The 103,001-nt window shown below is 53.3% G+C and overlaps 1 protein-coding gene across 1 annotated transcript; it reads left to right on the forward strand.

Moving 5' to 3' along the window:
- The first annotated feature begins 16,250 nt into the window (after window positions 1-16,250).
- On the forward strand, window positions 16,251-84,305 carry WNT7A (Wnt family member 7A). The gene is made up of 4 exons (XM_059937739.1): window positions 16,251-16,577; window positions 21,299-21,525; window positions 39,021-39,292; window positions 81,908-84,305. The coding sequence occupies exons 1-4, from the start codon at window positions 16,507-16,509 to the stop codon at window positions 82,385-82,387; spliced, it is 1,050 nt and encodes a 349-aa protein (XP_059793722.1). The 5' UTR covers window positions 16,251-16,506; the 3' UTR covers window positions 82,388-84,305.
- The last annotated feature ends 18,696 nt before the right edge of the window (window positions 84,306-103,001 follow it).

Raw genomic sequence — 103,001 nt, forward strand, 5'->3', positions numbered from 1 at the left:
TGTTATTATTTCACCTGTCTGGAAGTTCCTGAGATAACCCCACTCAAGGGCCTTCTCTTATTTTACCTTACTCAGAATCACCCACTGTGAAAAGCATTTTCTCCAGGTGCATCTGTCAAAAAAAATCAGCAGCAATTGAGCTAGCTGAGGTGGTGATAACAGGGTAAAAAACAAGCTAACCAAAAACTTTCAAAAAGTAAAATCTGGAGAATGAGCTGTCCCTAGCTGTCCCTTTGAATTCCCAAGGGATATAAAAGGCCACAAGCACACACACGGTAGTGAGCGTACTCAGGGCTGTAGGTATGCTAGAAAAGACATTTTGCACAAGCAGGAAGCAAAGACTAAGAGTTATAAACTGCCTCACCACGTTGAAGGCATGTCCCAACACACAGAGCGCGTCTAAACTACAAGATTTATTAGCTCTGTGTTTTTAAGCAAATCTCTCTCCAGTTACGAGCTGACCAATATGCTAACACAGCAGAGATTTCAGTGGCCACAAATGAGAAAAAAAATGGAGATTTTACAAAATTACGCGAATCCCACAGCTCCAAGATCAACAATGTTAACACCCTGGGCAGGTGTCCTTTTATCTCATTCTCCTTAATCAGAAAAATATCACGTGTTGCCTTCATGTCCTCCACCCACATTCTCCCATCAACTCACCCAACTGGCTTCTGCTCCCAACACCTGAAGGACACTGGTTCCATCGAGAGCATCTGTAACCTCGTTGGTGCCAAATCTAATGGTCTCCTCTGGATCTCCCTCTGCTCGCTCCCAGTGGTCCTTGGCTTGAGGTGGCCCCACCTGTCTTCCTGAAATCATCTCTTCTCTGAAATCCATGTCATTACGCTCACCTGGTGTGCCATCTACTGACCGAATGTCCGTTCTCTGTCTCTTTCAGAGACTTCTCTGTCTCTAAGTGTCCTGTGCTCCAGGACTCAGGGCGAGGCTCCCCAAGCTTCTCTAATTGGTCACCCTGTCTCATGTATTACAGTTGACCCTTGAACAATGCAGGGGGTTAGGGGTACTGACCATCCACATAGTCGAAAATCCACATGTAATTTAATAGTCGGCCCTCCCTATAAGTGGTTCCTCCCTATTCGACATTCAGCCTCTGGGGATTCAACCAACCAGGGATCATGCAGTACTGCAGAATTTACTATGAAAACAATCCAAGTAGAAGTGGACCCATATGGTTCAAACCTGTGTTGTTCTAGGGTCAACTGTAAATATTATCCAATGCCCGTGACTTCCCGCCGCCCCACTGACCTGCAGTCCTCGCCACACAGATATCTAATAGTATCTCAAACTTCACAGTGCAAACACAGAACTCTCCAACCCCAGGAAAAACCAATAATATTTTTCCTGCCCCGAGTCTCCTCCCCTCTCTGTCCAGTATCAGGTGGCATGAACCACCTGTGTTGCCCAAACCAAAAACTCAGGAATCAACTTTAGTTTCTCTTATCCCTTATTGGTCACATCCATCTCTCAGCAAACCCTGCCTAATCCAGAGCCAAAATAATCTATATCCCAGATCCAACCACTCTTATTCTGCTCTCAGCTAGTCATGCCGTCACAGAATACAATATATATTCTATTGATACCCAGGACTATTCTGGCGAGATCTGCTGGATGCTCACAAATCCCCCCCACTGCCCAGATTTCATTCCCAGTCTCTCTTGCTATTACTTTAGACCATATGACTGAGTTCAGGCTGCTGGAATCCAGGGAAGGAAGTAGCATCAACTGCCTCTAACCTGGCCCCTAAAATGTCCCCCTCAATCTTCCTTCCACAGGACAATTTCTCTTTGGAGAAAAAACACCTAAAAAAGGATGGCATGTTTCCTCATGAGCTGGAAGCAGAGGCTAGGTCAGGACCACTTCTGAATTTCGGATGAAATTCCATTTTGTGGTCCCTCCTAAGATAGGGAAGGGCCTGCATGTTCACATATTTGAAATGAAAGAAATTTTGCTGAGAAAGCAGCGCAAGTAATATCTGATTTTTACCTAATACTAGCGTGGGTGGAAGATAAATGGGGTCGGGGGATAGGGGGGAATCCTTCTGATTGAACTCTGTTCCCTGGCTTATGAAAAACAGAGCCAGACAAAGAGAAGGGAGTGTCCCCAACCTTGGCCCAAGTTCCCTAAATCATCCTGGCAATGGAAGTTGCGGGAAGAGGCTGTGAGTTCGGACTTTGGGCCAGGTTCTGAGTACAATTACATGGCCCGCTCTCTGAGGGCTTGATGATGGTACTGAAACAGTGCGGGCAGGTAAGTTGTATAATACTCCCATCTCTGTTTACCTCTGGAAAATTAATTAGATACATAAAATTCATTGACAGCTGTGCTAAAAATATATAAGCTGCTAATAAAACAAGTTTTAAGTGGCTTCCTAAAAGGTCCAACAACCAAGTCAGTTTCCAGGAAGCCCATGCTCAACGGCCACTAGAGAAAGCCTTGAGTACAGTTCTGGCGCCATCTCGTGTCAGTATTGAGCTCAGCACTTCTAAACAAGAAAAAACAAACAAACAAACAACCCAGAGCAAAGGGATGTAGCGAAGCGTTCCTGAAAATTTTGGGGAGGGAAAGGAGGTGCCACAGGAGAGGTAGGCTGTGGGAGCCCTGAGGGAGGCCTTTCTCCCATAGCACTGAAGGGCTCTTAGCACCTAAGTGACATGATCAGATGTGTGTTTTAGAACAATTCAGCTGTAGGAATACAGGCTGGGACCGAGAAAAGGGATCAGATGCCTATGGGGACAGCGTATCCAAGACTATGCTTCTGCCTGAATTTGGGGGCCAGACCACAGGAATAGTGGCCTCCTACCAGGATACAAGCAGGGATTACTGACTTGTTTGTTCGCATCTGTGTCCCCACTGCTTAGAACAGTGCCTGGTACATAAGAGTTTTTATTAAAAACTAAAAGGGGTGGTATTTTACTATATAAAAGAACACAGGATAATACTGTCAAAATCCTGATCCCCTACCCCAACCATCCCCAAAACTCCTTTCTGAAAATTCCGAAGTTAGCTCCGGGCTGCACACCAGCCTGAGAGGCAGGGGTGTCTCCCCACCTTGCAGGCGAAAACTGAGGCTCGGGACGGTTGCCCACACCTGGGACTCTTTCACCGCCAGACCCCAGGGAGAGCCTCCTACTTCACGTCAAAACGCCGGCCTTTAGGCGCAGCCCAGGCTCAGCTGGTGTCGGCTGTGTCCCACTCCCCGCTCCGGACCGGGGACAGTACCCACCGCACGACGAGGCAAGGACACGCTCTCCGAACAACGTGACGGAGAATTTCAGCCCCAGAGAAGCAGAGTCTTTTAAGTGACATACCCTAGAACCCTTCCCAGGTTAACTGGACCCGAGGGACCCCACCGAGAGAGGTGACAGCCAGTCCCACCAGAAAATGCGAAAGGTCTACACCATCCCGTGAGTCGGACAGAGGCTGAGCCCTCAGCGGCTTCCGCCCCCCTCCACGGCCTCAGCTGTGCAAACGGGGAAACTGAGGCCCCCACAGGAAAAGGCTCCTCTGACGTTACCTCGCGGGCTTGGCGAACGAAGTGCCCTGCTTTCCCTGTTTAGCCTGAAAAGACGGGGTCTAAATGCGAAGGACCACAGGACTTCCAGAGCAGCCTCACCTCTACCAACTCCCGCCGCCTCCGCTAGGCGGGACCCTCTCAGCCTCCTGGCGGTCACCAGCTCTGCTCCGCGGGACGAACTCGGCCCCGCTCGGCCCCGCTCGCCTCCGCTCGGCTCCACTCGGCCCCGCTCGGCTCCACTCGGCCCCGCTCGGCTCTGCCCGACAGGCTCTGTCCACGGGCTCGGTCCTGCTCGGCTCCACTCGGCCCCGCTCGGCTCCGCCCGACAGGCTCCGTCCACTTGCTCGGCTCAACTCGGCCCACCTGCTCGGCCCAGCTGCTCTGCTGCTCTCCAACCGTAGAACAAATTGGATTTGCACGCTTGCCGCACTGGGCTTTACGGTCGTGGCTGGGTCCGGCTCGGCCCTCTTCGGCCCCCCTCGGGTTGTGTCCCGCACAGCCGCCTCCACCCGCAGCCTCGCCCCCTTCTCCAGTCACCTGAGAAGCCCCCCGGCACCTTCCCACCAGTCACCGACCCGGCCGCTCTGGGGAGCCCGTCGCACACGACCCGCAGGGTTCCTCCGGGTTTCCATCGTCGCTGAGGCCGCGCGGGCTGAGGGGCGGCCCTGGGTTCTGGACCATCGCGGACTCGACCCACATCGTAACTGGATGACCCTGGGGCCTCTGAATCTCCGTCTCTCCTTATGCAAATTGAAGCTGCTGATAACCCCGCTCTCCCGGGGCTCGTGGCGGGGCTCGTGGCGGGGCTCGTGGCGGGGCTGGGGAGCAGTGAGTGCGTGTTGCGCGCTGTCGGTGTGCCAGGCCGAGGGTGGACGCAGGGGAGAGCCTGGGACGAGAGCGAGAGGCCTGGCCCTGAATGCGGAGACGCGCACGGAGACCTGGCCCTCTCTGCCTGTCCATAGCTGTGTGGCTTCGAGCACGTTGCTCAGACGCACTGAGCCCAGTTTCCTCTCAGTAAAGGCCTAACTCCTGGGCAAGCAAGAACTATCTGTGCGCGCCCTGCCTCCAGCCCCAGACATCGCAGAATGAGGCTGCACAGGTGTCAATCCCATTCGTCGTCCTTCAGAAGGTTGGGTTGAGGGAAGGATAGCCTCTTACAATGACTTCACTGTGACTGAGGTTCACCCACAAACCTTTAATAGCCTGGAACTCAATGTTGGGGAGACAGGGCAACAGTTGGGTACTTGAATTGCAAGCTGCAGAAACTGAGCTTAGGAATTTAAATGAAAACAATTGTTGAAAGGATAGTGAAGAGATAAGGAATTAAGGGAGGCCTGAAGACAAGCGTGAACAAGGCAGCAGCTGGGCTGCCCCAGGTGGTCTCAGTACCCAAAACCTCTGAACAGTCACCCCTGGACACTGGGCTGCCACTGCTCAGACTATGTGTCCAGAGAGAGTATCTGATTAATGTGGTGTCAGGAAATTCTTCACACTGGAGTAGCTTTTGAAGGATAATAGAAATTTGCCAAAGGGAGAGGGAAGGCCTTCCAGGTAGGAGAAGCAGGTCCAGGGCATGTCCATGAGAGGGCAGGGATCTTGGGGCCATCGCAGAATTCTGCTTGCCACACTATGCCAGATGCTTTCCTGGCCCTCTTGTTCAGTGCTCACAAAAATAGGTGCTATTAATTTTGGGGAAAATGATTTTATTTTCTTTATAAAATTGCTAAATGCTTTCAAGCTTCACAGCAAAATGCTGCAAAAATGGGGGGTGGGGAATCACTGCGAATATTAGTACCCCAAATATCCAGTATTAATATTAGCAACATCATTCCAGATATCTTTCTAGACATGTGTATGACAGGAGGCAAGGAGGAGAGACAAAATGAAGGTGTGTGGAAGGGAGGGAGAGTAAAAGGAAGCAAGGAAAAGAAAGAATTCTATAAAGTGGGATCACACTCTATTTGCTAAATTTTAAAATATATGGAGCTTATTTATGCTTGAATTTAACAAAATAAAACATTTAAATGAAATAAAAGAAGTTGCTAATTTTACTTATTGTTTGTTACCATGACAGATGTTATTTCCTACAAGACTCCCCCAAGATTATGAAGAACATTAAGAGGTTGGGGGTCATTTATTTTCTTAAATTACATGTTTCGCTCTTGGCTCAATTTTTCCCTACTGTGGAGGATGAGAAAAGTAAGTCCCTCACACTCTCTTCCGTGCCCACGCCCAACATTCTGCCGTTGGGCTATTGTTTTCATAATGCCAAGGTCTTCAATATCTACATTTACTCTGCCACCTCCCTTCCCTGGGATGTTTAGTCCTAGTTCTGGGTTTATTTGGAAGCGTTACTCACCTCTAGCCCTGTTACCTTGGCTTTTCCCTCTCTGAGTTCCGTGTTTAGATTTATCTCTTGATGGCCATAGCCTCAGTTGACAAATGTGAGCATCGCGATTTGTTCAAAGACACTTTGCCCCTGGCAGATGAGTGCAGGAGTCAATCCAGTGCAGGATTCAAGAGTCTGAGCTAGATTTTCCTGACTCCAGAGACTGCTCAGGAGATGGGAGCTTTTGGTATGAGGTTGGCCTCTGGGGAATGAGACAGTCACTCTCTCTTCCTGAACCTTCTGGGAGGCCAGAGGAGTCTGGACAGGACACAGGGCTGACTCTGCCCAAGGGGTCAGATTTGGGGCAGGGCAGGTTTCCTAACCCAGCCCCAGGGGTCTGAGGAGGGACTAAGTGACACCGGCTGCTGATCTTGTCCTACATTTATCTGGAGGCTGAGGACTGTGGACAGAAAGTAGGACAATGAGGAAGTTCAAAGCATCTGTTTTCCTTCCACTAGAAACAAAAATTCCCAACCAGGGGTCTAAACAATGACAAGTTTCTTTCACTTGGGGGGAAAAAAAATAAAGCCCAGAGGTGGGCAGTCTGGGCTGCTGTGGCAGCTCGGCCATGTCCCCAGATCCTTCTTGTTTTCCATTCTGCCCTCCTTCTCAAGATGGCGGCCAGAGGTCGGGGAGGAAGGGGGAACCCCAGGGACTAGGAGCCCAGAGACTTGCACCTGAGTCTCATTGGCCAGAGCAGAGGCCTGCAGAGGATGCTGGGAAATGTAGGTTTTTAGGTCAAAAGACAGAAGCTTCATCTTCATGATAACTGATATTTCATCATCACTTTTTAATATACAGTAACGACAACAGCTGCATTTATTCACTCACAGATGTTTGTTTGAAGTGCCAGCCATGGGTCAGGCACAGAGCCAGCTGTTGGGTGTATAGTGGTGACTAGACAAGGGTCTGTCCTCCCACGGGTCACTTGGGTGCTATGTGCCAAGCACCTGATAGTGATTCCTCCCTTTAATTCTCCTAACAGCACTGGGAAGTAAGCACTATTTTTCCCATCTTATGGACAAGTAAACGGAGTCTCTGAAAGGTTAATGATCTATTCAAGGCTCTGTAATTACATAACAGAGTCAGAATTCAAACCCACGTTGGTTTACTTTAAAACTTCGGCGCTTTACAATTTTTCCATTCCTTGCTGTGCCCAGTGCCTGGGACCTGCCCCTCAGAAATGCTGACTTAATTGGTTGGAGGGGTAGAGCCTGGGCATCAGGGTACTTGTATTACCTTATTTAGCCCTCACAGCAACTGGAGATGGTATTTTTCTCTCTGTTTAAAATTGGGGAAACTAAGATCCAGAGAGGTAGACTCACTTGCCCAAAATCACACAGCAAGTTCACAGTGGAACTGGGATGTGTGTCCACATCTCTTCACCTTCTCCAAAGAGCTGTCCTTGGCTCCAGAAGATCACTTCCATAAAGTTGGGGGGTACACTGGCCAACCCCTCTGCCCCAGCCAACCCAGAAACCTCCCTGGGAATGTGTGTGCCCGAGGGGCAGGGCACCACGTGGCAGCCGGGTGATAAAGGGCCGGGCCAGGCCAGGATGTGCAGCGGAAGCCCAGCCCGCTGAAGGCAGAGGTGTGGCTGGGCCCAGGTCGGGGCCGGACGTGGGGATGCACTTTTTCCCCAGCACAACAAGCTGTGGGTTTCCTCCTCCCCAGCTGAGCCCTGCCTGATATGTCAGGCCCAGAATGGGTCCCTAGCGAGGGGCTGGAGGGCTGGCAGGCGGGCAGGGGCCCAGGGCCAGTCCCTGGAGGAAGTCACATGGTGGGGGTCACAGGCCTGACCCAGGAACGGTGGAGGGAGGGAGATATTTCAGGCCTGAGAGGAAGGGCCCAGCCCACGAGATGAATCACCAGGGACAGATTATCCTGAGGAAGACCTTGGGGGTGGAATTGTGATAAGCACCCTCCTCCCAAGGTGACCAGAGCCCACGTCAGCCGCCAGTGATCAGTGACTTGTGGCTCGAGCACTCAGCTGTGTCTAAGAATAGTTCCAGGTGCTTTCCAGAAGAGGCTTCTCGGTGACCTTATGCCATGAGGATGAACACCTCCACTTTCGAGATGAGGAAAAAAAAAAAAAAACAGAGACTTGGGGATAAGTCACTTCTTCAAGGTCACATGGGCAGAGATGGGATCTGAAGTGGGAGTCTGCGTATCTGTTGCTGCCAGCTCCCCCCAAAGCAGGGAGCTCCTGGCCTCCCGTTCCCGCCGCTCCCGGCCTGGATGTGAAGTCTCACAAATAAAACCACAGGCTCTAGACTCCTCATGGCAAACCAGGCCTCGAGTCTTATGCTTGCTTCTAGAAGAGGCACTAGACTTGTCCAAAGCCCTTGACGTCCAAATAGGAAGGGTGGAGTCCAGAGGGGGCAAAGGGGATTCTGATGCCACTGAACTCCAAGCTCCCCATTCCCCCACCCACACTATAGTTAGTTAGTGTAAAATGGCCTTGTAATGACTCTAACCCCAAGTTCAGTGGAAAATCCCATGTGATGGCCCACCTACAGGCTCACAAACCATGACGGTCCTTAGAAACCAACAGGGACAGTGTTTCTCGAATTTGCGAAAGCTGTCTGTGTGCTCCTCCCCTGCACCAAATTGTGGTTTGACCAATTTTTATTACAGGCATACCTTGTTTTATTATGCTTCGCAGATATTGTTTTTTTTGTTTTGTTTTTACAAATTGAAGGTCTGTGGCAACCATGCGTTGAGCAAATCTGTCAGCGCCAATTTTCCAACAACATTTGCTCACTTTGTGTCTCTGTGCTACATTTTGGTAATTCTCGAAATATTTCAACTTTATTATTATATTTGTTAAGGTAATCTCCGGTGCGTGATCATTGGTGTTATGGTTGCAAAAAGATCATGACTCACTGAAGTCTTGGTTGATGGTTAGCATTTTTCAGCAGTTAAGTATTTTTAAATTAAGGTGTGTACTTTTTTTAGACATAATGCTATTGTACACTTAACAGACTATAGTATAGTGTAAACGTAGCTTTTATATGCACTGGGAAACCAAAAAAAAATTCTTGTGACTCGCTTTATTGCTACATTTGCGTTACTGTCTGGATTTTCGGTGGTCTGGAACCGAACCCACAATAACTCATAAGTCTGCCTGTATTCCATTGTTTGATATACACTATCATAAAACTAAGTATAGGCTCTTCTAAAATCAGCAAGTTCCAGATTAAATATAGACAACTACAATCAACACAGAGACAAACTCAAGCAGGGAACTCAGCGGAGGGTGGCCCTCAGTCAGAAAGCTGTCATCCCGATAGTCCAAGATACATGGATGTTAGATTCACATTGAATTGAAACGACAATTTTAAAATTCTCACTCTTGGAGCCTTGAGCCTGTCTCTGGAAAACTAAGGGTCTGCAGAAGTCCCTTTCGGGGAGATGCAGACTTAGGGCAGCCATGCCTGGCCCCATGTGTGAGCTGGAGAAATCAAGGCCCAGAGAAGGTGGGGACCTGCTCTTCCCTTCCCTGATCCCTCTGACCCCCATCAGCTGCTTTCCCGTTGGTTTGACGAAGAACCGTGAACCTGCCACTGCTGTCCTCGAATGCCAGGGGCTCACCTGCAGTGAAGTAAGCTGCACTCCCTGAGAGGGGTCTGAGCACGGTGGCCACCACTCAGTAGGGATGGCACTGAGGGAGGATGGGCGCTGCGTTAGGCCTGGGCACAGCAGGGTTCCCCAAAGGCCTAGCTCCCCAGACGTGGCCGGCACCTGGGGAGCTGGTTATAAGCAGAGAGGTGACAACCTCCGCCAGGAAGTCCAGGAGGGGGACCTGGGCATCTTTTTTTTTTTGTAACCAAGTTATTCTGATGCCACGGAAGTTTGAGAAATACTGACTTAGATGACCTTTAAGATTCCTGAAGGTCCTTAAGGGCTGGATTCCAATATACATGTTATCACCGAAATCATCATCATCTTCTTCACCTGCATTGTTACCATCATTATCATCGTCAAGTAGCTACCATATGTCGCATGCGTGGTATATAACAGACACTCCGCTAAATGCTTCACCCATGTGACTGCATGTAAGTCATGAGGTAGGCTTATTATCATCATCCCAGTTTACGGAGGAGGAAGCTGAGGCTGAGGGAGGTTAATCACTTTCCTAAGGTCACACAGCAAGTGGCTGAGCCAGGACTCAAGGCTGGGCCTGCTGCCCCAACGCCCTCAGCAGTGTTTCACATCTGACCCTGCCTCAAGCTGGCCATGTGTCTTCGGAGCCTCCTGTAGCGGCTTCAGGATTGTCTCCTCAAGCATGGAATGGACAGTCTCTGTGCATCCTTTGTGCTCCACGATCTCTGTCCCAAATCTGCGAACAGGCCTTTTGGGTTTTCTGCCTAGGTGGGCAGTCAACAGGACTTTGGCAGCAGGAGTGAGGCGCTGCTTTTCCAGGCCTGATGCCCACGTTCCAACTCCTCCTGGTCAGGATGCTTCTGCCCTACCGTCCTGGCCCCCTGTGTTCACCACTGACTCACTCACTGGAGAGTGGGAGGGCTGGGATGTGGATGAACACAGCGTGGAGGCCCCCATTCCTGGTAGGGGTGGGGAGATGGGGAGGGGGAGACAGAAAGGGAATTGACGGTTAACTATTAAGCACTGACTGTGTGCTGGGCAAGGGACTGAGCCACTCAGCAGCTCAGTTTTCTCTTCTGGAAAATGAGGGTGTTATAAGGAGTAAATGAGATCCTCTCAATTACTGATTTTCCAGTGATCATCCACTGAGGTCTGACCACGTGCCAGCCATCGTTCTAGGAAATGCAGCAGTGAAGTGACAGATATGCCTACCTCACAGGGCCAGTAGTGCAGGGGAAAACAGACAAAAATAAGTCAACAAATAAACATACCATGTAAACTTGGGGGTGGTGACAATGAATGCTAGGAAGAGAAATAAAGCCAGGGTAGGAGGTGTCTAGAAAGTGCCGTGAGGGGCAGGATGGATGCTCGGGGACTAGTTGGATGGAGTGACCGCTGATAAAACTACCTGGGAGAAGAGTGTTTCCAGGGGGCAAAGACACAGAAAGGGTCCCCTGGGGGGCCTGGCACATGGCAGGGGCTCGGTAAATGGTGCTGGCCTAGCTCTGAGGGAGAGGCGGCTCCTTATTCTACCAGCTGGCCCATCTCTGTTGCTGCTGCCCCCAGCTGTGGGAGTGTGGCCTGCAGGCCCCCTTCTTGTCCCATGTGCTCGCGTCCTGGGAGAGAGGACCTGGGGGGGAATCCACAGCCCTGAGACAGGAGAAGAGGGAGGAAGAGCTTCCATGGGAGGGGCTGCACCACACCCACCGGTCTGACCCACAGCACGGGCTCCCCCAGCGGAGACTACTGTGTCAGTCCCAAGGGGGCCAGGTGCCGGGCAGCTACAAACTAATGGAGGCTCGCTTGCTCGGAAAACCCACATGGGACTGTCACTGCCCTCCCGGCTCACATACAGGTGACATGGACGAGGAAGAAACAAGGGGCCCAGAAAGGAAGGCAGGGCCCCTGCAGCAGCCAGCGCTGTGAAGGAGCAGGACGGGCAGAGGGATAGAAGGAGGCTGGTGAGGAGGCCACCTGAGGTTGAGTGGCCTGGGCAGGTGGCTCTGAGGAGGTGACATGTAGCAACTCCCTTGAAGCCATGCAGAGTAGTGACAAAGGAGAATGTCACTCTCTTGGCTCCCACATGAGAGCTCTGCCCCACACCCCACGGCCCTGTGTTCCTTCACGCTGGAAAGGCCCGCACTTCCACGACAGGCTGCCCCAGGCAGCAGGTCGCTGGGGGCCTGGCTCTCAGGAATCTCCATGCGCTACCCCCTGCTCCCAGCTTCTCCAAATACTGCAGCGATGCAAGCCTCCCCTCTGATTTGGGTTGCTGACATTTTCCTATAAGCACAAATGAAGGCAGAGACTGTCTTAAACACGATGTCCTTTCCTGATCGGTGGTGTCACCAAGGGGTGGCTGTGGCCTCCCCATTAATTTAATGTCCCAAATGCATCCACGGCCCCCACCGTGCTCCAGGCAGCCTTCTAAGCACTTTACCTTAGCATCTCAAACCTCACAACCACCCTCGGAGGTACAATCTGTTACCACCCCCAGTTTACAGACGAGGCAAGGAGACATGTAAGGAGCTCTCCCAAGATCACAGAGATAAACGTGGGCCCACCTTAGAGCCCACACTTGGAGCAGTGTCTGGCAAGCAGCCAACCCAGTGTGTTAATACCTGCGAACGCCAGCCTTGGGATCCAAGCAGCGCTCTCTGTGTCCAGCAGGGGGCACCAAAGCCCCCAGCCCCAGCCCTGCCCCGGGCCCGCTAGGTGTGGCTGAAAGGGAAAGCAGCTGAAGAGAGGATCTTTGAACGCCAGGGAGCCGAGTGTGGCCGCTTCTCAGACCTGGCCTCCCCTGCAGGGTCTGACCCTGCAAGCTCCCTGCTCCTCCTCTGGTTCTCTCAGCGGCTCCCAACCGGTTCCCGAAGCTCCTGCTCCCAGCTTCCTCTTTACACCAGGCTCAGCCCCTGTGGCTCCTGCACAGCACGCCATCCCCGCCTCGGCTTGACGACTGCCCACTTCTAGCCGCGGAGACCCCGGGCACCCTCCCTCCTGCGTGCCCGGCACGCACGTCCACCTGTCCCTTCCGTGACCCCCAGACACACCCAACTCGGCACCTCCAAAACCAAGTTCAGGGGCCTCAGACCAGCTTCTCCTGGGTTGTCCTCATCAGCCACACTGTCTCCCAGGACAGGATCCTGTCCTGGGGCTTCCTCACCCTGTCTACCCTGCCTTCAGACCACCTCCGGTCCACCCACTTCTCTCCTTGACTCTTGTCCGGGCTGGGCCTTTTCTCCCTGGGTAACTGTTAAGACCTTCTGCCTCACTTCTGCCCCCTTCTACTGGTCCCATAACAGCCGCCATGAGCCTTCTGAAACACAAACCAGATGCTGTCACCCGCCTGCGTCCCTTTCTGAGAAGGCCCAAACTTATGAATACGCTCTGAATGTATCCCCAGACCCTCTCTTGGGCCTCATCTCTGCAACCCTCCCCGACTCCGTTCCTCCATTCTCCAGGCCTGCTTCCCCTGGCTTCAAAAACTCTACCTGGTTCACACCAACATATCTCTTCCGGATCCCAGTATAGGTATACCTCCTCCAGGAAGCCTTCCCTGACCCCCCATGCTGGATTTGGAGCCCCCTTCTCTGTGTTCCCACAGTTCTCTGTTTGTCCCCCATCTTGAGGCCCGACACTGTTTCTATTGCAATGGCCCAAGTCTCTCTTCCCCAGGAGGTGGGTGGCATAACTGAGGGGCTAAGAGCAGACGCCAAAGCTGAAAACTCGCTAGGTTCACATCCCAGCTGTGCCATGTACTGGCTATGGGAGTTTGGGAGTATATTCAATCCCTCCATGATTCCTTTTTCCCATACTGTAAAATGATGATAATTCTGACAATCATTGTATTAGCTAGAAGAATAACACCTATCTCATAGTATTGTTAGAGGACTAAATGAGTTAGTACACTGACGCTCTTAATGACAGCACCTGGCACATAGCACGTGCTACCTATGTGACTGATCATTAAATTGGTCCTCAAAGTAGTTGCTTCTGGAGGGTGGACCCTGAATTTATTTGATCCACTGTTATGTCTCCAGCACCTGCCCCAACGTCCCGGTCATGAACATCCCCTAACATTTGTGACATGAGCGCATCTTTGGTGTAAGAATGACAGCGCATGTAGAAAAGAAAGAGCACATGTGAGTGATGTTCTGGAGGCAGACTGCTCAGGGCTGGGAGAAAGACAGGAGGAAGAAGATGGCCAGGACAGACCTGTGACTTTTTCTCCAAATCCTGGGTGGCTCCATCCCCACCCCAGTCACTCACTGCCGCCTCTCTCCACGCAGGCACCCCAGCCAGCATGGGGGACATTGCTGCTTCCTCGCTTCTCTCTCTCTCCCTCTGCCCCTCCCCACTGACTCCTTCCAAGTCCCATCAGAGCTGCTCATGTGCCAGCCTCCTCCCTCCTGTCTGCACCCCATGTCCACCCTAGTTGTTCCAGTTACAATTGCTATGCAACAAGGGACCGCAAGACACAGTGGCATAAAATAACCATTTCATTATACTCCCAGGTTATGGGGCTCGGAGCTTGGGCAGGGTGCACTGGGATGACCACAGAAGCCACTGTCCACAGTGCCTCGGCCGGGAAGATGGGAAGACACGATGGCTGGCGGCTGGGCTCTTCTAGAGGCTCCTTCACCCACACGTCTGGCGCCTGGGCCGGGGTAATTCCAATGTGAACCTCAACGGGGACGGTGGACTGGAACGCCCCCCAGGGCCTCTGCATGTGCCTGGGCTTCCTCACAACATGGCAGCCTGCAGATTCTTCCCCTGGTGGCTCAGGGCTGCAGAGCAGTGTTCCAGGCAACAAGACGGAAGGGGCGTTGTGGTGTCACTCTGTCACCTTACTGGGCCAAGCTCTCACCGGCCCACCCAGACTCAAGCAGGGAGACACGGAGGACCCGCCTCTCACTGAGGGGCCACACAAAGTGAAGCCACCCATGTCTGGTACCTGGACCACAGGGTAGCCTCCTCTCTGCTCTGTCCCACTTTGCCCAGCCTTCCCCATGCCCCCCGTGGACTCTCCACAGGGCAGCCTTTGAACACACAAGTCACATGAGTCCCCCTTTCTCTGCCCCCTCCAACGTCTTCCCGCCAAACTCTGTGCTGAAAGCTGAGCTCCGCACGTGCCCACACAACTCTGTGGGATCCGCACGCCCCCATCTCCTCCCTCGGGCCCGCTGCCCTTCCTTCTCTTTCTGGAGCAGCCCCTGGCCCTCTTGGGGCTCCGCCCACCTCTGAGCCTTTGCACTGCCTCCTCCTTCCTGAGCTGCTGGGCCCTTGGCTCCCATGTCCTTCAGGCCACCTCCTCACGTCTAAAATCAACCCTCCAGCCCCAGTAGTGCCTCTCCCATCACTCTGCTTTATTGTCTGCACTTGCCCCTGTGATGTCTCAAATGATACATTTGTTTACTTCTGGTCTGCTTCTTCCACCAGCTCCGAGAGCAGGACGTTGTCCTTGTTCCTCATAGTATCCACGGTGCCCACCCTGGTGCCTGGCACAGAGATCTGTGGAATGGGAATGAAGGCAAGAATAGTGGTTTTCAGGGAACGTGTATGATATTTTTTTTTTTTTTTTTTTTCCGGCTGTGCCATGCGGTTGTAGGATCTTAGTTCCCCAGACTGCGGGATTTTAGTTCCCCCAACCAGGGATCGAACCCGAGCCCCCAGCAGTGGAAGCGCAGAGTCCTAACCATTGGACCGCCAGGGAAGTCCCCACGTGTGTGTAATTTAGAAAAGCAATTCAGAAGTAATAGCCCTGGGGAGGGGTTTATTAACTAGAGTCAGGCACGCCTTGTTTCCAATCTGGCGCTGCCATTCACCAGCTGGTGACTGTGGGAAAACACCTTTGCGCCCCTGAGCCTCGATTTCTTCAGCTGAAACTTGAGTCCAACCGCCCCCTAGCTCACTGGACTGGGGTGTATATCACAGGAAGGGATCAGGACCTCTGGTCAGCCTGGACGCTGTCCCCGGGAGCGAGGTGGAGCTGCACCGCCCGCCGCGCCCGCCAGGTGTCGCCGCGAGAGCGCGCTGAGCAGCCGGCTGCGCCCGGAGCCTCACGGCTGCTCGGGCGCCCCACGTCTGGGTTGCGTGCGGGGCATCCAGGCCTCAGCCCGACTCCGACTTCCCTCTAGGAGCGGGATTCCAGAGGAGGCTGTCTCACCTGGGCACCCACCTGCCTCCCCGCCTCGAATAGACGGGGGCGGGGAGGAATACTCTGAGCCAGTCGTCCCCGCTCCGCCAGTAGCCCTGCGGAAGGGGGCGCCCTCCCCTGAAGCTGGGCTGGAAGCCAAAGGGAGGGAGGAACCTGGGTGCGCCCTAACACCCCCCAGCTCCGAGCGCTCGGCCGGGCCTCGGGGACGGGGAGACAGGCCAGGGCTAGAGGGTTCTCGGCTGAGCCCCGATTCCCGCCAACCCGAGGGCAGTCCCTGCGCGTCCGCTCGCCCAGCAAATTTACGAGTTAGCGTCGGGTGGGGCCCCTCCGGACTCCCACTGCCCCGGACCCAGCTCGGCGCCCCGGAGCCGGGAGGGGGCGCCGCGGGAGCGCGTGGGGCAAGCGCGAGCGCGCTTGGAGCAGGCGGTCCTGTCCCGCGGGCGCGGGGGCGCGGGGCGGGCGCTCCGGGGAGGCGGGTGGGGGAGGGGCGGGGGAGGGACGGGAGAAAGGAGGGAGGGGCGGGGGCGGGCGGCTGCAGCGCCCCCGCACTCTCCGCGCCTCGCACACTTGCACCGGCCGCTCGCGCGCAGCCCGGCGTCGCCCCGTGCCGCGCTCGCTCCTCCCTCCCTCCTCCCGCTCCGTGGCTCCCGCGCTCCCGGCGAGGCTCAAGCGCCGAGCGCGCGGACGGGCGCACGACAGACGGCCCCGGGAAGCCTCGGCCCGCGCCTCCCGGGCGGGCTATGTTGATTGCCCCGCCAGGGCCGGCCCGCGGGATCAGCACAGCCCGGCCCGCGGCCCCGGCGGCCAGCGGGGACTATGAACCGGAAAGCGCGGCGCTGCCTGGGCCACCTCTTTCTCAGCCTGGGCATGGTCTACCTCCGGATCGGGTAAGGGCCGCTCGCACCTCCTGCACGCGCGTCCCGGCAAAGTTGGCGTGGCTCGGGGAGGGGTTGCGCCGCCCGCGAGCCGCCGCCGGCCGCCAACTTCCTTGGCTCCTCAGAGAGGCCGGGTGGGCGCGGTGCGGGAGCGGTGGGCGCACAAAGGCCCCCCTCGGGCGGGAGCCCCAGGGGGCGCGCACAGCTCCAGAGACACGGGCAAGGGGGACCGGCCGTCCTGAGAACGCCTGAGGCTGGAAGCCCCCCAAACCAAGGACAGCCAGTAGGGACGCTCCAGCTTGGGGGACTCTGAAGAGGGCTAGCCGCTGCAAAGGTCAGCGTCTCCCAGGGTCCCTTCAGACCAGGGATGGGAACAGCAGGTCCAGCGGGAACACCCAGCCAGGACCACAGCCGCTCGCAGGGACCTCAGCCCCCAGAGCCCGAAAGGAACTCTGTACACAGAGGCGCGGGCACAGCCGCTCCTAGTACAGGGCAGTCCCCGGGCGGCAGGCGGGGCCGGTCCGTGAACAGGGAACAGGTACCCGGAGGGAGGGACGTTCGCTGGCAAAAACACAAACCGCTGCTCAGAGCCTTGGCACCACCCGGTTTCCAAGGACCCTCAGACTCCCGGAACCCCATCCCAGGCGAAGGGGACAGCGCCAACCACCCTAACAGACGCACACAAAGGTAGAACTAGAGATGGCCCGAGACACCCAGGGAGACAAGCTCGCGGAGCCAGCGCCAGAGAGAGGCGGGACACCCCGCCCCCTAAAACTGGGCACCCGAGGCGGCCGGCTCGCCCGCGGAGCAGCCCTCCCAGCCTCACCCCAGTCTTTCTAGGAGGTGGGGCCGGGGCGGCGCGCTGGCTGGAAGGTGGGAGGGGGCGGCTCGGGACGCGTCTTGGAGCTGCATTTGCACGGCTAGTCACCCTTTGTACTTCGGAGATAATGCGCGTGAAGCACAGGAGGTGGGGGCGGGGGCTTTAGGGATGGGTAGAGGTTCTGACGCTCAAGGGCCACCTTGGCAGGTTTCACGCAACCTGCTCCCCCAGCTCCGCTCGGGGAGAGGTCGGACTGCAGGGGCGGCGGCGATGGTGTGTGTGTGGTGGATCCTTTGTGTTTTGTCACTACCACTCCCCCGCTTCCCCACCCCGCGGCTCTGGCGCGGGGATTTCTCAAGTTGACCGGCCGTGGCGGCCAGCAGGTGCGCACAGAGCGGACCAAGCGGCTGCCAGCCCTGACCGCGGGCGGAGAGGCGGCTGCGAGGCTCGCGCGCTGCCTGCCTGCCGGTGTGTTTTAAGTGTTATTGATTCGCCCGCATCTGGGTGGCTTTTCTTTTTTTCCCCTGCTTTAATCTTCATCTTGGCCCGCGCCCCGCCGTCCCGCGCGCATCCAGCATCCAGGAAGCCGGTCGGGCTGATTGGCGCTGGCCGCGTGCAGCTTTATCTCCTTTTTAATTAGAAACGGGGCGGAGGGGCCCGGGAGGGGAGAGAGAAAGGGAAAACAACAGAAAATAACCTCCCCTGGCCGCCCCGCCCGCCCGACCTCCCGCCGGCGGCGCCGAGACCTCATAGTCCCCGCAGGGGCCCAGCTGCTCGGAGGGAGGGCGCCGGCCTTCCGCCCCGCTGCCGCCCTTTGGGGTGGGGAGAGGGCCAGGTCGGGAGGGGTTGCAGGGTGGTTTGGGGCCAGGCCCTGCTGCTGCTCTCTGTACCTCGGGTTATCCATCTGTAAAATGGGCATGGGAGGCCTTTCGGTTCCTCGGATGGATGGCGGGGCACCCGTGGTATTCTTATTTTATTTGGATAGTTCAAGTGACTCAAGCACTAGCCTTTTTGTAACAATCAGATGCAATAATAATAACTACTACAGCAGCTCATTTATTGAGTACTGACTGTGTGCCTGACACCTTCGGAGCACTTCCCATGTTTTCACACATTTAATTTTTCAGCAGCCCTATGAGGTGAGGTCCAGTTAATATCCTCATTTTAGCGATGGGAAAACTGAAGTACAGAGAGGGGATGTAACTTGCCCAAGGTCACACAGCTACTAGGTGAAGGAAGCTTAGATGGCACCCTAGACCTGAGCTCTTAGCTGCGAGACTATGGTGCCTGTGCATTTTTTACCCCAATATATAGTTTCACTCTCTGCCAGTGTAGGCATTTCCTGGTGGTCAACTACGTGTCGAGAGGTTCCTCCTGACTTGTGGCCAGAACGTCTCCACTTGACCTCTTTCTGTGCTGCGTCTTCCTGAAACATTTCAAACATCCTAGCTCCGTGTTAGACTCTCTTTGAGTGGCTGAGACGAATGACCGAGAGCTCTTGCTAGGGTCCTGTTTTAGTTCCAACACCTGCTAGCCTCCAGGCCTCAACCTCGGTGAGCCTCGGTTCTCAGCTACGCAAAGTGGATATGTGAAATGGAGATTGTGATTCCTGCCCAATAGGGCTGTTTAGAAAGGCTGAGTGGTCTAGAGTTAGTGGCAGCACCTGCCATACTGCCTTTGCATATAATAGGGATGCTGCAGAAGTTCCCGGATGCATTCAAGGCATAACTGGGGGCACCTGCTGTGTAATAGGCACTCACCCTGACTGACATTTTTGAAGCTCCACAATCCATTTAGTGAGCCAGCAGACAGCCTCCCTGTCCTCAAGGAGCTGATGGTCTAATGAGGAAGACAGGTGATAAGCACACAGGTTAAAAACAAACACATACATTAAAACATTTCAGAAGACCATGAGTAATCAAGAGTATTAAGTAAACAAAACAGAGATTGTGATGGAAAGTTAGGAAGGATGGGGTGGAGAGGCAGGTTCCCTTAGGTGGGATGGTCAGGGAGGTGACCCTTGAGGTCACTTGGACGATGGCAAGAAGCCAACCGTGTGAAGGTCAGGGGGTGAGAGAGCTTCCAGGGAGAGGGACCAGCAAGGATCGAGGGCCCGAGGCAGGAAGAGGGCTGGTGTGTGGCAGCAGTGGCAGTTATGTGCTTCGAGAAGAGTGGGGTCACCTCAGCTCTTGTGGTGTTGGTCAGGGGACCCTCGCCTTGAGAAATCCCAATTCCAGAACAAGTTTCCACAGCTGAGCCTGGACTGGAAAGACGAGGCACTTAGCCCAGCAGCTGACCATGGCCCATGTAAAATGGGAGCTCATTATTATAACCAGAGTGAGGTCTTCTCTTTCAAAGGATGCTTGATGACCTTTAAAGGATTATACAAAAGGAAGCTCCAGACAAGTGGACCATCTTTGTGTAAAGGGAGGGCTAGCTGCATTGTCAGGGCTACCACTGGAGCCTCTTTGGGGTTATCTTGATATTAGGAAATGGGCCCACCCTCAGGCCAGATACCCACGAGTCACACTGACGCCTCTCTTTCCCTTGTACCCTTCCCCAGCCCTCCCATCGGCTCCACCTCATCCATCAGCGAGCTGGGTCATCTCCATCTGCAGCCGCCCCCACTACGGCCACCAAGGCCAAGCCACCTCTGGCCTGCCCACTCTCCCTGCTCTTGTTCTGGAGCCCCGCAGTCCTCTCCCCCGTGGGGCTGGAGGGATGGGATCCTGTCAGTAACCTGCTTCCAGCCCTTCAGTGCTTCTTGATGTACCGAGAAAGATCAGCCCTGAGCCGTCTCCTCTCCCCAGAACCCCCCCCTCCCACCGAGCCCTGGTTCTGCATTGGGTTCTGTGGGTTCTTTCTGTTCCTTGGCGATCCCAAGCTTGTTCCCTTCCCAGGACTTTGCATCTTCTGTTCCCTCTGCCCAGAATACTCTTCCCCAGACCTTCCCATGGCTGGTTCCTGACCATTCAGGTCTCTGCTGCACTGTTACCTCCTCAGGGAGGCCCTCCTTGACCACTCATGCTAAAGCGGCCCCTCTCCCTTCCCTCCCAGACCCACCACTACTTGTTATCACAGCATCTTCATTTATTTTCTTTGTAGTGCATGTCACTGAATGTTGTGTTCTGTTCATTTGAGACATTTGCATGGTCTCCCTCCATAGTCCCTAGAAGGCAGGGCCTTGCCTGTCTCCCAGCATGGTGCCCGGGAGCCTGGTGCCCTGACAGGTGCCTAGTATGTACCTGTGAGTGAGTTGGGAAGACAGGAACCTCGCTGCGATAGTCATAAGCGTCGTCTAGGCCAGTTATGCCTGGAGTGGGATACACACATTCCATTGGCATGCAGGAAGGAAATACTACAACTTTTATTCACAGTTGCTTTTTAAAGATTTTTTAAAAATAAAACATATACATACATACATAATGTTGTACATATATAACATGTCTGAAGAGTTTCTTTAATCAACATCTGTGCACCCATCCCCCTTTCAGAGGCAACCGCTACGTGAAACTTGGTGGTTACCTTCGCAGTTTTACCACACAGAGATGACCCCTAAACAGTGCAGTTCCATTTTGCATGATTTTAAACTTCATCTCAATTGAATTCGCCCATAGATGCAAAGGCAACTGGCTTAGTTCATTTGACAGTATGTTTGTGACACACATCATCTTTCTCTGTGTCTAAAAAAGAAATTAAGCCTCACTAACATTGAATATACACATGGTACAAGTACCGATGGGAATTATAAATGAGTGAATGTGGATTGGGGATGCAGTATCAGAAAAGTTGAGAGACCCGTGCTGGGAGCAGTGGCAGGGGGAGGGCAGGGCTGGACACCTAGGGAGGGCCTGTAGGTGTGCCCCCCACCTTGCTGGCCTAACGCTCCGTCTCTCTGTGTCCCCTGCTCCAGTGGCTTCTCCTCGGTGGTAGCTCTGGGCGCGAGCATCATCTGTAACAAGATCCCAGGCCTGGCTCCCAGACAGCGGGCGATCTGCCAGAGCCGGCCCGACGCCATCATCGTCATAGGAGAAGGCTCGCAAATGGGCCTGGACGAGTGTCAGTTTCAGTTCCGCAATGGCCGCTGGAACTGCTCGGCGCTGGGGGAGCGCACCGTCTTCGGAAAGGAGCTCAAAGTGGGTATGTGCTCACCCAGACACCCCAAGCGGGGTCTTATAAACTATGGGGAGACCAAAATGCCTCGGAAGAGCTCTGGGACCCCGTTCTCTGCCGCAGGCTGGAACGCCCTAGATGTGGGATCCTGCAGGTGCCACAGCTTGAATTTAGGTCTGCTGATGAGGGTCAGCTCTCCGATTGGAATCCACCACCAACTGTTCCCAGTAGAGTCGCACACCAGCAGCCAGTGGCCCAAATGCTAACTGGCTGATACAGCACTGATACTGTTTTTTAAATTGAAGCCCAAATTTAAAAACTATCTGTTTCACCTAAAAATATGAACTTCTGGCTTCTTTTGAAAAATTGGCAGATCTACGGATAGCTTACACCTGTGCTCACTTAGTCATAATGGGCTGCAGCTGAGAACACGGCGCCCTTTAGGTGGAGCCTGGGCAGGCCATTCACTGCCACAGTCCCCACCCTTCTGCATTGCCACTCAATCCCCTTGTATGACTTGCCTGGCCACTGTGGGCATTTGAATTTCCAGCCCCTGTTTTATGGGAATGGTGTGTCGTGCACATATACACATACAGACACGCACACAGAGTGTTGGGCCACACATTTGGTTTCCAAAGCAATTGTGAGAAAAGCCTGGTGGAAAGGGCACGGGAACAATGTTGGTTGCCAGGAGGCCCCCGGTCGATGTGGGGAAGGCCATGTTGTGTGTCTTCTCGCTTGTGTGCGTCTGGACTGGGGGGCCAGGAACCCTGCAGCCTCACTGCTGAACCGAGCAGTGAACTTCCCTGAAAGTCGGGTCAGCCTCAGGTCCCTCGGCTGCAGTGGTTCACCCAGGCTGCTCGACTGCTCACAGGGCACCCCTGGGTTCTCTGTCTCCTTCAGCCCCGACACCAGCAAATCCAGTTCATGTTGAAAAGATCCACCCCAAGTCTGGCCACTGGTCCATGCCCTCACTCCCTCCCCCTCGGGTCACACAGGTGGCACCTCCCAGCCTCCATCTGCCCCCGGCCATCCTGCAAACTCTCCTGCGGGCAGGGTTGTCCTTTGTAAATGGAAATCAGATCCTGTCATTTCCCTGTTAACCTCCTTGGGAGGCTGCCCCTGGCCTCAGAATGAAATCCCAACTGCTCACTGGCCCGCCGCTGCCCTCTGTCCTCATCCGCTCCCATCTTCCTGACCCCCTTGCCCACCCAGCCTCATCCTGTTTCCCAAGCACACGGCACTGGGTCCTGCTTGGGGGCCTCGGCTCCACGCATTCCTTCTGCCTGGTATCATCCCCCACCATCCTGCACCCCTTCCCTTGTGGTCGCTATGGTTTTCCTGCCTTCTCCTGCTCACACCCATGCCCCCTGTTTCTGGGACCCAGGCCTGGGCTCAGGCATTATTTTGAGCTGTGTCTTTGCTGACATATGAGATGTTACATATGGGGAAACTGAGGCTCAGGGGGACTTGCCGAAGGTCAGCAAAAAGTGAGTGGCAGTGTCTCCTAGGACTGGGCTGATCCCAGTATCACTCGCAATCTTGGAGTAGCTAGCCCGTTGGTGGCATTGTAATAATGCCTGCCAGGGTGCAACAGGAGGGCTCCAGTGCAGGGAGCCCTGGGATGAAAGAGTCCCTGCTGTCCAGAAGTCCCCAGCTGCCCAGAGTTGTAGGATTGAGGGATCCGTTGCAGGCTGAGGCGGGGGAATACTGCCAGTATGCACCACCAGTTTATTTATTTATTAAAAAAAAATTTTTTTTAATTTATTTATTTAATTTATTTATTTTTGGCTGCATTGGGTCTTTGTTGCTGCGCGTGGGCTTTCTCTAGTTGCGGCGAGCGGGGGCTACTTGTCGTTTCAGTGCGTGGGCTTCTCATTGTCATGGCTTCTCTTGTTGCAGAGCACGGGCTCTAGGCACGTGGGCTTCAGTAGTTGTGGCTCGTGGGCTCAGTAGTTGTGGCTCGTGGGCTCTAGAGGGCAGGCTCAGTAGTTGTGGCGCACGGGCTTAGTTGCTCTGTGGCATGTGGGATCTTCCCAGAGCAGGGCTCGAACCCGTGTCCCCTGCATTGGCAGGTGGATTCTTAACCACTGCGCCACCAGGGAAGCCCCCACCAGTTTATAATACCAGTATACACCGAGCAGGAGCAGAGGCCTGGGGCAAGGAGCATTCTTTAAGAGCAGGACGTGGGTAGGATGGCCTCAGGGGATTTAAGCAAACAGAGGCGCCAAGAAAACCCCTGGGATTGCGATGCTAGAGCAGCAGGCCTGTGGGACCTGGAAGGGAGTGGGAGCCAGAGCCTGGAGGTGTGTGGGGTCAGGGCTCGCAGTTTCGATTTCTAGGTGGTAGGAGATATCGGGGAACTTTGAGCAGGGGCATGACTGCCAAAGTAAGGCTGCACCATATGAAATTGCCACAAGTCAGTGGTTTTATGCCCACAGAAATAGCAATATTATATGATTCAATCTAATGGGAATTCTGGAAGAGTCATTAAAGAGTGGTTACAGAATTCATTCATTCACTCACTCATGCGTTCACCAAAAATTTCTTGAGCGCTCTCTGTGGCTGGAGGCTGCCCTTTCAGCCTCTGTGGTCAGGGAAGGCCTCTGGATTTGTGAGGGAGGTATCTGGGGGAAGACAAAAGGGACGGCAGGTGCAAAGGCCCTGAGGCAGGAATGTGCTTGGTGGTTTGACAAACAGCACGGAGGCTGGCGTGGCTGGAGTACAGAGAGGCTCAGAGGTCAGAGAAGAAGCCAGGAGGCAGACAGTGTGGCACCTGTCAGGCCAAGTCCGGGGTTTGGATTTTCCTCTGGTGAGTGGAGGGGCAAGTGTGGGATTGTGGAGTCTGGTCCAGTCTTCCAGGCAGGAGGTGGCAAAGTGGTAGCAGTGGAGACCCGCTTTGGCCGTGAGCTGCCAGGATAGAGAGAGACTGACAATCTGGAGGCTGGTTAGGAAGGAGTTACCCTGGTCTGGGCTTCTCAGGTGGTGACAGTGGGAGCAGAGGAAGGGGAGGTCAAGATGAGACCCCTGCGAGTCTGAGGAGTCACTTCCCCTCTGAGCCTTGGTTTCCTCGTGTGTAAACAGGCTTCCTGCTCCAGGACAGCAAGAAGCAAGCCTCAGATTTATGCTTTCCAGGCTCTTCAACACTGCTCTGCCCTCATGGGATTGCCTCTTTCTGGGAATGACCAGCCAACTAGGGCTGCCTTGTAGGGGTGAGGGATCAGGAGTGTAGTCTTTGGGCACTCGGGCCATCAGGTCGACACTCTGGACGCAGGACACATCACCGGCCTTTGCAGAGACTTCCCAGAAGCTCCACCCCACACTTCTGCCTACTTCCCATTGGCCAGGACCTAGTCACGTGACACACCTAGCTGCAAGGGAATCTGGGAAATGTAGTCTTTTTTTTTTTTTTTCCCGAGCAGCTGTGAGATAAGCTAAGGGTCTGTGACAGAGAAGGAAGGAGGAGATTGACATTGGGGGGGGGGGCAGCAGCCCTTCATGGGTTCTTCATCCCGTGCTGAGACCCAAAGGCTCACCCTTCTCCGCCTCCTCACACCCAGTCCGGTCCCTGCTCTGCCTATGTTTCTGTCTCCCCTCCTGAATGTCCTCGATTTTACTGCTTAGATCTGAGGAGAGGGCCCCAGGGCAGGACCAGGCAAGGTCCTAGTGGATGCTGGAAACCGAAACCCAACTCAAGCTGCCTCAGGCGGGAAGGGGAATTGTGCATCCTCAGGAACTGAAGGTCGGGGTGCCGACTTGGGGAGCCCTGGGACGTGAGCTGGCATCAGCTTCCTCTGGGGCAGAAAGGTGTCTGTCGGGGGGGTCAACCTGCAGGCTCAGGTCCTGCAGGAAAGAGCCTGACCTTTCTGTGGAAGTGCCTGCAAGAGCCCTGGAGCTCACTCTGATTGGATCTGGGGCCTGACTTCTGGGCGTGTGTCCATCCCAAACCATCACAGGGACCACTGACAATAGGGCTGTTGTTGTCCAGGCCTGGGAGCCACACCTGCACCATCTCCCAGGGAGGGGGACTATTTGTGGGGCTTTCAGGCAGCTTGGGCGGCCGGAATGAGGACCGACCGCAGGCTGGGCGACTTCCACACACAGTCCTGGGGGCTGAAGTCCAAGATCAAGGTGCTGGCAGGGTTGGCTTCTTCTGAGGCCCCTATGCTTGGTGTGTAGAGGGTCGCCTTCTTCCTGTGTCTTCATTTGGTCTTTCCTCTGTGCATGTGCCCTGATGTCTCTGTGTGTCCTAATCTCCTCTTCTAAGGACACCAGTCAGGTTGGAAGAGGGCTCACCCGAATGGCCTCATTTTAACTTAATCACCTCTTTAAAGGTCATACCTCCAAATACAGACACATTCTGAGGTACTGAGGGTTAGGGCTGGGCATATGAATTCGAGGGGGGTGGGGCGCACAATTCAGCCCATAACAAGCAGCCAGAGAGCAGCATGGTCTGCACTTTAGGGAAAAACATATGGGGTGTGGTGGGTGCTCGGAGGTGAGATTCCCAGGTGGAAAGAGCAGATTGGACCAGTGGAGATGGCCTTGGTCTGGGTCTTGAAGGGTGGGAAGAATTTCATGGGTCAGTGAATGGGATCCCAGGCAGAGGGTACATCAGGGCAAAGACGACGTGTGATTGCTAAGCGGATGGGGAGCGGGGGTCTGCAGCCTCAGGTGAGGTGACAGGCCGGCTCTCGAGGGTCTTAAATGCCGGGGATTATGTGACCCCACGACAAGTTTATCAACTGCTAACCAGGCTCAGTGCGGCCCTCGGGGACCCAAGAAGGCGTTCACCCCACTCCAGGTTTTTCCTTTTCTTAAATAAAACAATGAACTCCCCCTTGAATCCACCACCAGCATGACAATTAGAATAAGGACTGGTAGCTTGCACCCCTTGTGAACATCCCTCAGGCAACTCCTGCTTCCGCCTCCCAAGTCACACTTTCTCTATCCTGAATCTTGATGTCTAATTTATCCTACTGATATATTCCCCAGAAGTACATTATTTAGTTTGAGTTGTGTTTAATTTTACAGGGGAAAGGCATCCCACTATAGGCAGTCTTTTGGAATTTACTTCTTTCCCCACACTATTAACAAAGCTCATCTGTGTTGTTCCTCTTAGCTGTTGTTGATTCATTTCAGCTGTGGTGAATAGACCCCATCTGTGCACCCACGCCTTGGTTGAGGGGCGTCTGGGTTGTCTCTGAGCACCTGCTCTCACAGTGCCACCGCGGGCCTCCCTGTGCGCGTCTCCCGGGGCCCACGTGTGTGCTTCTCTGGGGTATATGCTGAGGAATGGAATTGCTGGTCGCAGGGTATGAGGATGGACCTCATTTCTGCAGTGACCGTGCCACGTGCCACTCCCCCAACCGGCAGTGTTGACCTACGGCCTCTCTAACCACACGGGACTGCCCAGACGTCTTCATTTTTGCCTGGGGGATGGGTGTAAAATGCTTTGTCACTGTCCTCTTGATTTACATTTCCCTGAGAAGTCTAGTGGTTGAAATCCCTTCCTGTGTTTACTGGCCGTGCAGGTTTACTCTTCTGAGAGTTGCCTATTCGTGCTTGTTGCCCGTTTTTCCATCCGGTTGTGTGTGGTCGTGTCACGGGTAGAAGAGCGAGGGCTGCATCAGGCGGGACCCCAGGGAGGGTGGGTCACGTGGGGCTTCACACCCCTGTCTTTCATCTTTTCGTGGAGGATCGCTGGGTGGGGGCCAGGAGCAGAGGCGGCCCTTCCTCATCCGTCACCTCATGGGTCTTCTCCATCCCCGAAAGGAGGCACGTCCACCTACAGCTCAGCTCGGCTCAGAGCCAGGTGGAGGCTGACCAAGTCACGTGGGTGTTCTGTGGCAAGACTGAGATGGCCGGCGAGTTCCCTGCTGCTGGAGGGGTTCTTGTTTGTGTGGTCCTGCCAGACGTGAGGTTCTTGAGGCCGCCGTGTGTTGGACAAGCTCGTTTTGTTGGTGGGCCCTGAGGCAGCCACGCGAGCACTGGCCTCCGAGTCACGCAGCCCACCTTGTCGGGTGGCAGCAGCATTCACAGGACGTAAGACCCTAGCACCTGGTGGGTTAGGGCCCTAAGAGGATGTCCCTTCACCCTTCCAGGAGGCCCACGTGCCTGTCTCCTATGAAGAGGAACTCAAGGAACTGGGGATGCTCCAGATTTTATTCCTGGTGCAGCAGGACAGGAAGATACGGAGTAGAAAGGGGAGAAGCTATTGGTCCCATTTCTAATCTGAGCTAATCATTTTGCTTCTACAAAGTGTATCCCCCAGTCTGTCCACTTCTCACCACCTCCCCCATCGCCTCCTGGTTCAAATCTCCATCTTCAGAGAGTTGTCACCCAACTCCATCAGCCCCCTAATGTACCCCCCCACCCCCTACCACCTGGCACCCAGCAAAGAATCTCCCCACGGTCGCTGTGACCACGGTGTCTCCCTGTGTGAAACCCTTCCTCTTGCTCTGAGAATAAAATGCCAACAGGTCCCCTGGTGCTTTGCTGACCTCCATGACCTGCATCCCGACCCCATCTCCACCCCAGCTCTGCCACCCTCTTCCCACCCTCACACGTGACTTAAGTCCTTCCCACCTCAGGGCCTTTGGCCCAGCTGGTCTGTCTGCCTGGATGCTCTCCCGTCCTTCCACCCTCGGCTCACATGGCAGCCCCTCACCAGGACCGCCTGTGTAGTGTAGACCATCCATTCTCCAGCTACCCCTCACCTTCCATGTTTTTCTCCTCATCACTTACTACTCCAGGGCACATTCTCTATTTATTTGCTCATTTGTGCCGCCCAGAATAACAGTTCAGCCCTGCAGTTACCTGCCGGTTCTCTTCCCAGCTTCCCCATTGCCTGGCTGTGGACCAGGACCAAACGGCAATGATAATATACCCATCTTGCAGGTGTGGGCAGCTGAGATTACTTACACCCCACGAGGCACCCAGGACGTGCTTCATAAATCACAGCTATGTTATTCTTGTGTCTCTCCAGCCAGAAGGGCTCAGTAGATGTGGTGCACCCCCGGGTACTGATGCAGACCCCCGCCCCAGCTCCTTCTGGAGCAGAGGTCAGAGCAGAAGGGCCACAGGGAGAAGCTGCTGAGCGATGGTGGGTAACCTGCACACCCCAGCATTATGCAGGCCTCCACCCAGATGCCACCTTCTCCAGGAGGCCTCCTTTGACCATCTGGCCAAGACAGCCTCCCCCGTAGGTCATGCTGTGCTGTTGTCTTTATAGCACTTACCACTTCCAGAAGTGACTTTGCATACTTTTGCAAGGCTGTGTGTGTCTGCCATCGGTCCCTGGCTGTGGGGAAGTCCATGGAGCCCGGACCTGTCAGTCGTCTTCTCTCTGTGACCCCCAGCACCTGGCCCATGGCCTGGCACACAGTAGATGCTCAGGAAACACATGGAGAGATGCTCGCCCCCCTGGCAGGCCAGCTCCTCTCTACCTTACACGCCCAGCTGCTCTGAGCCCTCCAGGGTCTTGTTAGTCTTCTGGCCCCAGGTCTGGGTGCACCGCACACATGGGAAGCGCTCTGTTCTCTTTGTTGAGTGAATGTTTTTCATTTCTGACCCAAAATACAAGACTGATCGTTCATTCCTGCATGTGATCATTTTGATCCATGTCAGGCCAGCATTCTGTTAGCTCTCCTCCCACATTTGTGTTGGCTTCAGATGGGATCAAATGTTGACTAGGTCAAGGCCTAGGGGAGATCCCCCCTCCATGGCGTGACTCAAGAGGACCTGTTCCCCAGTCTGTTCAGCGGAACACTGGTCTCTACCCCTCTCCAGCCCCACCCGCTGCTCTGGGGTAAAAAGGAGGGCTCCCTGGATGATAAATTTGGGAACTCAGCATGCTATACACCCTGCTTGAGAGAGAGCCAGTGTATTAAAGGCTCTGAAAAGTCCTGCAGACAAGAGAGTAGCTTGAGGAGGCTTCCCTGGAGGTCCACGCTCCTCTGACCTCAGACTCACTGACCATCTGGTGGAGCTGCTCTTCCAAGGCACCCACACCAGGAAACACTGCTCTGGAGACCCTCACAGATTGGCCATGCTCGTACTGTGGCTTTTGGACTAACCAGGGATCCACCAAAAGTATATTCACCCACCCCCAAGTCCGACATCCTTCCCCAAGGGCACAGCAGAGGCACGTTCCAGTATCTGATATGGACGTGGACGATGAGATCTATACGAGTCAGCGTCACTCTGCAAAGTCCCTGAAATTAGCCACAAAATTCAGAATACCTGGTTTTCTATACAAGTACAGGAAAACATTCACATGTGTGTATAACGTATATACAGTAATGCACCAAATACATAGAATGAAGATGCACCCTATCCAAAGTATTCATACACTATTTTTTTTAGTTCAATTTTTTTTTTTTTTAAAGATTCCACATATACATGAGATTATACAGTATTTGTCTTTCTGTGTCTGGCTTATCTCACTTAGCATAATGCCCTCAAGGTCCATCCATGTTGTCACAAATGGCAGGATTTCCTTCTTTTTTATTGGTGAATAATATTCCATTGTACGTATATACATATATATACACATATGCTTGTGTGTGTGTGTGTGTATCACATCATCTTTCTCCATGCATCTGTCGATGGGCTCAGGTTGTTTCCATGTCTTGGCTATTGTGAATAGTGCTGTGGTGAATGTGAGGATGCAAATATATTTTTGAGTTAGCATTTTCATTTTCTTTGGCTAAATACCCAGAAGTAGAATTGCTGTATGCTAGTTCTATTTTTAATTTTTTGAGGACTCTCCATATTCTTTTTCCATAATGGCTGCACCGATTTACATTCCCACACATACAGTATGTTAAATTTACTTTTCCCTGGGTGCATTTGGTTGAATTCATGTAAGTTAAGTGCTCATGGGACACCCCCCCGCCACCCACAGTGTGTCCACCCATTCATTCATTCATTCATTCATTCATTGGTCCCACAGATGTTTACTAGAATCTTCAGTGTGGTAAATGGCTGGTGAATCGGCCACAGGGTCTGCCCTCGGGGCGCTCACCGTCTGTTGGGGACAGACGCAGAGTCAGGGCTGAATGTGCTCTGAGGGGTCTGGTAGAAGAGCGGAGGGCACCGGCCAGGTGGCACTGGACTGGAGCGTGGAAGGCTGCCTGCAGGGTCACCTAAAATGGGCCGCCACAGCCCAGGAGAGGAAGGGTGTGGTGGGGATGGGCAGCCGCAGCAGGCTTGCAGGTGTGACCCAGCCAGAGCCGGGGATCCAGAGTGATCCGGGCACCGGCTCCAGGCAGGGGGGCAGGGAGGGCAGAAAGAGGCTGGAGAGAGTAGTGGAGGCAAATCCATCCCGCAGGGTTTGCCTGGGAGGGAAGCTGTCCGAAGAGTCTCTCTCCCCTGTCTCCGGGGAGAGACAGGGTGTGGGAAGACGATCAAATTCTTAGCACATATAGAAATTTGCTATGAGTCCAGCATTATTATCAACAAAGAAATGGTGATTTCCTGATGTGCGCTCCTGGGGACGGCTGCATTCTTTTTCAAATACTCACGACCTCCTGTTTGGTACTCCCCGGTGGAATTTTTCCAGGGAAGGGCACAGATGACCTAGGATTCAGGCCCTACGGGCCACCCTCCTCTGTCTACCAACTGGGGAACTTGGATGCATTTCTGGGCTTCTGCTCCTGTCCCGTTTCACCGCTTCTCCTCCCGAGTGGTCACTTCAGCAGCTCGCCCCTCTCCCTCGGGTGACCGGCTGGGCCCTGGATCCCAGGTCTGAGAATCCGTATGCCTCGCACAGTGGCTCCGTCTTTTCACCCGTCTCGGGCTGGGTGGGTGGATGGAGCACATGTCTGGTGAGCCGATGGCTGCTTGGAGGGATAATTTGAAGACCTTTCCGGTGAGAGACACAGAAGCAAGGGGCAGGCCAGCTCCACTTTCTCTCTGCCATTTCTTAACAATACGCCATCTTGCCGAAGCAAAAGACCTATTCTTTCCCTATTCTTGCTTAGAACGCAGCTAACAAAGGACTTTTTGTCTCGCGTGCATTTTTTTTTTTTTTTTTGCAAGCCTCAGTTCATCCTGGGTTTTAGCTCTCCTGACACCATTCTTTGAGATGAGTCTTTTGTTAGAATGTTCTCTTGCCAGCTTTCTTATGGTCGACAGACACACACTCACACACTCCCACGCCTTTACATGCACAGTCATTCATTCATTCAACTGTCGAGGCTTCGCAGATGAATAATCTGGGTCCTCACAACCTTGTGGGGAGAGACTGATCTTTCAATTCAACACAGAGTAAGGATGGCGAAGGTGCTGAGCCAAAAGCCGAGGAGGGGATGTCAGGAAGGCCCTCGGAGAGGGGACCCCGAGCTGTGTCTTGATGGAGACAGTTAACCAATGCCACCTCTAGTAAGAGCTGCTACGTACTGATCCCTTCCAGGTGTGGTCTTGGCTTGGTGGCTGGTGCCTTGGCTTGTTTCATCTTCCTAACGACTTTAGGAGGCAGATGCTTTATTATTCCCATTTTACAGAGGAGGAAACCGAGGCTTTGAGAGGTCAGTCAACTCACCTCTGGTCCTTCACCCCAAGGAAGTGGAGTCAGGGTGTCAACCCAGCTTGATTGGCCCCCCAGGGCCCTGCTCTGAAACCACTGAGCTACATGGCCTCTCACCAAGCCCGTGGGAGAGGAAGGGCATTTGCCGACTGAGGGAGCAGCGTGTGGAAAGGCTTGGAGGCGGGACGGCTTGGAGGAAGGAAGGAATGCCGTGAGCATTTTTTTTTGTAAAAGTATTTTGTTTATTAAATCAGAAAAAGAAAGATACAGTTTACATGATATCAGTCAATCATACGGCTACTTTGACTTACATTTTAATACACTCATGGTCCTATTTACTCCTCTGTACAAGTATTAAAAAAAAACTCAGGTATTTGAATAATCTTCTGTAAGTTGGTTGTTGACCCTTGGCGGGTGGCAGCAGTGCGCTCTGGCCTTCCTTGCTGGGAAGATATGCTTGGATAGAACGGAGGAGTGAGAGAAGGGCGGCGGCTGCGAGACCAGAGTCCATCTCTGTGGGCCTGTTACATCAGCCAGGCCCCGCCCAGACACGTGCCCCCTGCAGCCCCCGTTCTTCTGTCTCTTCATCCAGAGGCCCCCTAGCTCCTCTGCTCCAAGACAGCCAGATGTGGTATTCTGAGCCCAGAAGGGCTGTGAGTGTCATGCCATGGGGCTGGCAAAGGCAACCTTTTTCCGTCTGTGTATTTTCCAATTCATCATATATTTCAGCTGGTGTCACTGCAGATTGCTCACCCTCTGACCCATTGGCTTTAAATAGCAAAATAGAAAAAAATACAATGCACTTTGTGGTTTCCAGTAAGATACCGTAAATACACCCAGATAATATTCCGGTGCAAACCATTTGCAGTGGCTGCACAGGGCGGTGGAATGGAATCTTTCAGGCAGGCTTGGACATCAGTGTATTTCCTCTGTACCCGCCGGGGTCGTTATGGAGCTGGAATGCGGGGAGGGCGTCAGCCGGGCTCCCCGGGTTCATCTCTGTGATAACAGCGGTCTTTACTAAGCACCTCCTGGGGAACGGGGCCTCTCTGTACACAGAGGTTTCGTTTCGTCTTCAGGGCAGCTTGGCAGTGTCCTCCTGGTGGATCCCATTTCACAGGTGGGGAAGCTGAGGCCGGGGAGCCAGCGTCCTTGCTCAGGGTCACCCCGCCCTGAGTAAGGAGCAGGGCGGAGGGACTAATAGGCCCCATCTTACCCAAGTTCTGAGCTGAGGCCACCTGAGCTTCTGCGTGGAAGGTTACCTGGAGATGCCGGTGGATTGAGAGTGAAAGAAGCCGTGGTGGAGGTGAGGGCAGGACTCCACGCTGGGAGCCAGGAGACCCTGGTCCTAATCCCCCAGGTCTCGCTGCTGAGTCATTGATGAGCCTGGGCAAGTTTCCCGGCCTCTGTGAACCTCTCCTTCCAGGATGAACCCACGGGCCTTATGTCTGTGGCTCTGGGAGACTCTTCTCTTGTTCCGGGCACAGAGGGCCCTGTGCCAGGGCAGGATGGTAGGGCCGGCAGGACCTGCCTCTGCCCCAACAGCCCCACTTCCTCCCACCCCCGCGGGCTCACCTGCTCCCGCCACTGCCCAGGCCGGGTCAGGGCCACCGCAGGGGCTACCTGTCAGCCAGGAGCCCCCTCTCTCCTCAGAGAGCCTCATGGCTGGCTCCTCCCGGCTCAAAAACCCCCACCCCAGGTGGTCCCTGCTCCCGGCACCTCCCTGTCCTGCGTCTGCAGAGTCCTCGGCTGCCGCTGAGTGAGTGATAGGATCTCGCTCTCTGTCCCCTCAGAAGCCAAGGCCATGTCTGAATCCCTCCTCTCAGTTTCCCCAGCCCCCAGCACAGTGCCTGGCACATAGTAGGTGCTCAAGCAATATCTGTTGAGTGAAGGAACAGGGCACGTGGCTAGGTCAGGGGGGCTGAGGGGAGGCAAGGTGTGATGGAGGTTCTTCCTCTGCTCGTGCACGGGAGGGAGAGGTAGGTGGTCAAGGCAGGAGGGGGCTAGGTCTGTTCTTAGAGGGGCAATGGTCAGTGATGGGCAGTAAGCCAAGCCCAGTGTCCTCTGCTTACTGGCCCCACGTGGAAGAGTCGGGAAAGAGCCTGGGCCAGGAGTCAGTAGGACTGGGGTGGGTGTCATAACCCTAAGGCAGGAGAGAGGGTCAGACTGGAGCCAGGCTGACCAGGGTTGAATCCTGGTCAGAGTACACGCCTCTCTGGGCCTCAGTTTCCACATCTGTAAAATGGAGATACAAATGCTCCACATCTCACAGTGTTGTTGCCAGAATGAAGCGAATTGATCTGTACTGAGTGCTTAGGAAGGAGACTGGCAAATAGTAAGCATTTTATGACTTTGCTGTTCTTCTTATGAACTGTGTGCCATTGGGACCATCACCTCATTCTGCTTCTGCAGCAATAAGACTCACCTTAGAACTGCCCTTGCAGACACCCAGTAAGAGACAAATAGACAGCTTCGGGAAATTGCCCACCTGGAGGGGCTTCCCCAGGCTGAGAGTGGGGTTGTCCCGGGAGCTCCAAGCGTGGGTCAGGGTTGGGGGTGTCCTCCGCAGTGGTTGGAGGCCTGTGACCCCTAGGTTTGCATCCTGGCTCTGCCTCTGTAAGTCACCTCCTCGAGCCTCAGTTGCCCACAGACACAATAAGGAACTGCTGCTTACCTGGGGTGGGCGAAGGAGGCATGGATGGATGGAGGTTAAGGTGGCCTCTCACGCAGGGAATCTGGGATGTTAAGATTCTGGGATCCTCGTCTACCTTCCTTCTGCCATCAAACCCTGTTCTCAGGAGGCCATCCCATTTGAATGGGTCCTATAAATTATTTATTGATGTTTTAACTGGTAACAATTGAATGGCAGAAATAAAGGCATTTTGATCAGGGTTGCTGCCTTAAGGCAAAAGAATCTCTCTCAACCGTGGGCTTTGCCACACAACGAGGAGCTGGAAGGGTGGTTGGAGCAGGGCCTGAGGGAGGACACTGCCAGCTTGGGCCTGGAATCCCAGTTCTGGCTGGTTTCTGGGTTGGTGGCCTCAGTGAATCAGTTTACTTCTCAGAGCCCCGGTTTCCTCATCGGTAACATTGTGGAGAGTGGTGGCCACCGAACGGGGCTGTTGGGAAACACCCGCAAGGGTGGGTCTGGCACATAGCAGGTGCTTAACAAAGGTTACTTTCCTTCTACCCTCTCCCTGCACTGAAAAGCCCTGAAACCCCAGGCCTTGGGCAGACTCTGTCCTGACGCCCTGGGGGAGGTCATGCCGAACGGGTGGAGCCCATCGCTGCTCCGCACCTGCCTGGTCAGAGCCTCTCTGAACCTCAGTCAGCTGGTTTCCCTATAAATAGGTGACCAGAACACTTTCCCAAAGCACCTAGCACGGAGCCTGGCTAGTAATAAGCACTAAATGAAGCTCACCTGGTTTTTGGCCACTGCTTGGAGCATTCATTCATTCATCCATCCATCCATCCATCCATCCATCCATCCATCTATTCATCTAACAGATACGTACTGAGCACCTCCTACATGTCAGGCCCTGGGGACACGAAGGGCACATGACAAAGCGCTGCCTTCAAGGACATTATGCCGTAGGGGCAGCAGGAGTGGTGGCTGTGGTGTGAGGAACAGACGACAAACAAATAAGTCTAAAATGGCAGGAGGGCCGTGGAGAAAACTGAAGCGGGGGAGTTTCTCTCTGTACCTCTCAGGGGACTTGTAATTCCATCCATTGTAGTTATTATAATACTCACTACAGTTTATTCATGCACTGGTCCCAGGGTTCAGAGATACCTGGGACCCCCACCCGCTGGGTGCCAGCTGGGTGAGATTCACAGATACGGAAGTGGAGGATCAGAGAGGCCCAGTGACTTGCCCAGGGTCACTCAGCTTCTGGCGGGGTGGGGTTGGCAGTGAGGTCTGCTCACTCATTCATCCGTCACACACTATCGTGGGGGCTGTAAACAGCGGGAGACAGACAGACACGGGCCCTGCTCCCTCGGGACCCCCCAAGTCTGTCTGGGCAGCCGGAGGCTGAGTCAGCCCCACACACTGGCCTCTGCGTGAGGCTGTCGTGTCCTTCAGGGCATCATGGAGCTCAACGAGGCAAAATGGACTTGGTGGTAATTGTAATCACAGCAGCAGCGGCTAGTGTTTACGGAACACGTACCCCATGCCGGGCTCTGTGATTCAGTCCACTCACCAGCCCGTGATGCTGTTAAGCCCATTTCATGGAGGAAGCAACAGAGGCTTAGACAGGTTGACAGGCCTGACATTAGTTACACGGCCAGCCCACTGCCCAGGGCAGCTTTCCTGGTGGTCAGTGAGGAGGGGGAAGTATGGGGACTGGGCAGTCCTAGTCTAACACTGGTGGGCAAGGCCCAGGTCAAGGTCAATGGCAGGAGTCAGCAGTGACCCTTTAGCATCTGGAAGCATTGGTCTGCAACAGCCAGTACCTGGGTCCCGGGGAGCTCGGAAACTAAGAATAATGGTCCCTCTGTTTCTCGGGGGCCGTGGGTGCGGGCCAGCTTGGTGGGGAGGGAAGGCCATGGCCCATGATGGACTTCACTCTGGTCTAGGAGTGCACCTTGAACTCAGGGGAGTTGTGTGTGTACAGGGTGCAGCTGCCCTTCTCCCACCCACCTTGGGATGTGCTGGGGGATCCCGGGTAGGAGCAGAAGCCATCTGCATTGCATGCGCTGTTCAGAGGGCTCAGAGATACCTGGGACCTCCACCTGCTGTGTGGTAGAACCCCACACACTTGTCCCCAGCCCCACCCCCAGGGAAGAGCCTGGGGGAAGGGCAAGTCTCAGGTGGCGGGCCAGGTTCCGACCCCTCCTCAGTTTGCTGCTCTGTTCTGAGTCTGATAAAGGGGATACAGTTTCCCTTTAGCTGCCAGAGGCTGCCAGCGGGGCCGCTGCACTTTGCAGTCATTTGCTCCCCGGGGAAAGTTCTTGATCTGAACAGGGTGTCCAGAGGCCACGACTGCAGCTCAGCTCTGCTGCCCACCAGTTGGGTGGCCTGGGTGAACCAGACTTTTCTCTTGGCCTCAGTTTCTTCAACAAATGAAAACTCCTACTCCTTACCTCACAGCCTTCTTATAAGGGACTGTTATTACCATCATCAATAGAAATCGTAATAAATCTAATATTTGGGGTCACTGTCTCATGCCAGGCCCTTTGCTAAATGCTTTACCTTTGTTAATTCTTTCTAGTTCTCTCAACCTCCCTAATTAAAGTGAGTGGCTGTCATCCTATTTTGTAGAGGAGGAACTGGAGCACAGAGCAGTTAGGTGACTCACCCAAGGTCACACAGCTAGAAAGTGGTGGAACAGAGATTTCCTCCCCCCGTCTTATTCTCTGTATGCTCTCCATCTGATGATTCTTTCTCTGATGTCTGTGAGGGTCTAATCTCGCCGTCGCCTGGTTCCTCCAGTGTATCCTTTTCTCATGGGTTTGATTCTCAGTAGTGTGAGCTGGTGCCTGGAGACTGAGGCTCAGGCGGAGGAGGAACTGGTCCAGGTCACGGTCAGTCAGTGGCAGAGCTGGGATTGAATCCGGGCGTATGGGCTCCAGCACCCCTGTATTAACAGGGCTGCCGTGGAATGTCAGGGCCAGGCGTCGGCACGCTGAGGCCGTCGGTCCAGCAGGTGGACAGGCCTACGTGTCTGCAGGGTGGGGAAGCGGTGGCCGGGGGTCGGCGTGCAGGTTGCTGGCATCCTAGCAGCCTGGGTGAGGGGGCTGCGAAGTGAAGGAGGGGCGGGTGAGAAGGTCCACCTGAGTCGGGGTGACGGCATCCTGAGACACTTCTCCACCTCCGGGGCCTCTTCCTCCGGGGTCCTTCCCTGACCCCCACCCACCCTGGCTCCGAGAGCAAACGCGCTGAGCCCCCACACTAGGCACGGGGTCTGGGTTCGTCTCCATCCCGGCAGGAGGTGCCGTTCTGGGACCCAGGGAGGCCGGGAGGCTGGGTGGCAGGGCGTATCTGCACCAGAGCTAAGTGACCGCCCCCCACTCCTGCACCCCAGCTACTCAGGACCCTTCCACCCCACTCAACAGCCCAGCACCGCCCTGCAGGGCCCTTGTAAATTCTTAACGTGTGGCTCCCAGCCCCCCAGCAGGGCCGTCTCCACCTCCACGTAGCTGGGAAGCCCTGCGGGGAAGTGACACCTCAGCAGCTCCCCAGGCCCCCACTGGCCCTTTCCACTGCTGTCCTGTCCCTCCCGCCTGCCCGCGAGCCGTCCCTCTCCCCTCCCCCAGCCCTGGTCTCCTGTGTCAGTCAGAATCTCGAGGATGCAGGTCCCAGCCTTCTCTGGAGATGCTCACAGTCGAGTGAGGGGGCCACGGGGGTCCAGACCTCTAGACGGCAGGTGACACAGCAGCGATAGCAAGGCCATGAGCACAGGAGCTGCTGTGTCAGGCAGGTACCACGAGCCAGGCAGGGCGCTGAGAGCTTCACATGGACAAACTCTACTCTCTGATCATCCGCGTGAGAAAGGGACTCTTGCTGTGTCCCCACTTTCCAGCGACGAGACTGAGACCCAGGGAGGGGGTGGTGGCGGCTGAAGGTGACAGAGCTACAGACCGATGTTCTGGGGTTTCAGCCTAGGCCTCTGGCTCCAGAGCCTGGGTACACTGTGGTGGTCAGAGTGCCGCTTTACAGTCTGTCACCAGGTGCCACGAGTGCTGTGCCTGTGTGCAGCGGGCATGGCCACATCAGCCTGGGGGGAGTGGGTGGTCATCCGCAGAGGAGTCCCTCTTCTCGAGGGACTCCAGCCTCTCTCCTCCGCTGCCCCGTCGACTCCCCAAGGGCGTTCAGTGACTGGGGATTGAACGGGGATGGCGTGATGGGGGTGCCTGGGACGGAGCTTTCTCGGAGCGAGGAACGGGCGCTCAGTCAGTCTCTGTGGAGCCCCAACAGTGAGCTCAGCCTCCCTTCCCATCCCAGGACGCCCTGGACCTGAGCCCAGCCTTTCCACTCTTGTCCCCGCAGGGAGCCGGGAGGCCGCCTTCACCTACGCCATCATCGCAGCCGGCGTGGCCCACGCCATCACTGCTGCCTGCACCCAGGGCAACCTGAGCGACTGCGGCTGCGACAAGGAGAAGCAAGGCCAGTACCACCGGGACGAGGGCTGGAAGTGGGGTGGCTGCTCTGCCGACATCCGCTACGGCATCGGCTTCGCCAAGGTCTTTGTGGATGCCCGGGAGATCAAGCAGAATGCCCGGACTCTCATGAACTTACACAATAACGAGGCGGGCCGAAAGGTAGGCAGCCAGGGAGGGGAGCCGGGCGGCTCTTGCGGAGATGCTGCAAAATGGCTTATTCATAACGACTGGTGTTGGGTCTCTGGCGATGGGCCACAGGGCTCTGCCCGTAGCCTCGTTCTGCTTGCATCTGTGGTCGATTTGCTGCTGGTCAGGATCTCTGTGTGGCATGACGCTTGTCAGTTACCGACGAGGTTGAATAATCGAATCTCTGTTTAAACATTGGATGTAACTCAGCAAGATGGAAAGAGAGACGGATGTGAACTCTCATCCTCGGGCCCACAAAATCAGCTGTACAAAACTCTGATTGTGGGGAGGAGTTGAGGTGACTTCAGTAGGAGTCACTGCTGTGGGGCAGATGCCAGGGTTGGTGGTGTATCCTTGGTCGCCTTAACCAAGATCTGGAGCTCAAAATAATGGAGGTGACCATTCCCTCTTCACCGCCTCCTCAGATCCTCCTAGATTCTGGGCTCAGCTTAGAAGAGAGTCCAGGCTGTCGCAGGATGCTTCTGATGGAGGTGGCTCGCTTACAAAGGGGATGGACACCCCATCCCGTGAGGCAAGGGAGCAGGAGGGTTTGCCGGCAGAGTACAGTGAGGGCCTATGGGGTGGGGCTGTCACAGGAGGGCGGGTCCTGCCTGTGTGAGGACCCGCAGGCCCCGGAGGTACTGGGCAAGGAGGGGCTCTGATGGGCCAGGCCAGACAGGGAGGGAGGGCTCCATGCCACCGGGGTGGAGGCCGGACCGCTGCAGTGACAGGGTGTGTGTGGGCACCACTGGGGGGGCCAGGCAGGAGCAGCAGTGACGAGAATGGGGGAAACCGTGCCCAGGGCTGTAGGAACCAAGGAACACAGACCCCGTCCGTGGGGCCCCCGGCTTGGCTCCAGCCCGTGGAGGCAGTGCGGGAATGCCGGCCCAGGGTGGCCTCATCCTCTGGTTTTAGACCCAGATTTTCATGCACAAGCACTTCATTTTTTTAGGCGTTGGCATTTAAAACTGGTAGTCACCAGTGACTCTTAAAAAATGAAGAAAAGGGAAAAAGAAAGACGATTACTATAGGAGCTCAAACACACACATGCTGGCTAAGGGTGGGCCTCGAGCTGCCCGTTTCGGTGCCAGCTGACCTGGGTTTGCTAGAACATGTCCGTGGGCCAGCAGTCTTCTCGCTCCGTCCTCACGGCGTCCCTGTGAACGGTAACATCGTTATCCCATCTTGCAGGTGAAGAGATTGAGGCACAGAGGGATTGTCACGTGCTAATCGGGAGCAAAGCCAGGATGTGAAGCCTGGCGCCTGGTTCTCGGGTTGGTGTCCTTTGCACAGTGTGGGCTGGCGGTGGGCTGCCTGGGTTCAGATCCGAGCTCTGTCGCTCGCTTCTCCCCGGGAAGGAAGCAGAGCTGGCAGGAGTGTCCTCGTGGGGAGAAGGCAGGAGAGCCCTTCCCCAGGGCTGGCACACAGCTGGTCCTCAGCACGGGGTGGGTGTGACCCCAGACCGAGGGAGGGAGCTGTCTGGTAAGCAGTGTTGGGGGGTGGCTTGCCCACCCGTGTACAGACGAATGGGAGGCACGAGCAGCCCTTCCTCCTGCCTTGGGATTCCCTCCCTCCCTCCCTCCTCTGCAGTCTCCGGCCACATCCGGTGTGTCAGAGCCTCCCAGGCGGCCACGGTGAGTCATGCAGCAGGCTGCTCACCTGGTCTGTCCTAGGATGATGGCCGGGGTAGATTGCAAGGCCCTGCCCTGCGCCGGGAGCTCCTGCTCAGGGCGGCACATTCCTCTAGGGTTCTCAGCTCTTCATTCCTCCCGATTTCTACGCTCAGATCACTTCCTAGGGCTGAGGTCATAGGTCATGGGGTCCCTCCTGCCCTTGAAGCTCCCATCCCTGGGAGTGGACAGGAGAGGGACAAGTGGCTTCCCTCTCCGCCTGTTTCCTCCTGTGTGGCTACCTGGTCCGGCCACAGTGAGAATGAAGGGAGAGAGCGCTTAGCTGGGGGAAGGAAGGTCCCACACACATCAGGCGGGAGAGGGTTTCTTTTTTGGATTTCCTTCCCATTTAGGTCACCTCAGAGCACTGAGTAGAGTTCCCTGTGCTATACAGCAGGTTCTCATTAGTTATGTATTTTATACATAGTAGTGTATATATGTCAATCCCAATCTCCCAGTTCATCCCACCTCCCTTCCGCCCTTGGTCTCCATACATTTGTTCTCTACATCTGTGTGTCTATTTCCGCTTTGCGAATAAGTTCATCTGTACCATTTTTCTAGATTCCACATATAAGCGATATTATACGGTATTTGTTTTTCTGACTTACTTCACTCTGTATGACGGTCTCTAGGTCCATCCACGTCTCTGCAGATGACCCAATTTCATTCCTTTTTATGGCTGAGTAGTATTCCATTGTATATATGTACTGCATCTTCTTTATCCATTCTTCTGTTCATGGACATTTAGGTTGCTTCCATGTCCTGGCTATTGTAAATAGTGCTGCAGTGAACATTGGGGTGCATGTGTCTTTTTGAATTATGGTTTTCTCCGGGTATATGCCCAGGAGGGGCATTGCTGGGTCATATGGTAGTTCTATTTATTTATTTATTTAATTTTATTTTTGGCTGTGTTGGGTCTTCATTGCTGTGTGCAGGCTTTCTGTAGTTGCGGTGAGCGGGGGCTACTCTTCATTGCGGTGCGCGGGCTTCTCATTGTGGTGGCTTCTCTTGTTGTGGAACATGGCTCTAGGTATGTGGGCTTCAGTAGTTGTGGCCCTCAGGCTCAGTAGTTGTGGCTTGCGGGCTCTAGAGCGCAGGCTCAGTAGTTGCGGCGCACGGGCTTCGTTGCTCCGCGGCATGTGGGATCTTCCCGGACCAGGGCTCGAACCTGTGTCCCCTGCATTGGCAGGCAGATCCTCAACAACTGCGCCACCAAGGAAGCCCTGGTAGTTCTTTTTTTTTTTTTTTTTTTTTTTAAGGAATCTCCATACTGTTCTCCATAGTGGCTGCACCGATTTACATTCCCACCAACAGTGTAGGAGGGTTCCCTTCTCTCCACATGGGAGAGGGTTTCCTGAGCCACCAGCTCCAGCAGGCATGAGGGCTGTGCTTGCTGTTCAGGGCAGCTCTCGGGTGATGCAGATGATGGGACCGTCATACGTTGTAAGGTCAACCCCAGGGGCCTTCTTGGAGTAGGTGGGCCCCAGAAAATGAGTGAGGTTTGGCTCGGCAGAGAAGAGAGGTGGAGGCAACCCAGGTAGTGGCCAAAGGCCCAGAGGAGGGGCTTGGGGCCAGTTCAGGGGCCCAGACTGGCTGGTCTGTGAGTCCCTGAAGGGGTAGCTGCAGCCAGAGGGCTGCAAGGTCACCTTCCAGGCCAGGGAGTGAGAGCCGTGGGTTCTCCCCTCAGGGCTGCCCTGTCCTTACTGCTTGAGTTCCAGCTCCGATATCCCCTCTGCAGAGAGGCTTCCCTCTCAACCCCTTCCTAGCCTTTCCCCGGGCAGTGCCTTGTTCCGAGGCCTTCTCCCCTCCCCAGATCATAAGCTTGATAAGGACAGAGACCTCGTGCATCACATTCACAGCTGCACCCCAGGGCCTGGTGTACAGAGGCGCTCTATGTACGTACGGAGTGAATGGTTGAGTCCCCTGTGGTCACTGGGGAGCCACTGATGGTGCTGGAGCAGGGGGTCAGAAGTCACAGAGACTGACTCCAGGTCAGCAGAGTGAGGCCTTGGGCGGGGTCAGGAACGGGGTGTGGGCATCCTTGGTGGGGTGCACGGGTTGGGCCTCACTTGACACTTCTGAGCAGGAATGGTTTTCCCAGCTCAGGGTGCCCCCTGCATTCCCACCATCCCCTGCTGCCTAGCTCCGCTCTGGTTCAGGAGGACGCTTGAGGGTCACCTCCTGGAAGGGCAGTTCGGCCAGGCACTATATGTTTTCCAGAGCCGAGAGGTAGAATCTGGGACTCCCCAGTGTACACAGGAAAGGCCTGATTAACCACCAGTCGAGCCCCTTTGTGGTTTGGGGGGGGCAAACAGAGGCCCAGAAAGGATCCGGACTGGCCCTCAGCTACGCAGGGCAGTGGCCACACCCCTCGGCCAGGGCACAGCAGGAAGGTGGTCTCCCAGCCTAGCCCCTCACTCCCAGCCATGGGGCACCCCAAGGGCCCAGACACAGATCCGAGCGGCCACGAGCAGGGCAGCCGTCTAGCCTGGGGAAGGTAAGGCTCAGTGTGTATCAGCTCTGGGTTCCATCCCTTCTGGGGGCCTCAGTTTCCTCATCTGTCAAATGGCACTATGATCCTCGATTTGTTCTGGATCCCAGGTGCCAATCAGGGCCAGGTGAGGGTACACACTGGAGACCCCCCAGGATCCTGCAGCCTGCCATTTATTCAAAGGCACGGGACCCCGTTCCAGAAACTCTGCCCACAACAGGCTTCCGTGGGCCCCATGCACAGTGGAGCTGGAACCGGCAGGAGGAGAGGGGCCAGCCTGCAGCCGCTCCTGGCTGAGCGTCTTGGGAAGGATCACAGATGTGTTTATCACGGGCTCCCTCCTCCTGCTGTGAGAAGACAAGACTCAACCTGACCACAGGCTCTGGGGCTTGTTGGCAGCTGGTGTGAGAGAAAAGGGGGGGGGGAAGGGGTGTGTGTCCCAGAGCTGAGGTGGTGGCTGGCTGAGTGAGCGGAGACTCAGGGCTTGTCCTCCGGGCGGCCCTTGAGGTGGCAGGGTGCCCCCGACTCAGCTGGCAGATCAAGAGGAATAATGCCGCGGGGGGCACCTGCCCTCACAGGTCTCCGGTTTGGGTCCAGCCCAGGCAGAGCCAGGGTTTCATCTGCAGATGTGGACGCAGGGCTGGGGGTGTCTGTGCCCTGCCCCCCCCCCCCCCCACTGTCTTGTGCAATTGTGTGGTCTGCAGGGTTGAATCAGAGGGGTCACGGTAGAAGACAAGAATGGGGGAAGCCAACAGGTCCTTTGGGGACGTGATTTTTGAATCAGAGTCTCTCTCTATTGGAATTTTAGGGCCATAGTATTTTGACATTGAAATCACAGACGGTTCAGGTTGGGACTGTAGAATGTTAGGTTTACACCCTCACACAGGGGGCTTGGAATCAGGATCTTTGGTTGGGAGGGAGAGAGGCGTCAGAAGCGGTGGGTTGAAATCTTTGGGTTTTTTTTTAAAGTATAGCTACATTTTAATGAAGTCATTTTTTAAAGATTAACTTGAGTAATTACACTGCAATTTAAAAAGCAAACAAAAAATGATTCACAAGAAATTTGCACTGGACTAACTTTGAATTGTATTTCTTATTAATGGTTGAAGGTATAGCTCATAGTGGGTGGTAGTCCAAAGGAGCCAATAAGAAAACTTTAAATTGCTGTTTGAAATCTTTGGTTTTTTAAAAAATTTTATTTATTTTTGGCTGCGTTGGGTCTTGGTTGCTGCGCGCGGGCTTTCTCTAGTTGCGGCCAGAGGGGGCTACTCTTTGTTACGGTGCACGGGCTTCTCATTGCGGTGGCTTCTCTTGTTGCGGAGCATGGGCTCTAGGTGCGTGGGCTTCAGTAGTTGCAGCACACGGGCTCAGTAGTTGTGGCTCGCAGGCTCTAGAGTGCAGGCTCAGTAGTTGTGGCGCACGGGCTTAGTTGCTCCGTGGGATGTGGGATCTTCCCGGACCAGGGCTCGAACCCGTGTCCCCTGCATTGGCAGGTGGATTCTTAACCTCTGCGCCACCAAGGAAGCCCCGGGTTGAAATCTTTGGATGGCGGAATCTTTGTGGCTTTGAATCTTTTCTTTACCACCTTTGGGGCAGTGAGGATATGAACTCACCGCACTTCTTGCCCTCAAGGTGCTCTGTCTGGTGACAGAGGCGGTTAAGAGGAGCAAAAATGATGATTCAGGGCTAAACACCACAGGAGAAATGCAACACAGAAGGTGCATAAGAGCTCAGAGGGGGGAACAGTTTCCTCTCGGAGGAGTCTGGACACTTTTGGGGCAAGAAGAAGAGACCCTTTATTAGGGCTTTGAAGGATAAGTAGGAGTCCTCCAGGTGGACAAGGCAGGTGGGAGGGAGGGCAGTTCAGGGAGAAGTGACAGCATGTATAAAAGCATGAAGTCCTGAAAAAGCATGGTCACGTGGGGGCGGACTGCGTGTATCTGGGGAGAGGGGCTGATGGGTGGGAGGGCAGTTCAGGGAGAAGTGACAGCATCTATAAAAGCATGAAGTCCTGAAAAAGCATGGTCAGGTGGGGGCGGACTGCGTGTATCTGGGGAGAGGGGCTGATGGGTGATGAGACTGCAGAGGCGGCTGGGGTCAAGTGCAGGGCCTTGCCTGCCGGGTCCAGGAGCAGGCTTCCCCCTTAGGCTGGAAGTTCCTGAGGAGACTTTGCAGGAGGAGTGCCGTGTTCAGGTTTCTGGCCCTCTCTGGGACAAAGCGGAGAACAGAGTGAAGGGGGCAGGGTGGCAGCTGGTGCCCCAACCCAGCAGGGACCACGGGTAGGCAGGAGGGACAGCTGTTTTGGAGCAGAATAGGCAGGACCCACCTTGGGTTGCACTTGGGGTGGATGGGTGGGCGCTCTTCCTCACTGGGGTCAGGCACTGGGGCGTGCGGAGACTGGACTTGAGGGGAGATGATTACTAGGGTGCTTTTGGGCATGTGAGTGGGAGAGCCTGTGGGCATCAGATGGGGATGCCCAGGGGCCACTGGTGCCTGGAGAGAGGTCTTGGTTGGAGCCACTTCCTGGCAGCCACCAACGCGAGGCAGTTGCTGAAGCCCTGGCATTTGGCAGGATTGGCCAGCAGGAAGATTGTAGTGGGAAAGCCCAGAGCCGGGCACAGCCCTGAGGAAATGGGCACTGGGGCAGGAGGGCTATGGGACACAGAAGAGCAGACAGGGAGGTGGGTCCCTGTGGATGCATCCCCGAGCACTGAGCTCAGAGCCAGCTTCTGCTGCATCCTGGCTCTGGAAGCTGGGCTGCGGGGCCGGGGGGGTCCGGGCTCTCTGCGCCTCGGTGATGGTACTGCACCGGGCCGGGGGTGCCATCGAGGCCTTGCCGGCCACTGAGGGCAAAGTGTGCTGGGAGCTCTGGGGGCCCCAGGGAGGGAGGGGGCCTCCACAACCCCTTTCTGGGAGCGTGGTGACTGAGCCCAAGAGAGGCAGCCCTGGGGATGGGGGCCCAGCTGGGACGGGGCTGGCCCCTGCTGGAATGTGCTCCAAGGGAGGTGAGCTCAGGGGGATGGAATTCCACCCAAACGAGAGTCACCTCCCAGTCCCTGCCCAGCCTCTGCGCGCAGAGGGTGCTGGTCTTGTCCCTTCCTGCCCTGCCCTGTCTGGTCTGGGTGCTCCTGGGAGCTGGATTCCCACCCTGCCCTGGCTGCAGGCAGACCTGTGAGTCAGGGGACACCAGGGACCTGGCCTCTGGCAGCTGGGGCGGGGCCCCGATAAGGCTTGCTCAGCTATGCTCTCCTCTGCTGTCCCGAGGGCCACTTGCATATTTGACCGGATAGAATGGTCAGTGGTTGCACGTTGAGGGCCCAAGGAGCCAGGCCCTGCCTGGCCTGAAGCCAGCTGACCAGGCCGGGCTGTGAGGAGGCCTCCGCAGGCCTCCGTGCCCTCCCTTCCTGCTCCAGATCTGGTGCAGATGTGGGTTCTTCCCTTCCCAGATGCAAAGGCTTCCAGCTGGAACTTGAGGCACTTGGACCAGGGGTGGCCTTGGGCAGATCCCGGCCCTCCAGGGCCTCAGTTTCTGCCATGGTGGGACCTCATGTCTCAGAAGGGTCTTCTAGTTCTGACATGTGGGGGTGGGGAATACAGGGTTCTTAGGACCACTGGACGCCAACCATGTCTCCAGCCACACGCTCCTGGAGTCCGCCAAGCTTGTTCCTGCCTCAGGGCCTTTGCACATGCTGTTTCCCCTGCCTGGAAGGCCCTTCCCTCAGATGTTTGCATAACTAGTTCCTGCTGTTCCTTCAAGTCTCTGCTCAGATGTCGCCCTCCCGGGGAAGCCCTCTCTGACTTTCTGACCTTCCTCCCCTTTCTCTACCTCGGCTCTGTCTGTACACTGTCTTGCTTTATTTTCTCTGTAACACTTACCACCATATGAAATGATTTTATTTGCACAGTTCTTTACATCTTTATTCCCTCTCTCCTCCCACTACAATGTCAGCACCACGAGGGTAGGGGTGGCCTGAGTTTACAGCTGTATCCCCTGTGCCTAGAGCAGTGCCTGGCACATAGTAAGTGTTCAAGAAATATTTGTTGAGTGAATGAATGACATGACAGGTGTCTCCTCTTACCTGGGGGAATTTCCCAGGAGTAGGGTTGCCAGATAAAAAACAGGACTCCCAGTTAAATTTGAGATAACAAATATTTTTTAGTACAAGTATGTCCCAAATATTGTGTGGAACATACTTATAGCAAAACTTTATTATTTATCTCAAATTAAAACGTAAATGGGTTTCTTGCATTTTTAAATTCAAATTTTTATGTTGAGATATTGTCAACTCATGTGCAGTTGCAAGAATTCAGAAAGATCCTATGTGCCCTTTGCCCGGTTTTCCCCAACAGCTCGTAAAATTACATGGTATCCCAACCGGGTATTGATATCAGTATAGTCACGACACAGAACATTCCACCGTGAGGATTCCTGTGCTACCCTTTTGGAGCCAGATCTACTTCCCTCCCTCCTTTATCCCCTCCTAATCCCTGGCAGCCACTAATCTGTTCTCCATTTCTACAGTTTTATCATTTCAAGATTGTTATATAAATGGAATGGTACAGTGTGTAATCTGTTGGGATTGGCTTTTTTCACTCAGCATAAGCCCCTCAAGATTCATTCAACTTGTTGCATTTATGAGTAGTTTGTTCCTTTTTATTGCCGAGTGGTGTTTCACAGTATGGAACCGTTCATCTGTTAAAGGCCGCCTGGGTTGTTTCCAGTTTGGGGCTATGACAAATAGGCTGCTGTGAACATTTGTGGACAGGTTTTGGTGTGAACGCAGGGTTCCACTTCTCTGGGGTAGATGCCCAAGAGTGTAACTGCTGGCTCGTATGGTAGTTGTATGTTTAGCTTTGTAAGACAGGGCTAAACTTTTCCAGAGTGGCTGAACCATCTTACGTTACCACCAGCAATGTGCAAGGGCTCCTGTTTTGCTGCATCCCCTCCAGCGTTGACGGTCGTCACTGTTTTTTGGTTTTGCCGTTCTGAGAGGTGAGTGCAATATCTCACTGTGGTTTTAATGACTGTTTCCCTAACAGCTAGTGATGTGGACCGTCCTTCCACGTGCGTATTTGCCGTCTGTACATCCTCTTCAGTGGAATGTCTGTTTGTGTCTTATGCCCATTTTCTAATTAGATTAGGTTTTTACTGTTGAGTTTTGAGACTTCTTTGTATGTTCTGGATCCTAGTCTTCTGTCAGACACATGGTTTGCAGTTTTTTCCTCCCAATTTATAACTTGTCTTTTCCTCCTCTTCATAGGCTCTTTTGCAGAGCAAAAGTTTTTAACTTTGATAAGGTCCAATTTATCAGTTCTTCCTTTTACGGATAGTGCTTTTGTGCTAAGAACTGTTTGCTGAGCCCTAGGTCCTGAAGATTTTGCCCTGTGTTTTTTTCTAAAAGCTTTGTAGTTTTACATTTTACATTTAAGTCTGTCTTTTGTTTTTTAAAATTAATTAATTTTAAATCAACTAAGGTTTGTTTCTTTTTTAAATTGATTTTTTTAGTTTGCAAATTTGATTTTTTTTTTTCCTTTTTTTCTTTGGCCGCACCTCATAGCATGCAGAACTTTCCTGACCAGGGATCAAACCCATGCCCCTTGCAGTGGAAGTGCAGAGTCCTAACCACTGGACCACCAGGGAAGCCCCTGAAAATTGATTTTTTAAATGTATTTATTTATTTATTTATTTATTTATTTATTTTTTATTTTTTTAAATCTCTGCCATATTTTTTTTTTAATTAATTTATTTATTTTATTTATGGCTGTGTTGGGTCTTCGTTTCTCTGCGAGGGCTTTCTTTAGTTGCGGAAAGCGGGGGCCACTCCTCATCGCCGTGCGCGGGCCTCTCACTATGGCGGCCCCTCCCGTTGCGGGGCACAGGCTCCAGACGCGCAGGCTCAGTAATTGTGGCTCACGGGCCCAGTTGCTCCGCGGCATGTGGGATCTTCCCAGACCAGGGCTCGAACCCGTGTCCCCTGCATCGGCAGGCAGATTCTCAACCACTGCGCCACCAGGGAAGCCCTTTATTTTTTATTATAGTAAAATACCCATAACATAAAACTTACCATTCCAACCATTTTTAAGTGTCTGGTTCAGTGGCATTAAGTATATTCACACTGTTGTGCAACCGTCACCACCATCCATCCCCGGAACTTTTCATCTTCCCAAACTGAAACTGTCGCCATTAACCACTAACTCTCCTCCCCCCTCCCCAGGCCCTGGCACCCACCATCCACTTTCTGTGTCTATGAATCTGACTGCTCTAGGGGCCTCATATGAGTAGGATCTTACAATGTCTGTCCTTTTGTGGCTGGTTTATTTCACTGAGCATAATGTCTTCAAGGTTCCATGATCCATTTTGAATTAACTTTTATATAAGGTGCATATATTAGGTCAGGGTTATCATTTTGTCTGTTTATGTTCTCAGCCTGGCAACCCCACCCAGCCCCTGCTGCCCCGTGGAGGAGGCTGGTCTCCAGAGAGTACTGAGAAAAATCGTTTCAGAACCAGACTCCCTTCCTTGGGCCCATTTAATAGATGAGAGACTGACACCACCACGGGGGCCCTGCCAAGGCCACACACAGCAAGGGGGGGCGGAGCAGGATTCACACCCAGGGCCCGGCTCCCAGCTCCTCCTGCCCCCTCCTCCCCCCATGACTGGCCGGGGCAAGCGGGGCTGGGCGGGGCTGACATGTCCACTGGGGAATGCCCACTGGGATGACCAGGCCGGGATGTGCAGGCCCGGAGGAAAGAGTCAGACAGGTCCGGAGCGGAAGCCACTGAGGAGGGGCTGGAGGGGAACCAACTCGGTCCCGGGTGGAGGACGCCCACGAGGCCTGAGGGTTTTTTTCCAGTTTTCTCCGATGACACAGCGAGGGCAGGGCCCAGCCAGGTCCGGTGGGTGAAGCTGCAGTGATAGCAGTGGATGGTGCCGGGGAAGGGAGGGGATGAGATGGGGGGGACGGGGGTGGGGAGCAGGGGCGGGGCAGGAGCGGCCCTTCCCACAGAGAAGGGAAATGTCTGTGGGCCCCCAGCTCCGTGAGGCCTGGTCCTCAGCACCCCACTTTGCTCTGGGCTCCTGAGACCCCCTCCCCACCCCAGTCTGGGTGGGCGTGAGCGGCCCGGGGCAGGTCCAGAGGAGGCGGCTGGACACACCAGCCTGGGAGGGGCTCGGGAGCTCAGCCCGGAGTGGGCCACCTCGGGGGGCTGTCACTGTCCTGCAGTCAGGGAAGGGCTGGGGGCGGGGGCGGTGGGAAGGCGGCAGGCAGGACCAGGACCACGGAGTAGAGGAGTGTGGGAAGATGCAGGTTGCAGCTCTGATGAGAAAATGGGATAGGCCGGAGGGCAGGTGCCTGTTTGCTGGGAGAATGTAGACGATGGGGTACATGCTGACTTAACCTCCACGAGTCCTGTGAGGTTGACGTCCTCAGTTGTTCTCTCCATTTTACAAATGGGAAAATGGAGGCCCAGAGAGGTAAAGAAATTTGCCCAAGGCCACACAGCTGGCAGGTGCTGCCCTAGGGTCTGAATCCAAGTAGTCTGGCTCCAGACCCAGTTTCTTAACCTCTGAACTGTTTCACCAGCCCTGGGGCTTCTTGGACTCAGATATGTTTATCCCCAGACCCAGTTCTCACATCCTGCCATTCCAAAATGTTGTCCTAAGATTCTCCAATCCCCTGTTTGGGGCAACTTGGAGACTCTGGGGTCCCCAGCCCCCAAAAGGCCCCAGTGTCTGGGGGTTTGGGGACTGTAGATTATTCTGGCACTGTTTGTGCTCCCCCCTCCTGGTCACTGCGGCCCTGGGTCAGTCCTTGGGCCGCTGTCGTCTGGCTGAGAGAGGACTCTTCCAGGCCAGGAGGGAGCTTGGCCACGTGGAGAAGAAGATTCTGCGCGTTGTTCCTCCCCAGCAGGAGAGGGGGCCTGGACCGCCATGGGGGGTGCCCAGGAGTGCCCACACCTGTGCAGAGACCCGGCACACCTCCTGCTGTCACGGGGTTTCTGGGCTGGTTCAGCCTAGGGAAGGCAGTGGGGGACCCACATCCTGTTCCCCTGCGGGATCCTCTCATCCTTCCGGGCAGGCGTGAGAGACACCTCGCCATCTCCCAGAGGCCAGCCGGGAGCCTGGCACCCAGTGGGTGCTCTCAGCGACGTGGCGTGACGTGAGTGCAAGGCCGGCATCCAGAAGGGGACTTAGAGGATTGGCAGCCCTGGGGGTTGGGAGTGCCTGTCCTCTGCCTTCCTGGGCACGGCTGTGCAGCGGATGGGGATGGACTGAGGATGGCTTGTCCGGGTGTGGGAGGTGGCCTCCAGAGACCATCCCCGGCTTCCCTGCTTCTCAGCTATGTGGCCTTGGGCATGTTCACTTGCCTCTCTGTGCCACAGTTTCTCCATCTGTAAAACAGGGACAGTGATGGCTTTGTAGAGTATTGTGAGGGTTAAAAGATTAAATGCATTTAAAGTGCTTGCAGCTCTGCTGTCCTGTATGGTGGCCACAGGCCACGTGTGGCTATTTAAATGTAAATTAGTCACAAATGAATAAGATCGAGCGTTCAACCCCTCAGTCCACATGTCCGGTGCTAGGTAACAACGTTGCTCGTGACTTGCTGCAGGAAGGTCCAGTGGACGGGCCGGCTTGGAGCGGCGGGCGCTGGGCTCAAGCTTCGGTGTCACTACTAAGGGGACCCGGAAAGGTCTCAGCAGCGAGGGGAGCAATCCTTTCACCTCCCTGGGCCCCTGCCAGCCCAAGGCGGGGTCTCCAGTAGTGGCCGTGTCACTTCTCTTGGAAGGAATCCCCACCATGGCTGTTGGCCCTTCAGAGGGGGCACATTTGAAACCGGCTGAGATGGGAGGGGGCGGCGTGGCGAGGCCCCGGGAGGCCTCCCAGGTGAGGTGCAGCCGAGGGGGCTCGGTTACACCGCGGTGAGACCAAGTCAAAAGGCGCCCACCGGGGACAATTACCGCCTTTGTCCTCTGCAGGGGGAGTGGGACTCTCGGGTGTTATCAAATCTGCCCAGACAGGGGACGGGGAGCCAAGTGGTGGAGGGTAGGCAGGGGCGGGGTGGGGGGTGCGGAGGAATTGGCACCCAGGCGGCAGCGTCACTTGCCCTAATCTTGCACACTTGTGTGTCCTTTGAGGAGAAATCCAGGTACTATTATGTCCCAAAAAAGGACCCCTTACCTGACACAGGGCCTTCTTCAAGTCTTCACCCTGCAGTGTGCCTTCGAGACACTAATCCCGTGCTCTGTCTACACGAGTGAATCCATTTCACTGGCCCGACCACCTTGGGGGTCCTTGTGAACTCCATTTCACAGATGGGCAGCTGAGGCCCAGGCAGGGACTTGAGCAGCGTCCCAGGGCAGCCCCCGCTGCAGTAGATCAAGGGCTCACCTGATCTCAGGACCTCCCCAGGACGTCGTGTGGAGGGGGCAGGCCCAGGGCCGGCTGGGGGTGGGCAGGGTCAGGCCAGCCCTCAGCTGCTCTGCGCGCCTCTCCCAAGGCCTGATGCACCATGTGCTGCCCCACTCCTAGTGCTCTCCGTAAGTGATCCCCCAGGGAAGGTGTGGTTAGTCCCATTTTACAGATGAGGAGAGTGGAAGTAGAGTGGTTTTACTGAGGTGGCCCAGGTAGAAGACATCGAGCCAGGATTCCCTCCCAGCCATCCTGCTTCTGTAGCCCACGCTCTGCCCATCCTCTCTGGGTCTCTTCTTAGCCCTCAATTGTGTGTGTGTGTCTAGTTTAGACCTGGAAGGATTGGTAGTATTTTGAAATAATGATTCTAACAACGTTTGTAAAAACACTTTATAATTTGCAAAACCTTTTCTAACACTTTTCTTTGGCCAAGCCTCACAACTTTCCTCCAAGCAAGTGGTGTAACTGTGCCCGTTTTTCAGGCGACATACTTGAGGCTCAGGCCGGGCGCCGCTCAGCCTGCAGGGTGGGTGGCTCTGCGGGGCATAGAGTCCTGGGTTGGGGGGAGGCCGGGGGCTCCTAGCAGGAATGACACGGCTGAGAAAAGTGGCCAGAAAAACCCTGACTTTGCAATTTGTTTGCTGCGTGCCCTTGGGTAGTCTCCCGCAGCCTTGGTTCCCTCAGTGGCAGAAAGGCCGTGATAACCTGCACTTCTCAGAGCCATCATGCTGAGTGAATGAGATGATGCCCTGGAAGTACCAAGTTCCACACTCTCGGGTGATGAGTGCTCGGAAGACAGTAGCTGTTGTTATGAATATTGTTATTACTATTATTAGTGGTGGTAGCAGCAGTAGTCATTTTAAAGCCACAGTTAGGTTTTAATTCCTATATTCCATTCCGCAGGATCTTTCTAGCTCTAAAGCTCCATGTTTCCCACGTACCATTTGTGTAGCCTGCTAAGAGGACTTGGGGAGGAGATGTCTGGGAATCCATGGAGATTTGTCACTTCACTGAAAAGAGGGGGTCGCTGGGGACAAAGCTGTTGCAATACCACATTGGCCCTCCTCACTTTGTGACAGGTGAAGTCCATCTGGGTCTCTCGGGGGTATCTGAGCTGCTCCCTGTGGAGAGAGCCCACCCAAGCCCGTGCCACACTCCGGGACCTGCAAAGTTGTCCGTAAAGTCCAGTCTCCAGCCCAGACCTCCTTCCAAACTCAAACCTCGTGCATCCAGCTGCCCCCCGCCCCCCGCTCCTGGATGTCTGCTGGCCCGGAACCCACCTGTTCCAAACCTCGCTGCTCGTCCTTCTCCCACAGCCATGCTCCTGCCTTCCATCCCCTGCCAGCTCAGGAAACAGCAGCCCTGTCCTCCCGGTTGTCTGGGCCCAAAACCTTGGCTTCATCCTGACTCCTTTCACACTCCACATCCAGCATGTTGGCTCTGCCTAAAACATCTGTCCAGGACCTTCCCCATCTCACAGCCCGCACCCCTGCCCCCATCATCTCCCACCTGGAGCAGCACAACAGCCTCCTAACCCGTCTCCCTGCTTCCACCTTGGCCCCGGCAGCCTCTTCAAATGTAAGTTAAATCGTCTCCTCTCCACTCATAACCTCACAGTGGCTCCCAACTCAATCAGAGGAGAAGCCAAAGTCTTCACAAAGGCCGACAAGGCTCTTCATGACCTGGACCCCTGGGACCCTCTGACCTCATCTCCTACTTCCCCTTTACTCACTCCGTTCCACCTACATTGTTCCTTAAACACACCGAGTGTGTCCCTACCTCAGGGCCTTTGCACTTGCTGTTCCCCCTGCCTGGAACGTTTGCCATCCGGACATCCACCCCCCTCCCCTCCTCAAGTCTTTGCTCAAATATCACCTTCTTAAGGAGGCCTTTCCTGACCACCCTATTTGAAATTGCCCCCCATCTGCCTCACCACTTCCTTTCCGCTGTCATGTTTTCTTTTTCTACATGGCACTTTTGACCACCTGACATAATATTGGTAAGTCGCCAAATGATCCCAGCGTGGCTGGGGAAGAAGTGCTGTAGGAGGCTTCTGTGGGAACTGTACAGGCTCAGACAGAAGCTTTCCTCTCACCTGCGTCTTCAGTATTTGTTCCAGGGGGCCGGTAGTAAATAGAGATTTTATTTTTAAATTCCTATGTCCCCTTATCTTACTCCAGGCACTATTCTAAGTACTTCATATATATTAACTCATAAAATTCTGATAAGAACCTAGTGAAGTAAGTACTATTTCAAAAAAAATTTTTTTGAAGTATAGTTGATTTACAATATTGTGTTAATTTCTGCTGTACAGCAAAGTGACTCAGTTATAAATATATATATATATATTCTATTTCATGTTCTTTTCCATCATGGCTTATCACAGGACATTGAATATAGTTCCCTGTGCTATACAGTAGGACCTTGTTGTTTATCCATCCTATATATAATAGCTTGCATCTGCTAATCCCAAACTCCCAATCCTTCCCTCCCCCACCCCCCCTTCCCCTTGGCAACCATAAGTCTGTTTTCTATGTTTGTGAGTCTGTTTCTGTTTCGTAGATAGGTTCATTTGTGTTGTATCTTAGATTCCACATATAAGTGATATCACACGGTATTTGTCTTTCTCCTTCTGACTTACGATGTAAGTAGTATTATCTCACTTTTACAAACGAGGACACTGAGGCACAGAGAGGTTCACTAGCTCGCCCAAGGTCACACAGCTAAAAAAATAGCCAGGATCTGAATCCAGGCAGTCTGGCTCCAGAGTCTCTACTCTTGCTATAGTTCTTCTCTTGTGTGCATTCATTCACTCACTCATTCACTAAATATTTATAACATAATCTACTTTGTGTCCGGCACAAGATTTTAGAGACCAGCAGATGACTAAAAAATGGTCTCTGCCACCTCACACCAGTAAGAATGGGCATCATCAGAAAATCTACAAACAACAAATGCTGGAGAGGGTGTGGAGAAAAGGGAATACTCCTGCACTGTTGGTGGGAATGTAAATTGATACAGCCACTATGGAGAACAGTATGGAGGTTCCTTAAAAAACTAAGAATAGAATTACCATACCACCCAGCAATCCCCCTACTGGGCATATACCCAGAGAAAACCATAATTCAAAAAGACACATGCACCCCAATGTTCATTGCAGCACTATTTACAATAGCCAGGTCATGGAAGCAACCTAAACGCCCATAGACAGACGAATGGATAAAGAAGATGTGGTATAGATATACAATGGAATATTACTCAGCCATAAAAAGGACTGAAATTGGGTCATTTTTAGAGACATGGATGGATCTAGAGATTGTCATACAGAGTGAAGTAAGTCAGAAAGAGAAAAACAAATATCGTATATTAACGCATATTTGTGGAACCTAGAAAAATGGTACAGATGAACTGGTTTGCAGGGCAGAAATAGAGACACAGATGTAGAGAACAAACGCATGGACACCAAGGGGGGAAAGTGGCGGGAGGTGGTGGTGTGATGAATTGGGAGATTGGGATTGACATATATACACTAATATGTATAAAATGGATAACTAATAAGAACCTGCTGTATAAAAAAAATAAAATAAAATTCAAAAATTCAAAAAAAAAGGTCTCTGCTATCAGGGAGCTCACAGTCTAGTAGGAAATGCAAAACAAATAAATAAGGGGAATGGAAAAATATATTCATTCAGCAAACATTCACTGACATCTACTAAATGTCAGCCCTCTGTTAGGCACTGGAAATCAGAGATAAGACACAGTTTCTGCTTTCAAGGTGCTTACATTGTAATAACAGAGGGAAAGTGTGAATTACTGCATGTAATCATGACAGCATGAGCTGAATAGGGTAAAGGAGAAGGTAGGGGACTCTGGGACCCCGGGATAGGAGGTCTAACCATCTGGGGGTTGGTTTGGATGGGTGGATGGCTGAGTGGTTGGGCAGATGGATATGTGGATAGTTGGATGGATAAATAGATGATAGACAGTATTTTGAAGGATGGTTAGATGAATGGTTATATGGATGGATGAACAAATTTATGATTAGGTGGGTAGATGTTAGAAAATGGTTGGATGGATGGATATATGGATGGATGGATGGATGGATGGATAGGTATTCGGAAGGGTAGGTAGATAGATAGAAAGAAAGTGTTTGGAAGGATGGTTGGATGAATGGTTATATGGATTGACAGTTGGATGGATGGATAGATAGATGGATGAATGGATAGTTATTTGGAAGCATGCTTTGGTGAATGGATGGGTAAAAAGCTGAGCTCATTGCTGGCAAGTTGGACATTATCCCAATGAGATCACCAGAACAGCTGAAAGAAAGGGATGGAAATCCATGCATTCATTCTTTCAGCAAATGTTTATTAAGCACCTATTTATGTGTCTGGTACCATTTTAGGCTCTGGAATTAGATGGTACTTGCCTTTATGGAGCTGACATTCCAGAGAGAAAGCAGAGGACAAACAAATAATCAAATATATATAGAATCTGCTGTCAGAGAGTAATAAATACTATGATGAAAAAGTAAAGCAGGTCGAGAGGGCAAAGATGATGGAGGGAGCATTTTATATTAAGGAGTCAGGAGAGACCTCTTTGAGAAGGCGAGTTCTGAACAGGAAGTGAGGAAGTGTGCCGTCTGGGGAATAGCATTTGAGACAGAGGGAACAGCAAATGTAAGAGCCGGAGGCAAGGAGGCCATTGTCGCTCACTGAGTGAGGGAGAGAGGAGATGAGGTCCCAGATGGTGTGTTTGGCATCTGGGGTCCGGGTGGGAGATATGGGCAGATCACCTTCTGGGCCCTATAAGGAGTGTGTGGGGGTTTGGTTATGTCTCGGAAAACCAATGGCAGACTTTGAACCTGGGCTGATTTGTGTTTGGAAAGGCACCCCCCCTCCTTCCCTGCTCCCCTCGGTGGGGGTCCCAGCCCTGCTTCCTCCTGGCCTGTTCACAGCTGGGAGGCTGTCAGCATTTTGATTACAGCTCCCAGCTCTCAATGGTTTACAGCTCAACGGTGAAACAGGCCCTGGGCCACGGGTGGCACCTCGGAGTGATTTACTTGCTCACCATTTCTATATTTAGTGCTGTTTAATGCCTCTAGGCCAAGTTTTCAGAAAGAAAAAGGAGGAGGAATTTAGGGGGAGTTGGTTACTTTTTTTTTTTTTTTTTAACACGTAGATCCATTTTTCAGTTGTTTTCTGAGATTATTGCCCAGCCTCTAAAAAAGTTGCGGGATGCCAACTAATGGTGTATTCCGGGACATCGTTCGTTTCTAAGAGAGCCTCGTCTCCGCTGAGCTGCCCTTTTCTCCTGAAAGTTTGTGTTTGCTTTCTGGTGAGAGCGAGCTGGACCGAGTGTGTGACTCTGGGGGCGAAGGTATCCATTCCTTAATATTTCACAGAATACGGCTGGACTTCAGGCCATTTGCTCTCACTGACCCCTAAAGCGGGGTCCCTCAGACCTCCAGCCAAGGCATCTGCAGGGCGTCTCAGATTTTAACTTGCACACGAATCACCTGAGGAATGTGAAAATGCAGCTTCTGATTCTGCAGGTCTGGGATGAGGCCTGAGAGTCTGCATTTCCAACAAGCTCCTGGGTAATGCCCTGGGACCACTCTTGGAGCACACGGATTTTGATCAGCGCTGTCCAATAGAAATTAATACGAGCCACACAGGTAATTTAAATATTCTAGTAGCCACATCAAAAAGGTGAAAAGGATGACAGTAAACTTAATAATATCTTTTATTCAATCTAATATGTCCAAAATATTGTCATTTCCCTAGGTAATCGATATGAAAATACTGAGATGGTTTACGTTCTTTTTTTTTTTTCCATAATAAGTCTTTGAAATCTGGCAATTGCTTTACACTTAGAGCGCATCTCCGTTCAGACTAGCCACAGTTCAGGCGTTCGTGTGGCTGCTGGCTCCCCTCCTGGACGGCACACATCTCAATCTGGCTTGAATGCCTCTGGTGACAGGGAGCTCCCTCCCTCCTGGGACGTTCACTCCATCCCCACAGGCTCTTAGTTGGGATTTGCCCCCAGGCCAACTGGGAAGAGCCAGCTTCACTCCCTGGGTCCCCGAGCTGGTTGGCTTCTAGTCCTGCAAAAATGCGGAGGGCGCCTCGAAGCCCTCCCCTCCACCTCCCTCCTGTGAGCGGGCGCCTCACACGCTCTGCCTCAGCCATGGTCTCTGTCGTTGTTGTTCTTGGGTCAGGGAGTTTCAGTGCTGTTCCCCCGATCACCCGGCCAGGAGGTGGCAGAGCTAGGGCTCCAAGTAAGGACATTGAGACCTCTCCTCCCTCTGCTGTAAGAGGCTCCAGGTCCTTCATGACAGTTTCAGCGGATCTTCCTGGCCCACTCGAGCTCCTCCAGGCACATGGGCCGGCCTACCTGGACTGACGGAGCCGCAGAGCTGGCCGGGAGGGCGGGCATCAGAAGCCACATGGCCCCGGGGCTCAGCTCCTGTGTCAGCTCCTTGTTGCCGCAGAGAAGTAAGAAGCCAGCTCGTCCCCCCACCATGCCCACCCCCAGCCCGGGGGAGAGCCCCCGCCATCTCGGCTGGAAACTGCCCTGGGATAGAGATAACCCAGGGTGTTTTTCCCAGTCGCCGGCCTGGAAAAAAACCTGACTCCACTGGGGGCAGGAAAGAGGCTATCTCAGGGGAGGTGGCCCTGTGCCCGTGTCCTCAGGCCTGGCCGCAGGGCAGCATGGAACTGCGGGCCAGGCCAGCCACCCTCCTGGACACCAACACACAAGGAGCTTCTGCTCTGGCACGGGGGCTTCAAAGGGCTTCAGTGGTACCTGGTCACCCGGCAGGGCCTTGCTGAGGTCAGGGCAATTCATCTGGGGGTGGCCAGGGGCACAGAGGGTGGTCAGCCAGAGGGCAGATGCCTCTGTGCTCTGGGGCATCCGCTCCTATGTCCTCTGTCCCAAAGCCCCTCCCTGGGGGCTTCAGCTTGATCTTCTGTGGACTAAGTCAGGGTCTCTTCTACCAGACCCCACCGTGAAGGAAATGGCCATCCAGGCTCCCGAGCCAGGGTGAATTCATTCATTCTCTCATTCGTTCATTCGGCAAATGCTTGCTGAACATCTCAGCCTCGTCTTGGTGCCTCCTGAATGAGACAGATGAGGAACCGGAAGAAGGGTGTCACAGGCAGAGGGGACAGCAGGTGCAGAAGCCCTGGGGGCTTGGAGTGGTTCAGAAGGACCTGGCATTAAGTGTGCAGAGAGGGATTCACAGAGCTGCACAGCCATCAACACAAGCAATTCTAGAACTTTCCATCGCTCCAAAAGGAACCCCCGCACCTGTTAGCAGTGACTCCCCATCCCCCTTTCCCCCAGCGCTGGGCAACCAGTAATCTGCTGTGTCTGTGGGTTTACCCATTCTGGACATTGTGTGTAAACGGAATTGTACAATATATGACTTTAGGGGTCTGGCTTCTTTCACTGAGCATCATGTTTTCAAGGTCCATCCATGGTGTAGCAGGTGCTGGCACTTCATTCCTTTTTATGGCTGAATAATACTCCCCTGTATGGATAGACCACATTTTGTTTCTCTGTTCATCCGTTGACGGACATTTGGGTTGTTTCGCCTTTTGGCTGTTTGAATAGTGCTGCTGTGAACACGCATGGACAAGTTTTGTGTGTTTCCGGACGCGTGTTTCTGGTCTGATAGTTGTACTGCGCTGTGGTCAGTACCACACACCCTTGAAGTCCATCCTCTTCAGGGCTGTCCCTGAAAAAGCCCATGTCTCTGGGTCAAGAGAGGAGGAGGGGCTGGACAGACGCAGGCAGGACCTGCGCCCTGGGTACTCTGGCTCTGCATCCCCGTGGGGCTGGCCAGAGCCCCGCAGCCCAGCAGGTGCCGTGGACACTGGCTCAGCCTCCGTCAGCTGGTTCGCGGGCGCTGCCCCTGGAAAGCGGCGAGCGGGCCTCCGGCTTCTGTGCTTCCTTGCTCCCCATCTGTGGTTCTGCCTGGCTGAGCCACTGTCCTATTTCTTCCCGCACCTGCTCAGGCCTCTGGTCTGTCCCCCACGTGGCTGCCTGAGGGAGCCTCTCCAGTGCCAAGTACCCTGTCCTGTCCGGCGGTGGGTCGGCCCTCCACCCTGACGGCTGGCTTCCTTCCCATTTCTGGGCTCCCCCTGCCCCCTTCCGCACTGCCCTTCACCCATGCCGTTCCCTCTGCCCGGCCTGCCCTTTCCTGCTTTCTGTCCAGCCTGGCCCTCCTCAGGTCCTGTCTCAGCTCAGGGGTTATTTCCTCACCTCCTCATTCCAGTCGGGCCCCTTTGTTCCTGCTCTCAGCCATCCACTCAGCAGGTATTCACTGAACACTGGCTGTGCTCTGGACACCACTCGGAGTGCTGGGGCCACGGCAGGAGCAGACAAACCGTGTCCCTGCCCTTGGGCAGTTGGCATTCTGGTGGGAGACAAGAGAAACCGAAGGCAGAAATGTGTGCTATGTCAGATACTGATGCCCGTGGGGAGCAAAACGAACCAGGGCGGGGGTCAGGGAGAGTCCCTGCAAAGGTGAGATTTCAGCAAAGGCCCCTAGGAAATGAGGGCGGGAGCCATGGAGTGGGTGGGGAAGAGTTTTCCAGGCAGAGGGAGAGCTGTGCAAAGGCCCTGAGGCAGGAGCATGCCTGGTGTGTTGGAGGAGCAGCAAGGAGCCCATGGCGATTAGGGTGGAGTGAACAAAGGTGTAGGGGATGAGGCCAAAGAGGTAGCAGGGACCACGGGGTGTAGGTGGAGAGAGAACAGTGTGAGGGACCACGGGGTGTAGGTGGAGAGGGAACGGTGTGAGGGACCACGGGGTGTAGGTGGAGAGGGAACGCTGTGAGGGACCACAGGGTGTAGGTGGAGAGGGAACACTGTGAGGGACCACGGGGTGTAGGTGGAGAGGGAACGGTGTACGGGACCATGGGGTGTAGGTGGAGAGGGAACGGTGTGAGGGACCACGGGGTGTAGGTGGAGAGAGAACGGTGTGAGGGACCACGGGGTGTAGGTGGAGAGAGAACGGTGTACGGGACCACGGGGTGTAGGTGGAGAGGGAACGGTGTGAGGGACCACGGGGTGTAGGTGGAGAGAGAACAGTGTATGGGACCATGGGGTGTAGGTGGAGCGGGAACGGTGTGAGGGACCACAGGGTGTAGGTGGAGAGGGAACGGTGTGAGGGACCACGGGGTATAGGTGGAGTGAGAACGGTGTGAGGGACCACGGGGTGTAGGTGGAGAGAGAACGGTGTATGGGACCACGGGGTGTAGGTGGAGAGAGAACGGTGTGAGGGACCGCGGGGTGTAGGTGGAGCGAGAACGGTGTGAGGGACCACGGGGTGTAGGTGGAGAGAGAATGGTGTGAGGGACCACAGGGTGTAGGTGGAGAGGGAATAGTGTATGGGACCACCGGGTGTAGGTGGAGAGGGAACAGTGTACGGGACCCCACGGACCCAGCACAGAACCCCAGCATTGGCCATCAGCCATCAGCATTGTTCTAGTCTCCACCCCCAAGCTCCCACAAACTGGAACGGTATGGGGCGAATCCAACAAGATGTTATTTCACCTACTGTGTATTTCTAATCAATAAGGATTTTAAGAACATAACATTGGCAGCGCTATTACTCGGAGCCACGTGAACAATCCCTCAGTGCTGTGTAACACCCAACCTGACTCAGATTCTTCCGTTGTCTTAGAAACATTTTCCAGCTGGGCTGTGGAGCGGGGGACCGCTGGGGGACTGGGACCACAGGAGGGGCAGGTACGCACTTCCCTTCAGAGCCGCCGATGGTGGAGGCTGGCATTGGCCTCGTGCCCATGTGACAGTTGGATGCATGGCCGCCTTACCCCCCAAGAGCGTAAGCTTCCGGAGAGCAGGGGCCTGGCCTCTTTCTGCCACCTGGCCACCAACCTCAGGCCCACCCAGGGCAGGGATTAAATTAACATGTGGTAGAAAAATGAATTAGTGACTGAATGAATGAATGAATGCCAAGGCCAATCCACTGATGCGTCAGAGGTGGGGAGGAACGTGTGTTTGTTGGCTCCACCCACTCCCGCTGGCCTCCCTGCCCCTCAGGCGGTAGCTGGGGTCCCTGACTGCGTCACTCAGTCCACAGTCCACACTCCAGGGCGGCAGACCCCGTCCGAGGCCACCCCCAGGTGAGAGAGCAGCAGCCAGAGCGGTGGCAGGGCTGGGCTGGGGCAGGGTTGCCCGCGGGGCTTGTCTGTTCCCCGTCGACAGTGGGCCGTGCTGGCCCCGGTTACAGGCGAGCGCGGCGGAGGCTGCCCGGGCCCTGGCGGGCAGCGCGGGGACCCCCCTGCTGGCTTCCACCATCCAGGAATCTGTGTGTGAGCTTGTGTGGGGGGTGGTGACTGTGAGAGTCACGTCAAGAAAGACACAAGTCTGTGGGTGAGGAGTGTCGGTCCCCGAGAAACGGTTCCTCCGAGACCCCATAGCTGGCAGAGGCCAGTTCGTGGAGGCCTCGAGAGCCAGGCCACGGACTCCGGGCTTCAACCCCAGGATGACTGGGAGCCAGAGACAGTGTTTGAGCAGCCGTAATCCGGCGAACACTCCTTACAGGAGGTCCCAATCTAAACCAGGAAGCTTGTCCCTCGGGATGGGGTTGACACCCCTTTTCCTGAGGCCCTGGCCGGAGTCCACGCCTCCCGTGCCGTCGGGCTAACCCAGCTGCATTCCAGCGGCCTTGTTCTGTGGAACGCAGCCTACCCTGCCATCCCCACCCGAGGCAGACAGGAATACTTGCTTGAAGTCGGTGCATCCAATGTGACTCAAAGAATGTGACCAAGAAGAAAATACTCCAAATGTTTACTAAAAAAAAAAAAAAAAAAAAAAAAAAAAGCTGTCTTCTCCCCTCTTTCATGTGAGTTGCCCAGAGGAATACAGCTGCAGCTGAAAGAAATGAAGCTTTCTGCTCATGATGGATGGACGTGCAGGAGGAGGGGAGGTGGAGGAGGAAGAGGGGCAGGAGGGGGGAGCGGGAGGGGCAGGGGTGGTGGTGTCAGCTCTGGGCCCCCAGCCTGCAGCCCCCCTCCCAGGGCGGCGCTCACGCCTGGGGTCTCCGGTGTATGTTTTGTGAGGGCAGCGTCCGCGGCTGCCTGCCCGCTGGCTGCCACGTTGTCTTAGGTCACCGTCCTTGGAACGGACCCCTGAACGCAGGGCATTTCCCAGGAAGCGGGAGCCAAGCTGGGCTGTGATGCAGCAGCTACAGAGGCTTCAGCTGGTCCCATGAGTGGCTCTGGGCTGCAATGGCCCTTTAGAGTTGTCCCCAGCATCAACCAGTCATCGGCTGGGGCCGCCCTGATGCGGGGCCGTGACCGCGGGTGAGGCGGCTCCCGTGACGGGAGGACAATTCCAGGAGGGATGCGGCTCCCGTGACGGGAGGACAATTCCAGGAGGGATGCGGCTGAGGGTGTCAGCGGCTGACACTCCGGACAGACAGGCAGCGCGTGCATGGTCCCGGAGGAGGACCTGGGGGGGCACCGTGGCGTCCACTGCACTATCCAGTCCTGTGACCGTGGCCTGGGGGAGCAACGCCATCCCGGCACCCCCGCCTTCCTTCTGTTCAGCTGCATCCCGTAGTGCTACAGCCAGACGACCCGGGTTCACATACCAGCCCAGCGCTTCCCATCTGTGGCCCCTGGTGCCTCAGCTTCCCCACCCGTAAAATGGGGGTGATGAGGATAAATCTGCCTCATAGGGTTACCGTGCGGATTCAGCGAGTTGCTGTCTGTTAAGGGCTTGGAACGCCAGCTGATGCTGTCAGTGGCTTTTATTGGAGTTGGGCACGGTTCCTGCCCTCGTGGGGCTCACAGCCTGGCGGGAGGGATGGGTGTGCAGACAGGAAGTTATGACACAGGGCAGTTTGGCGTGGAGCAAGCATGGGGCTCTGTGTGAGCAGCTGTCCCTACTCTTATCCAGGAGGAACACAGGGAGTTCATGCAGCGCCATCAGTAATCCAACCACCATAATAACACAGCTGCCCTTCCTGAGGGCTCCTCCGGCCGGGCACCACGCCTCTGGTCACTGGGTCCTGATGCTGCCGCCACTGGATGTGTTCTGTTGAACAAGGAGACACGACCGAGGCCGGTGGAGGGGTGGCGCTCACCCGGTGTCCCAGCCGGGGTCTGTTGGGATCACGGAAGGAACTTGAACGAAGGGGTTACTTACAGGGCATACATAGCATGCAGGCTCTCCTCCGAGGGGTGCTGCAGCACCTGGGGCTGGCAGCTGTGGGGAGCTCGTACTGCCCGGGGCCTGCGGGGCAGAGGGGGGAGCTGTGGACTGGAGGAGAGGGGCTGCTTGGCGGGAGCCGTGGCTCCAGGTAGAGGAACGGGGTGACGGCCACCACGTGGCCCTACAGAGAGGGGATCCGGGGAAGAGATGTCCCTGCCTCTTTCTCCTCCTGCCGTCTAGTCTCTTGCAGGACTCCCCGCTCCCTGCTCCCCACTGCCAGCTGGGCCTGAACAGACGCTGGAGGACAGGGAGCCTGTGGGCGCAGGGTACACAGGTGAGCCTCCAGGGCCGGAGAAGGGGGCGCAGAGGTGCCCAGCACACCCAGGCCCTCAGCCTTGACTCCAGCATGGCCCCCACCTTGTGGGGCTCCTTAGGCAGGTGGCATGAGGGGCCCAGCACAGGGCACGGCCGTAGCACGTGCACAGTGAGGGACACCTTCTGTCACACACAGAGGATGAAGGACCGGTGCTGGCCTCTGTTGTTGCAGGTGGTTTGGGTCATGTGCAGCTTGGAGATGAGAAACACGGGCAGCTGGGGCCTGGAACCCTGGAAGAGGAAACCAGCGGGACTCGGGGACCATCCTCCTGCCCACATCCCCCGAGTCTAGCCCAGGCAGGACCTTCTGTGGAAAGCACACAGCCCCGGAGGAGGAGGCCTCAGCGCCCAGCAGTTGTGCCCCCTGCTCTCTGTGTTCTCCCCGACGGTGCCGCCTCTCCCAGGTGGCCCGGCTGCCTCCGGTCGGGGTGGGAGTGGGTTTGGAGAAGGTTCGGGAGCCGGGTCTCCTGCTGGGGGAGGGTGGCTGGTAGCTGAGAGCGGGAGAAGGCACAGCGGCAACACGGACGGGAAAGGATGCCGCAGGGAGTGGGGCAGATGGGGTGAGGAAGGAGGTGGTGACCGTGGAGGCTCTCCCGTGCAGGTGGCAGCACGCCGCAGGAGCTGGGGGTGCGGGTTACGACAGGGCAGGCGTCTGCATGTGGGAGGAGGCAGGAGGCAGGGCGACGGGCCGAGCTGCTTCAGGGGGCCCACTGGCCACTCACGGTGGCCCCGGGGGGATGGTCACTCCCTCGTGTCTCTGCACTACCGCACTACCCAGAGGTCGACTCCCACCCAGCAACATCTGGGAGAATGTGCCCTCCTTGTCCCTCTGTGTCACTGTCTTCTCTCTTGGAAATCCCCCTCTGGCGCCTTCATTGTACAGGCGGGGAAACTGGGGCCCAGAGAAGAAAAGGGGTTTGCTCGCAGCCACACAGCAATGTGGAGGCAGAAGCAGGACCAGCGCCTGTCAGCTCCTTCCACCCCACAACCCTGCCCCCTGCCCCTCCAGCACCGCACCAGGCTCACCCCGACATCCCCAGAATTCGTTGTGCGGAAACGAGAACTCACGGGTTAGGGGCCTGTAGTGTGAGACGCGCCACACCAGGCCCTGATAGCCCTTCTCTCCTTAATCCCCAGCATTTCCCCTGAGGAAAGAGCTGCTCCTACTTTACAACAAGGAGCAGATCGCTGAAGATGCATGGGTGCCAAGTAACAGAATGCTTAACCAGATGTGGCTTCATTGATTGATAGGAGCTGGCTTTTTCTTGCAAAATGAAAATCTGGATGTAGTTTCTTTCAGACGTTCAACAATCTCTTCAAGGCCCAAGCTGTTTCCATCCTTCCGTCTGCAGATTGTCACCTTGTTGCCCTCTGGTTCTCTTGCCTCGGGGTCACAATATGGCTGCCTAAGCTCCCAGAATCACGCTTTCACGCCACAGCATACAAAGACGGAAAACAAGAAGTTGCTCTCTCAGGTCTCTCTTTTTATCAGGTAGTTTCCTGTGTTTTCAGCCTCTGTGGTCAGCAGCAGGCAAGCTGTGGTTAGGCCGTGGAGGGCCAGACAGGGAGTGTGCCCTGTTCCCTCCGGCTATTTCTGCCATCACCAGCATGTGGTGGCCAGAGGTGGGATTCGAAGCAGGTTCTTGGGCTACCTGGCTCTGACACTGGTACCTTCTCCCCTGCTTCAGGCTGCTTTTTGTCACAGTGTGCTGCCATGTTGAGACTGATTCTGACTGCCTGGGTCACTGCTCACCAGCTGGGGTGCACACGGCCCAGAACTGACCTCTCCCTGCAGAAGAGTCAGGCTGGCCAACAGTGGGGGGGTCAGACGGACAGAGCAGCAGATGCCCAGCTAACCCGCAGCCTCCACCTTCAGGGCCTGGCCTCCCCAAGGCCCTCAGATCTGCTTCCTGCTGTGACTTCAAACCCATGAACTAAGGACTGTCTATTGGGTCTATGTAAAACATCTTACTGCACAGACGAAAGGACCTCTGGGACAGTTAGGACATTTTAATCCATAAAGGACAGAAACCCAACTCAAGCCAGCTTAAAAACAAAGGAAATTTGTTAGTTCATGGAACCAAATGGTCCTGAGGTAATGGATTCAGGGCCAGCTTGATCCAGGGTACAAATGATACTCCCGGGAACCAAGTCCACACACCCCTCATACTCTATTTCTCAGCTCTGCTTTCTTAGTTAGACCCACATGGTTGCGAGATGCCTGTCCATAGCTGTCCACGGCTCTGCCCTCTGTATCCCATCCTGTTCCTCTGGCACGAAATTACCAATAGTTCCCGTCTTCTCTTCATACCGAATCCCCAGGACTCACTCTGATTGGTCCTGACTTGCCTGAGTCACCAGCCCATACCTAGCAATGACCAGAGGGAACTGAGAGTGATGACCAGAGGGAACTGGGATTGATGCCCAGTGGGATCTGGAAGTGATGACCGGTGGGCTCTGGGGGTGGTGACCCATGGGATCTGGGGGTGATGATGGGTGGGAACTGGGAGTGGTGACCCATGGGATCTGGGAGTGGTGACCCATGGGATCTGGGAGTGATGACCTGTGGGCTCTGTGGGTGAGGACCAGTGGGAACTGGTGGTGATGACCAGTGAGATCTGGGAGTGATGATCGGTGGGAACTCAGAGTGCTGACCTGTGGGAACTGGTGGTGATGACCCATGGGCTCTGGGAGTGATGACTGGTGGGAACTGGTGGTGATGACCAGTGAGATCTGGGGGTGATGATTGGTGGGAACTGGAAGTGATGACCGGTGAGAACTGGTGGTGATGACCAGTGAGATCTGGGAGTGATGATTGGTGGGAACTGGGAGTGATGACCGGTGGGAACTGGGAGTGATGACCGGTGGGAACTGGTGGTGATGACCAGTGAGATCTGGGGGTGATGACCAGTGGGATCTGGGAGTGATGACCCGTGGGCTCTGTGGGTGAGGACCAGTGGGAACTGGTGGTGATGACCAGTGAGATCTGGGAGTGATGACCGGTGGGATCTGGGAGTGATGACCCGTGGGCTCTGTGGGTGAGGACCAGTGGGAACTGGTGGTGATGACCAGTGAGATCTGGGAGTGATGATTGGTGGGAACTGGAAGTGATGACCGGTGAGAACTGGTGGTGATGACCAGTGAGATCTGGGGGTGATGACCAGTGAGATCTGGGAGTGATGATTGGTGGGAACTGGGAGTGATGACTGGTGGGAACTGGTGGTGATGACCAGTGAGATCTGGGGGTGATGACCGGTGGGATCTGGGAGTGGTGACCTGTGGGACTGCTTTAGCGTCCACGGCTGGGGAAAGGCTCACCGAGGAGTCAGAGTTTGCAGAGCTCAGAGGCCACACTGCGCTCGCTGTAAAACAAGGCACAAAGAGAAGGGTGTCAGGGGTGGGAGAGGTCGGGAGAGGTCCGTGCTGGAGGAGTCCTGCTGGGGCTGGACGGGGCGCGGGCAGGGCACTCTGAGGAAGAGGTGGAAGAGGTGGCATTTGCCGGGGCCCTGGAAAGGCTGGGATGGCCCGGCCCATGCCGGGATGAATGGAGGTGCATTCCTGGAGGAGGGCAGGTAGGAGGACCGGTTGCCCTGAGGTGGGGAAACCCTCCTGGGCTGTGTTTTTCCTGGGGACTGCAGTTTGGCGGGGAGGTGAAGGGGGGCAGTGGAATTCAACACTGGCAAACTGCTTTTGGCATTAATACTCACTCAGATGCCTTTCAGAATGCTGTGGCGGGTGACAGAGGCTCCTGGTCCCAGGAGCGCCATGTGGCAGGGACGTGTGGGAGCCAGAGGTCGCTGTCTGACCTCCCTCCCCTGAGAACCCCTCCTCCTCCAGGAAGTTCACCCCTAGATCATCTGGGCAGCCCCCAGAGTTTGGACAGCCCGGGAGGCCAACCTTGATGGTATCTGTTGGGTGTAATGAATCAGGAATCTTTCTGGAGCCAAGTTTCTCCGGAGGCCTCTCCCAGGCCTGGGAGCCCCGCCCTGGTAATTCTGGGCTCTGGGCAGCACCTGGTACATTGTTGGCACTTCCTGGGGGACCTGTCAGAAGGAGATTGATTTTCTTCCCTCCAGCGGTGCAGAAAATCCTTCCTACTGCTCCAGACAGGTTTGGGGCTGGGCTGGGGGACAGAGAAGCAGGGTGAGAGCAGCCCTGCCCCACCTGGTTCAGGAATCTCCACTGCAGACCCCACACCCTCCCAGGACAGGTGCTCACCCCCCCGCCCCCCGGCGGCCCCTCCAGTGCTGGTCAGCCTAGTGGGGACGGCTGGCATCTCACTGAGCTGGGATCTGTTGCCTATGACTCCCCTCCAGCTGGGGTCCCAGTCCTGTCCTCGGGACAGACACCCAGTCCCTCCCATTCACCCTGCCCCAGGACAGGCCTGCAGAATGTATGGGGCGGTGACCAGGACCCCAGAAACTGCCTTCTCTAGGCGGGGCAGCTCCAGCTCCTTTAGCCTGGGCTCTCCAGCCCCTTCCTCTCCACGTGCGCTCTGGTTCTGTCCATCTGCTGGGGCGTAGCCCAGTTCTGAAAACGATAGAGCAAAACCATCTCCTCTCGAATTGTGAGCGCCAGGCCTCTGTTAATACGGCTTCAGATGGGTGGCTTTTTAGCAGCCTCTTAGTTCATAGTGCTCTGGTGGTCAGCTAAAGCTTTCCATCTTTCTCAGTCTCTCCTATCTTGTGCTTCCGCAATCTTGTTTTTTTTAATACCAAAAATTATAGGTGTTCGTCCTACTTTTGGCTGTTTTCAACCACACGTTTTATTTAGTCTTTGGAAGTGACTGAATCCTGACTGGGATTATCCACTGTGGACACCCAAGCTGGCTGGGGCCAGATTTCAGTGGCACCAGAAGACCCTTCTGCTCCCCGAGAGGCCCCTCTTCCTGGCCACTCACTGTGCCCCAAATTTTCTCAGCACACCCTCAACACATGCCCTTCCCCAAGCCTGGCCCCTCCTCCGGTCCCTCGTCTCAGTGCACGGCCTCCGTATCCATCAGAGGTCCATGAGTTACCCCTGGGCCCCACAATCCTCCCCCACCGAGTACTGCCTTCTCTTCCCTCCACTGCACCCTCTTCGTCGGAGCTGCCATCGTCTCTGGCCTGGGTGACGGGAACATTCCCTCTGGATCTCCATCCTGCCACTCTGACTCTCTGGCCTCATTTCCACTCTCTTTGGCATGATCTTTCGAAGTGTCAGTCAGACCTCATCACTCCCTGCACGAAAGCCCCTTGTCTCACAGGTACTCCAGGTGCATCCCTGCCCTGAGCGTCCAGCCCCGCCGCCTCCCTGCTCCATCTCTTTTCACGCGGCCCCAGCCGTGTCTCCTCCGTTCCTCTCGGGGTCGGGCTGCATCCCTCCCACCTCTGGGCCTTGGCGTGTGCTCTTCCCTGGTTTGAATTGCCATTGCCCCATCCCAGGTTTGGCTGGTTCTTTTTTTTTTTAATTTTTATTTTATACTGGAGTATAGTTGATTAATAATGTTGCATTAGTTTCAGCAAAGTGGTTCAGTTATATGTATACATGTACATGTATCCTTTTTCAAACTCTCTTCCCACTTAGGTTATTACAGAATATTGAGCAGAGTTCCCTGTGCTATACAGTAGGTCCTTGTTGGTTATCTATTTTATTTTATTTTTTTAATGTCAGGTATTTATTTAGAAAGATTTTAGTTTCTTTTCCTTTACATTTTTACGTTTATTCACTTTCCTCAGGTCCCACAGAAATTTTTTAAAAAATATTATTCCAAGTTCGAATTTAAAAAAAATTTTTTATTTTATATTGGAGTATAGTTGATTAACAATGTTGTGTTAGTTTTAGGTGTACAGAAAAGTGATTCAGTTATACATATACATGTATCTGTTCTTTTTCAAATTCTTTTCCCATTTACGTTATTACAGAATATTGAGCAGAGTTCCCTGTGCTGTACAGTAGGTCCTTGTTGATTATCTATTTTAAATACAGCAGTGTGTACATGTCAATCCCAAAATCCCAATCTATCCTTCCCCACTGCCTTACCCCCTGGTAACCATAAATTCATTCTCTAATCTGTGAGTCTGTTTCTGTTTTGTAAGTAAGTTCATTTGTATCATTTTAGATTCCAGATATAAGTGATATCATATGATATTTGTCTTTGTCTGACTTACTTCACTTAGTATGATAATCTCCAGGTACATCCATGTTGCTGCAAATGGCATTATTTCTTTCTTTTTTATGGCTAATATTCCATTGTATATACGTACCACATCTTGTTTATCCATTCATCTGTCGATGGGCATTTAGGTTGCTTCCAGGTCTTGGCTATTGTAAATAGTGCTGCTGTGAACTTTGGGGTGCATGTATCCTTTCAAACCATGTTTTTCTACGGATATATGCCCAGGAGCGGAACTGCTGGATCATGTGGTAGGTCTGTTTTTAGTTTTTTAAGGAACTTCCATACTGTTCTCCATACCGGCTACACCAGTTTACATTCCCACTAACAGTGTAGAAGGGTTCCCTTTTCTCCACCCCCTCTCCAGCATTTGTTTGTAGACTTTTTAATGATGCCCATTCTGACTGGTGTGAGGTGATAACTCACTGGAGTTTTGATTTGCATTTCTCTAATAATTAGTGATGTTGAGCATCTTTTCATGTGCCTCTTGGCCATCTGTATGTCTTCTTTGGTGAAATGTCTATTTAGGTCTTCTGCCCATTTTTTGATTAGGTTGTTTTTTTGATATTGAGCCGCATAAGCTGTTTGTAAATTTTGGAGATTAATCCATTGTCGGTCGCGTCGTTTGCAAATATTTTCTTCCATTCTGTGGGTTGTCTTTTCGTCTTGTTTATGGTTTCCTTTGCTGTGCAAGAGCTTTTGAGTTTAATTAGGTCCCATTTGTTTATTTTTGTTTTTATTTCCATTTCTCTAGGAGGTGGGTCAAAAAGGATCTTGCTGGGATTTATGTCCTAGAGTGTTCTGCCTATGTTTTCCTCTAAGAGTTTTATAGTATCCAGTCTTACATTTACATCTTTAATCCATTGTGAGTTTACTTTTGTGCATGGTGTTAAAGAGTGTTCTAATTTCATTCTTTCACATGTAGCCGTCCAGTTTTCCCAGCACCGTTTATTGAAGAGACTGTCTTTTCTCCATTGTATGGTCTTGAGTTTGGCTGATTGTAACGTGTCCTTCCTGGTATCTGGCCCTTGCTGCAAACAGCGCAGCTCCTCCTGGGTCAAGTTTTCTTCGCTCTGTGTGTCACTCCTTCACAGCACTCACCAACTTGTAATTAGATTTGGGGGGGAGCATTAATTCCATGGCTGCTTCTGGTGTGGGTCTGCAGGCTCAGAGAAGGCAGGGGCAACATCTGCTTGTATCATGGCCCTCCCAGGGCCTCCACAGCAGGAGTGATACCAGCAGCACACAGTAGGTGCTCAATGCAAAATGAGTGAGCGACTGAATGAATGCACATCAGAGCAGACACACAGTAGGTCCTTCTTTCCCCTCGCAGCTGGCCGGCACCTGTTCCACGCCAGGCTCTCTGCCCGAGGCTAGGAGGTGGAGGGGAATGTCCTGGCCCCAGCCCCCCAGGAGTGTCACAGGTAGGGTTCTCCAGGAGGAGAGGCTGAGATGGAGTTCGGTCTAAGCTGTTTATTAGGGGTCAGTGAAGAGGGCGGGAGGAGCAGGACAGGGCAGAAGTGCAGCTGTGATGCTGGCCTGCAAAGCCGCGGTGGGAGCTCTGGAGCTCTGGAGCCGCGGTGGGAGTGGCCGGACCTTGGGACCCCCGCCTCTCTCTGTCCCGGGCTGCCGGGAGGGCTGCCGGGATCTGGAGCTGGGACAGACCCTGCAGGATCTGACAGCTGGAGGCTGCCCTGTCCCGTGGTGTGCTGGTGCCGGGGCTTATCACTCGCAAGACCCAGTATTAAATATTAGAGATTTGCAAGCTGATTGGGAAACCACCGGTAGCTTAAAATTGGCCATGGTGGGAGCATTTATCCCACAGGAATTGGCAAACACTACAAAACAGGGCTCTTTTTTTTTTTTTTTTTTTTTGAGAGCCTGTCCACCAGCACATTTCTACATGTAGCTGTGAAGCAAGACCTCCCTTGAAGGGGGTTTGGGTGGTATATCTCCATGTCCACCACAGAGAGCTGCTGGCCTGATGGGGGAAGCTAACAGGTAGATAGTCATCACAGGGACAAAGTGAAAATTACCCAACAGCCCAGGACAGTTATGGAAACCATGAGGGAGTCAACGACTGCCCTGGCAATCAGGGAAGGCTTTGTGGAGGAGGTGACTTTTTTTCTGACAGCGTAGAATATTCAAATGGTACAAAGAACAATCCTATGAAAAGTAAGGCCCCTGATACCTGGCATCCTCCCCGGAGGCAGCTACTCCTACCGGTGTCTCACGTATTCCTCCAGGGATGTTATTCTGTGTTCTTAGGAACACGCACGCACAGGTCTTTTCTGTCTCGTACAAACAGCTCCTGCTCTGCATACTTTCCTGCACCTCTGTTCCCTCCACCGTGTACCTCACTAGAAAGTACAGGGCCGCCTCATTCTCTCTGGCAGCTGCAGGACATTCCAGTTTATCGGTGCACCATGATTTGTAGAACCAGTCCCCATTGGTGGATCTTTAGATCCTTTCGGCCTTTTGATATTTCAGATAATGCCTCTCTGAGGCTGTCATTTTACACATGCATGAGCCTCCCCGGAGGGTACATATTCTGTGGTGGAATTGTTGGGTTGAGCCTCTATAATGGCAGTAAAGATTGGCCTTCCAGATAAGGGCCGGCAGGTGCAGAGCCCAGAGGTGGACGAAGGGGAAAGAGGACAGGCTGGGAGTCCCGGGGTGGGCTCGTGCTTGGCTCTGCCATGAGGAATGATGTGCAGCGCCGGGGTCAGGGCCCACGCAACGGGCACATTCAGACTAGGAAATTCGGGAGAGTTTTAAACAGAGACTGCAGGCCAACAACTGATGAATGGGTGGATAGAGTGCGGCATACCCCTATAATGGAATATTATTCAGCCATAAAAAGGAATGAAGTGCTGACACCTGCTACACCATGGATGAGCTTTGAAAGCATGATGCTGAGTGAAGGAAACTGGACACACAATAGGCCACCTATTGTATGAGTCCATTTATATGAAATGTCCAGAACAGGCAAATCTATAAAGACAGAAAGTAGGTTAGTGGTTGCCAGGGACTGAGAGGAAGGGAGAAACAGGAGCGACTACTGATGCGCATGGGGTTTCTTTTGGGGTGATGAAAATGTTCTACACTTAGTGGTGATGGTTGCACAGCTCTGCACATACTAAAAACCACTGAATCGTGTACTTTAGGACAGTGAATCGTATGGTATGTGAATTATATTGCAACAAAGCTGTTTTGTAAAGGAGAGGTTGCTAATAAAACAAAGGACAAAGTTAAAGGAACCAAGGGGGATGGTGCAGCACCCTGGGGCTGGCACCAGGGGTCCCGTTACTCCTTAGGGAGGTCGGGCTGCTAGAACCCAGGGGGACTCACAGAGAGCATGTGGGAGCCGTGACCTCTGCTAGAGGAACGCAGCCACCCTGCGGGCCAGCAGGGAGGAATACCAACCAGGACTCTGCTCTGCCCTCAGGGCTCCCTCCAGCGCCTTCCACTGGCCAGACCCACCTGGAAGGGGCACGGCTGCATTCGGCCGGTATGCCCTGGGCCAGGCCACTCACCGATAACCATCAGGGAACTAGATCAAGCTCAGGGGTGCCACCCTCTGGTCCAGCCTCCTGGGGAAGGGTGGGGAGTGCTCTGGAGAGACGTATGGAGGAGATCCAGCCTGCTCTGTGGTCTTAAGTAAGTCCCTTCCTTTCTCTGAGACTCAGTTTCCTCACCTGTGAAATGGGATGGACATGCCCATCTCTCAGCAGGTGTCAGACTACCAGATGCCATCAGAGCTCTGAAAACGCTTTGTCTGGGTTAAAAAGCAGTGTGGATACGAGGTCAGGATTCTCGGAGAGAGTCAGAAGCAGCCTCGGAAATCATTTAGTTCAAACCCTTGAGTTCAAAATGGGGAAACCCAGGCCCAGCGAGGACATCCAGCCGGGCAGCTGCAGAAACAGCCAAATCTTGACTCCAGAAAAACTCCCTCCTTCTCTCCTAGGATTTTTTTTTTTAAATGACTATTTTTTCAGAAAAGTTTTAGGTTCACAGCAAAATTGAGGAGAAGGTAGAGAGCTTTCCTATATTACCCTCCACCCCCCCCCACACACACTCTCTCTCTCTCTCTCTCTCTCGCCGTCTCTCTCTCGCTCTCTCTCTCGCCCTCTCTCTCGCCCAGCACCAGAGTGAGTGGTGGATTTGTTACAGCCAACGTGAGGTCTTTTTAAAATCGTAAATCCTGCTCCTGGCCACCGCTGGCTGCCCTGTCCACACACAATAAAATCCCATCTCCCGGCCCAAGGAGACAGGATGACTAAATGCCATGTGGTGGCCTGGATGGGATCCCGGAACAGAAAGGGGACATAAGGTATCGACCAAGGGAATCTGAATAAAGTATGGACTTCAGTTCATAATAATAAATTAATATTGGCTAATTAATGAATTTACCACACTAATGTCAGATGTTAGTCATAGGCAAAACCACATACAGGATGCATGGGAATCCTCTACTATTTTCACAATTTTTCCATAAATGTAAAACTAAAAACAAGTTCAATAAAAAAACACTGAATAATAAAAAAATCGCACCTCCTTAACATGGTTGGTAGAGCCTCTGGGATGGGCCCCCCTACCTGTGCCACCTGGGCACCTGCACTGTAGCCCGGCCACCGCAAGGCCTTGGCCCTACTGTGCAGAAGCCTCGGGCCCTTTGCCCTCAGGCCCTTGGCCCTGCCTCAGTCCGTCCTTCAAGCGGAGAGGAAACGAGGGAACAGGTCTGTGCTGCCCTCCGCTCGGGTGTCCCCCTCCCGTCAGTGTCGCGTAGCCGCCCCTGCCTCCTCCCGCGCTCTCCAGCCCGGATCCTGTCCCACCTTCTCCTTACTCTCACTTACTCTGTTATCTGAAGTGGCTGCGTGCTCCCCTCTCCCCGCAGCGTGTCTTCTTTACACGGGCGGCAGCTTCGTGGCCTTACCTTTACCGAGACCCCAGTCCTTGCACGGTGCCGGCACACAGTAGGTGCTCGGCGTGTCCCTGGCTCCTGTGGAGGCCAGTTCCCTGCCCTGCCGTGACCAACCAGCAGCGACAGATGGAGGCGAGAGGCGGAAGGAGAACTGGGTGTGTACCGAGGCCAGATGCCTCACCATCTGTTTTCTCATTGGCTTTCCTTTTGCACTGAGGCTCCTCTGCATCAGGGATGGTGAAACAGCAGCACCCGAGCAGTCCCAGGTGCCCGGTCTTTAAGCCAGGACCCACCAGTGCAACCACTGACATCGGTCCACACCAGCGCCTCCAAGCCCCCCACTGCCCCTCTCCCCGCGCAGCCCCTCCCCCGGTCCTCCGACTTGCCCTCCATCCGGCAATGCAGGGCCGCTGCTCACCCAGGCAGGGCCTCCAGGACCCTGGACATTCAGGCTGGATGCTTGGGCTGGAGGTACCAGTTGTGCCAGGGTTTGAAGGCACTCCATTGCTGATTTCTCTCTGGGCATTTCCCGAGAGCACCCGCCATGTGCCCGGCACCTGGGACGGTGCACGGAGCCGTGTCCTCTCAGAACCTGCAAACCCTCGACCGCCTGACACAGAATCACAACCCAAGCTCTTCAAGTGTAAGGGGGGTGCCCCGGAAGTCCCCCTGGGCAGCTTGGAAGCTGGGAGCCAGGCTGGCCTCACGGTGGGAGCACAGCGTGGCTTTGTCCCACACACCTCCTCTGCTGTTGTCCCCTGCTTTGGGCAAAGGGCTCGGTGCCCGTCTGGGTGACCAGCCCTGGCCAGGGCGGCTGTGATTATGCCCAGCTTAATGAGGACATAATGCGATCACTGAGGCTCTCAAAATGCAGAGTTTGCAGCGTTAAGGGGCTGCATGTCATCTGATTAGGGGCCCACACAAATGCCACCACGGCATCAGGTCATGGGTGGCCACAGAGGAAGAGGAAGGCAGCTGCCTGCCCAGCCCGGGCACCTGGCCCTGGCTCTGGGGCTCGTTGCCCAGGGGCCACCACCAAGGACACATTCAGCGTCACAGACGCACAAATACAACCCAATGCTTCTTCACAACATCCTACCAGGGACTTTTTTTTAAAAAGCCAACTTAATTAGTCTAATTCATATACTGTACCATGCCCTCACTCAAAGTGTACAGTTCAACACTAATATATTCACAGATATGCGCAACCATCACCACAATCAATTTACCTCAAAAAGAGACCTACACCCTCTTCAGCCCTCTCTCCCCATTTCTCCAACCTCCTCCCAGCCCACTAGTCTACCTTCTGTCTCCACAGATTTGCCTCTTCTGGACATTGCCTATAAATGCAGTTATACAATACGTGGTCTTGTGTGTCTGGCTTCTTTCCCTGAGCAGCATGTTTTCAAGGTCCATCCATGGTGTAGCAGGTGTCGGCACTTCATCCCTTTTTATGGCTGAATAATATTCTGCTGAATGGATGGACTTCATTGATCTGTTCGTCAGTGGTCATTTGGGTTGTTTCCACTTTGGAGCTCTTTTAAAGAATGCTGCTATAAACTTTGTTTTATCAGTTTTTTATGTGGATGTGTGTTTTCATTTCCCCTGGGTATATGCCCAGGAGTGGAACTGCTGGGTGTCTTAGTGTGCCCGAGTGGCTACAACAAAATGCCCTAGACTGGGTGGCAGAGAAACAACAGAAATTGATTTCTCCCAGTTCTGGAGGCTGGGAGCCCGAGATGAGGGTTTAGTCCTGATGAGGACCCACTTCCTGGTTCATAACTGGGGCCTTCTCCCTGGGTCCTCACGAGTTGGAAGGGGCTGGGGTCTCTCTGGAGCCTCTTTTATGAGGCACTAATCCCATTCATGAGGGCTTCACCCTCGTGATTTAAGAACCTCCCAAAGGCCCCACCAAATACCATCACTTTGGGGGTTAGGATTTCAACGTATGAGCTGAGGGGTGGGGAGGGGGAGACCCAGACATTGCGACCATAATCCTGGGTCATTTGCTAACTGTAGGTTTAACACTTTGAGGAACTGCCAGGCCACTTCCACAGGGGCTGCACCATTTCACATTCCCACCAGCAGTGTTTGAGGGTTCTTTCCCTTTTCTCCACATCCTCGCTAACAACTGTTCTACCTGTATTTCCTCTTGTAGCCATCCCAGTGGGTGTGAACTGGTGTCTCATTGTGGTGCTGATTTGCATTTCCCTGGAGCTAATGATATTGAGCATCTTTTCATGTGCTCATGGGCTACTGTACCCACTGCATTTTTCGAAATTGCAAGTATAGCTTACATGCAAAAAAACACTCAGATCATACATTTGGATTTTAAAAAATAATTATAAAGCACTCATATCAAGGAACAGAATATTGCCAGGACCCCAGGAGCCCCCTGGGTGATCCTCACCCACCACAGCCCCTCACCTCCTACCCGACGGACAACCACTGCCTTGATATTTATGACCCTCATTTCTTTACTCTCCATTGCACTCACCGCCTCTGTATGTGCCCCTAAACAACACAGTCCAGTTTTGCCGCCTTTGAACTTGATACACATGAAATCATTCTGTGGAAATCGTCCACGATTGCCTCTTTCCCTCCCCACTGTATTTCTGAGGTTGACCTCTGCTGCCGTGGCCGGTCATGGTCACTGCCCTCGAGCGTCCCGTTGAGCCCACACCCCTCGCTTATCCATTTTACCGTGGACGGACATCAGATCATGCCCAGGTTGGAGCCACAATGAACGCTGACGCTCTGAACACCCTTGGACCTGTTTCCTGTGCACACAAGCATATGATTCTCTAGGGCATACATCTCGGAAGGGACACTTCTGAGTCACAGCTCTGTGCATCTCAGCTTTCCAGGTGCTCTGTGGCCTCACCCACACTCAGTGTCAGAATCTGTTCTCAATGCCCCCTGCCCCCAGACATCCGTGTTGGAGTCTCTGACGCACTAAGATCTACCAGCCAGGCCGGGAGGCCTCAGAAACGCCTGCCCAACTCTGCCCCCAGCACACACCACACCTCTGCACCTCGCTCTTCCCCACGCTTTCTAGGCCAACACGGAAAGGTGACATGTGGGAACTATCTCCTCACTGATGACCAAAAGGGACATCTGTGTGACTTGGGGGGCTGCTCACCCACCACCAGCTGCCCGTGTGCGGAGGTTGCAGGACAGTACGTGCTCTGTCGCTCTAGGTGTCCTGGAACCAGACATTCAGCTGACCAGAATCCATCCCTGTCCCCGAACACTCTGGATGCCCCGGCCTCGCTGGCTTGTTTGAGTGCAGACACTGTGGTCTTCCCTTCTGTTGAGTACACTGACCAGCACTGGTCACCTCCTCCTGGAAGCTGAGCATCTAGGGTTGGGAGGACCCTGGACATGGGCCCATCCTTGGAGATGGGAATCTTATCTTGTCACCTCTGTGTCCCCAGCACCAGCATAGGCCCAGACCCAGAGGCAAAACTAATGGCTATTTTTGGGATATCTGATTTTGTTCCAGCCCTCTAACTTTTGTCAGAAAAGATGGAATTGCCTTCACTCCGTGTTCACTGAAGGCAGCTGAGGCCCAGAGAGGGGGTGTGACAATCTCAAGGTCACACAGCAAGTAAGCAGCCATCAAGCACTTGATTTGCACCCCTTGGCAGTAAGACCCTCGTTCCCGAACACCTCATAGACCAGCTCTAGGAGTTAGCCGAGCCTCGGTTTTTGCCTTGTTAAATGGAGTCACGCTAACTCCATGGAGTTAAATAAGACGCCACGTATAAAAGCATGGACCCAGTGTGTGGTGTGCACAGGTGACGAGTAGATGTCTAGTCATTTACTCATTCATTCACTTATTCTTTCACTATGTAACAGGCAAAGGCAATTTGGCAGTCTGGATGAAGAACCAGGAAAATGACCCAGAAGCCACGTTCACTAATATATCCCCATCCCAGTGCCTGGCACACAACAGCAAGTGTCCCTTAGGATGAAATCAGGCTGAAGATGAGGAGGAAGTAGGAGAAGCTTTAGTTCCAAAAATGCCTCCTTACACATTACATATAGTTTTTAAAAAAACAGAAAGACAGGAGGGAAGAGAAAAATTGGAAAAAAAAAAACAAACCTGAAAGCAATATAAATATCTTGTACTATGGGGGGTTTGGTAAATGGTGTCTTCTTTTATTGCTGGGATATTCCAAAGCAGGGGCCAGCAAAATCCAGCACGTGGACCATCTCTGGCCCACTGCCTATACATGTAAATAAAGATTAAGTGAAAACCAGTCATTAGCTTTGCCTGTCCTTGAACTTCCTATGAGTGGAATCACACAGTATATTCTCTTTTGCCTCCAACTTGTCTCATGCAACATTACATCTTAGAGATCGGAGCTTCTTATGTGTATTAGAAATTCATCCTCATTTCTGTCCAGCATCTCATTATATGATTATAATGAAGTACTATCATCCTCCCCGTTCTGCACGTGGGGAAACTGCAGCTCTGCTGAAGCAAGTTGCCTGAGGGCACACAGCAGGCTCATGTTAGATCTGGGATTTAAACCCAGGGTCCACATCTCTGCTTTTCACTCCCTGTACAATGCTGGCCCTCATGCTGTGATGATGCCTGAGAGGTGCTGGGAACTCAGAAGAAGGAAAACATCATCCAGGCTGGGAGTCAGGGAAGGTGAAATCAGAGTCAGGGTTCCCAGACTCAGATGTCCATAGGGCCTGGCAGCTGCCACAAGTGATCAAAGCAGATGACCTCTGAAAAAGCATAGCTGGCGGTCAGGGAAGCGATAGGGAGTGGTAAGGACTGTGGCGAGTTGAGGGATGCCGACCCGTGAGGGAGGCAGGTGCTGATAAAACTCCAGGTATCATGCCATGCGATGACGCGGGCTGAGGAGGGCCAGATGCAGCAGGACTGCCGTGTGGCCTCTGTGGCCAGCAGGTCAGTGCCCAGCTGCACTGGTTATGAAATAATTTGAGTATCACTCCAGAGTTGCCAGATGCCCTTTCTGTTTGCCAACAAACCTGGCAGTCTGTCTTTGAAAGTCTCCTGGTTTTTAAATGTTGGTTCAAAAATGGTTTTAAGCCTGTGCAGCCCCGAGAGAACCTATGTGTGGTCTGGACTGGCCTGAACTGATCTACGCGCCGGCATGAGGGCCACTCAGGGCGGGCTGGCAGGGAGGGGAGGCGAGTCCTGGGGAAGGCACAGCACACAGGCTGCAGGTGAGAGCGGTTCGAATCCAGGTCTCAGTTTCCTGCACCAGAAAGAAAAACACACGCCAAACCCAGCCAGGCGGGGCAGGGGGCGGGCAGGGCAGGGGGCGGGCGGGCCAGGGGCCCCACTCGGCCGGCGACGCAGTGACGCGCTGTGCTCTCCCTGCCCCCCCGCAGATCCTGGAGGAGAACATGAAGCTGGAGTGTAAGTGCCACGGCGTGTCGGGCTCATGCACCACCAAGACCTGCTGGACCACGCTGCCGCAGTTCCGCGAGCTGGGCTACGTGCTCAAGGACAAGTACAACGAGGCTGTTCACGTGGAGCCCGTGCGCGCCAGCCGCAACAAGCGGCCCACCTTCCTGAAGATCAAGAAGCCGCTGTCCTACCGCAAGCCCATGGACACCGACCTAGTGTACATCGAGAAGTCGCCCAACTACTGCGAGGAGGACCCGGTGACGGGCAGCGTGGGCACGCAGGGCCGTGCCTGCAACAAGACGGCCCCCCAGGCCAGCGGCTGCGACCTCATGTGCTGCGGCCGTGGCTACAACACCCACCAGTACGCCCGCGTGTGGCAGTGCAACTGCAAGTTCCACTGGTGCTGCTACGTCAAGTGCAACACGTGCAGCGAGCGCACCGAGGTCTACACGTGCAAGTGAGCGGCGGGGCGGCGGCCCCACGGGCCTCACGCGGGGCGGCGAGGACTGGACGCTCTCCACGCCATGGGCACGGCCCAGACCTCTGCAGCCGCGCTGAGCTTGTCTGCTGTGGGGTCCCCTGCGGGGGACCCCTCCAGGGCCCCGAGTTGTCCACGCCACACCCAGCGCCGCTCCCTCGGCCCCAGACACCGCCTGGGGCCTCCTCGGCCGGAGCAGAGCCTTCGCACCAGGAACTCTGGACTCCGGGGCCTCAAGAGAGCAATATTTAACAATTTATTCTGATAAAAAATAATATTAATTTATTTAATTAAAAAGAACCCTTCCACCTCGTCGGGATCCGTTTCTGCAATCAAAGTGGACCGCTTGCTTTCCTGTGGGATAATTCTGTCGCTAGGACAAGGAGCCGAGTAGAACTGTACATAATGATTCTTTCTGCAGATACTTCTACTAGTTGATTTCGCAAGTACCCCCTTGCCGCACTAGATGTTTAAGTGCAAGGGCAGACATCCTGTATACCTATGTAGACATATACACACACACTTATATTTTTTTGCTGTTTGCTGCTAATTCTCCAGAGATTTAAGCTGGTCCAGAAATGGAGACGTTTTCCAGGATACGTTTCCCATCCTGTAGTCCTCCCCAGCTCAAACGTCACCATTAGAAAAGTCCAGTTTGGAATATATAGAGAGAGGAAAGGTAATACTAAAACTCCCAGCAGTTTCCATCTTTTGGAAAGTGAGCCACTGGATAAGAGAGAATATTTTGTAAGAGACTATTTTTATATGAATATTTTATTTATATTGAGTCTGCCTGTATCATTCCACGGCTTGTGCTTCTTCTTAATTCCAGTACTCGCTTTGGGGTGAGGGGGGGCGAGGCCTGGGTGTGGGGTCAGCCCCACGGGGACCCTCACATGGCCGGGTTCTCAAGTTCTGTTGGCCACGTGGGCAGAAGCGGCCCCAGACGCCTGGGCTGCAGTGTCATCGGTATCCCCAGGAAGGAAGCAGGCCCCTGGCCACAGCCTGTTGAGCTCAGGCCTTTCGAGCAGGGTCCCTGAGCGGTGGCCTCGAGTGGAGCCGTGCAGCGGCAGGCTCCTGCCCTCGGCATCACGTGACCATCACAGGGACAGGTCATCGTCACTCAGCAGAAGCCAGCTAAGGGAGCCCGCTCCTCACCAGGATGCCCTGCCTTTGCCGTGTATCCTCAGTTATGGGGCAGCAGAGCTGGGGTGAGGGGTCCCTCGAGCAGCAGTGAGTTAGTGGATGGGTGGTTGGTGTCACGGTTCCAGGGCAGAGAGAGGTGTGGATGAGGCCTCTCTACACTGGGTCCAACTACAACCAGTGCCTCTCAATCTGGAAAGCTCTCCCCCAGGAGGGTGTGGTGTCCTAATGTGTGTCCGTTTGCATTTCCCTGTGTGTGTGTGTGTGTGTGTGTGTGTGTGTGTGTGAGAGAGAGAGAGAGAGAGAGAGAGAGAGAGAGAGAGAGAGAGAGAGAGAGAGAGAGAGAGAGAGAGAGAGAGAGGATCCTCGGGGTTGCCATGTGACGGCACCCTCGAGCACCTCCCGGGTGCTGATGTGTGTACGTCTTGTGTGCTCCTGCATGTACACAGCTATCTGTGTATCTCTCTCCATGTGCTTGGGAGATTGAGGTTGCTGTGTGCCCATGCATCTGCTGGTCCCGGGTTGTCTCTGCTTGCGGTTGAGGGCTTGTGGTATGAAGCAGACAGCGGGGACCTTTGGTGATTGTGTTGAGCCACCAAGAGATGGCACCTCTGAACTACGTGCCCATAGACACTGATGAAACTCAGATACCTCTGAGACCACAGCCCCATGGCCCCACACACTGGGAGCCCCTCAGTGTCTAAGCTGTGTTGGACTCCCCAATGTTAGCACTGGGCCTGGATCACAGCATGGACAAATAAAATGGCTGAACAGTTGGTTGACTACTTCCCTTGGACCATTTTTTTCTTCTTTACATGGGTGTCAGGATGGGTAGGCATGTAAAGGGATGAGTGGATGGATGAATGAGTGAGTGGATGGATGGATGGATGGATAATGATGGGTGGGTCGGTGGGTGGATGGATGGATGGATGGATGGATGGATGGAAAAGTGAGTGGATGGGTGGCTAGATAAGTGGATGGATAGATGGATGGATAATGGATGGGTGGGTAGGTGGGCGGGTTGGTGGATGGGTAGATGGATGGATGAATGGGTGGGTAGATGGATGGATAATGGATGGGTGGGTAAGTGGGTGGGTTGGTGGATGGGTAGATGGATGGATGGATGGATGAATGGGTGGGTGGGTGGATGGATGGATGGATGGATGGATGGACGGATGGATGAATGGGTGGGTAGATAGATGGATGGATGGATAATGGATGGGTGGGTAAGTGGGTGGGTTGGTGGATGGGTAGATGGATGGATGGATGAATGGGGTGGGTAGATGGATGGATGGACGGATAATGGATGGGTGGGTCGGTGGATGGGTAGATGGATGGATGGATGAATGGGTGGGTGGGTGGATGGATGGATAGATAAGTGGATGGATGGATAATGGATGGGTGGCTAGGTGTGTGGGTAGGTGGGTGGGTTGGTGGATAAGTGGTTGGATGGGTGGATGGATGAATGGGTAGGTGGATGGATGGATGGGTAGGTGGATGGATGGATGGATGGGTGGGTGGGTGGATGGATGGATGGATGGATGGATGGATGGGTAGGTGGATGGATGGATGGGTGGGTGGATGGATGGATGGGTGGGTGGGTGGATGGATGGATGAATGGGTAGGTGGATGGATGGATGGGTAGGTGGATGGATGGATGGGTGGGTGGGTGGGTGGATGGATGGATGGATGGATGGATGGATGAATGGGCGGGTAGATGGATGGATGGATGGATGGATAATGGATGGGTGGGTAAGTGGGTGGGTTGATGGATGGGTGGATGGATGGATGGATGGATGAATGGGGTGGGTATATGGATGGATGGATAATGGATGGGTGGGTCAGTGGATGGGTAGATGGATGGATGGATGAATGGGGTGGGTGGGTGGATGGATGGATGGATGGATGGATGGGTGGGTGGATGGATGGATGGATGGATAGATAAGTGGATGGATGGATAATAGATGGGTGGATAGATGGGTGGGTAGGTGGGTGGGTTGGTGGATAAGTGGATGGATGGGTGGATGGATGAATGGGTAGGTGGATGGATGGATGAGTTGATGGGTGGATGGATAAGTTGATGGACAGATGGATGGATAAAGGATGGGTGGGTAGGTGGGTAGGTGGGTCGGTGGATGGGTAGATGGATGGGTGGATTGATAAGGGAGGAGAAAGCATACAGAAGTTTCTTGAAGCCCCCCACCCATGTCTCAGTTTATCTCTGCCTTGGAAAACCTTCAGCGTCTACCATGAGCAGAGACTTCCCAGTCCTGTGGTCCTTCTGCTCCTGGTCTCATGGCCCCTGAGAATGGGGGAGTTTCTGACCAGATTCCCCAGATGACCATTTAATGCTAATCACATAACATTATATCAGAAATCACCCCATGATTCCCCTTCAATCCGGGTGAGGAGCGGGCGTGGCATGAGGGCAACCAGGCCTTTGAGAAGAATGACCAGGTCGGCTGCCAGGCTTCCCATGGCCCCTTAGAATACTGTTCGTTCCCAAGCCTGGGGCCTGCCTTCTCTCTCGAGGTGCCCAGCTCAGCTGTGCTCTGAGACTCAGCTTCTCCATCTGTAAAGGGGGAGAATAATCTCTCCCTCACAGGGCTGTTGTGAGGGTCCTCCCTCCCGGCAATGACTGCATGGCCCTTTGAGTGGCAGAGCAATGGATCAATGCTAAATATTAGTATTGTTAATTATCACTACTACTATTACTATATTCTTCCCATAATGATGAGATTCTTCAAACATGGCTTATGGTAATAAATATTTGGCTCTGTGTTGGGCAAAGGTATTTTTCCCCTCTTTGGTTTATTCCTAAAGTGGCTTTTCAAGAAAACTGACTTTAAAAAGGCCAAAATCATAAGAGGCTGAATCAAAAATCAGAAAGCCCCCCAGGACTGTGGTGCTGAACACTCAGATGCCGGGGCCCAGGTGTCACAAAACGGCGGCAAGTGAGCCCGCAGTTGAGTTTTTCAAGAAGGGCTGAACGTTCAGGTTTCTAAAGTAAAATCTACTTTTTTTGTATGTTGACAAACACCATGAGGCTGGAGCAAAACATGACTGCAAGCTGAACTTGGCATTTGTGTCGGCGGCATGCAGCCTCGGACTCGGACCAAATCTCTTGTTTTAGAGACAGAGAAACTGAGGCCCAGAGAGAGGCAGGACTCTACCCCAGACCACACAGCAAGCACAGTAGAGGGATGACCAAGGCCAATCTGTTGTTCAGACATACATATGTGAGTACGTGTGCGTGTGCACACTCTCACATGCCCCCTGGACTAAAGTTTAAAATCAGCTCAAGGCTCCCCAGGGAGGGATCTGAGCCTTCCCACGGCCCCGCAGAGGTGGGCTGTGCCCTGCACCACTCTGCAGGGGGTGCCGCGGCAGAAGGCCTGGGACCACCCCCCCCCCAATCTTCCCACGCTCCCTGCCCCATGCCCCTCCACTCAAGGGACTCCCTCAGCAAGACCCGGGTCAGGAGAGTCCTGGGACAAAGTTTTCTCCACCTGAGGTGCAGCCGTCCCCTGCCAGCTTCAGGCAAGTCCGTGACATGTTTCCTGAGCCCCTAGGAGGCTGTTCACTCCCACGTACAGGTGAGAATCTGTATTTCAGACTTGGCGGCTATAGGCTGATCTAGAAGAACTTTAGCTAGGATGGCTGGGTCCTCTTCCACATGATCTCATCCTCCAGCAGGCCTCATTCACATCAGAGAAGAAGGATTCCAGAAACAGGAGCAGAAGTGGCCAGGCTCCTCGAGGCCAGGCCCAACACTGGCACTACGTTAATTTCGCTACCTGCTAAGCGCGAAAGCAAGCCACAGGGCCAGCCCAGGTTCCAGGCATTGGGAAGGAGACTGTCTCTTAATGGGAGCAGCTGCCCAGCCACACAACAATGGGTGTGGCACCGGGAGGGGACTTGAGACAGGACCCCTGTGAAGACACTGGCACATGCTGTCCTGAGCAGAAGACAGTCTTAGCACTGACCATGTGGCAGGGACACAGCCACTCTGTTTGATGGACCCCCACTCCCACCCCAGAGCCTCAGCCACCTCCACCAGCTGCTTGGTCCTAGAGTGAGTCATGGGTTTTGTCTTCCTCCGCTCCCCCAGCCATCAGCAAATCCCACAGGACTACTCTCTGTCTGCAAACCCACCATCCACCGGTGTGGCTGGATCTGGCTGAATTCCCGCCACACAGGTCCTCTTCCTCCAGGTGACACTGCTGGACCACGCTTCCCATCTCCCGTGCACTTGGAAGTGGCCACGGGACTAGGTTCAGGACCGTGAAGTAGGGGTGGTGTGCTCCACTCCTGGGCCCATCGGCACCCCAAACACTCTTTCCCTTCCACTAGCTTGACACAGGGGGCCATGAGGTGTGGGCAGGGGAGCCCAGAAGGAACAGTCCTGGGTCCCTGAATGGCCACCTGGAGGAGAGCCACCTGCTGATCAGGAACACCCAAGGGCAAGAAATACATGTCTGTTGTGGGGAGCCACTGAGATTTTGGAGTTCATCTGTGACAGCACAGAGACCCTCCCTCACTAGGCTCCAGCCTCAGAGGCTTTCCTTCTGTTCTTCCAACATGCCATGTTCCACCCTGCCTCTGGGCCTTTGCATGTGCTATCCCCTATGACCTCTGCATGGCTGGCTCTTTCTGGTTAATGAGACTCAGCTCAAATGCCAACACTTCAAGTATATACCTCTACCACCCTGGCTTCCAGCACCCCTCATCCACTATTTTTGTCTCTCTGTGGCATTTACCACTATCTGAAATGTTATCTCTCATTTACTAGAGGTTGTGCAGTATAGGTGGTTCAGAGCATGCACTCTGCAGCCAGATACTCTATGTTCAAGTCTGCCTCTGCTATTTATTGCTGTGTGGTTTAGGGCAAGTAACATAACCTCTCTGTGCCGGTATGTCCCTATTTGTAAAATGGGAGCAGTAATAGAATTATCACAGTGATTAAATGAACTAACACATGTAAATTGCAAAACACAGTGCCGAGTACACTATAAGAACTGAGGAAGTGTGAGGTTTAATTAAAATGTTTAAATTTCCTGGGGGCAGGACTTTGTTTCTCTTTGCGGCCACTGGGTCTCCAGTGCCCAGCACACAGCGGGGGGTTAATATTGGTTGACTAAGAATGAATGACAATAAAAGGGACAACCTAGAAGAAATGGATAAATTTCTAGAAATGTACACTCTCCCAAGACTGAACCAGGAAGAAATAGAAAATATGAACAGACAAATTACCAGTAATGAAACTGAATCAGTAATTTTAAAACTCCCAAAAAACAAAAGTACAGGACCAGACAGCTTCAAGGTGAATTCTACCAAACATTTAGAGAAGAGCTAACACCTATCCATCTCAAACTATTCCCAAAAATTGCAGAGGAAGGAACACTTCCAAACTCATTCTAGGAGGCCAGCCATCACCCTGATACCAAAACCAGACAAAGATATTGCAAAAAAGAAAATTACAGGCCAATATCACTGATGAACATAGATGCAAAAATCCTCAACAAAATATTGGCAAACCAAATCCAACAATACATTAAAAGGATCATACACCATTATTAAGTAGGATTTATCCCAGGAATGCAAGGCTTTTTCAATATCTGTAAATCAATCAATGCGTTCATCACATTAACAAATTGAAGAATAAAAATCATATGATCATCTCAATAGATGTGGAAAAAGCTTTTGACAAGATTCAACATCCATTTATGATAAAAACTCTTCAGAGGGAGCATATCTCAACATAATAAAGGTCATATACGACAAATCCACAGCCAACATCATACTCAATGGTGAAAAGCTGAAAGCATTTCCTCTAAGACCAGGGACAAGACAAGGATGCCCACTCTTGCCACTTTTATTTAACATAGTTTTGGAAGTCCTAGACACAGTAATCAGTGAAGAAAAAAAAAATAAAAGGGCTCCATTAAGAAGTAAAGCTGTCACTGTTTGCAGATGACATGATAGTATATACAGAAAATCCTAAAGATGCCACCAGAAAACTATTAGAGCTTATTAATGAATTCAGTAAAGCTGCAGGATACAAAATTAATACACAAGAATCTGTTGCATTTCTAAACACTACCAACAAACTATCAGAAAAATTTAAGGAAACAATCCCATTTACCATTGCATCAAAAAGAATAAAATACCTAGGAATAAATCTACCTAAGGAGGTAAAAGACCTGTACTCAGAAAACTATAACACACTGATGAAAGAAATTGAAGACGACACAACCAGATGGAAAGATATACCATGTTCATGGACTGGAAGAATTAATACTGTTAAAGTGTGATATGATATCACTCGTACGTGGAATCTAACTTAAAAAAAAGATACAAATGAGCTTACTTACAAAAGAGAAACAGACTTACAGATATTGAAAACAAACTTATGGTTACCAAAGGGGAAACATTGGGGGGAGGGATAAATCAGGAGCTTGGTATGAATATACACACACTACTATATATAAGATAGATAACCAACAAGGACCTACTGTATAGCACAGGGAACTCTACTTGATATTCTGTGATAACCTATATGGGAAAAGAATCTAAAAAAAAATGAATGTATATGTGTATAACTGAATCACTTTGCTGTACACCTGAAATTAACACATTGTAAATCAACTATACTCCGATAAAATTAAAATATTTAAAAAATATATTGTCAAAGTGACCATACTACTCAAGGCAATCTACAGATTCAGTGCAATCCCTACCAAAATACCAAGGGCATTTTTCACAGAACTAGAACAAACAATTTTAAAATTTGTATGGAAACACGAAAGACCACAAATAGCCAAAACAATCTTGAGAAGGAAGAACAGAATTGGAGGAATCATGCTCCTTGACTTCAGACTATACTACAAAGCTACAGAAATCAAAACTGTCTGGTACTGGCACAAAAACAGACACCTAGATCAATGGAACAGAATAGAAAGCCCAGAAATAAACCCACACACTTATGGTCAATTAATCTATGACAAAGGAGGCAAGAATATACAATGCAGAAAAGATGGTCTCTTCAACAAGTGGTACTGGGAAAACTGGACAGCTACATGTAGAAGAATGAAATATACAAAATAAACTCAAAATGGATTAAAAGACTTAAATGTAAGACCAAAACTAAAACTCTTAGAAGAAAATATAGGCAGAACACTCTTCGATATAAATGGTAGCAATATTTTTTTTAGATCCATCTCCTAAAACAAAGGAAATAAAAGCAAAAATAAAACAAATGGGACCTAGTTAGACTTAAAAGCTTTTGTACAGCAAAGGAAACAAAGTGAAAAAACAACCTACTGAGTTGGAGAAAACATTTGCAAATGATATGACCGATAAGGGGTTAACATCCAAAATATATAAACAGCTCATACAACTCAACATCAAAACAACAAACAACCCAATTAAAAAAATAGGCAGGGGCTTCCCTGGTGGCGCAGTGGTTGAGAGTCTGCCTGCCGGTGCAGGGGACACGGGTTCGAGCCCTGGTCTGGGAGGATCCCACATGCCGCGGAGCGGCTGGGCCCGTGAGCCACAATTGCTGAGCCTGCGCGTCTGGAGCCTGTGCTCCACAGCGGGAGAGCCTGCGATAGTGAGAGGCCCGCGCACCGCGATGAAGAGTGGCCCCCACTTGCCGCAACTAGAGAAAAGCCCTTGCACAGAAACGAAGACCCAACACAGCCATAAATAAATAAATAAATAAATAAATAAATAAATAAATAAAAATACTTAAAAAAAAAAAAATAGGCAGAAGACCTGAACAGACATTTTTCCAATGAAGACGTACAGATAGCCAACAGGCACATGAAAAGATGCTCAACATCATTAATCATCAGAGAAATGCAAAAATCACAATGACCTATTACCTCAGAGAAAATGGAACCCTTGTACACTGTTGGTGGGAATGGAAATTTGTGCAGCCACTGTGGAAAATAGTATGGTGGTTTCTCAAAACACTAAAAACAGAACTACCATATGACCTAGCAATTCCACTCCTGGGTATATATCTAAAAAAATGAAAACACTAATGTGAAAAGATACATGCACTCCCATATTCATAGCAGCACTATTTACAATTGCCAAGATATGGAAGCAACCTAAGTGTCCATCAATAGATGAATGGATAAAGAAGGTATGGTGTACACACACACACACAACGGAATACTACTCAGCCATAAAAAGGAATGAAATTTTGCCATTTGCAACAACATGGATGGAATTGGAGGGCATTATGCTAAGTGAAGTAAGTCAGAGAAAGACAAATACTGTATGATATCACTTACATGTGGAATCTAAAAAATAAAACAAACTAGTGAATATAAGAAAAAGGAAACAGACTCACAGATATAGAGAACAAACGAGTGGTTACTAGTGGGGAAAGGGAAGTGGGGAGGGGCAAGACAGGGGTTGTGGATTAAGAGGTACAAACTATTGTGTATAAAATAAATGAGCTACAAGGCTATACTATAGACACAAGGAATACAGCCCATATTTTACAATAACTATAAGTGGACCATAACCTTTAAAAATTGTGAATCACCGTGTTGTACATCCGTAACTTATATAATTTTGTACATCAGCTTTATCTCAATAAAAAAAATTTTTTTAATAAAAATAAAAACAGGGAAAAAAAAGAAAGAATGAAGACCTGGATCTGTTCCCAGACTTGCCCGGCCCCTGCCCAGATCCAGGCTGGGGGGCAGTGGGCTCGGGCAGGCTTCTGGAGCCCAGGAGCTGGGGGACAAGAGGTGGCCTGTCCTGAGGGTTGCCTGCCTGCTCAGGGAGTGGCTGGGAGTGTAGAGACAGCTCAAGCCCCCTGGACGTGGTCACAGGCACATCTGTTCCATTGACAAGGTGGCCACTGGTCGCCATGACGACGCTCCTGGCCCCAGAAGAATGTGTTGAAGACAACGGGAGAACTCTGCAGCCACCCCCAGCTTAGCCTCCAAGATGGCAAGCCACCTCTGACCCAGAGTAAGTGTCACACCACATGCTCATGTGCAGGCACACACGGACCCACAGTCACAGGCAGACTGAACAAGACACCCAGAGGGACCTGCACACACCCGGAGGGCCTCACGCCCAGGGAGAGGCCAGACACCCACATGGGAAGGGCAGACACACATCCGCCCTGACCAGAGCCCCAGACAGACCCCCGCAAGAGGCCCTGAGACGCGCACAGGCCTCCCCAAGGGGCACAGGGTCACTCACAAGATGCACGCCCACCCAGAAGCCAGACGCGGACTAAGCAACCTGCATCACCTGGGAGGCCACGGCCTGACCTCGCCCGCCATTCACCTGTGGTCCCTGGGACCTGCTGTGCGGCAGGCCCGCAGCGAGCGTGTGAGCGTGTGTGCGTGTGTGCGCGTGTAAAGAGAGACAAGCCCTGAGGCTGAGCCCTGCCCCCCACAGAGCAGTGTGCCCCCCACCAAGCCCCTGCTCTCAGCCCCAGACGCAGGGTTCCAAGCACAGCTCGCCCCCTCTTACCTGGAGACATGGGGTACACGGATGATGCCAGGCGGGGCTCCCCGTTGCTAGCAGCGCAGTCAGCAGCAGCGCCCGGACCACCTCGACACCGCGAGCCCGGCTCAGCCCCACTGCCATTGCGGCCGGGTGGGTTCAGGGGCCGTGCGGGCGGGCGGGGCGTGGGGGGGCTTTGCCCCAAACGAGCCTCAGACAGTGATTCTCAAAGCCAGGTCCTGGCGCCTCTCTCAGGGGATCAGCAGATCAAAAGCTCAAACTATTTTCATGGTAATAACTCGGATACTTGCGTTTTTCACACTCACACGCTCACAACTCACAGGCGTACTGTGGAGTTTTCTAGAGGCTACGTGAGGTGTGTGATATCGCGAGAGGTGGAAAGCAGTGGCTGCCGTGAGAATCCAGCTGACTTCTATTAACCACACGTTCAAGGGATTTGCAAAAGTGAAAAACAGTGCCACTCTTTTCGCTAAGTTTTATTGTATTTCATTGGTTTTAAGAGAGCTATTTTTCATTAAAAATGTATTATTTCTGTAAACACAGTGGGTTCATTGTCATTTAAAATGAATGCATGAATATTTATATTTTTTCTCAGCTTTAATTTCTATCACTGTAAATATTGATAGATATACACATACACAACAGCTCTGGGTCTGCAATAATTTTTTTAAAAGCTAAGGGGTCCTGAGACCCCCAGTGTTTGAGACCTGCTGCCTTAGACACAGGGCTAATGATTGATTATAGTTCCTCTGTGCACCCAAATTCAGTGAATAATAGGGAGCATGTATTGAGTCCTTACTGTGGCCAGGCCCCATCTGAGGGCTTTAGAAGGGTCATCTCAGGGAATCCTCACACCAGTCCTGTGAGGAAGGTGATCTGAAGACGAGGAGGAAACCCAGGCTGAGCTTCCAGTAACCCGAGGGGACTGACCGTGGGCCCAGTAAGTGGCAGAGTCAGGACTGAAACTCAGGCAGTCTGGCTTGAGAGTCTCCCACCCGAAACCCCACCATCTTCTACCCGTCCCTGTGCTTAAGAGTCCAAATAAGATACAAGATGCCCAGTTAGGTTTGAATTTCAGATAAGCAAAAAATTTACTACAAGTATGTACCAAGCATTACATGGGACATACTTATACTAATGCATTGTTTATCTGAAATTCAAATTGAACTGGTGTCCTCTATTTTTATTTGCTAAATCTGGTGACCCCAGCTGTGCCAGGCCTGCTCTGGGTGCTCAGGGCCCCTGCCCTCTGGACATCTGTCCTCAGCAGCATGACCTGACCACTTTCTGGCTGTGCACCCCAGGGGCAGTCCCTCCACCTCTCTGATCTGCATGATAGTCCCTCTCCCCAGAGCAGAGATGAGGGGGTGGCGGGAGCAGAGTTGTGGTGACCGTGGGCACACTTCATTCTAGTAACATTTTCCCTAAAATTCAGTGTCCACAACATCCACTCACCCACCCTACACACCCGCCCCTGTACCCCACATGCTATAGCCAGTCAGGTCTACTTGGAGAGGTTGTCCCACAGCTGCTGCAATCTGCTCTCCCACCCTCTCCCCAGTCCTGAATGACTGGGAAGGACTGTGTCCTCTGCAGCCTTGCTTTGACTCTCTCTGGCCTCCAGCAGGGCACGGCTGGGGAGGTGCCACCCGGCAACAGGCTCTTGAACGTCCACAGGTCCTGGGGCTTCCCCATCACAGTGACACCCATTTTACAGACAAGGAAACTGAGGCTCGGCTCCCAGGGCCTGTGATTTAGCACTTAATTAGGCACCAGGCCGCTGCATCCTGAAACGCCACGCCCTCCTCTCCACGGGAACTTCTGCCCAGAGCAGCCTCCAGCCCACCTGCCAGCCCCCACAAGCCAGCACACCTGGATGGTGTCAGAGAGGTGACTTACAGCAGACACTCTGACACAGCTCCAGCCCCTGGAAGGCAGCCAGGGCTGCACATCTGACAGGGACATGGCAGTGCTGAATCACTGAACACACTGGTGGACTTTTCCACTTAATATATAATTACTTCCTTGAGTAAGATCCTTCCTCCGCCAGCCTGGCCCCCTTCTCTGCTGTTTCAGTTTTTTCCTTTGACCTCTGAAAGGATGATCGATTGGTGTGGTTAAGCACCAACTACAGGCTTCTAAGAAGGCCCAGGGTGGCAGGAACCCCACAAAGCGTACTTGGAGAGAACTTAGATTGGAGTTCAGTAGGGTGATCAAGAGATCAGGAGCACAGGAGCTGTGTGATCCTGGGCAAATTGCTTAACCTCTCTGGGCCTAAGCTACCTCATCAATTATTGCGTGTTGGTGTGGGCCAGGCCCTTTTCTAAGCACTTTCACACATCTGCTCTCGTGTAATCCTCTCCATGTGAGATAGGTACTGTTATCAGCCTTGACATATGGGTTTACCAAGGCTGCTGTAACATAGTACCACAGACTGGGTGGCTGAAACAACAGAAACTTCTTTCCTCACATTTCTGGAGGCTGGAAATCCAAAATCAAGGCATCAGAAGGCTGGTTCCTTGTGAGGGCTGTGAGGGAGCATCTGTTCCAGGCCTCTCTCCTTGGCTCGTACATGACACTCTTCAACCCAAGTATCTGCACACTGTCTGCCTTCAATGCATGCCTCTGCGCCCAAATTTCCTCTTTTTATAAGGACTCCAGTCATACTGGATTAGCGCCCACCCTAATGGCTTCATCCCAATTTAATTACATCTTCATTGATCCTCATTCCAAATAAGGTCACATTCTGAAGTTCTGGGGGCTAGGACTCCAACATATGAATTTGGGGGGGAAATTCAACCTATAACACTTAGTTATAGGCGAGAAAACTGAGGCTGAGTTTAAGTGACTGGTCCAAGATCACACATGCTTTAAAAGCTAGAAGCAGGATTCAAACCCAGATTCCAGACGCCCTCTCTCTCTCGAACCCTCAGCAGCACTGCTGGTTCAATACTGAGCCAACCACTTCTGCCTGACAGGGCTGTGCTGGGGATTAAACATCATGAGCCACAGGAGGCATTTCAAACAGTGCCTGGCACAGAGTAAGTACTGAACAAATGTTAGCTATTAATACTACGGTCTGCCAGGCCTGGGTTCAGATCCTGCCCTGACTTCTCATGCTGTGTGACCTTGGGGGGCTCCACCTCTCTGGGCCTCAGCTTTCTCACCTGTGAGAGGTGGGGTGGATGACACGTGTTGCCGGGTGCCTGGACCATGCTGACTGTGACCCCTCCTTCTCCCCAGGCGCTGGGACCTCTCCAGGCCCAAGGCTCTCTGCGCCTCCATGTGGCCTCCCTCAGGGGTGGCAGAAGGTCTGACGCAGGGTGCACATCAGCCTTGGCTGGCAGAGGGAGGAGAGAGAAGAAACAAGTTTAATTCAGGTGCAGAGGCCCAGAATCACTGGGGGTTGTCTGCTCTGGCCAAGATGGAGTCACAGGGACCGATTTATCACCTGAAACAAACCAACCAAACAGATAAAATACATGACTCAGCGATTATCAAGACACTGGCTTCAGGCCACAAAGAACCATGATCGCTGCAACACAGGAAATGAACACGGTGGGCTCTCATGATTACCCACCTTGCTGCCTTGAGACCTTCCAGGCTGGGTCGTGTGGAAGGGGAGCTCACAGGGCTCAGAGAACTCCTGGGGTACACGGAGACTACAGCAGCCATGGTTCAAGGGCAGAGCACAGGAGGAGAGAGTGCCCAGAGGGAGAACCTGCCGATCCAAGGAGGGGCCCCCTTGAGCACCCGCAGGTAACCTGTGCAGGTGTGTGAGGATGCTACCTGAGGCCGGGGAAGAGCCAGCTGAAAGGATCAGAGAGACGGTGGCCTGGTATCACACAGGACTGGGAATGGTGCCTGTGTCCGCCAGCCACACCAAAAGTCTCCCATTTCACAGGGCGGTAAGTGGAACACTCAGGAAGGCCTGGCCTCGGGAGCCGGGGATGACTAGCCATAGACTGAGCCTTGCTCCAGACCCACCGACCAGGTCATAAAAGCAAGACCTGAAAGAACCAAACCATTTCCAAGTGACTTGACTGCATCTCTGAATAAAGCTCAAGAAGATTCACAGGACACAAACATACCAGCACCTAACCAGGTCAAATTTACAATGTCTGGCATCCAAAGATCACCAGGGGGGCAAAGAAGCAGGAAAACACAACCATGATGAAGAGGAAAAAAATCAACTAATCAAAACCAAACCAGAACTGACATAGACACTAGAATTAGCAGAGAAGGGTGTTAAAATAGTTACCGTAACTGGGTGCCACGGGTTCAGGAATTTTAAATGTGGAAGATATTAAAAACACCTTCTCAAGGTAAGAACTATGAGGTCTGAGATGAAGAAATATACTAGACAGGGATAAAGGCAGATTAGACGCTGCAGAAGAAAAGATTAGAAACTTGAAGACACAGCAACAGAAACTATCTGACATGAGAGACACAGAGAAAAAATTTTAAAAAACTGAAAAGTGCACCTGTGAGCTGCGAGACCACTTTCAGCCACCTAACATACAAGTCATTGGAGTCTGGGAAGGAGAAGGCGGGGAGGGAGGCAGAAAAAATACTTGAAGAAGTAATGGTTGGAAACTTTCCAAATGTCATGAAAATTTATAAACCAATAGGTCTAAGAACCCAACCAACCCCAAGCAAAGGAAACACAAAGACAATCACAGTAAGGCACATCATATCAAACTGCTCAAAAGCAGTGATGATAAAGAGAAAATCTTAAAAGAAGGCAGAGGAAAAAAACATGCTACTTTTTCAGACACACAAAAACTAAACTATTTCATCACCAGCAAACAAAGACTACAAGAAATGCTGAAGAATTAGCATTTAGTCTTTTCGGAGGAAGGAAAATGACACCAGATGGAAACTTGGATTTACACAAAGGAACAGATTGCACTGGAAATGGTGACTCCATGGGGAAATGTAAAAGATGATATTTTGCAGTATTTAAATGTCTTTCAAAATAACTGACTGTTTAAACACAAGCAACGACGCATCTATTGTGGGAGTTATCATTTAGACAAGGAGCACGTGGCAGAGAAAGGTTAAGTTACCTGCCTAACAGGTGAAGGCAGGTGTGACTCCAGGTCTGCTTGAAGCTTAAGGGTTTGGTTTTATTTTTGGTGGCAATAAAAGTATTATAGTTACGAATACTTGTATATACATACATATATATGAATCTATACGTGTATAATTAATATATTTACCTGTGATTTGCCTGTAAGGTTATTCACAGTGATTTTCCCCCAGGTGGTGGACTTAGGCATTTTGTGTTCTTTTTCCTTACCTGTATTTTGTAATTGTCCTTTATGCCGATTTGGTGTAAAAACTTTCAATTACTTTGAGAGACATAAAGCTCCCGGTTACATGGGCGTGTGGGAACTGTTTCCACAATCTGCTTCCTTTCTTGCCCACTTTTTGAAGTCAATCCCCACAGGGGCCCCTTTTAGGAAGGCCCAAGGCAGTGACTCCCACTGGGAAGTGTTCTGACCCACGTGGCCAGAGACCAGGGTCTGCAGCACCAGGTAGGACCTCCCCCCAGAGTTAGCTCTCCAGCTGCCTTCTGGATGTCGCCACCTAAATAGTGGCACAGAAAATAACAGCATCGAACCTGAAAATGAAAAGCTCCCCAGTGTGCCAGGCAGAGCAGGTGGCGCAGTGGTCCCCAACTTTGGCTGCACTTGGCCTCATCCGCCAAGCTCTGGAAGGACAATGCCTCGCCCCCGCCCTGCAATTGAGTGGGGCTGGGGAGCCGCTGGGGCGTGGGGTTTTCTCAGAGCTCCCTGGTATTCTTGTGAGCAGCTGAGGCTGAGGGCCACCAATGCAGCACATAGGTGACATCACTTAACCCCCCACCCCCCGCCCATGCCAGGACTTTGCAAAGTACATAATATTCATTCCCAGGTTACAAGTGACAAAATAAGGCTCAGAGAAGGACTGGCTTCTGACTTGTCCCAGATCGTGCAGCCAGGCAAGGGCAGACCCAGGTTCGAACCCCGCAGGCCTCTGATGAAGCAGCACAACGTCCCACCAGACACCATGTGGTCAAGTCTATACTCATCATTTTCTGCCAAGATGTTTCTGCATCCCACCTTCTTTTTTTTTTTTTTTTTTCTTTTCCATCGTGGTCTATCACAGGATATTGAACACAGTTCCCTGCGCTGTCCGGTAGGACTGTGTTGTTCATCTTGCATCCCACGTTCTTAATCTTCCCTTCTCAAGCTTCCCAGTTACCCCAGGTGGGACCCCCAAAGTCACCCTGGGTTATCCCTTCTCCCAGCCTCCAAATCCAATCAGTCACCAGGTCCTGCTAATTCCACCTCCTAAATCCCTTCCCTCCAGCCCCACTGTTATAGTCAGCCTTCGTCATCTTTCCCTGGGACTGTGGCCCAGGTCTCAGAGCTCTCCAAGCCCCAGGCCCCTCTCTGGGCAGCTCTGACCTCTGTGCTTCTCTCTCACACTGGATAGCAACTGCCTTCCCTGCCAGGCTGGCACAGACACCTGTGCCAAAGCCCCCGAACCCCACACAGAGCAGGGTACTCTGTGGGCACTAAATAAATGCTTAGTGGATGGATGGATGATTAATTCATTAATGACCAGGCCTTTCCTTTCTTCCCCACTGGGCTCTGAAGTCTTCAGAGTTAGGGATTATTTCATTTGGCTTTGTGTGCCGTGCCCAGCCCGAGTAGGGCCTAATAAGTGCTTGTCGACTGAGTGACAGAATGGGCCTTTGCACGTGCTGCTCCCAGCGTCTGGAATGCTCTTCCCAGACATCCCCATGGTTCACCCCCACACCTTCTTCAGTCTTTGCTCAAATGTCACCTTCTCAATGAGGCCTGACCACCGTACTTAAAACTGAAGGGCCTCCTTCCGTCCAGGATGCCAACCTCCCCTCCCTGACTCTTGTTTCTACCTTCTCACCGAGGCTATCCCTCACTCACTTATTATGTTGACTGCTTATGTCTCTGTTCCCACGACCACCAGAAAAAAATAAAGTTTGTCTTAAACACAGAGCTTTTTGGCTCCCTGTTCTGTGTGATTTCTCCAATGCCTAAGACAGGGTCTAGCACACAGTAGCTGTTCAATAAACAATCGTCAACCAAGGGAACGGCTCTTGTTCTGCCGGTGACTGCCCTGTGGTCTGGGGCCGGCCCCTTGGTCCCTCTGAGCCCAACGTTTAGAATAACAGTGATGACAGTGATTAAGGAGGTGGGCTGGGCAGGCAGTCACTGGCGCTGCTCATACATAAGCTGCCTCTCTATCCTCCAGGTGCATCCAGGGCCGTGCTCCTCCCTTGGGACTGGCCATGTGACCTACACTGGTCAGTCTGAAGGAGAAGTGATGTGTCTCACGTCCAGGCAGGCACTCTAAGAGCCAGCAGCAGCCACTGCTCCCTTCTCTCTGCCACAGCAATTGGCAGTGTTCCTGACGCTGGCTGCCCCGTCAGCCAGACTCGATGATGGAGCAAAGCCACAGCTGAGCCATTTGGGGCGTGCTGAATGAGTGAAAGATAAACTTTTGTTGTATTAAGCCCCCGGGATTTGGGCTTTTGTTACCGCAGCATAACTTAGCCTCTCCTGACTGACAGGCCTGATGAATGGGATGCTGTAGCCCACGTGTTCGCCAGAGGGCTTGGTGGACGTGCAAGAGTCACAATGACAGCGGCTTACCTGTGTCGTGTGCCTAATGCAACAACTGCCCTGCTGCGTGCTCACAGCAACCCAGTGACTAGGCCCCGCTGCTGTCCCTGTGGTGGCACAGGCAGGCGACACACTTGCCCAGGGAGCCGCGGGAGATGGGCGGGCCGTGAACCAGGCCGTCTGGCCCCAGTGCCTGGACTCTTCACCGTGAGCCACCCTCCGCTGCTTCCTGTTTCTTCCCTGACGGTGTGAAGGTTCCAGCCACCCCAGCCCGGTGGCCAGCTTGCCCCCCAAGGAAGGCTGGCAGCTCAGTGTCTGGCCTCTCTGTTCTGTTTGGGCCCAGGCAGAGTGCAATGGGTGTCAGGTCCAAGGGTCTTTGCTAAGGCAGTTATGTGGGTGAGGCTCTGCTGGTGAGAAAAGGGCTGGGGCCTCTGGCTGCTGTGAACCCCTCAACATGCCCCCACGTCGGTGTGCAGGTTAGTCCACACTCCCCTGGGGAGTCTCCCTCTCCCCCCACCCCGGGCTCTTTCATCAAGAGCACCCAGAGCTCCTGGCCCCCAACAGGAAGCATTGCTTGCGTCAGAGAGTGTCAGCTCCCCTGGACCATCTGGCCTAATACTGGGGGGACGGAGGCCCGAGAGTGAAGGCCTCGCAGCTGAGTCAGCCTGGATTCAACTTCTGCAAAACCAGTTTCTATGATTCCCCGGCTGAGAAGCCTTCCTTATTGAAATTTGGGGTGGTGATGGGAGAGTTCCCCCGTGTGCATGGGGAGTTGGGGAGAAGGGGAAGACACATCAGTTGTGTCAGGGGCTGGATATAAGAAACCCACTAAGGGGACTTCCCTGGTGGCACAGTGGTTAAGAATCCGTCTGCCAATGCAGGGAACACGGGTTCAACTCCTGGTCCGGGAAGATCCCACATGCGGCGGAGCAACTAAGCCCATGCACCACAACTACTGAGCCTGTGCTCTAGAACCCACAAGCCACAACTACTGAAGCCCGCATGCCTAGAGCCTGTGCTCCACAACAAGAGAAGCCACTGCAGTGAGAAGCCCGCATACTGCAACGAAGAGTAGCCCCTGCTCCCCACAACTAGAGAAAACCCGTGCGCAGCAACGAAGACCCAACACAGCCAAACAAAAAAAAACCAAAATAAATAAGTTAAAAAAAAAAAAAAAGAAACCCACTAAGGCCTCTGAGGTGGGTCCCCCTGTGCCCACCTCACAGGCGGGAAGCCTGAGGATGCCCAGCAAAGGGGCAACTTGTCTGAAGTTGTGGGGCTGCTGAGTAGCAGGGCCGCGACTCACACCAGGCTCCTGACGATGGCCAGGGCGCAAGACCACCTCCTGCCCGCCTCACAGCCACCGTCCCTGCAGGAGCTGCCCCTGTGATGGGGAGCAGGTCAGGAGCTGAAGCCACCGGGACAGCTGACTCTGGGTCAGACCTTAGCTCCGGACACGCAGTGCCTTGGGCCAGGGGTCCCACCTGCTGAGCCTCAGTCTCCTCGGCAGTACAATGGGCACAGAAGAGATTCTTTCTGCAGTGGAATCCTGAGGTCAAGTGCACGGCACAGTGCCTGCAAGTCACGAGTGATGGGCACCCAGGTGCCTGCAATGCCCGCTGCCCCAGACAGCACCACAGGGCGCCATAGGGACCTGTGAGGAAGTCTTGGGACAAGTGTCCAGGAGCAGAATTGCTGAGTCCCAGGCCGGGGGCACTTCATTTGCATGAGCCCCAGAGCTGGCTCTTGTGATTGGCTCCAGCAGCTGCTGTTCCCGCGCAGGGCACCAGGGGTCCTCCACGCCCACACCCATGCCCGCACCTGGCAGCACCCAGCCCTGTCCTTCCCAGTCTAGTGGATGAAAGTGAGACTGGTGAGTTTGCCCGTCTCTGCACGTGCTTTGGGGCCTTTTCTGTCTCCTGTGCCGTGAATGGCTTTGCTTACACCCTTGGCCTCGTTGCCCACCAGGGCCACTTCCTGAGCAAACATTCCTGAGCTCCCTGCCTGGTCAACCTCCCTGCTCCCCGGCGTCGTCTCCTCATGTCTGGGGGGCTTCTGGACTCGGGTGGTGCCCTGCGCTTGCCCTCTCCCCGCCGGGGACAGACCACGCTGCATTCTCACCCGTCTGCTCTTCTGCCTCGTTCATTCATCCACTGGTTTCCCACCACAGTTGGAATAAATTCAAACTCCTTACCGTGGCCGAAGGGGCCCCGGGACCTGGCTCCTGCTGCAGCCCCCCTCCCCTGAACGGCCTGCTGGCGGCCCAAGCCGGGGCTTCCAGGCTGGGTTTGACCT

Source organism: Balaenoptera ricei, chromosome 11, assembly GCF_028023285.1.
Source record: "Balaenoptera ricei isolate mBalRic1 chromosome 11, mBalRic1.hap2, whole genome shotgun sequence".
NCBI classification, from domain to species: domain Eukaryota; kingdom Metazoa; phylum Chordata; class Mammalia; order Artiodactyla; family Balaenopteridae; genus Balaenoptera; species Balaenoptera ricei.

Excerpts from the sequence above, each read along its gene's own strand:
- WNT7A (XM_059937739.1), top strand. The coding sequence starts at position 16,507 with ATGAACCGGAAAGCGCGGCGCTGCCTGGGCCACCTCTTTCTCAGCCTG. Across the intron at positions 16,578-21,298 it reads ATGGTCTACCTCCGGATCGG|TGGCTTCTCCTCGGTGGTAG; the intron begins GTAAGGGCCGCT and ends CCCCTGCTCCAG. Across the intron at positions 39,293-81,907 it reads ATAACGAGGCGGGCCGAAAG|ATCCTGGAGGAGAACATGAA; the intron begins GTAGGCAGCCAG and ends GCCCCCCCGCAG.